Source organism: Aquarana catesbeiana, linkage group LG01 (genome assembly GCF_042186555.1).
Source record: "Aquarana catesbeiana isolate 2022-GZ linkage group LG01, ASM4218655v1, whole genome shotgun sequence".
NCBI classification, from domain to species: domain Eukaryota; kingdom Metazoa; phylum Chordata; class Amphibia; order Anura; family Ranidae; genus Aquarana; species Aquarana catesbeiana.
Genome location: NC_133324.1, coordinates 190,533,877 through 190,678,055, shown reverse-complemented (window position 1 = coordinate 190,678,055; position 144,179 = coordinate 190,533,877). Strand labels below are relative to the sequence as shown.

General features: G+C 43.6%; 2 protein-coding genes across 5 annotated transcripts in view; one reads left to right on the top strand and one right to left on the bottom strand.

Annotated features, from left to right (window-relative positions):
- MCC (MCC regulator of WNT signaling pathway) overlaps positions 1 to 17,453 on the top strand; it is a 530,407-nt gene extending 512,954 nt beyond the window's left edge. For 2 of the 3 annotated variants that reach the window (XM_073624626.1, XM_073624627.1), the window contains exons 16-17: positions 4,663 to 4,785; positions 14,152 to 17,451. In XM_073624626.1, coding sequence (XP_073480727.1) covers positions 4,663 to 4,785; positions 14,152 to 14,332 — 304 coding nt within the window. In that variant the 3' untranslated portion in view covers positions 14,333 to 17,451. Of the gene's footprint in view, positions 1 to 4,662; positions 4,786 to 14,151 lie in introns of all 3 variants that reach the window. The other variant, XM_073624625.1, reaches the window with a different exon arrangement.
- A 13,374-nt stretch (positions 17,454 to 30,827) lies between these two features.
- On the bottom strand, positions 30,828 to 124,991 carry DCP2 (decapping mRNA 2). 2 transcript variants are annotated; one of them, XM_073624623.1, is made up of 11 exons: positions 124,766 to 124,991; positions 109,566 to 109,717; positions 107,369 to 107,496; positions 90,642 to 90,740; positions 87,425 to 87,577; positions 85,524 to 85,636; positions 85,318 to 85,425; positions 61,439 to 61,568; positions 49,071 to 49,181; positions 48,663 to 48,714; positions 30,828 to 45,246 (listed from the first exon to the last, which is right to left on the bottom strand). In XM_073624623.1, the coding sequence occupies exons 1-11, from the start codon at positions 124,816 to 124,818 to the stop codon at positions 45,089 to 45,091; spliced, it is 1,257 nt and encodes a 418-aa protein (XP_073480724.1). In that variant the 5' UTR covers positions 124,819 to 124,991; the 3' UTR covers positions 30,828 to 45,088. The 2 variants fall into 2 exon arrangements, with proteins under 2 accessions (XP_073480724.1, XP_073480725.1); XM_073624624.1 differs by lacking the exon at positions 49,071 to 49,181.
- Positions 124,992 to 144,179: the final 19,188 nt, after the last annotated feature.

Genomic DNA, 144,179 nt, shown 5'->3' with positions numbered 1-144,179 from the left:
TCGCCCAAGCTTCATGTGAAGGCACGCTTAGCTGCTGTTGCAGCACGATTCTGTCAAGTGACAATTGCAGAAAAATCGCAGTGTTTGGAGGTGCCATTTAGGATGAATGGCACCCAAACGCGAGTCGCACAATTTGCAGCGATTGCCTTGCAATTTGGAAATGTAGGCAGAATTGTGTCAAAACCAAATTTTGTGAATTGGGCCTTATAATCATTGTCAGGGTTTTTTTTTCCCATCTCTGTTATCTTATATATTTATCCTTTCACTTTTCTTGTAAACACAAGAGGAAATGTCTACATAGCGAGAGAAATCCCTTCTTTGGAAATGCAAAAAATGATTTGACTTTAGATACAGTGGATCTGGAAAGTATTCACAGCACTTTACTTTTTCCACATTTTGTTGTTAGAGCCTTATTCCAAAATGGATTAAATTCATTATTTTCCTCAAAATCCTACAGCGCTGTGAATACTTTCCGGATGTACTGTACACTTTAAGCAGAAACACTTTGTTGAACATTGCATTTTTTTGCACTTCAGCAGGAAATAAGCATGGTGGTTATTGTGGGATTTCTCTAGTTCTGCAGATCACATTAATAAATGGGTCGTTTAAGTCGTCTCCTTATGGCTCTGTTCAGAAGCACCCTGGCTACTATTCCATTAACCTAGAGATAGTGGGGTACCTCATAGAGAGGAGGCCCTGAGAGATCTAAAAGGTATAAAACCGTACACCAGCACTCACTTGAAATATATTTTTGAGTGTAACTGTTGGACACCACCTCCATTGCTATGATGACTTCTATGGCAGTCATCTCAAGTCTCCCCGAAGGTGTGGGAGACTCCCGCATTTCTGCGGCGGCTCCCACACACCCGCAAGCACCTCGATCTCCCGGGAATGATCAGTGCGGCGGGAATCAGCTGTGAACACCGATCTCCTTTGTATTGATTTTTAGCTGACAGCCGCTTCTCCTTCTCTCCCTCCCGTGGCTTTCAGCTAAAAAGCTATACAGGGAGATTGGTGATCACAGCTGTCCCCCCAGCAGCACCAATCATCCCCAGCTGCTCGGTGTGCTCCTCCCGGGCCCCCTCCATGTTCTTCTCTGCCCCCGTTCTCCTCCGGCCCCCTCCATGTCCTTCTCCTCACTCCCCTCCTCTCCCACCGGCTGCGGGGGGAACTAGTTAATGGACACAGCAAGCAAGATCTCTCCTGTGTCCTGTGATAACTGAGCAGAGTAAACTGCGTTTACTCTGCTCAGTTTATGAATGGACAGGAGCCTCTGTCTCCTGTTCATTCATCTTTAGTGGCGAGAAAGGGACTGGGGAATGTGTGTCCTCAGTCCCTTTGTCTCAAAGGGGAGATGTCAGAGGTCTGTTTAGACCCCTGACATCTCACCAAAGCCACCCAAAAAATATTTTTAAAAAATTCTAAAAAAAAAAAAGGAAAAGGTGTAAAATAAAAATACTACTGACACCACTCTGTCCTGCCCTACCAACACTGTCCACTGCCCCAACCCCCTCCCCCCAAAAAGCATTGTGAAAAAAAAATAAAAAGAATTTAAATTGTAAAAAAAATTATTAAAATTAAAAAAAAACTACTGACACCATCCACATACCACCCACCCCCTTCCCCAGAAGCATTGCGAAAAAATATTGAAAAAGTGATTTAAATAATATTTTGCCGTGGAAGGGGGGGGGGCACGTTTGCGGGCGGGAAGCACCACCTCCCTGAAATGAGTTTCTGCAGGTTGGGATGTCTGCTATGGTCATTTAACTAGGGACAGCTCCCCCCACAGAGAATCCAGCACACTCTTCTTGTTCTGCAATTATGGTTTACATATGAGCCCAGCAGCTGTCTGTAATAGTGAAATGTCACTTTGTAGCCCCATACCTGCCAGTGATGAGTATAGAGGTGATAAAGTATCCCACCTACTGATTGTGCACTAATTATTCCCTTAATTAATATGGTCCTGATGCCAAGTAGTCAAAACATCTGCAGGGTGGGCTGAGCAGAAGCTGATCATACCATGCATACAATAATCCTTTCCAAATGCCACACACTTATCCCGGAAGATAGCCACATATACTGTTTTTTTGTTTTCCTAAGCTTGCTGTAGACGAGTTGATAGTCTTTGTGCCACAACACACAGTCATCAGTGACACCTAGTGGGCAACCTGTGCAGTTACATGCACGAACCAGGTCCCCAGACAGGAATAATGTGACCAATAAAATTACTATTTTAAGGTCAAGGGTATTTGGCATGTTTGTCAGCACCAATAATCTGTCAAAAATTTTGTTTATATAATGCCATAGATTTGATCAGCTTTTAAAGTATAAAAGCACTAGCAATGAGGATAGTGTGTGGTTATTGGCAAGGATTAGGTGTTATACATATATTAATGGCTAGTACTAGTTCAGTGGCACCGAAACATCACTTTTGCACTGCCGGGCCCATGAGAAAAGCAGGCACATAGTTATTAAAAAGAAGCAAAATAATGCACTGTGTTTTTTTAATGTTCCGTGTATTGTTATTACATCTTTTATGAAAAAAAAAAAGATGTTATTTGTCTTTAAGTTGTGTAATGGTAAAGATCACTAATCTGTGTTGTGCGGTGTAATCTCAGTTGTGCCTACAATTCTATTATGTCAGTTAAAGCACTTAGCACAGTCACTGGTTAATTTTATTAAAAAAAAAAAAAAAAAGTACCCTAGATTCTAGCATATATTCTTTCAAACCACTTAATTTTGGTGTATTGAATGGTAATATAAAAATTGCTCATTGTGAGATGAGTTAGTAAAAGTGCCATTATAGAGTGCCCTGGTATAGTCTTGTAGAAATGGTGACACCTGCTGGACACATGGGATTGTTACATTTTCCCATTTATAGCATGAGAGGTTTTTAGCCTTGTATTTGTACATTATGCTGGGATTATTTCTGCAAACTGGGCTTTCTTGTCTGATATTGCTGTTAGAAGAAAATCATGTGTAGGCTAAGAAGCTTACATGGTTCTCTGTTTAGCTGCCCATTCTACTCTACTTCCGGTGTAGTTTATACACAGTATATAACATTGTCAATATTTTATTGCACTGTGATAGTCTCTGGCGTTGCAATGTTTTATGTAAAACGGAAAAAAAAATCTTGTAGCTATAGATTTTTTATGGGCATATAAAACTAGTACCAAAACGTAAAATCATAAAGTTTTCTACAAATATTAAACTTGTATATATCACCATATCCGGTGTCTGCAAAATGAAGTTCAGAAATCTTATTTCAAATCAACATTTAGTACATTTTTGAAGGTTTCAAAACCTCTTCATCAGGAGATTATGTGAACAGTAGCCTTATAGGAAAACCCAGTAGTGTAAAACCAAAACAGTTTGCTGGAGTGGAAAAGAACCGAGGGACATGAAGATAGTAGTCCAAAAGGTGTAATAAATCTCCATTATAGTCTGTATTTTTTTACATCAAATGCAAAGAGCTTCAAAGATAAAGAGCAAAATATTCATACAAGAATCCAACTTGGTTCTGGTCTGGAGTTAAATCCTGCCATCCATAGAGGGGATGCAACAGCACTCCTAGATCCTTAACACCAAAAGCAATATATGTATATTCCAAACAGTTTAATAATCATCAGATTAAGATACTTTATACACCATGCCCCTGAACAATGGGATCTACCTGGGGAATGGTGTTTGGAGTATCTCTGGAGAAAAATTTGTCCCAAAAAACACACTACACGGCTCCAGGTTTGTCCACCTCAACTCTCTTCTCTGCAAGTCTTCACTGTAGCAGCTTAAAGTGGATGCCTGCACCCTTGCTGAGTCGGACATACAGAAGCTTTGTTGTATAGTTCCAAGGTTAAAAAACATTACAGCCACACAAAAGAAAATAAGCAAACAACTTGTTTCATGCTAAAGAGCGAGTCGTACAATGACCAAGTGCTCTTTAGCGTGAAACGCGTCAACATTTGCTCCCTTTCTTTTGTGTGGCTGTAATGTTTTTAACCTTGGAATTATACAACAAAGCTTCTGTATCTCCGATTCGGCAACTAAAGATGGGTTACAAGGACAGATATCCAAAAGGGGGAAGAGGGGTGTAACAGACAGCAGTAAAAACAGGTTCCAGACCCAACACACATATTACCCAGAGCTGAAAGAAGAAACAATGGCTTTGCATGCACTTTACTATAACACAAAACAGTGATGATGATGTAGCAATAATTATTCTGTATATATTTATATTGATATAGTTGATATAGCTCAGTATAATCCAAGAGGAAACCTGTACACTGATGATGTCTTCACAGACAAAACATCATCTGACAAGCTTCAGCGCAAGGTCCTGCCCCCCGGACCACACCTCTGACCTATGTCACCCAATGGACCTAATGGGTGAAACATGTTAGAGGAGTAGTGCTGGGGCAGGACCTTGTGCTGAAACGTGTCGGCTGATTATTGTTTTGACTTTGAAGACATCATCAGTGTGCGGCTTTTCTCCTGGATTATACTGAGCTATGTGTGGAGGAGTGATGGACTCCAAGCCAGCGCCTGATTTCTGCATATGATGGGTGCTTTTGGAGGGTTGGAGTGTTGCACTTTTTTTTGCATCTTCAAGATGTTGATCTATTATGAGGATTGTCTGATGGGAAACACTTGTTTGTATTACAGGGAAAAGAAGCTGAAGTCCAGAGCACAGGAGCTGGTTAGCGCCTTAGAAAGACTCACTAAAAGTAGTGAGATCCGACACCAGCAATCTGCAGAATTTGTCAATGATCTAAAGAGAGCCAACAGGTCAGTAAATGATCCAGGTTCTATTTAAGAGGTCAGCTTTATCCTTGCTCTTTGGGATATATGAGTTTGCAATACTTTATTTAAATATGTCTGTATGCTAAAAGCAGTAATGGTGTGCAGGAACCATGACTGAGCTGATAGTTTCCATAGAATAAGAAGTGTCAGTTAATACTGGCAATTAGCATAATTGTCCTAACCTGGCTCTATAGGGAGCAGTTCTAAATGTTAACACATAAAGGTATGTGTGGCTTTGTTAATCCTGTTCCTAAAAGCAGAAGTGGGCAAGCTTTTTAGTCTGGATTTTATTTGGAAAGGCCTTATAGGCTGAAAATTATTTTCTGGGACAGCAAGAATCATCTAAGGGTGAATCACGATGCATCGATTATTTTCAACACCCCTAGATAGGAGTGGATCATAAGAATAGGGGGTAGAGACCTGCGTCTCCTAATGTACTCCAAGAAAAGGATTTTACTTTTGTAAAAACACCTATTTTCCTGCTGGTATTTCACTGAACACAGATTGAGTATTTAACCTCTTCCAGTCTGAGCCAATTCTGACATTCTACCTCCAAATTTTTTTTTAGAAAACTACGTATAACCCCCAAACATTGTATATTTTTAGGCAGCAACCCCAGAGAATAAATTGGTGGGTTTTGCATTTTTCACATAATATTTGCACAGCAGTTTTTTTTGTTTTTGTTTTTTAAGGCGTTTTTTTAGCCTCAGGAGTAGAGGGTTTCCCAGATGGAAATTTTGCTTCTTTTTCTGGAACAAAATGATACTCTTTCCTGCCCCAGTGACATCCTTAATGAAGTTGTTCAGGTATTCACCAAAGAGGCATTTCAGTCTCCTGAAGGGAGCAGCGTAACCCGAAGTACCTAATCACTCAACCTAAGTCCTGTAATGTATGATTAAAAAATGTGCATCCACAAAGATATGTGTTTATAAACTGAAAATAAAGTTATATTTTTCTACCAGTTTCCCATAAATGTTTAGGTTCAGATTAGATCAAAGGGTACTTGTAAAACAGTTTTCAGCAGTTCATTTATTTTTTTTTTACAAAAGAACATATTGAGGAATTGGGAGTGTTCGTGCTTTAAATTGTGTGAATATTTAGTTATTTCAGCTTCACATGATAATGGATATTTGGCATAAACAGTAATTTTCTCTTCATTTGATTGGATAATTGAAGCGAGTCTTCACAATATTTGTGTGAACATTCCCCATTTCTTTAGGCTGCTTTCACACTGGGCGACGGGTCCATTAGCGGCAAAGCGCCGCTAGTTTCAGCGGCGCTTTACCGATATTTAAGCGGCGCTTTTAACCCCCAAGAAGGAGTTAACCAGGGGTTAAAAGCGCCTGTGTTGCGGCGCTTCTGAAGCACTTTTCAGGCGCTTCAGAAGCATTGCCCATTCATTCCAATGGGCAGGGGCAGTATAAGAGCGCTGTATACAGTGCTCCCGACCCGCTCCAAAGATGCTGCTTGCAGGACTTTTTTTTTTCCCGTCCCGCAAGCGCACTGCCCCAGTGTTAAAGCACTGAGGCAAAGAGGCAGTTTTCAGGCACTTTACAGGCGCTATTTTTAGAGCTAAAACACGTCTTGTGTGAAAGTAGCCTTAATAAATCAGCCTCATTGTATTGTAGCCAGTGCTGCCTTACACAACAAAATGCATTAAAAGAGAACTGGATTACAAAGATCTGTATGATTAAAATGTGGGCTACATGACTTAAGGTAAAGCCCCGAGGGCCACATACTGTTCCTGAGGTAGGGAGGGCCCCAGGCATACTATTAAACCACCTGCTGACTTCTGGGAAAGTAGACATTAACTGCTTCCCGACCAACCACCGCAGTTATACTGCGGCAGGTTGGCATCCCTGCGCATGCACAGCGGGGGTGCCGATGATAGGCACCCCCACTATTAGCTAGGAACCAGGATCCGTCACTTCCTCTAGTCAGTCCCCTCCCCCTTCAGTTAGAATCACCTCCCAGAGAACACAACTTTGCACGACCGTGCAATTGTCAGTTAAAGCGACGCAGTGCCAAATCTCAAAAAGTGCTCTGGTCAGGAAGGGGGTAAACTCTTCCAGGGGCTGAAGTGGTTAAGTATTCACACCCCTTGAAATTTTCCACATTTTGTTATGTTAAAACCCCAATAAAATAAATTTACGTTTTTGGTTGTATGTGATAGACCAACACAAAATGGCACATAATTTTGAAGTGGAAGGAAAATGATAAATGTTTTTTTACAAATATGTGAAAAGTGTGGCATGCATTTGTATTCAGCCCCCTTTACTCGGATACCCCTAACTAAAATCTAGTGGAACCAATTGCCTTCAGAAGTCACCTAATTAGTCCACCTGTGTGTAATTTAATCTCAGTATAATTACAGCTGTTCTAGGAAGCCCTCAGAGGTTTGTTAAAGAACCATAGTGAACAAACAGCATAATGAAGGCCAAGAAACACACCAGACAAGTCGGTGATAAATTTGTGAAGTTTAAAGCAGGGTTAGGTTATAAAAAAATATCCCAAGCTTTGAACATCTCACGGAGCAATGTTCAATCCATCATCCGAAACTGGAAAGAGTATGGCATAACTGTAAACCTACCAAGACATGGCCATCAACCTAAACTGACAGGCTGGGCAAGGAAAGCATTAAGCAGAGAAGCAGCCAAGAGGCCCACGGTAACTCTGGTGGAGCTGCAGAGATCCACCGCTCGGGTGGGAGAATCTGTCCACAGGACAACTATTAGTCATGTACTCCACAAATCTGGCCTTTATGGAAGAAAAAGAAAGCCATTTTTAAAAGAAAGCCATAAGAAGTCCCGTTTGCGAGAAGCCATGTGGGGACACTGCAAACCTGTAAGGTGCTCTGGTCAGATGAGACCAAAATTGAACTTTCTCTTTCGTTCATCAACGGACACAGCGCCTCCTTAATCTTGACCATTGCGTTATATCGCCTCCGCAGGAGTAGGACTAGGCAGAACAAAAAACTGGCTACGCCCATGAGCTGTCCTCAGTCAGTATATAACCCCCTCCCTGCTCTAGGTATTCAGTTTATTTCTACTTTTTTGCTTTTGCTTTTGTCTTTCTTCCATGCATTTTTTCCTGGAAGATCTACAAGTGCCGGGTGGGTCGACGGACTGGATAATCAAGATCCAGTGGTCTCCCAAGTCCAGCCAGCGAGCGTGTGCAGACCGGAGCTATGTGCTAGTTCGGCCGCGACATAGTTCAACGGACGGAGGCTGGCCCACGTGTTAAACGTCTCCCAGACGAGCGGGCTCTGGTCCAAGTCGAAGCGGTCACTTGGCCGACAGCCCCCCACTTCAGTGGCGAGGAGTTCTGTCTGGAGGGTCACCCACACAATGGATCGGTAAGTACAGTCCCCCCTCTCCTTGGGGCGGTTTGGGGTGGACGCGTGTACCCTCCAGGGATGGTCGAACCTGCCTGCAGGATCTCTCCTCCCATCCTAAAGTCCCTTGGTTAAGCTGCCCTCCCCCTCCCCCCCACAGATTGGTGAGAGTCCCAGGGCAGGCAGCAGGGACCCCTGGGGGTCTCCCCCACCATTCCCCTTCTGGGTGGTGTGTGTCCTGCCCTGGCGTTATGGGTGGTTCCAATGCAGAGGGTGCAGCGGAGACCCCTAGGTGCATGCCCTGCTGTATCTGCAGTGTGAGGTAGTCTGCAGTTTGAGGGTCCCAGTGCTGAGAGCGCAGCGTTGCAGAGTGCGTTGCGTTGCAGAATGCACAGTGGTGTCCCCTTAAGTGTTCACCCGGCCTGGTGGAGTACAGTACCTTTTGGAAGGGGGTCCCCTTGCAGAGGGTGCAGTAATTGTTGAAGGTGCAGAGAGGATCCTGACAGCATGCTTTAGCATGTCAAACGGTCAGTGGCCATGTTTGGCAGGTCCAATGACAGGTCCCTCGGAAATCCCAGCTTCCCATGGTTGTGCTGACGGCTGTCCTTGAGTCATTGGTATCCCGGGTGGAAGTAGTGTGTGGGCAAAGACCCAGGAGGAAGCGTCCCCTGCCTTCCCCTGCTCAGTCTGTCTCATTTGATTCTGAGCCTGATGCCGCCGGGGTGTGGCCCGCCCATCCGGGGGGGGGTTTAATATCTCGCCCCCTGACCCGTCCGATAGTGAGGATGAGTCCTCTGCGATCTCAGCAGCAACTTAAAAAGCGCTGGTGGACGCACTTGTTACTGCGTTGCGGGGGACTCTAAAGATGGAGGATGCGGCTGACAGGGCCACAGATGTGGCTGTGTCCTTTGGTACGCATAAGTCACCTTGCACACCAAAGGTATTTCCGTATCTGCTTTATTTTGATAGGTTTACCCATAAACATTAGGGGACCACAAAGGGTGACTTTGGTTGTTTCCTGGCCTTCTCAGTACGCTACCCCTTTGAAGAATCACTTTTAAAAAAGTGGACTACTCCACCAGTGGTGGACCCTCCTGTTTCCAGGTTGAATAAAGCAACCATGATCCCAGTAGAGGAACCCCCATCCTTTAAGGACCCGGCTGACAGGAAAGCGGAGGCTGTGGCACGCAGCATGTTTACTATGGCTGGGTCGGCATTGCGTCCAGTTTTGGCCTTGGCCCTGGTGTCGCAGTTGGTCCATGGGCTGCAGTATATTTGTGATGCAGCTCCTGTGCTGTCCAAGCTTTCTGTTTCAGCGGTGGTGATTAGACGTGTGCTGTGGCTTAAGAATTGGTCGGCAGCTCTCGTTGATCTGCCCTTTCAAGGCAACCACCTGTTTGGGGCTACCCTGGATGACACCATTAAGGGTGTCACGGGGGGGAAGAGTACCTTCCTGCCTCAATCTAGGAAAGGGAAGGAGCCTTGTCGCAGATGGGGGCCTTCCTTCTCAGCCCATAAGAAATTCTTCCAGGCTCCCTGGACTGCAGATAAAGTAAACAGATCTCTTAAGTCTTCCCCGGGAAGTTACAAGCAATCTTGGTCTGGTAAGCCTACAGCAGGCCTCTCCGGATCCACTGACAAGACTCCTTCAGCATGAAGGTCTGGCCTCACCCATTGCTGGGGTGGGGGGACATCTTCGCTGGTTTGCAGATTCATGGACCTCTTTTTGTGAGCATCAAGGGGGTCCACAAATTGAACCTTTTGGGGATACCAAAGAAGGGGGACAGAATTTGTCCACTTCAGGGGACCCTGTGTCTCCTAGTGTGGGTATAATTCCTGTAAAGGTTCAGGTGACAGCCGAACTACCCAAGGTCCTCTTTAGCCCTGTCCAGGAAATTGGGCTGCCTGGGTCTGACTCTGGAGTGAATGCTGACCAGGTTAGTAGTTTTTCTTCTCAAACATCGGCCCATTCAGCAGGTTCAGTTCAACCAGAAGTAACTGAGGCTCGTGGCAATCTCGCAAGTTCCTCTGGTAGACGCCACAGTCATCCTAGTGCCACTGTGGGGCCAACACCTTCCTCTTCTGCGGTGCCTGTGAAGGACCAAGGGCGAAAATCTTCTGGTGGCCATAAACGTCCCTTGCAAACTACCTCTCAAGGAGGACCAGTTGTACCGAGAGCTGATCTTCCATCCTGCTTCACAGTAACTGGTTTTAATAGCCTAGCCATTAAAAGCCAGGTACTGAGAGATAAAGTGGTTCTTCGTCCCTGTGTGTCTTTTCTGCCTAAGGTTGTCTCTGACTTCCATTTAAATGAGGACATTGTGTTGCCGTCCCAAGCTGGTTCATCCCAAGGAATTTGCTTTGCACACCTTGGATGTGGTTCGTGTGATTTGTGTGTATCTGGCAGCCATTGAGTCCTTCCGGACTTACAGGGACCAAGGAAAGGGCTGGCCGCTTCCTCGGCTATAATCTCCAGATGGATCAGACAGACTGTGACTCAGGCCTATTCTATTAAGGGTCTGGTTCCTCCTTTCGCTGTCACGGCGCATTCTACTCGGGCACTTAGTACTTCTTGGGCCTTCCGTCATCAAGTGTCAATATCACAAGGTTTGCAAGGTGGCCACTTGATCGTCAGTGCATACCTTCACTAAATTCTATAAAGTAGATATTTTGGCATCTGCAGATGCTTCTTTTGGCCGCAAGGTTTTGCAGGCTGCTGCTTAAGAGGGGGAGGGGGGTTCCCTCTTGAGGGGTTTTCTGTTTTTTTTTATTTTTTTTTATTTCAGACGGGGCTCCTGTGTCCCGGTTAGGGCTGTTGTGGTTAGCCTTGGGTTACTTTGTCCACCTCATTTTTTATTTTTTTTTGGCACTGCTTTTGTACGTCCTAATGGTCAAGATTAAGGAGTCGCTGAGTCCGTCGATGAACGAAAGAGAAAATTTGATTTTTGTACTCCATTTCTCTGAGTTCGACAGACACAGCACCCACCCCTCTATGGAGTTTTTGATGCTTCTATTACTGCTTGCTACTAAACTGAATACCTGGAGCAGGGAGGGGGTTATATACTGACTGAGGACAGCCCATGGTCGTAGCCAGGTTTTTTTTTGTTCTCCCTAGTCCTACGCCTGTGGAGGCGATATAACCCAATGGTCAAGATTAAGGAGGCGCTGTGTCCGTCGAACTCAGAGAAATGTTTTTTTACAGCGAGTACAAAAGTCCAATTTTTTGGTCTAAAAGCAAAATGCTATGTGTTGCAGAAAACTAACACATCACTCTGAACACACCATCCCTACCATGAAACAGCAGGGACAGAGAAGCTGGTCAGTTGATGGAAAGATGGATGGAGCCAAATACAGGGCAATCTTAGAAGAAAACCTGTTAGTCTGCTAAAGACTTGAGACTGGGGCGGAGGTTCACCTTTCAGCAGGACAACAGCCCTAAACACACAGCCAAAGCTACATTGGAATGGTTTAGATCAGGGGTCTCAACTTGTTTCAAAGAGGGCCATATTTGATGAAGTGAATATGCGTGAGGGTCAACCATTTTGCCTGACTTTCTTTGAACCATTAAAATTCGGTCTAAGTGTGTTCCTCCGAGGACTAATACACTGCCCAACAAGAATTCTCTTACCTTGTGTGGTTGTGTGTGGTGAAGAGATGAGCTTGAGCGTGTTATAATATATATATCTATATCTATATATAGATATCCAAATATCTTATATGGCCCCCAACGAATCCAAGAGTGCTGCTCAGGACTAAGGATGAGACTGGGCGTGTTATCTGGATATACCGTATTTATCAGCCTATAACAAATACAGGCGTATAACACGCACCTTCATTTTAAGAGGGACGTTTCAGGAAAAAAACATAAATATGAAATAAAGAATTTCAAAGCAAAATAAGGGTCACAGTCCATCAATGCAGCCTGATCAATGCCCATCAGCAGCCTGCACATTGCCCATTAATGCAGCCTGCACATTGCCCATTAATGCAGCCTGCACATTGCCCATTAATGCAGCCTGCACATTGCCCATTAATGCAGCCTGCACATTGCCCATTAATGCAGCCTGCACATTGCCCATCAGCAGCCTCGCCATTGCCCATCAGCAGCCTCGCCATTGCCAGTTAATGCAGCCTGCACAGTGCCTATCAGCAGCCTGTCCATTGCCCATTAATGCAGCCTCTCCATTGCCAATTAATGCAGCCAAAATAAAAATTAAGTACAGCGCTACGTTTAGAGTGAAAGTGAAAAGCAGCCAACACACCTATAGACTCAAGGCAAAAAAAAAACAAAAACAAAAAAACAAAACAAAAGTGTGGCGCTATATATCACATCCACAGCCGTGTGTATTACAATAAAGACATATAAAAATAGGTGAATACTACCAAAAAATGTATGACCATAAAATGCATAGTGTCAAATAATTAATCAGTGTTGATCACATATAAAGTAAATACACAATAATACTTAATCATCAGATGTGCCAGTGATTAGTAGAAACCCGTGCTGGTTCCATGAGCCAGACACCAATCATAAAAAACATGAAACTTTAAAAGTCCATAAAAAATGTGTAGAAAAATAGTGAAGAAAACATCAACAGAGTTCAAAGGGGGTGATGATGCATAGCCAGATGGTATTCACAGAATTTTAGTCGCACCAAATCTGGGGAGTGGGCAGAAGGGAGACCACAAGTGTGCATAGATTGTACATCAGTGCCGGGGCCAACACAGGAGTAGAGGAGGCTTACCGGAAAAAATTGACCTGAAATGGCGTACGCCAGACAAGTCAAAAAAGCATAATAACCACTGGTTCTAGGAAATGCGTCTTGTCAGATGTCATCAACAGATGGTGGAAAGAAAAGGGGGGGTCCGCACTGCTTCCTCTCCCATAGGTAATCCAGCATAAGCCAAACGTGTAGTTTCATATGCCATGCAAGGAGCAAACAAAACTCACATAGCGTAATAAAGTTTTAAAACACTAGTTTATTATCTAAAGTGATTTATGCAAATGCACGACACGCTTTTCACATATTTATTTGTAAAAAAATTTGAAAACCATTTATCATTTTCCTTCCACTTTTACAATTATGTGCCACTTTGTGTGGTGTCTCACATAAAATCCCAATAAAATACATTTACATTTTTGGTGGTAATATGATAAAATGTGGAAAATTTCAGAGTATAAATAGTTTTTCAAGGCACGGTACATCAGCGTATTTAATTTTTAGAGACCTGCTGCTTCTATTATTGTATTAGAAGATAATGAAGAGCTGATTGAAGAATTTCAAGTAAAATAATAAATTACTTACATTTTAGCTTCTGGTTTTCTTTCACTTTTTAAATAGTTTGTCTGAGCCAAGCTTCTGCAAATGATTTTCTTTACTAATAGATGCACCTGCTTTCAACGCTGTATAAACCGTATGTAGCATTGTGTTCAAGCAGTGGTACAGGGACTTCCCATCTGCTGCTAGAGCAAAATTGAGTCGGCCTAAGTGCTGCTCAGCTATTCACAGGAAGCCTTGTATTTTACCAGTAAATATAAGGCTTCTCTAATTGACTGAGTTGAAGAGGTAGGTAGGCGGCTCCATGATCTTCACCTCAGCCAATCAGAGGAAGCCTTGTATTCATTGATAAAATGCAAGGCTTCCTGTGAATGGCTGAGCAGCCCTCAGCCCGACTCAGTTTTTTTCCAGTAGCAGAGGGGATGTTACTGTACTACTGCGGAAAAACACAGCATGGTATACTGTACGTAGCTGATGCTACATACAGTTGATATTTTATACAGTGCTGAAAGCCGGTGCATCTCTAATAGTAAGGGAAATAGTTTGTTTGGGCCTGCTTGGCTCAAACCAACTATTTAAAGTGAACGTAATCCTGAAGTTAGGCTTTAAGCATAGAATGATTTCTCTGGAAGGGAGAAGAGGTCCAGCACCTAAAGAGTGCCCAGTTACTTGAAGGTAGCAGCCTATAATGCCTGGGTCCTGTAAAGTATGACTAAGATAATTTTCTTCTCTGAACAGCAACCTGGTAGCTGCATATGAAAAAGCCAAGAAGAAGCATCAGAATAAGCTGAAGAAGTTGGAATCTCAGATGATGGCCATGGTGGAGAGACATGAGACCCAAGTGCGGATGCTGAAGCAGAGAATAGCATTACTAGAAGAGGAGAACTCCAGACCTCATGCCAATGAGACATCACTGTGAAGACAATAGTGGAGTCATGTATGTGCCATAGTTATGCCTGCAATACAGACTAATGACTCCCTCGCTCTCTGGCAGTCGGCTCCTGGTTGTGACTGGCTAAAACAAACATTTACACTCCACCTTCAAATATGAAGCTTTTTAAGCCTTATGTGCAGGATAAACTTTATTATGATGCACACTTCACCTCCAGTGATATACCTGACAAGTCCTTTTTTTATTTGTAAGACACTGGTGTGTGCCAAAAATGTCACAGCAAGCAGATAGTGCGCTGTGTGTGGAATGAGAGACTTCAGAAACTTACTTCAATGCACCTTCATTTTCTTTCACTTTATGGACACAAGGACTTTGGGACCCTGTGAGGTGCTGTCCTAAGATGACTACCAGCAGAAAAATAAAAAGGTATTTCGCAGCTGGAGAGCCACATCTCCACTATCCTCAACCAATACATCACACCGCCTCAACTCAGGTGCTTGATAAGATAGCACCCTGCAGCTTTAATACCCTACAATAATGAGTACAGAGGCTAAGTGTGTTTCATTGTACACTGTGAGTACAAGTGCTTTGATTTAATTTTTTTATTGGGGGCTTTTAATCAATATTCATATTTTTTTATGTGTTGCTTAATATATAAACAATACTGGGTTTTCCAAGGTGTACGTGACTACAAACATTGTAATGTGTCAGAATAGCATGTACAGCCAATCATTGCTTAGTAGATGGCAAAAAAGACACTGGTTGGCAAAGCAGATTAGAAGTGTGCAAATTCTGCCTATGGCTCTGGTTCAATCGTTGTGTAATTGGGACTCCACAGGACAGTTTTAACAAACTTTTTCATGGGTTGTGTAACTTTCCAAAAACCTTTTTCAGCATACTACATCTGATTCCATTTTTGAAATCTTAAGTTCTCACCATGGTCAATTTTGGGTAGATGCTGATGGTCTGACTCACATGCACACTTATTAGTACAGTGAATATAAAAAGTCTACACACCCCTGTTAAAATGTCAGGTTTCTGTGATGTTAAAAAAAAAAAAAAAAAAGACAAAGATAAACCATTTCAGAACCTTTTCCATCTTTAATGTGACCTATAAACTGTACAACTCAGTTGAACAACAAACTGAAATCTTTTAATTGCAGGGAAGTAAAAATAAAATAAAAAAAAAAAAAATAACATGGTTGCATAAATGTGCACACCCTTAAACTAATACTTTGTTGAAGCACCTTTTGATTTTATTACAGCACTAAATCTTTTGGGGTATGAGTCTATCAACATGGCACATCTTGACTTGGCAATATTTGCCCACTCTTCTTTGCAAAAACACTCCAAATCGGTCAGATTGTGAGGGCATCTCCTGTGCACAGCCCTCTTCAGATCACCCCACAGATTTTCAATCAGATTCAGGTCTGGGCTCTGGTGGGGCCATTCCAAAACTTTAATCTCCTTCTGGTGAAGCCATTCCTTTATTGATTTGGATGTATACTTTGGGTCATTGTCATGCTGAAAGATGAAGTTCCTCTTTTGTGTTCAGCTTTTTAGCAGAAGCCCGAAAGTTTTGTGCCAATATTGACTAGTATTTGGAACTGTTCATAATTCCCTCTACCTTGACTAAGGCCCCTGTTCCAGATGAAGAAAAACAGCCCCAAAGCATGATGCTGCAAACCATGCTTCACGTGGGTATGGTGTCCTTTTGGTGATGCACAGTGGTGTTTTTGTGCCAAACATATCTTTTGGCATTCTAGCCAAAAAGTTCAATCTTGGATTCATCAGACCATAACACATTTTCTCACCTGCTTTTTGGGAGACTTCAGATGTGTTTTTGCTAAATTTAGCCGGGCTTGTTTTTCTTCATAAGAAAAGGCTTCTTGCCACTCTAGCCCATAGCCCAGACATGAAGAATACGGGAGATTGTTGTCACTTGTACCACACAGCCAGTACTTGCCAGATATTCCTGCAGCTCCTTTAATGTTGCTGTAGGCCTCTTGGCAGCCTCCTGACCAGTTTTCTTCTCGTCTTTTCATCAATTTTGGAGGGACGTCCAGTTCTTGGTTTGTTACACTTGTGCCATATTTTCTCTACTTTATGATGACTTTCTTCACCGTGTTCCATGATATATCTAATGCCTTGGAAATTTTTTTGTACCCTTCTCCTGACTGATACCTTTTAACAATGAGATCCCTCTGATGCTTTGGAAGCTCTCTCTGCGGACCATGGCTTTTGTTGTAGGATGTGACTAAGGAGATGTCAGGAAAGACCTACTAGAACAGCTGAACGTTATTTTAATCAGAGGCACTTTAAATGATGGCAGGTGTGTACTGACTCCTATTTACCATGCTTAATTTTGAACACAGCTACATCCCTAGTTATAAGAGGTTGTGCACACTTATGCAACCATATTATTTTAGTTATACCCCCCCCAAAAAAAAGTCAGTTTGTTCTTTAATTCTTTAATTGAGTTGTACAGTTTAAAGGTCACATTTTACTTCCTGTCTTTGCTCCCTGCAAATTAAAAGCATAATGAGCTAGTATGCATTGCATACTAGCCCACTGAATCCATCGCTATCCCTTGTGCAGGCTGCGTCCATCTTCGCCCCTCTTCCTTCCGGGGGCCTTGGACTCTGTGACTGGCCGGAGCCGCGTGACGTCACTCCCGTGCGTGCGGGAGCCGTCAGTAACGGCACACGCTGGGGGAAGAAACGTCACGAAGGTCCGTTCCTTCACAGCGCATTTACATCATCTACAAGTGAAATATCTCCTAAATGGAGCACATTTAGATGTTTCCACTACCTATAGGTAAGCCTTATTCTAGCCTATAGTTAAACGTCACTAGGGAGGGTTTACAAACACTTTAAAGGTGGAAAAGGTTCTGAAATGATTTCTTTGTCTCATTTTTTTACATCATAGAAACTTTACATTTTAGCAAGGTTGTGTAGACATTTTATATCAATTGTATGTCTGTAGAAAGCACTGTACCTGTTACTAGTTGCATCCATCTTATCACAGTGTTAGGAGGATACTTTCTCTCCATTTCACATTCTTACTTAGCAGCATTAAGTATGATCTTTTCAGGTAGGTAGAGGGTTCATGAATGGAAAGCGCTAACATGGTAAATTTGCCAATGGTGCTCCTTACAAGGTGCCCCCCCCCCCCCCCCCCCCCCCCCCCCAAATTTTACCCGTAAGTGAGATTTCAGTTTAGTTATACTGACCCTTACAATGAAACTGCCCTAAAACCTTCTGAAAGGTGACATTTTGTGGTCTAAGCAGAGGGTCACCATACCAGCTCAAGTGATTGGTTTATGTAATCCTTGGAGCTGTGGTGAAAAGTAAATCTAGTTGGTATACATGTATGTCCCTATAATGCTGGTACTTTTAGCCAGCCCATTCTGAGGAGTACCTTCCTTGTGAAATGAAAATGCACTTTAAATGTCATTAGCTCTAGTAAATGTTTAGTAGATAGACTATATACTGCATGTGCCGCCCAAAGACTCTAAAATTGGCCTTACATTGTGAATAACATGACAGTGGTGCAGAAATAGCTAACACTAGAAGCATACAGTATAGACCAAACTAAGGTGGGACTGAACTTAAAGTGTATGTCAAGGCACATAAACATATGTAGTACATCTCTGCAATGCTCATTACCCCATTTTTCATCCAGTTAAGGACCTCGTAAGTGCAGTAAAATATTGTACTGCCAAAAATGCACTCCGCTCTTAAGCCCTGATGGGCTAACACACAGTATTTTGTGGACCGAGTGTTGTCAGCCCTGCCCAATGTCTCTTACTGAGCTGCTTAACCACTTTCACTCCCAGATTTCTACAATGTAAAGGCTAATCATTCTTTAGCCCATATAAGCACAGGAAGTGTTTAAATAGGAGAATTTCGTTAAGGTTTGCACTTTAAAAGAGAAGTGTGGGAATTTGAAAAAAAAAAAAACAAAAAGTAATAATTTTATCCTCACCTTGGTGGATGCATCTGTCCCCTGCCGGCTCTGCACATAAAACTGAGTGATCAAACACTGCTGATCACTCAGTTCTCAGCATTCTGTGAGCAGAGGGCCGGGGATTGCCAGTCAGCTGCCTGTCCAGGCTTCTGGGTGGATCCCGACAATATTGTTGGGATCTTTTCAGAGTCTGGACCTGCTCGGTGACAAAAGCCAACAGCTGTCTGCTAAAAACAGATCACTGTGGTGCAGAGGGGATTTCACTCCTGTGATCCATAGAAGTCTAGCCAAAATCGCTTTGGCTGTACTTCTCCTTTTAACGTCACTTGTACATAGATACAGAGAATCTCCACTGAGCTTGTTTTGTCACAGCAGACTATTCAGAAACAGATGTGTTGGCCTCACTTTTGTCAACTGTATGTTACCAAAGTATGGCAACCAATTCAGTTGATTTCCAGTTATGATGGCCAGCAGATGAAGGCCTCTGAACATTTTCCTCAATCTTCTCTTTAAAAGGGGTTAACGGCAAACAAATTAAAATAAGTGCAGCTTGAATCAAATTTTTTTAATTTGGTCATATTTTGGTTGCAAAACATACAAAATGCATACTAAAATCAGACAGGGCTGGCAAATAACATAAAAACGACTGATGTCATTTTCATTCTCTAGTATCTGCTCCAAACATGTTTTACAAAATGAGCAGAATTTCTCCATGCTATGAGCTCCTTAGTAACATGAAATCTGGTCTTCTCTACCCTCTAGAGAGGAACCAGAGAAAGAGAGTGAGCTAGTAGTAAAGCTGCCTCCAAACACTGGTCAGTGGCTGGCCATTCATTGGCAGGCCATCTGCTGCTTAAACATCTTTGTACAGTTAGGCCCCTTTCACACCTATGGACCATTCATCCGTTTTTCATCCACCCATTGACGGATGAAAAATAGACATCAATGCATTCCTATGGAAAAATGGATGACAACAAATGATCATTTATTTTCATCCGCTTCTGTCAACGTGTTTTTTGAACGGATGACAGCTCTATTTTTAATCCGTCAAAAAAACGGATCGGACGAAAAATGGATGTTAACTGACAAATGGTCAGTTTTTTTTATCCGTTTTTGCATTGGTAGTGGATGTAAAAAAAAAAAAAAACTGTGGAACTGAATTGATGAAAAAAATGGATGAAATGAATGGGGTATGTGTGAAAGGACCCTTAGAGTAGAACTAAACACAAAACTTTTTTTTTTCTCTCCCTTCTTCACCTTAGCTAGAGTAAGGGAGGGTTATATGTCAGTTTTTGATTAATATTTTTCCTACAATCTGTATCCCGTTGCGGAGACTTTACTTCCTCTCCCATAAGCAAAAGGGGAAGAGAGAAGAAATCTCTCCAAGGGGAGAGAATCCCTGGTTATCACCAGGCTTACCAGAACTAGTGTCCCCATTGAAAGTTTCCCCTCTATTAAAGTTTGAGTGGCAAACACAAATGTGGGATTTTTTTTTTACTGTAGGTGGTAATGGTAACAGGCCAAGTAGAGAAGTTGAATCTCCCAAACAAGGAAACAAAGACAGCAGTAACATCTGACAGGTGTCCTTTCCTTCTCCACTGTAATAAAAAAATAAAAAAGGTTTACTTTTTACTTAAAAAAAAAAAAAAAAAAGTCTCTATTTTTTTTTTAAATACAAGGTTGTATGGGCTACCTTTTTTGAGCCTTTTTAATGAAGGATAGTGAGTACCAGCCTGTCTCTGAAGCAACATTTGTAATGGGTTGGGAAAATCCATCTTAGCTATGCAATGTTCCCCTGACCAGGCATAGCCAGGATCTTGGAGGTGATTGCAAACATAGCGGTTTCCTGAGCCTAATCTATACAGCCAGATTGAGTAGCTTCAGGTTTCATGGTTGCAGATGAGAACCACTGATGTTGAAAAACTTAGGTGGTGTTGCCTGACTAAATTCTCCAGTGTCTTTGCGAATTTACACTCAGCGGCCACTTTATTAGATATACCTTGCTAGTAACAGGTTCACCCCCACCCCCCCCCCTTTTTTTTTTTTTTTTTAAACCTTCAGAACTGCCTTAATGCTTTGTGGCATAGATGCAACAAGGGGTTGGAAACATTCCTCAGATATTTTGGTCCATATTGACATGAGAGCATCACGCAGCTCCTGCACATTTGTCAGCTGCACATCCATGATGCAAAGTGCCTGTTCCACTTCATCCCAAAGGTGCTCTATTGGGTTGAGATGTGGAGGCCATTGGAGTACAGTGAACTCATTGTCATGTTCAAGAAACCAGTTTCCGCTGATTTGAGCTTTGTGACGTGGTGCATTATACTGCTGAAAGTAGCCATTGGAAGATGGGTACACTGTAATCCTTAAGGGTTGGCCATGGTCAGCAACCATACTCAGGTAGGCTGTGGTGTTTAAATGATGCTCAATTGGTACTAAGGGGGCCCTAAATGTGCCAAGAAAATATCCCCCACCCCATTACACTACCACCACCAGGCTGAACAGTTGATACAAGGTAGGACAAATGCTTTCATGTTTATGCTAAATCCTGCCCATACCACCTGAATGTTGCAGCTGCAATTGAGACGCAGCAGCCCAGCCAATGTTTTTCCAGTCTGCAACTGTCCAATTTTGGTGAGCCTGTGTGAATTGTAGCTTCAGTTTCCTGTTCTCAGCTGACAGGAGTGGCACCTGGTGTGGTCTTCTGCTGCTGTAGCCCATCTGCTTCAGGGTTCAATATGCTGTGCATTCTGAGATTGGGTATTTGAGTTACTGTTGTCTTTCTATCATCTTGCACCAGTCTGCCCATTCTCTGACATCAACAAGGCATTTTTGTCCACACAACTGCCGCTTACTGGAGATTTTCTCTTTTTTGGACCATTCTCTGTAAACCCTAGTGATGGTTGTGCGTGAAAAGCCCAATAGATCGGCAGTTTCTGAAAGGCCAACAACCATGGCATGTTCAAAGTCATTTAAGCCCCCTTTCTTATGCTTGGTTTAACCTTCAACAAATTGTCTTCATTACATCTAAATCAGCCAATGTGATTGGCTGATTAGCAATTTGTATTACAAAGCAATTGAACAGGTGTACCTAATAAAGTCGCCGCTGAGTGTATGTAAAGCCACATTGCTCTCTTTTATATATGTGAAAGCACCTTATCCGTGCTTAGGCCCATCCTCAAAGTTTCAGCAACAACCAACCAGGAGCCCAGACTCCTGGAATGCAGCTGAAGACATCCAGTGCATACCTGTAATCTAGAAGACTGGCATAGTCTTATATCCATTTATAACCAGCAACCGCCAGGAGCACATGGGTAAGGCAATGAGACCGTAGGCCACACACCTTTACACCACCCGTAATCTAAATAAATAAAACACAGACAACCTTTTGGCAAATTAATTGGATGCGGCATCTTTCTTGGTTTAACCACTTAAACAAATTCTTTAATAACATACCAAATTACTGCCCAGTTTTCAGAACTCGGGTAGGCAGTAACCATTCTCTTTAAATAACCAGCAGTCCCCACCAGCCGGCTTGTCCCAAGACCGGCCCACCCCCACCACCGTGGCCATTTCAATTCCAAACTGTAAACCCAGATTAAATAAGTCCACACCTACATCTGAGAGGTGAACCCCACCTGCTCTGTATAAAACAGCCCTCCAAATCCACATGCCGATATGACAGACTACCAGTGCTGGGCATGTACTTCTCCATAGCCCTATTCACCCTTTTCCTCATCCTCTCCATCACTCTCCTCAGAGGCGAGGATGGCCAAGAAAGGCGTGGAATTATCTCCGAAAATACAATAGTCGTATTTGGGGAGGTAAAATGGAAACGGTGAAGATCCCTTTTTATCATAACTAATAAATCTAAAGTCCTGATCGTCATTACCTCCTAGGTGCACCACCAAAATGGAAGGCAGAGGCCATGCCTGAAATAATTTTGATAAATGAAAATACAATTGAAACCATTGAAGGCCTCGCATGCCCTTCCAGAGCAACTTAAAGGATTCCAGCTGTAAAGATAAGTTCAAAGTATAAGGTCGCTGAGCTGCTCTCTTACAGGCCCAGTGAATAAAGGAATGTCCCAGAATCCACACTGTCTGTTGCCAGTCTGAAAATTAAACAAACAAATTAGGCCTTGTGTACAATTTAAAAGAATCAGACCTCCACCTCTCCTTAATGGCGGAATCCTCCAGGCCCCTTCTGAAGCTGCCCCTATCCGAAAAGAGTGGGAAGAGAAACTAAAACCCTGCAAACCCAATAATTCAAGGCATTTGCCCAAAATAAAATTAAACTGATATTTTGATATACTAAGTTGACATGTATGAGGAAATGTTCCCCTGCTCGCAGCCTAACCCCCAGGAACTGCCGCACCACTGATACCGGGCACACCCTTTCATCCAGCTGCACCTGCAAAGTAACCCAAGCTCCCTTACCATACTGGTCAGTCTTTGAACGCTGCAGCCATATGTGGACTGCAGACTGTTCCAACACTACTTGATTATGACAGATGCCCATACAGCCAAACTTGGAGCATGGCACCTGCTCTGAGATCCGGAATGCTCCAAAAAACCCTAGCACGAAAGCCGTTATGAACAATAAGGCCTCATATGCCGAGTAACAAACTACTGTAGTTGCAGCGCACAGATCGGCCAGCATTTCCAGGGAAATTTCCTGCCATCTGCCACAGTGGCCCTTCTTTTGTACCCTTTAATTGCCCGTTTCACAAAAAAATATGACATACATGAAGGCAAACCTTTCAAACGACAGAAAAAGGAAATGCCTGCCAGAGACTTCACTAGATGACTACATGAAAAACCATCCATCATGAGGGATGCTGTAAAAGCCAAAAGCCCGCCTTCCGTGGGCCTACTGCCATTGTACCCGGAACTGCTGGCGAACCATAACCACTTTCTCCAAGATGCCGAATATCCTTCCCAAGTTTTGGGGGCCACCGAACCCATAATAGCCTCAGCTGCCAACTTCATACCAGCAACCACACGTGATCTGGACACCTGGCTCCCTCCTTGTCTGCCTCTGGCATCAAGCTTTGAAAACGATCCATCTGAAATCGTGACAAAGAGTCAGCAATAATGTTCAATTTACCAGGCGTATATCTAGCTTTTAGCCAAATATTGTGTTTGAGGCATAAAAACACTATCTGACGCAACACTCTTAATAACCCACAACGACCTGGAAGAAAGGCAGTTCACAGCAAAAAAAGAACCCCTTTGTTGTCTGTCTCTACTAATATTTGTCGGTTAGCAAAAGACTCTCCCCACAGCTCCAGAGCAACCAAAATAGGGAACAGCTCCAAAAGTACTACATTTTTGGTCGCATCCTGGCGTATCCAATAATCCGGCCAAGCAGCGCAGCACAACACCAATGGGTTTTCCAGATTGCCCCAAATCCCTTCGATCCTGCTGCATCAGTAAATAACCGAAAGTCCGGGGCAGATACAAACTCTTGCTGGAACAACAACCGCCCGTTGTAAGACTCCAAAAAACAAGCCCGAACCCGTAAATTTTCCTTCAAGGAGCAGGACAACCTGATGTGTGCATACGGGGACTTCAGACCTGAAATAGCCAGTGAGAGCTGACATGAAAAAATGCGCCCAATCGGCATAATCCAGCACGTAAAGGGTAAGAGTCCTAACAACGACTGCATTTCTTTTAAAAGCACCTTCCTCTTCTGCAGAAAGCGTGCCAGCAAAAATCTCAGCTTCTTTACCTTTGTCTCAGGTAAACTGAACTCCATTTTAACCATGTCAATGAGAATTCCCAGGAATTCTAATGAAGAAGCTGGAGTACGTCTTTTCTTCCACCAACGGTACACCAAAAGACTGTGTCATTAACTGAAAATTGCGCAACAAACCCGCACACCGCGTATCATCCGCCAGTCCAACAAATAAAAAAAAATCATCCAGGTAGTGGACCACGCTGTCCACTCCTGACTGAAAACAAACCGCCCAATGAAGGAACGTTGAAAAGTCATCAAAATAAGCACATGATAAAGAGCAACCCATTGGAAGACACTTGTCAAAATGAAAGCCCAGGGAATTAAAAGCCGCAGGGGAAATTGGTAAAAGGTGAAATGCTAATTTTATATCGGCTTTAGCCATTAACGCCCCCAGACCACACAATCTAATTTTCTCAATTGCATCTTCAAACGACACATATGAGACTGAACATAACGACATATCAATGTCATCATTCAACGACTGTCCTTTCAGGAAAGACAGGTGATGAATAAGGCGGAAAGAATTATGTTCCTTTTTAGGAACCACCCCCAATGGCGACAATCTAAAATTCCTGAGCGGGGGGGGTCCCTAAAAGGGCCCTCCACTCGCCCCTTTGCAATTTCCTTCCATACCTTATCCCTCACTACCTGTGGAAAAGTGGCAACCAACTTGAGGTTGGTCACCACCGTACACCCTACCCCTGTAAAGGGGGGGGTAAGGGAAAGCCCTGTGAAAAACCCTCAATGAGGGCATGAGCCCTCTCGCTGTTTGGATACAAGTCCAGCCATGGGTGCATTTTTCCCAGCCTCACTGGAGTGCAGGCCCTTGGGAAAAATATCCCTTTGCCCAGGCGTCGCCACAGAAGCATTTTTCTTAAAGCATTTAAACGCCGGGTGTGCTCCTGCACAGAAAGAGCACTCATGCTTATATTTACAGGAAGCGTTCCACCTGCATTGCTGCTCGTTGAACGCAAAACAGCAGCCTTTCCTAAATACCGCTGGCGTTGGGACAGCAGTACTTTGTTTAGGGATGGCCAGCTTCTGGGGCAAAATTAGGTTGAGCCACAAGCCCACGTCCTTCATGCCCCACTTAAGTGAACGGGGAATAGCCAATTTTTATCTAAATGACTCATCATAAAAAAAACAACCTAACGCTCCAAAATTTTTATATGCTTCTAAAATAGGGTCTAAATGCTGGAATAGATCACCGCCTATTCCGGGGTGCTTCTCGACCATAACCCCAGCATAGATGAAAAAGGCCTGTAGCCAATTTTGGAATGATTGGAGTACCTGCCTGCGTCTATCTTCCTCTTGCTTATCCTCCCCCCGCCTATCTGATTTAAAAGCAAAATCCTTATGGAAAGGGAGCAGTGATAAAATATCAATAAATTCCCCCTGCCAAATTTTTTCCATTATAGACATGCTTAAATGGTAACCCAGGGGAGAAATCTCACATGGCATAATATCCTTCATTAAGGATTCTGGCACCCCTTTAACTAAAGTTGCTTGTCCTGTGGAAGAGCTGTGATTGCTAACATGCATTGATTTAACCAGAGGGGAGGAAAACTGTGACCCAGTAGAATTAGGAGAAAAGCAGTAAAAACAATAGCAGGGGCTGAATAGTTTAGCAGAGAATTGGCAGGAGCAGCAAGGACAGGGTTAATAGTAGGGTTAATAGCAGAAGACAGAGATTTTACCAGAGCAGACAAGGAATCCACAAGCACAGATAAGGAATGAAACTACTGACACTCACCTGCTGGGAGCTGCCCTGTTCCTTGCTGAGCCATCCCATCCAGCAGCAGACTTTGCACAGCATTCTCTGCAACCTGCCTTTCTTCCACAAGGCATTCTGCTTGCTGTACTGGCTCATGTGAGGTCTCCTTGATCCTGGGGGTCCGTGGAGGAGACGGCTGCCCCCTTGTGTTCCGCACTGCAGGCTTCTTTATAGAGCCCCGCCAGCCACTGCCCCCAGGCAACAAGGACCCGGACCGCCTCTTCATGCCTGAACGGTAGCTGTGACCCGACCGGCCGCCGCCATCTTCCGCCATTACACTCCCGCCTGTCACAGGGTCCTCTGCTCCTCCTGCTGCTGGGCTGAATCTTGTGGGCGGCGTGCTCCAGCGTTGCTGCACTCTGATGGGCGGTTCATCCACCCACTGGCCTGCACTCCTCCGCTGTGAAGCCGCACCTCGCTCCTCTCCATCCTCTTCACTCCCTGTGGCTGTCTCCAGACAGCGTCGCAGCCATGCTTCTCCTCCTCCTTCGCCTGCCTTGTCAAAGAATTGCTTCACCAGGGACTCCATGCTCCTTTAGTCAGATGGCAAGGTAGGAAAAAATCTGGCAGTATTTCTTCTGCTAATCCGGTCCGGGGGGGAGAGAATGAGCCCCACTGCAGCTGTGCTTTTATAGGCTGTCCCAGCTTCCAGCACCTTCCAAGCAATACCATTGGACCTTTAACACCTGTAATCAGAACCTTTTAATTACACAGTTAACCTATTAACTCCTTAGCTATACACACAAATGTGTGCTGGCCACAGTCTCATGCAGGTGGGCCCCAATTAGTGCCCTCCTTTGTCATGCACTGTACAAAGATTCCCCAGCATTCAGTCTAGGTAACCAGCCCAGAAAACCTAACTATATAAGGTTAACACCAAGGTTAATGGCATAGGCCACCTTTTGAATAAAATAAATAAATAAATGTACCAACAGTGATACATGAAAAAGGGGCATTGTGGGTGCAGTGCATAGCCTCTTACATTGTATACCCCAGATTGGTACAGAACTTCTGTTATGATGCTGGAAAAAAGGTCTGGATAAAATAAAATTGCAGTGACATCACCACACTGTGAGTTCCTCTGCTATCGATAGATCCCCTTGAATTGATGGCAGGGCTGTGCAGATCCCAGCACCAGCTTCGGTAAAAAGGAGGGACAGCAGCCCCATTGTAAGCCTATGCTATGGGTAAAGTCATCGCCTAGGCTCTGCACCCAGATTCAGTGATTGGGATCCCTTCTACAAAGAAGAAGTTGGCGCTGGAGAGATCGTGTGACCAGACTAGAGCAACTTCAGAATAAGTGCGTATAGGCATCTTTCCGTTTACTGGGTAGATAGAATGGTGATAGACGTAGCTTTAAGAATACTTATGTTTTGACTTGCCAGAGGCTCTCAGTGTTCTCCTTCGCTTGAAGTGTAATATTACAGAAATGTGAAGTGCCACACCACTACTAAAAGGTAACATGATTCAAGTTAAGGTCAGGGGGGACAATAAAAATAAAAAAAGTATCCACCTGAAATAACGACTCTTATCAGGGTTTAAGACTGAAAACAAGTAGTAGATGGACATTAGGGGTTATTTACAAAAGGCAAATCCACTTTGCACTGCAAGTGCACTTGGAAGTGCAGTCGCTCTAAATCTAAGGGGTAGATCTGAAATGAGTGGAAGCTCTGCTGATTTTATCATCCAATCATGTTCAAGCTAAAATGCTGTTTTTTTATTTTCCTTGCATGTCCCCCTCAGATCTACAGCGACTTTACTTTCAAGTGCACTTGTGGTGCAAAGTGGATTTTCCTTTCATAAATAACCCCCATTGTATTGTATTTCTTCAAGTGTGATTACAAGTGCAGGTCATTGCAGCTGGTTAGGCAGCAACCAATTATATGGTTTCTAGTCTCAAATCCTGATGGTGTTGGTTTTGTACCCTTGCTACTTTTTGAAATATTCCCCTGACTTTACTGGCTTCACTATTTTGAGGCCCTGAGTTGGAAGTATGCAGATAAGTTCCCTCCATTTTATTTTCTGTATACCTACACCCCCCCCCAGTTGGATTGATTGCTAGGGAATGTTTCACTCTGAATTAACCCCACCTACATTCACCTTAATAGTAATAAAGTGATGCGAGTAGCCGCCGCTTTATTTTTCCTGAGCAGTTTAGTTACAGACTTGAAATTGGCTTTCAGTGTGCACTATATTGTTCCCACAATGCATTTTGTCAACTACACTCCAGGTACATTTAATTGAGGTTTGGATGTGTTTAGCATCTACTACCCTCGGGTTCACGCAGATACCACCATATGCACAAACTGCATGAAAAAGTCAGATGTTTGAATAAAAAAAAAAAAGCAAAATGATTGTATATGACCATTCCTAACATACAAAAAAAAAACTGCAGCAACGTATTCATGTCTAGAGACTAAACTGTTAGTATTGAAGTTCTGTTCAGTGTAGGTTATTGCACCACATTTTCTGTTCATTACATTGACATTACATTAAATAGTAGAAGATAGGTCCATGGAAACTGCCCGGAAAGTGATACAATATCAATACAGGACTTATTCACACTTCTCCCTTTTTGATATATAGCAAATCTATAACAGTTTGTTGCAGGAGAATGCATGTCATGTAGAAAACTTTTTGTTCCTATGTGGCTGGTTCACATCCATGCACTGCAATTTAGTGTAAAACAAAGGAAAACTCTATGGGCCCATTCACACCTACTGGACAGTTGCTCCTAAGCAAAAAAATACATGACAAAGTGTAAAGGGCTTTCATTGTTGTCTCTGCTAAGTTTCTTTCTAAAAAAAAAAAAATAGCTGTTATGTGACTCGTTATTTCGGGGGCCCTGCATGTAGTCAAGTTTTTTTGACACCACTTAGCCTAATATTTATCTAGATAATTCCTTGCCAGCCAGTGTCGGAATTGATTCCATCTCATTTACATTTTGTATAGTGTTGTCTATACTGCAGACTGGAACCAACAAACATACTGTATCTCAATGCCTTCTCTTGCTTCTAGCAAATGGTCATTTTATGTTTGATACAAAAATGTAAAAAAAAGTAAACTTCATTTATTTATACAGAGCAATTTATAATACGTTTATTTTACAAATGTTCTTATATTCAGAATAAATACTTCATAAATGGAAATTGTGCAAGCCTCGAGTTTTATTTGAATACCATGTGATGTCATTTTCAGAAAGATCACCAGAGTAGTTTTTGTGCAGGAACAAATGTGACTTCCCTTAAAGCAAACTCTCACTGGAATGATGCAGCATCCATACAACAAAACATTTCCACCCCAGGAAGCTCATTCATTGGTATCCACAGTGTGGGGTGGTGCAGGCACAGAAAACTGAAATTTCGACTTCGCTTATAAAAAAAAAAAAACTGTATGCCACAGCAGCTCTTCTAGTTCTATGCGATAACGTTTAAACAAGCAGCAGTGGCTTTTGCTACATTGAAGAGTGCTCTAAACTCAACTGGAAGGAGTTTATAAATGGCTTTGGTGGAGCGGGAAGTGACCATATATTGCACAATGGTAATCAAAAAAAAAAAGTGACAATTAAAAATGGGGGTACTTGTGCGCTGCTATAAGACTTCAAAACTTACTAAGCAGATCACTCACACCTATATATCCACTCTCTAAACCAGCCTTTTTTCAACCAGGGTTCCTTCAGGGGTGCCATGACAAAATGCCTAAAAATTGTAATCAAGCCTGCCTTTTTACAAAGCCACAGGTTTTCATTGTGCACCATTAAAACCTTCCACCAGTGACATAGTCAGGTGCCCGTGTTTCATCAGATTAGGTGACCCATCAGATTTTGTAATGGAAGTGACGTTTCAACGCCGGCATCTTGCTACACCATGCGCTCGTCCCCAGTAAGGATACAGTGAGAAGGCGGTAAGCGGACATCTTGTTACACCCACTGCTGTCTTGCATTTCACACTTAATTTCAACAGTAAACTGACTTTATATAGTGAAATACAGTACTTAGAACTCCGTCTGATGGTTTAGATGTTGAATTTTAAAAGCAGCGATCTTCTGTCAGATTAGCAAACCTGTGGGATCAGCAGGCCTGAGGCTGCTTTTAATATTTTTATATTCAAAAGTGGTGCCCACACTACCAAATGCTGCTAGTATCCCTTCCAACAAATTTAAAAAAAAAAAAAAAAAAAAAAACTTATTTTATAAAGTACCCCACTTACCAGGGGCGCTCATAGAGGCAAATAAAAACAGGTCTCATCATTAAAAGACAGCCAATTGCATCAAGCTGCACACTTTTTCTCCCACACTGCAGCTAGCCGGGTGCCAAAGCCCAATGAGCCCATCCATGCAACTCATGCCAGTTACCAAGATTAAGGGCCACACTTCAATGACAATTCACCACTTTGGGCATAGTAAATAGTATTGTGACGTAGTATTTACTATATTCTTAATATGTAGATCAGGATGATCTACAAATATCAAAGACATTCCTGTCAAAAGAAAGCCCTACTAGTCCAATTTTTTTTTTTTTATTACTTCGCTATCTTAAATTGTGAAAAGATTGCCAAATATGCAGACTCATAGGAGAAATGTAAAATTGTTGTGGCCCATAAGAGGTATACAGGTGCAAGAGCTACAGTGGGCTTTACACACACTTGACCAGCTTTTGAATAGGCTGCCAATACACAGCAACACACAGAAAGGGGTTATTTATTAAAAGTAGAGAGTGCAAAATCAAGTGCAGCTCTGCAGAGACCCCAATCAGCTTCCAGTTTTTATTGTCCAAGCTGAAGCTAGAAGCTGATTGGCTACCTTGTACAGCTGCACCTGATTCTGCACTCTCCAGTTTTAATAAGTCAACCAAAAAAGGTCCCTGCAGACATATACACACTCGGTGGCATTCTTTAACTGACATTCTAAATTAATGGCAGGCATTATAGTAACACATGGTAAAACACACATCTTACTGTGTGTTACTGCAAGGGTAAAGCCTAAATATATAATTTTATAATTACATAAAAACACAGAAATATGAACTAGACAAATACAATGGTTTTATGAGTTTCTTTTATTGCTGTTTAGTAACATGTTGTTTCTTGCTGGACAACATACAAGGCAGAAATCATTAATATGTATGTCTGAATGTTTTTACCAACAGGGTTCTCCATGCGATCACATGGAAAGAACATATCAGAAAAGGGTGCACTCCCTGCTTCCCCATATGGCTCATGTTTACAAAGGCAGTCTGCTGCACACATACAGTACACTGGAAGCATGTGTGCAATACGTCTAACACAAGCAGTTTCCAAAATTTGTCCTGTATAGGTGTCGCATGCTCTCCTTATGTGGGAAAGTGAAGCAACATTTGAAATGCCGTGAGAAAGCCTTTAGATGAAATGTATTCTGCAAAGACAGGTTGTCTGCTACACATTCAATACATGTTTTCCAGCTGAGGATCACTGGGCAGGAGTGGGAACATTCTGCCACTCAACTCCTTCCATACCCATGTGTCTAAAAAGCTCACCCTCCCCACACATCAATCTCTTTTAGATCTGCCAAGAATTATGTAATACAAGGGCCTGCCTGATTAGATACACATTGATTGGGTAGGTATTACATAGTTTTGGTGGATCTAAAGTTGATTGTAACTTGTTGGGTGGGCCTAGGCCAGGGATATGCGGACCTCCAGCTGTTGCAAAACTACAAGTCCCATCATGCCTCTGCCTCTGGATGTCATGCTTGTTTGCTTGTTGCTGTCAGAATCTTGCTATGCCTGATGGGACTTGTAGTTCTGCAACAGCTGGAGGTCCACTAATTGCATATCCCTGGCCTAGGCTTTTAAGGCTAACCCTATACATAAGACACGGTTTGTCAGACTTTACCTCAACTCCAACAATCTTATCCTTTTTCATAGAACACAAAAGTAGCAGAGCCAAATATGAAAAATACTTCCCCAGGTACAGAAAGGGGAAAACTTATTGTGTATGATCTTTTGATTATCTAAAGATGGAAAAGTTGACAAGCAAAAAGCCTGTTCCACAAATGGAAAAAGGACAGAAAATCCCAACTCTACAGATCAATACTTCTTGTGACTGCGGTCTAGAAAAGATCTCTTGTACAAATCAATTTTTCCACAATACTATCTGAATCTGGAAGACCATCTTCTCTAAATTAATTTGCACTGCCAAAGTTTAAGGTCAATTTTGCCCCAAACTGATATCAATTTCAGGCGTGCAATGGTTGAATCACATGCTCCCCTTTTATATCTCTTGTGGTCTGTAGTGGTGAAATTTCCTGGTAATAACTGGGATTCTAAAGATGCTATTTCACTACTAAAGTGCTTAAAGGGATGGAGGGTCCTCAAGTTCCAACCCACAAACACCACTGAAATGCCTTATTATAAAATTGTGCAAAGTTATATATTTAAATCTATCATGACAGAACTCATAACTGTATATATATATTATCGGTTAACAGTTTGAAGGGAATATACGTGCAATATTATGAAATGGTGTGACACATTAGGACAGGGGTATCTAAACTTTCTAAAGAAAGGGCCAGTTTACTGTCCTTCAGACATTAGGGGGGGTGGACTATGCCCAATGGGAGTAAACAATAGCCAATCTTTGGTATTGGGGGGAGAAATAGCGCCCCATTTTTGTTGTCAGTGGAATGAATTGTGCCCCATCATTGGTGTCAGTGGCAGGAATAATGCCTCAAGGGCTGGATAAAGGCAAGCAAAGGGCTGCAGTTTGGAGACCACTGCATTAGGACATCTGTAATGTGCAATATATATTGTTACACTAATAGCTGTTTAACCACTTCCTGCCCAAGGTAAGTCGTGGACTTTGAGTGGCGATATCTGAATGATACCTGCAGCTACAGGCATCATCCAGATGTTTTTTTTTTTTGTTTTTTTTCCCGCCGGTGTTTCTGTGCACCGTAAGAACAATCATAGCGGCAGTTCAACCGCTTGATCATTCTTACAGGCGGCGGGAGGGGACATCGCTTCTCCCGGCTCACCTGTGCTATCGGTGAGCCGGAGAACGAATCAGTCGCCGCAAGAAGTTTACAATAGAGATTTCTGGTGACCAGATTGGCCCCAGTCATCTCTATGACCCTCTGAGGCTCGGGAGCAACATTATGATATCACGTCCAGACCGGCTGAAGTAAACAAAGCCAAGGACGCGGCTGGAAAGGCTGAAAGAGTATTTTTAATATCCCAGCCTGGAGGAGCGATGTTGTGTCTTATTGACCCCACATCTCTCCATAAAGAGGACCTGTCACGCACTATTCCTATTACATGGGATGTTTACATTTCTTGTAATAGGAATAAAAGTGATCAAATTTTTATTTTTTAAAGCAAAAGTGTAAAAGTAGAATAAAAAAAAAAATTAAAGCACACAGAACATATGTAAACAGCGTTCAAATCACACATGAGGTATCACCGTGTATGTTAGAGCAAAAGCAACAATTCTAGCCCCTGACCTCCTCTTAAACTCTAAACATGTAACCTATAAAAAAAAAAAAAATTAAATGCGTCGCCTATGGAGATATTTAAGCACCGAAGTTTGGCACCATTCCAAGAGTGTGGGCAATTTTAAAGCACGACATGTTAGGTATCCATTTACTCGGCGGAACATCATCTTTCACATTGTACAAAAAAATTGGGCTAACTTTAACTCCATAGGTTCTCTGAAAAAAAAAAACATATATAATGTTTAGAGGTTCTGAGCAATTTTCTAGAAAAAAAAAATGATTATTTTTTACATGTAGGAGCGAAGTGCCAGAATTGGACCCGATGGCAAGTGGTTAATAGTTTTATTTGTTCTCCATTGTCTTTAGTTCTGATAAAATTCTGCCCCTTTCTATGCTTTCTCAACTGGCATTCACAGTGTTTTAGGTTCACTGATCCTTTAATAGGACAGCAAAAGGAGAGCACGATCTTCTTACAAGAACCATGCGGGGAGAAAACCCTTGAAATACAAAGTTAAAATGCAGATGTCAATTGAGTAAAGCTAAAATATGAGATTGACATTTGGTGTATAAAAATTTCAAGGAAAAAAAAAAACAAAATGCTAGAAAGTCCAATTATGCTAGAAAGTCAAATTATAGTAAACATGCTTCCATAAGTCGCAACCTACCTACTTTTTGACTCTTTGTCCAATATCTTGAAAAGCAGAAAATGCCTTTTGCAGTTTATGATGACCTGACACTTTTTCGACCACAACTGCCATACAGAAGTCAGAGTGAAGCAGTGCTTATAAAGAAATGTAGAGAGTATATCATACTCACAGGGGACTTAGAACTTCACAGTATCAATAACAAAAGTAAGGTAAAAAGAAAAGTAACACTCAAGGGTTCTGTCACAAAATTTCACTGAAATGGCCACACAGCTGCCACAACAGAGCTAAACACAGTATACAATTGTCACCATTTTTCAGGTTCATAGTGGAAAATGAAGTGAGGTTCTGCCCCTAAAAATAGCTGCTTTTAAAAAGAACATTTAAAGAGAAGAGGGCAATCAGTGCAGTGAAAGGAACAACTGACTAGCAAAGCTACTCCAGACCTGGGGCCAACTTCTAATGCAGATCAGGTGTAAGCAAACCCTTTATTTCTGTTACAAATCTAAAAGTTATTATACAGTGTACACTGGAGGTATCTGATAAGGCTAGGTACACACACTTTTCTTTTCGTTCAAGCAAGCGGGGTTAACAAAAAAAAAAAAAAAAAACTAAAAAAACCTGACATATCACCGTACCAACACAAGCGATGTTAGTGCAGCAATCTCCCTGCTATGCCTTTGTATTCTGACAGGGGGACCTCTGACCCAACCAGAACACATGGATTGCCTGCTGGTTTTCCTGCAAGACCGGTTTCTGTCAGACAGGCAGCTGTACACATGGTCCAAATGTCAGCTGGTTCAGTATTCATATTGTGTGTACCAAAGCTTAAACACATGCTTAATTGTTTTGTAGTACACTATAGAAGAACGAGTGGTAAACGGTGAGCTGACATTGAAAATTATATCTAATTATTCACCTAGTGTTTACCAAACTTATTCATTTTATTTAATGGGAACTCAATTATGTTTATCCCCAAACACATGTATTCTCTATCTTCTCAAATTTAACAACAAATGATCTAAACTAAATACTTGATAAGGTATAAATGTATTAAAAAGCCCCAGTAAGAAGGGAAGCTGAACTTAAAAACTTGACCCTAGGAGATAAAAGTAGGTGCCTCCACATATCTTAATTCAGAGGCCTTTGGCTCAGTACGCTGATGAATGGGGGTACAAAGTTCCAAACATGTGGATCAAATTGGCCATAACATAGTGAGAGCCCTGGATTAAGGGCACATGGATAAATTAAGGTTAGTGCAGGTATAGTATGCTTGGTGCCCATTTTGTAATCCCCTGGTCAGCTTTAAGTGGGGTACACACTATGAGAAAATCGGAAGAAAAATTATGTACGAGGCATGATTGTTCAAATTTCATATAGTGTGTACACAACTTTCGACATCCAATTCAGACTTTCCAAACAAACATTTCCAAAGGGACACTCCACTATTTTTCTTGTACTTGAACAAAACTAACGATTTTCGCTTAACGTGTACTGTTTTTGTACAAGAAAAATTGAATACAAAAGACTGTACATGATCAGAAACAAACAACAAAAAAGAATTTTCGTACAATTAGTTCCAGCCTACAGTGAAACAAGGACAACCAGACAAATCGGTCGTCCGATTCTCTTATAGTGTGTACCGGTACAATGTGCAATTCAGTACTGAATCACCTCAACTGATTGTCAGGACAGGGTGAGGGTGTGAGAAGTTCAATACCTATGAACATTCATTCCAAATCAACTGGGACAATAACATGGACACTGTTGTGACCATGTATTAAAAAAAAAAAAAATATCCTGCCCTCTTTTTTACAGCAACTAGGAGTTCACCTGCATCCGATACATGACATTATATATATATATATATCTATATATATATATATAGATCTGAACCAATGACAGTGCATGCTTTCCAGTTCTCATAGCTGTAACATGGGAAACCTTTATTCTGTGCAATATTACACATGTTTATCCCCTTAGGACCGTATCACACTAGAAACTCTGCTGTTGTGCAACAAATCAGCAGGTAAACGTCCTCCTGGCTCCACTACCCAAATTCTGCAGCAAAGCGTGACACCCATTAGGTTAAGTGGAGTTGTACTTTTCAGGATTCTGTTGCTGGTGACACCAGTGTAACCTCTGCCTAGGTGTGCTTGCTTTCCAATTTTAGTAAATAATATACATGTGATCCTAGTGAAAGCCGAAAAAAAAAAAAATGCACTGTTCAGGTCCCTGCACAAGGTACAATCCAGTTGTAGGATTTCTCATTCTGAATGATTTCAGAATGTGTGCTGGTGTTTTTGATGCAACAGTCTGGTTGAATGCATTACTGATCTGATAAGATGTGATCAAACTAACATATAGAATGTCCAAACAATCCAGCATGCAAGATTAGTCAAATTTTTGTTTGGTGATACTTTTTTTTTTTTCTCATTTATTTCTGGGGAGGGGAAAAAAAAAAAAAAAGGAGCCCCATAGGCTGTAGCAATCAGCAATGCAGGGAAAGAATAAACAATTATAACGACAATCAAACTTAAGAATGGGCTTTGCACAGATCTGGCCAGTATAGCGGGCGCTAGGAAAAAAAAAACTTTAAATACTAAAATGTCAGCAGAAATGGGATAAGTTGTTGGGAAAAGCATTGTGACAGTAAAGGACTCATTGTAAACATACTTGAAAAAGGTTACCAGTGCACTAGAACTAAATGTGTAGAATTACTAATAAATAAAGATGTGGAGAGAAAATAAAACAATGCTTCCCTAAACCCTAAAAGCTGGCTAAAACACGCTCTCTGTAACACTTGTGAATTTAAGTCCGCAATCACCAAATGCCTAAACAATGGGCTGCAATAAGAAACATGTACAGGATTCATTTAATAAGGCAATACAAAGAGCACCAGAGATGTACAAAGTGTTAGAAAACAGTACTGACCAATAGAACGTCACCTTGCATCAGCAGCCAAGGCATTGTAAACAAGTTGCAGATTGGCTGCAAGGCATTATTGCAGTCTCCCCTATTAAATAAGTCCATTACACTTTCAAGTGTTAGCTGTGGCTTCCATAGGATACAACTTGTATGTTGGGTTTAGGAGCTGCCAATGCTCACTTGTGTATAACCGTACAAGCTTCCATGTCAGATGTTCCATGTCAGTGTTTCACATACTTACATACGTGTAACAAAAATGAGCATGACTGCCTCACCGAAGCACATTTATAACAGCAAGTCGGCAATTGCATTTCCATGGCGACATTAACCACTTCCCGCCCATATCACATGACGTTGTTGATTTTGAATGGGGATATCCGAATGATGCCTGCAGCTACAAACATCATTCAGATACCTCCTTTAGAGCCAGCGATTCCCTGCACCATAAGAACAATCATAGCTGCTGTTCAGCCGCTTGATCGATCTTACAGGCAGCGGGAGGGGATGCGCCCCTCCTACCGCCCTCCAGTGCTTCTCCCGGCTTGCCCATAGTCGAGAGGGAGAAGGAATCGGTCCATGCCAGAAGTTTACCATAGAGAATTCAGCACCCCCCAGGCCCCCCAGCGTCTCTATGATCTTTCGATTGATGTTATGACGTCATGCCCGGCCTCTGCATTTGAAAAAATGCCATCGCCTCGGCTGGGAAGCCAGGATAGTTTTTTTTTCTCAGGCTTCCCAGCCTAGAGGCAAGATGTAGGGACTAATTGACCCCGGATCTCGCCGTAAAGAGGACCTGTCACGCACTATTCCTATTACAAGGGATGTTTACATTCCAGTGATCAAAAAAAAAAAAAAAAGTAAACAGAAAGTGTCAAAAATAGAAAAATAAAAGTAAAATAAATAAAAAAAATGTTTCTTTTTTTTTTTTTTTTTTTTTTAAAAAGCACCCTCTGTCCCCGCATGCTCGCGCACAGAAGCGAACGCATACATAGTTCGCACCCACATATGTAAACGACGTTCAAACCACACATGTGAGGTACCGCCACAAACTTAAAACGTGAGAGCAATAATTCTAGCGCTAGACCTCCACCGTAACTCTAAAAAGGTAACCTGCAAAAAATTTTAAACCGTCGCCTATGGGGATTTGTAAGTACCGAAATTTGGCACCATTCCATGAGTGTGCGCAATTTCAAAGCATGACATGTTAGGTATCTATTTACTCGCCGTATCATCTTTCACTTTATGCAAAAAAATTGGGCTAACTTTACTGTTTTTTTTTTTTTTAATGCAAGATACAGTTATTCTTTTCCAAAAAAAACCAAAAAAAAAAACAAAAAAACACCCTTGAAAAATTACTGCGCAAATACCATGCATGATAAAAAGTTGCAATGACCATCATTTTATTCCCTAGGGTCTCTGCTAAAAAAAAAAAAAAAAAAAACAAACATATATAATGTTTGGGGGTTCTGAGTAATTTTCTAGCAAAAAAAAAAAAATGATGATTTTTACATGTAGCAGTGAAGTGTCAGAATTGGCCTGGGTTAAGTGGTTAAGGCTGAATTCATATATTCACATAAGTGAACGGGTCCGGCTTTCAATGGAGCCGGTTCACGGTATATGCGAGTCGGTTGCGGTGCGCATTTTAAAAAGGTCCTGTGCATTTTTCAGTCAATGAAACACAGAAACCGGCCCACATATATGTGAATGGAGCATTAAGGAGATTTGTTTGCCTGTAAGCACCAGGTGTATTTCATCTAGGGGGTGGGGTTCCTTAACAAGAAGCAATTATTCTTCAAATTTCTGAAGCATCCCACCCTGCAATCATAAAATACGATGATTCTCCACAAGATTACCACTGCATTTTAATGATCCAACATTCACTCACTCACAATTACTGTGAAGAATAGAGGTCCTGTTGTCTACAATGGGACTGCAGGAGGTGGGGGCCGCTATTTGTTACAGCCAGAATAAGTCCCAAGCAGAACACAGTGTCCATTTTAGGCAATCCCCCAAAAAGTGGGTTTTTTCCATACTTACCTAAATTACATTCAACTCCACTCATTACAAATATGGGAAGAGGAGCTACTCCTGCCATGACAAGAGGTGTCAGGAAGCTTCCCAGTTAGCTATAGTTCAGAGTGTCAGCTCTTCGCAAAGGGAATAACACAAATACCAGGCTTTTAGGGCTCTTTCACACTTGCGTTAAATGAGCATTTAGGATGTGTTGTACAGGCATTCATGCTGCGTCAGGCAATACTTCTCAAATGCGCCCTGTGTGTGTTTTTTTTTTTTAAATGGGAAATAATCACTTCTGAAGTTTGCAAACGCACCGTAAACACACTGTAAATGCTATAGGTGCCTTTAAAGGTGTGGTTGTGATGCGTTTCAATAGAAGTGAATGGAGGCAGCTGCAAAGCGTCAACACCTGTCAAACTCTGCAGGCAGTGTTATTTTTGCAGTGAAGCAATGCAAACACTGCAGTGTAAACACTTCCATCTGCTCCTCATTGTAAAAATTCTGAGTGGCAATGATAGGCTTTCAAGTGTTAAAAAACGCGACCTAACCACCTATTTTCAACACCTGTGTGAAAGAGCCCTAAAACACTGCAAAGGGCTCCATGTTAATAAACAATGCTTTGGAAGGGGGCAAAGGATGAATTTAGAAATGGGTGGAATTCCCCTTTAACACCTCCATGGTATGTTGTGCATTTCTGACCCAGAAAGATTCCACTCCCAAAACTTTAAAAGAGAAGTATGGGAGAATATATTGAATATATATAATTTTTTTTGTTACCATACTTACCTAGGTGGATGCAGCATCGGTCCAATGCCGTATTTGTTCCCCACCAGCTCTAGGCTAAGAACCGAGTGATCAAACACCACCAATCGCTTGGTTCTTAGAGCTCCGTGAGCAGAGAGCTGGTGACTATCAACGGCTCTCTGCTCTGACCCCCCCCACCCCCACCGGCGCTCACTGGAGCACTGGGTTGTGAAGGGGGCAAGAGTGGCCAACTTAGGCTCACAGTGGTCCAGGGTTGTGGGGGGATCCCAACCATATCGCAATTTTTTCCAAGCCTGGACCGGCTCTGTGATGTTAGCCGACAGCGGGCTTCAGCCTGCTGTCTGCTGAAAACAGGTCACAGGAGAAGAACAGCCAGACGAGCTTTGGCTGTACTTCTCTTTTAACAGGTTACTCTGTCTTTGGTGCAGTTACACTTATATTTCTCCTTGCCCCCAGCTCCCCTCTCAGTCATTTACTCATTTGTCCCCTGAGAGTAAGTGATTATTGACTATCTCACACAGGTGCTTATCAAAATATTCCTGGCCGGGCTCTTATTCATTCATATGAAGCTTCAGAGTATGTGCTTGTGTGGACTGTCTTCATAGGAATACAGAGTGCATGGATGGGCCTAGCTGCTAGCTGTGAAGACGAAGTAAGTAGAAGACTGGTAGGGGGGTGCTTGGAGGAAGGGGAGCTATGATATAAGTGTACAGAGTTACACTTTAAGGCCCTTTTCACATAGGCAGCGGACTTTACCGAACCTCTGAAAAGCAATCAATGGTGGATTGCTTTTAGATGTGGTTGAGCCATGGTTTGCAGGTGTTCAAGAGGCCATATTGCTATCTCCCGAACATCTTTTTTTTTTCCAAACCAGAGGGGAATAGTACATTGAAATACCCCGCCACAACTGCATGCCAAGCATCTAACATATGGGTGTGGCACAGCCCCATTGACTTTAATGGGTGCATTTAGCAGGTGCCAAGCACAAAATGCCGCATTTAAATTTGTCACACAGTGAAGCATTGCAACCAAGGCAATGTGAATGGATCTGAGCGGCTGCCATGTTCATTTGTTAGGTAGGCAGTTGGGTGGAGCTAAAAATGCAGATCAACTGCCTGTTTTTACTGTCCATTTGCCAACTGTGTGGACTTGGCATTACTCCAATTTCTAGGGTTTTTTTCATCTTAGATGGATACACTAATGCATGGGCACAGTGTATCAGTTCATCTCTCTCTGCTCCCTGACAGTGAAGTCGGCCATACATGGATCAAAATTTGGCCACATCAGCAGGGATCAGCTAAATTTTGATCCATGTATGGGCAGGGTGGTTGTACAGAAGTCAATTAACTGATCAACTTCTGTACAACCACCCTGATGGATTTCCTACGCTGGATTAGCACTGCCAGCACTGATCAGTGTACTTTGATGGCATAGAAGTCTGTCAGAATACCAAGTCTTAGCGGCAGCGATTCCCCCGCTCACACTGCATGTATAAATAGAGAAACGGAGTCAAAATGACTGATCTGTTGGTTGCTTTATGGGCAGCAAGAGACAGACTTATCACAATGCAGGGCCAAGGTGAACACTGCGTTTTCAGTTTATCACTGTCTGACAGCAATCTTTACAGCTGGGAGTCCACATGTGAGTCCCTGCACCTTCACTGTGACCTGCGATGATGGGGGAAAAAAAATCAAGCAATTTTCTTTCCAGCAAGTATACAATGTACAATTGTGTGCATAGTACAGCACACGTTCTTGCCGGTGTATGTACCTCAGTGGACATGCACACACCTGCGAGTACGTATATATGTACATAAAACAAACATTTGCCAGAGTAGATCTACACCCGATGCAAGAATGTACAGAAAATTAGAGCATAGATCTAGGCTGCATGGTCATTATGGTGTTAATAGATTAAATAAATACGAATGCTTAAAAGAACCTTTACATGAGAGCAACAAGGAGGTTGCTATTGCTGACCTCTTTCTGGAAATGCTAGCTGCCTGGCTATCATGCAGAATCTCTATCTAAAATGCTATAAATATGGAATAAATACACAGATAACAGCTTCCGAATTTCCTAAACTGAATCCAGTCATCAGCATAAAAAGTATTAATGCCAGATGGCCAGTATAACAGCCTGGCAACTAGCATTTACTGAAAGAAATGGGGCTATTGCACCCCCCAGATTTTTTCTCATCATAGACTTACTTTCAAGGAAATCTGTGGTGAGGAAACATGGAGGCTGCTAGTACTATTGAAAAAAAATACACTTTTCTAGCTTGTCATGCTAATCCAATGGCTTCAAACGGAGTTCCACCCAAAAGTGGAACTTCCACTTTAAGGTCTCCTCCCCAGCTCCTGTTTGTGAAACTGAGCTTTTGGGGAGGATGGGGGGGAGCAGGTACTTGCTCCCACTCCCGTTCCGGTCACTTTAGGCAACCGGAAGCAACAGTTCCCCCTCCCAAAGTCTTCTGGGATGCATGACAGGTCCTAGAAGACTTCCTGACCAGTCACAAAGTGCAGCGCCGCTTGCACATGTGCAGTGAGCACCCAGCTGTGAAGCCACAAGCGGTCACAGCCGGGTGTCCATAATAGAGATGCAGGCGCCACCGAGGAAGGACACGGGGGAGAACACAGTGTGGGTGAGTACACTGCTGGATCGTGGGACAGGTGAGCGGCTGTTTATTAAAAGTCAGCACTTTTTGTAGCTGTTGATTTTTAATAAACAAAAATATGACTGGAACTCTGCTTTAAGTAGGTCACTGACGCTGAACAAGTATGTAGATCAGAATTTCTGACTTTTCAGATTTGTGTGCTTGTTTCAGTCAGTGGCTTACAGGCAACTTGCATTTTCTAAATGCTGGTCAGCTATGGCAGTCTCCCTATTTCTATCCATGCATGTTTCCCATAAGCAGGAGATGGAACTGGTTCCAGTTATAAGTTTTCATTCACTTTAAACCATGCAAATACTACAAAAGGTAAGCTATGCAATCGGTTTCTATAGTTCCTAAGCAGGTAACACAAAAATGTTAAACTGGAGAATCATCCAATAAGCAATACAAGGCTGCATTTGTAAGACATCTTAGGCACCGTTTCAAATCAACACCAAGTAAAAGGTATGAATGTCATACCCCAAATCACCTTACACACATTACACAAATCACTGAACAGCCTGCAGACTAATGTGTTCTGGAAAGCCGGCCATAGACGGTTCAAATCTCAGCCAGTTCAGCAAGGACTATGGGCAGGCTGAATATACACAAGTTGATTGATCGATCAACGTAAGTACAACCAGCCTGTCAGTTTTACATGCCATTGTTGCTGTGCGCTCCAGTCAGGGATGGCTCCCCCTACCGGGGGGAACACAATGGCTCTGCGGGAGGGGTTCTCTCAACACTGACTGCGATGATGGGGGAAAAAAAATCAAGCAATTTTCTTTCCAGCAACTTGTGGTTGCAGGAAAGAAAATTGTTCCACCTTTGGCCGGCTTAAATCTGGGGCAACACCGAACAAAAACAACAAGGGGGAAGCAAAGAACTTGAAGCGACACTTGTAAAAGTAGCCTGCTGTAGTCAAAATCACAGTGGTCCAGCCACCACCAACTCATTCTGCTCCTTAGCTTCTCCTGATGCTGTAACCTACTGAAGAAACAGATGTATCCTCATTTTACTAAATCAGAATCAAGCAGCTAGGAGCCTTAAAAAATAGACATGCTTATGCTTCTAAAATCCTTAAGCATGGCCATAAGAACAATCGAGGAACAAAATGATACACAAAGGCTGCCACAGTTACATGCAAGAAAACTGTGTCTTAGCCTAAAATAAGATGCAAAGCAAATGTGTTCCCTTTAAATGTGCTACAACAACTCACACTTTGTGCTCAAAATGCATATAAAACAGCAGGATTCTGAATTCTTGTTGTAGAGGTTAGAGGTGTAAAGAAATTCACATTAAAGCTTAGCTTAGAAATATATCAGAGGCAACAGTGATATCCAACGTGAGTTCTCTACGCAGTATACTTTTTGCATTAACTAGTTTGGCATGCTTTTTGGGGTTGGCTTCCACTAATGCAACAGTGTTGTTAAGAAACCTTGGAAGGGCCATGCACCGACTGAAGTTTAAAGTAGATGTAAATCCGAACTGTATAACATTTAGTTTGCGAAAGCACTGTGTATTATAACAAGTGCCATTTTCACAGTTTTTAACTTTTTTGTTCCACCTTCTACAGCCACTTTCAGCCTACATGGCATTTATCAGGATGAGTATCCTGAAGGTGACAACAGTGGTCCTTGCCTGTGTAATGAGTAGTAAAACAGTTGTCTGTTTTGGCAGCCAGAGTGACAATGCAGGAGCACAATTAGGAGACAGGGACAGAGCATGGTGGTCCTATGACAGGAAGTGTCTTAACAAGGACCCACAAGGATCACCAGGTATAATGCATGCTGCAGATTTTAAATGACTGAAATGACATTAACATGTGAAAGCATGTATAAAAGGGTTTACATCTACTTTACCTGGGAAATTTGTATGATCTGCTCACATTTAGGTGGTCAGCACCACAGATCACAATAGGGAAACGTGCAGACTTTTCGGTGCAATCTGAATTCCCAAACAAATGAAAGAGTTCTTATAGAAGACTCAGTCTGAGTTGTATGCAACAGCACAGTCAAAGAACCCTCCGTATAACTCCTGCAATGCATAAGAGTAGAAGGACCCTAAAAGGTACACACTAACAGATTCTGCATTACAGACAAATTCAACAGAGGTACAGTAAAACCAACATTTCAAAGCAGATTTAAAGATATTTCAAACTTGAATGGATTCTGCTATTCTGCAGTGCACATTATACAAAGCATAGAGAAAACAAATGACTCTCCTCCCCCCATTTCTCAAGGTTTAAGTCACCTGCAACAATGAGGGGAAATTTGTTATAAGTGTTCAAGACAATCTTTGCCTCAACTGGAGTGCAGACAATCAGCTTTTACATTTTCATTTTCCAAGCTGTCTGGGGAAAAAAATGAAACCTAGAAGCTGACTGGTTGCTATGAGCAACTGCACCAGTTGAGTTAGAACTTGATTGGGGCATTTTTTATTAATTCCCTCCATTGAGTTCATATTACCTTCAAGCTACAACAAATGTCATATATGTTAGGATGAAGATGAGACAAGACATATTACATCTAGACAATGCCCACTGAATACAGAAGGTGGGAAAGTTAAACACTGAACAAGTTTTCATGTGTAAAAAATTGCTATTGCAAAAAACAGTGCAAGAAGAAGGAAAAATACCCCCCTCCACCAGTCACTCACAATCACAAATAATGAACAGAACCAAGCTGTAAGTCCTGTCCATAGGACAGAGCTTTTCGAAACCACCAGGAAATCCCTGCATGTCCATAAAAACACCTGAGGAAGGTAAGGCTTGAATAAAAACTCATTCTCAGCTGTGACACGACGCCTTGTGCAGCTGCTGGTGTGTTAGAGATCCAAGGATTTCATGATGGCATCCCTGTCAAATCGGAAGCCCAGGAAGGCTTTGGAAGAGAAGGGGTACTGTGCTGTCCCATTACAAACTTCATCTCCATTGAGGTCACACTGCTGTCCTTCAGATGGATACACCATACCGAATGCTGAGTCTGTCAAACAATCACAAGATAATAGTTATACCATATCCTATCTAACACACACAAAAATATCATGAAGAAAAAAAAAAATCTAACGCTATATAATTCTTAGTGACATATAAAAGCTCTCTAATTCAGACAGAATGACATGTTCTAAATATGATTCAGGTACACCAATAACACCTTTTGCTTTTTAGATTTCCAGGTCAATATGAGGGATGGAACGTCATATGTATTTAGTAGCTACAAGGGGTCTCAAACAGGCGGCCGTTGACTCCCACAGGCAGAGGCATGATGGGACTTGTAGTTCGCAAGACCCCTGAGCTACAGGATATATTTTCCATAAAAGCCAAGAAGTCACCTCAGACACCTTCAAAGCCTATGGCCTGGTGCTATCCAAGGTCATGGAATTCACATTTATTGTAATATACTTACACTGCAAAGTGCTATGAATATGTCAGCTGATAATAGTCTTCCATTTATTAATGTAAAAAATTAAAGTGATTCTAAATGGGTTTTTTTTCTTTAACCACTTGACCACTGGGCACTTAAACCCCCTTTCCTAACCAGACCAATTTTCAGCTTTCTGTGCTCTAACATTTTGAATGACAATTACTCAGTCATGCAACACTGTACCCATATGAAATTTTTGTCCTTTTTTCACACAAATAGAGCTTTCTTTTGGTGGTATTTAATAACCGCTGGTTTTTTTCTTTTTTTTCGCTATAAAAGAAAAAAAGACCGAAAATTCTGTAAAAAAAATGCATTTTTCTTAGTTTCCGTTATAAAATTTTCCGTTATATCTCACAAAAGTGAGTACACCCCTCACATTTTTGTAAATATTTTATTATATCTTTTCATGTGACAACACTGAAGAAATGACACTTTGCTACAATGTAAAGTAGTGAGTGTACAGCTGTAACAGTGTAAATTTGCTGTCCCCTCAAAATAACTCAACACACAGCAATTAATGTCTAAACCGCTGGCAACAAACGTGAGTACACCCCTAAGTGAAAAATGTCCAAAATGGGCCCAAAGTGTTAATATTTTGTGTGGCCACCATTATTTTCCAGCACTGCATTAACCCTCTTGGGCATGGATTTCACCAAAGCTTTGCAGGCTGCCACTGGAGTCCTTTTCCACTCCTCCATGATGACATCACGGAGCTGGTGGATGTTAGCGACCTTGCACTCCTCTACCTTCCGTTTGAGAATGCCCCACAAATACTCGATAGGGTTTAGGTCCAGAGACATGCTTGGCCAATCCATCAACTTTACCCTCAGCTTCTTTAGCAAGGCAGCAGTTGTCTTGGAGGTGTGTTCGGGGTCGTTATGTTGGAATACTGCCCTGCGGCCCAGTCTCCAAAGGGAGGGGATCATGCTCTGCTTCAGTATGTCACAGTACATGTTAGAATTCACGGTTCCCTCAATGAACTGTAGCTCCTCAGTACCGGCAGCACTCATTCAGCCCCAGACCATGACACTCCCTACCACCATGCTTGACTGTAGGCAAGACACACCTGTCTTTGTCCTCCTCACCTGGTTGCCACCACACACGCTTGACACCATCTGAACCAAATAAGTTTATCTTGGTCTCATCAGATCACAGGACATGGTTCCAGTAATCCATATCCTTAGTCTGCTTGTCTTCAGCAAACTGTTTGTGGGTTCTTGTGCATCAACTTTAGAAGAGGCTTCCATTTGGAACGACAGCCATGCAGACCAATTTGATGCAGTGACTCAGAGGAAAAATGGCTAATTGGGCCCAATTTGGACATTTTCACTTAGGGATGCACTCACTTTTGTCGCTAGCGGTTTAGACATTAATGCCTGTGTGTTGAGTTTTTTTACTTTACATTGTAGCAAAGTGTCGTTTCTTCAGTATTGTCACATGAAAAGATATAATCAAATATTTACAAAAATGTGAGAGGTGTACTCACTTTTGAGAGATACTCTATATAATGGCACCCCTGCATTTCTGTCAGATGATGCACCACTTTGCCCAGAAAATTGTTGCAATTACAAATCTTTAAGCATTCTCATGTTGATTTCTTTTGTTTGTGTAGGTATGACATAAAAAAAAAGTGTAGAAACAAAAAGCCAGATCTAAAACATTCCACGCAAAACTCAAAAAATGGACTGGACAAAACTATTAGCATCCTCAATTTAATATTTGGTAGCACACCCCTTGAAAAAAATAATAGAAATCAATCGCTTCCTGTAACCATCAATTAGTTTCTTACACCTCTCTACTGGAATTTTGGACCACTCGCTTTTCGCCAACTGCTCCAGGTCTCTCAGATTGGAAGGGTTCTTTTTCCAAACTGCAGTTTTGAGATCTCTTCACAGGTGCTCCATGGGATTTAGCTCTGGACTCATTGCTGGCCAGTTTAGTACTCGCCAGTGCTTTTACTTAAACCATTTCTGGGTGCTTTTTGACGAGTGCTTTGGGTCATTGTCCATCTGTAAAAACTATGATCTCTGATGGAGACCCAACTTTCTGACACTGAGCCCTACATTGCACCCCAGAATTAATTGGTAATCTTCAGATTTCATAATACCATGCACACGGTCAAGACATCCAGGGCCTGAAGCAGCAAAGCAACCCCAAAACATCAGTGAACCTCCACCGTGTTTGGATTGTAGGGAGGGTTAAATTATTTTCTGAAAACAGTAGAATGATGGGCTTTACCAAAAAAGTTCCAATTTTGTTTTGTCTGTCCATAGCACGTTATTCCAAAAGGATTTTGGCTTCCTCAGGTACATTTTGGCGAACTTCAGTCTGGCTTTTTTATGTTTCTGTGTCAGCAGTGAGGTCCTCCTGGGTCTCCTACCATAGCGTCCCTTTTCATTCAGATGGCGACGTATAGTGTGAGTTGTACCCTGTGCCTGAAGGTTTGCTTTAATTTGATTGAGGTTTTTTATCTATCATTCAAACAATCCTTCATTGCAATCATTGATACATTTTTCTCTTTCGTCCACGCCCAGGGGGATTAAAAGTGCCATGGGCTGTAAACTTCGCAACATTGTCAAGAACAGTGGACACAGGAACATTAAGATCTCTGGAGATGGGCATGTAACCTTGAGGTTGTCCATGCTTTTCCACAATTGTTGTTCTCATATCCTCAGACAATTGTTTGCTGCTCTTTCTCTTCTCCATGCTCCGTATGGCACACAGAGACACAACAGAGAGGCTGAGTTCATTTTTCACCATTTTAACTGGTTGTCAGTGTGATTTTGATATTGTCAGCACCTGTTAATTGATACAGGTGTATTTTGTAATTACAAATCACAGGAACATCACAAACTTGGAATGCAATTATTTCTTACAATTTTGAGACGGTCCATTTTTGAAGTTTTGCATGAAATGTGTCTCAGATGTTTTTGTTTTTTTCTCTTTTTTGTTGCCAAAAGTGAAAAAACCCTTACCCCCATCAAAAGTGTCATGCAGTCGTCTGGGGTTAAGTTTCCTGTCAGATTTCTAAAAGAAAGAAAAAAAAAAACAATGAACATTTATTGTACTGTTCACGGGCACAAAGCATTGATGCTTTTACATGCCTGGTAATGTAGCTCAGAAATAACAGGACATGTTTTTACAACACAGTGGGGTTGATTTACTAAAACTGGAGAGCGCAAAATCTTGTGCAGCTCTGCATAGAAGCCAATCTGCTTCTAACGTCAGCTTTTTAAATTAGGCTTTGACAAAAAAAAAAAAACTGGATTCCGATTGGCTTCTATGCACAGCTGCACCAAACTTTGCAGTCTGTGGGTTTAGTAAATCAACCCCACTATGTACAATATTGCTACACTAATTATCCCACTCAAGACTTGGCTTACCAAAAGGCTAATCTGTTGCTTGACCTGCGGAGTGTGCACCCCATTTGCCTTCTTCTTTTGGTTTGGAGAGTCCTGATGCTGCTTTTTACCGTTATTCTTAAGATTCTGGTTCTAGCATTAAAAAAAAATAAAAAATTATGAAATTGAAAGCATTTTGTTTTTTCTGTCCTGTTCTGAGGTATCTCTCTGTCCTTAGGTGAAAATGCTGCTCCTCCACCGATGCAGTACAATGAATGAGTATTGTCATCTTAGGTCAGGAAGTGTGTTACTGGCAAGATCACCAGGTGAAAATAAAAAAGGAAAAAAAAAAAAAAAAAAAAGCATGACCAAAAAAAAAACAAACAAAAGTGCTTACTACATTAAAAACTAATAAGCTGAAATATATTAAATTTTGAATAGGCTACATGAACATTGTTGCATTTGCCTATGCATTGTAAAGACACCGGGGTTGATTTACTAAAGTAAAATAGATTGTGCACTTTACAAGTGCGGTTGAACTAATTTTACTTCGTAAATGTAATGTGGTAAAACTTCAGTTGGTAAAGAATACTCAATTGGGTGCAGGAAAATTAAAAACAAAAAAAGCATTTTTCTTCTTGCACATATTGATGGATGGAAATCAGCAGAGCTTTACAACATTCACTAAGCTCTGGGGAAAAGAAGCCCAACTGCACTTGAAAAGTGCACAGTCTAATTGCATTTAGTAAATCCACCACACTGAGTGATTTTGTTTTCCCGGATGTCCTAGAGCTGTGTACAGCTGCCCATAGACCATTTTAAAGGAGAAGTCCAGCCAGGAGCTATTTAGGCTGGGCTTCTCCTCTGGGTCACAGGGGTGCAATCCTTTTTGCACTCCTGTGACCCGTTTTCAGCAGAGAGCGGTCTGAAGTTCGCTATCCGCTGACATCACTGCCATTGGTCGAGGCAGAGCGTCATCCTGACTTCCAAGTCTGGATCCACCAGCTGCCATGACTGATGGCAGTCTCAGCAGCTCAGCGAACTGCTGAGATGGCCTCTCTCCGCCCCTCCACAGCCCAGCGCTACTCAGCGCTCCAATGAGCGTGGAGAAGCAGAAAGGAGAGATGCTGACTGACAGTCAGCAGCTCTCCTCTCAGGGATATGTGAAAACCGAGCCATCGGCAATGTTCGATGGCTCGGTTCTCAGTGCAGAGACGGTGGGGGACAGATGCAGCATTGGTCTGATGCTGCATCCACATGTTGAATATAGTTTGAATAAGTTTGAATATAAAATAAAAAAATATACTTAAATTTTAAGAATCAAGGCAGGGGAAAAAAACCTGTGGGGGGGGGGAATCAGTTCATACGCTTACCTTACCCCTGCTTTCTCTAAATGCATCTAAGAGTGACATCACCGTCCTTCTGAGATGCCCGGGAATGCTGAATACCCAAATCTTCCAAGAAGGCACTCCTGCACTGTGCTGGAGTATCTTCCCATGAGATATTTATTATTCCTAAGGATTTCATTACAAAGTTAGAGACACCACCAATGCAGTAAGGAAGCAAGGGGAAAGGTACGTATAATAATATTTTGCCACCCCCAGAGTTTTTTTATCTCCATTTTAGTGCAGCATTTTGCAAAGGAGGAGGGGGCTCCCATTAAATAAAATAAGAGACAATTACTAGGGGTACAAGGACCACTTTGAAGCAAAAATAAAAGTTTTATTTTTCAATGCAAACACTTTGAAACTGCAAGTTAAAAATAGTGTATGCATGTATACTTGAAAAAAGTGTCTTGTGGCTTTTCCAGGTTACATAGGCACAGTGTAGGACCCAGTGTTTTCTATGACCTGCTGGTTTCAGCTCAGCAAGTTCCACAGCCAAAAGGTTATAAGCCTTCCACACCCCCCTCATAGTGGGGTTGATTTACTAAAACTGGGGAGTACAAAATTTGGTGCACCTCTGCACAGAAACCAATTAGCTTCCATTTTTTTTTTTTTGCCAAAGCCTAATTGACAAGCTGAAGTTAGAAGCTAATTGGCTACTATGCACAGCTGGACCAGATTTTACACTCTGCCGTTTTAGTAAATCAACCCCATTATGCCCCTACATTTGCATAAGGCAAAGCAGAGCACTGCATACAATGTGGCTCCCTCAACAGAACAACGTGGCTCAGAAAAAGATAGAGGGATGATGCCAATTCCTGGCTAAAGCTGGCCATACACCAGTAGAATTTTGTTTGAAAATTTTTGTTTTAGGAACATTTATTCGATTTTCTAATGGTTAGTGAGGTCAAATCGACTGTCATTATCAACCACAGTGATGAGAAAATTATTGGAAGCATGTTTTTTTTTGTTTTTTTTTCCCTCAAAGGAACACATTTCAAAACGTGAAAATGGTCTTTGTTCCGCAAATGACATTCATTCCAAAACTGAATGTTAGGCTTCATGTACATGGGACATTTGAAAACCTCTTCTGAACGTTGGAAACTTGACAGCTAGTAACCTTCCATTTTGACGCTTTTACGCGTTTGCGTTCAGAATCCTTTTTTTATTTATAGATAACCTCAGGCGACCCTCCCAAATGCCCACAATGCAAGAAAAACAAGTAGTATTAACTATTTCAGCCAGCGTGCTTTAATCTCTCTCTTGTAGTGAAAATTGTGGGTTTTTTTTTTTTTTTTACACATTTTACATGTTCCTCTTTGCAAACACACATTTGACATTCGAAATGCTGGTAATCTAGAATCCTGAACGCAATTTATATGCTTTCAAAAAATGCCTGTAACCTCAACTGCCTACTATAAACAACTGAGTGTACTTGTACACATAAGATAACATTGAGGAGAGTTCAGGGGCTGCTGGGAAAAAAACACCCAACTGCTCCTAAACGTCAGTTTAGCAGCTGCAGTGTACATGAGACCTTAAGAGCAAACAAAATTCTAAAGTACTTTCGAACGGCATTTGTCTAGTTACTAAAAGTCTGTATGAATATTTGTTTGAAAATCTACAAGTGTAAGGCCATCTTTAGAATTAAAACAGTTCCCACAGAAAATTTCCTACAAGGAAATGATTATTACATCTTGTTCCACTTATGTTGAGGAAAATTTACAAGGTAGCAAAATAAGGAATATATATATATATATATATATATATATATATATATATATATATATATATATATATATATATATATATATATATATATATATATATACATATACATATACACACACACACACACATACATACATATACACACACACACAGACACACAGTGGGGACGGAAAGTATTCAGACCCCCTTAAATTTTTCACTCTGTTATTTTGCAGCCATTTGCTAAAATCATTCATAAGTTAATTTTTTTTCCCTTAATTAATGTTATTAATTAATGTATACACAGCACCCCATATTGACAGAAAAACACAGAATTGTTGACATTTTTGCAGATTTATTAAAAAAGAAAAACTGAAATATCACATGGTCCTAAGTATTCAGACCCTTTGCTGTGACACTCATATTTAACTCAGGTGCTGTCCATTTCTTCTGATCATCCTTGAGATGGTTCTACACCTTCATTTGAGTCCAGCTGTGTTTGATTATACTGACTGGACTTGATTAGGAAAGCCACACACCTGTCTATACAAGACCTTACAGCTCACAGTGCATGTCAGAGCAAATGAAAATCATGAGGTCAAAAAGGAACTGCCTGAAGAGCTGAGACAGAATTGTGGCAAGGCACAGATCTGGCCAAGGTTACAAAAAATTTTCTGCTGCACTTAAGGTTCCTAAGAGCACAGTGGCCTCCATAATCCTTAAATGGAAGACGTTTGGGACGACCAGAACCCTTCCTAGAGCTGGCCGTCTGGCCAAACTGAGCTATCGGGGGAGAAGAGCCTTGGTGAGAGAGGTAAAGAAGAACCCAAAGATCACTGTGGCTGAGCTCCAGAGATGCAGTCGGGAGATGGGAGAAAGTTGTAGAAAGTCAGCCATCACTGCAGCCCTCCACTAGTTGGGGCTTTATTTCAGAGTGGCCCGACGGAAGCCTCTCCTCAGTGCAAGACACATGAAAGCCCGCATGGAGTTTGCTAACAAAACACCTGAAGGACTCCAAGATGGTAAGAAATAAGATTCTCTGGTCTGATGAGACCAAGATAGAACTTTTTGGCCTCAATTCTAAGCGAGATGTGTGGAGAAAACCAGGCACTGCTCATCACCTGTCCAATACAGTCCCAAAAGTGAAGCATGGTGGTGGCAGCATGATGCTGTGCGGGTGTTTTTTAGCTGCAGGGACAGGATGACTGGTTGCAATCGAGGGAAAGATGAATGCGGCCAAGTACAGGGATATCCTGGATGAAAACCTTCTCCAGAGTGCTCAGGACCTCAGACTGGGCCAAAGGTTTACCTTCTAACAAGACAATGACCCTAAGCACACAGCTAAAATGACAAAGGAGTGGCTTCACAACAACTCCGTGACTGTTCTTGAATGGCCCAGCCAGAGCCCTGACTTAAACCCAATTGAGCATCTCCGGAGAGACCTAAAAATGGCTGTCCACCAACGTTTACCATCCATCCTGACAGAACTGGAGAGGATCTGCAAGGAGGAATGGCAGCGGATCCCCAAATCCAGGTGTGAAAAACTTGCATCTTTCCCAAAAAGACTCATGGCTGTATTAGATCAAAAGGGTGCATCTACTAAATACTGAGCAAAGGGGTCTGAATACTTAGGACCATGTGATATTTCAGTTTTTCTTTTTTAATAAATCTGCAAAAATGTCAACAATTCTGTGTTCTTCTGTCAATATGGGGTGCTGTGTGTACATTAATGAGGAAAAAAATGAACTTAAATGATTTTAGCAAATGGCTGCAATATAACAAAGAGTGAAAAATTTAAGGGGGTCTGAATACTTTCCGTTCCCACATTATAATATATATATATATATATATATATATATATATATATATATATATATATATATATATATATATATGTCTAGTTCTGCCAAGTTAGCCAATAAAGGGTATCACTTCAAACTATTCAACAGTCTTCTATCTACAAATATTTTAGCAAATAAAAAAAAAATAATAATATAGCATATATAATTGTGACACAAGTCATATTGTAATTGGATGTTATTAAAAATTACCTTTCCTTTTCAATCTGAAGCTCTGTAATTTTCTGTAAAGTGCAATGCAATATGGCTACCTGTAGGTGTCCTGTACACAGAATGTGTACAGAATGTGTACAAAACGCTCCCCAGAAAAATAATTTCCTGCTTGTGTGATTGCCTCACTGATTTCCCCAGATGTCTACACTAAGATACAAGTCAGATTTTTGGCATCCCCTGCAACAGAAGATAGGATTTTTTTCGTCATACTTACCTGTAAAATCCTTTTCTTGGAGTACATCACGAGACACTGAGCAACCATAATAATGACTATATGGGTTATATGCCACCTACAGGTGGATGGACACTGGTAGAGAGTCAAAAAGGAAGTCCTCCGCTATATAACCCCTCCTACACAGAAGCAGCTCAGTTTTGTAGCAAAGCAATGAATATCCCAAAAAAGATGGGAGGGACCTGTGTGTCCCTTGATGTACTCCAAGAAAAGGATTTTACAGGTATGACGAAAAAATCCTATTTTCTTTATCGTACATCACAGGACACAGAGCAACCATAATAATGACTATACAGGATGTCCTAAAGCAATGCACTTGAGGGGAGAGAAACAATCACAGAAACTGCCACCTGAGGACTTCTTCTGCCTCCCAAAACATACTGTGGCCAAAGCAGTATCCTCTGTGGTTTTGATATCCATCTAGTAAAATTCTGTGAATGTATGAACAAAAGACCATGTAATGGCCTTAAAATCCTAATAGTTAACTTGTATGCCTCCTGTCCATCCTGGGCTCTACCGGCAGCACAAACCAGGATTCCTGAGCTGCGCTGACAATTCAAGTAATTCTGACTGCCTAAAATACCTCCAGAGTATGCAGTGATCTTACTCCTGCCAACTGAGGATCACAAAATAAGGCAAGACATTGTCTTGATTCAACTGAAAAACTAGACACCACTCTAGATAAAAAAAATGGATGAGGACACAACATCACCTCATGATGTGAGACGAAGAACGGCTCCTTGCATACAAGAGCCGCCAACTCTGACACTCCTAGTGAAGTGATGGCCACCAAAAAAGCCACCTTCTGAGATAAAGGACCAACAAAATCTCCCGACTGGTTAAAAAAAGTGACCTCTGCAAGGCCAGACCAGATCAAATTCAAGTCCCAAGGACACAGGAGTGGCCTGACAGGCGGGACTGTCTACATTACCCGCCGATTGAAGTATGAATCAAGGAGTGAGAAACAACAGCCTCTGGAAAAAAATTGATAGGGACGAACTCTGACCCTTAACAGTACTTAAGGCCAATCTCCTTTCCCCTACCAATTGGGGAAAGAAAAAGAAAATCTCCCACTCACATATTTCTGCGGGTGACACTTCCTGGCTTCACCTCAGGCAAAAAAATATTTCCAGGTCCTGTCATTGAAATTCCCCGAAGCTGGCTTCCAGGGGCTCAACAGTGCTGAGATACAGAACTCAAGACCATTAGGTCCCGCTGGACTGGGAGTGTCAAAGAAGCGATCCCCGCAAGACTCGCTATGTCATTGTATCAAACCCTCCTGGGCAAATTCGGCTAACACTATTATCAGTGTTACCCCCTTCCAGATTCTTCACAAAAGATGTGGCAGAAGTCAAAACGGAGGAAAGCGTCAAATAAGGGAGAACTGGTCCCTAAGGCGTTACCAGTGCATCCCTCGTTCCGGACACAACCTGTCCCAACTTGTTGTAGAATTTGGAATCTAGTAGATTTACCCGCAGAGTTCCCCCTGCCACTATTCTATACCTGGCACCAATGATAGAGCCAGCACTTGTGCTGTCCCAGACAGAATATGGTTCACCTCCCAGGGCCGCATCATTCCTGGTGCCACCTTGGTGGTTGATATACATGCCCCTGCAGAGGCTTTTCCAGATAGAACCTACAACTGGTTTGTACCTAAATCCAGAACAAGGCACACTGGCCAAAAGCTCCAAGATATTTATGGGCAATATACTCTCCTCTGGAGACCAAGTCCACTGAACTGTAGCCACCCTCAAACCAAAAATGGAGAAACTGACATCAGTGGTTATTATCTTCCAATACCTGAAAGGAAGAATTCAACCTTTCTAGATTCTGAACCACCAATCGTTAGCTGTGCAACACCCCGGGAATAGAGCCCTCCTGCAATCCAATGCCTGGATCTTCAAGTTCCAGACAGAGAGAATGATCCTCTACCAAGACCTGGAGCAGGACTGTACATAAGGAATGTCCTTTGACCATGATACAGCTTCATACTGCAAAATGTAGCGAAGGAAAATCTGGACCAACTGCTTCCTGAGCAAAGGTTATTGAGGGGTACTGAGATTGACACCCCCTGCGACCCCCTGCATAGCAAGTCCAGCATCGGAGCTAGGAGCTTTGTGAACCTCAGAAGCTGTGACCAGCCCGAAGGATGGTCACAAAAAAGAAAACAGATGACTTTCCACTGCAATTACAGAATCTTTGATGAGCCTGAAACAACCCGGCACATGATGCTGTGTGTTTCCTGATGATTATGGGCCCCGCAATCTACCTCTTGCCGAGAGGTCATCATTGAACAGACCGAGCCTATCTGAAACAGAAGGATGCCCAGCAGATTGAGATAGACCTCAGTTTTGAAGCTGCTACAATTAATTGTTTTACAATAAAGGCGCGGACCACCTCAGAGACTGCTCTAAAATCTTATGGTCTGAGATACTCTCAAACACAGCAACCTCAGATGCCTCCCTCACTTAGCAGGGAAACCTGGGCAGTCTCTCATACAAGTACTAACCAGGCTTGATCCGAGATCAGGAGCCACAGTGGCTCAGATCACCCTGATGCAATCGGTCCAACAGGAGACATGAACATTGCCAGACCACTGAACCTGAGGTTGATGTACCTGCCTCACCCTTCTAAGTCATTTAGCTAGTCTAACAGATACATAATAAAGTGACTGTATTAGACAAACTAATACACAGTTCCACAAGGATGCAAGCCTAGACAATTTTGGTCTACCGCTATACAAACCCGTAGGTATGCAAGTATGCAGGTACCCAGGTATGCAAACATGCAGGTATACAAGTATTCTTGCCATTCATGCATCAATGTATGCAGTTCAAGGCAATAAGCACATGTGTATGTATCCCTAGACAAATAAGCACATATGTATGTAATCCTAGGCAAATAAGCACATATGTATATAGTCCTAGGCAAAAAAACAGATCTGTATGTAGTCCTAGGCAAATAAGCACATATGTATACAGTTTACTGTAAATAAGCCCTTATATATGTAGTTTAATGCAACTGAGCACCTATTTATGCAGTTCCTATGAAAACATGGCAGCTGAGGCGTGGTCTAGAAATGGCCAAGTGAAGACTTGTTGTTTGTGAGCTCTTGGATTCCCTCTGCGTACCTCTATGAAACAGCAGACTTTAATCCTTGTTTCAACAGCATGTTATTGGCTAAACGATATAGGACCAGATCAGCGTCTCGAGTGAATCGTCCCTATACTCCTAAAGGAGAAATCCAGCGCAACACCCGCAACGCGCCTCACCAGGCGCCATTGTAGCAGCTCCACATGGACCCCCTATGGATGACTGCACCATACAAGCCCTACCCTGCCTCTCCTACTCCCTCTACAGAACTGGACTCCATTACGGAGACACCAGCGGCCTTCCGCCCAGATGTGGCTGAACCCTCGCACAGCTTCAGCTCCGGCTGCACGGACGAGGATATCTGTGCAATGCTGCAGGCTATCCCTACAAAGTCAGACATTGAGGCTTTAATATTACGTATAGAGAAAGCACACAGTTGCGATATGCAGGAAGTCAAAGCAGAGGTGTACTCACTCTCCGAACGAATGGATTCTGGTGAGGCCTTGCTTTCCACTCTAGAACACCGGGTAACAGTCCTGGAGCGTTCCCAGACATCCCATGCTGACGTGGCCGTGGACATGCAAATTCACCTGGTGTAACAACCTGTGGCTGCGGGGCCTCCCGTAGGCTACCAGGTTGGAAGATCTAGCAGCGACCGTTATCGCCATCTTCCATAAGGTGTTCTGGAAGTTCCCCCAACATCTATGGAGCTGAATTGGGTCCATAGGGCCCTCGGGCCTAGATCGTCGGATCCTGACAGACCCCGAGACGACCTCTGCAGATTGCACCGCGACTCACAGAAGGAACTTATCCTCCGCAAAGCCTGGGAACTTGGACGGTGGAATTTGACTGAGACACTGTCAAGATCCTCCCGGATCTCTCTAGAGCGACACTGCAAAGGAGAGCCCTCCTGCCACCGATTCTAGATTTGGCCAGGCAACACAACTGCACTTACTGATGGAGATATCCACTGGCGGTCCGGAAAGCCCTGGCATCCCTTACACTACGCACCCCGAAAGATCTGCAAGCTCTGTTCAATCTCTTGGATACGGATCCTGTGCACGTACCGAACTGGCTCCTGATCATCCCACGCCCGACAAGTCGCTCAGGCCTATACATGACCCGGGGCACCCCATAAGCCTGTCCACAGGAGACATGTTTCAAGGACTTAAAGCCTTAATGTTTTTGGATTATGTGCTAGAGATATATATATATATATATATATCTCTAGCACATAATTCTATATATATAGGTGACAGGTACACTTCTACTTGGGTGACAGTTGCTATTCATGTAGCTCCTTTGCCTATCCAAGGTCCCCTATGTAGAACACACCACACTCTGATGACTGGGGACAGTGCTTCTCTGGAGTGGAAGTGTCAACTTTGTCTCCTTCGGGAGGGAGAGGGAGTGGACTCCTCCCCTTTCTGTAGAAAGATGGACTATTCCACCAGGGTCAGCTGGGATTCATCTGGCCCTGTGGTTTTTGCTCCTGCCACTTCCAGACAGTTCTCTGCAACACACAATCTTAGAATCCGTTCTTTGTTACTGGGACCAGTATATATATATATGTATATATATTCATTTCAACCTGTGTTGACGCAAAAAAAAAGTTTTATAGTAACACATGCAAGCAAGTTAACTCAAATTGATTTTTTTTTTTCTATGATCAAAAACCAATATAGTTCAGGTGGTCAGGGGTGGCCGGTGAGTCTCTTCCAAGCTCTAACCACACTCCCACTTAGGCCAGCGCTCGATTCCCAGTTTAATACTGGTGAGCATATTAGCAGTATTTTGCTACCGTTTTAATACCTTCGGGCTACGCTTTCTAGAGACAGCCCAATTCTGTGCTCTCCTTTTATGTCAATATCTTTGTACTGGGTATTCCCTCTCTACTGCATTCTTAATTTCTTATGCTCTTTCCCCTTTTTCTTAACATCTCTTCCCCCCCCCCCCCAACATCCCCTTTCCCCACATCCACCTCTACCCCTACCCCACTTACTCTGTGATCATGGAGAAGATCAATGTGCTCTCACTGAAAACAAAAGGACTTAATGCCCCTGAAAAGAGACGAATGCTCTTACAAGACTTACGTCCGGATGTCGCTTTTGTGCAAGAAACGCATTTCAGAGATGATAAATTGCCTGTTTTGCAGAATAAAATTCTTCCCGCTACTATACCAAGCGTCTCACTTCCTCATCAATAGGCATCGGCCATCAACGTCTGATGTCACATACCCTGACGGTTCCTATCGGTTGGACTTCTGAAGGGCTCTCCAAATCAACCATTTTCTCAAATCTTTGCCACCCCCGGAAAACTTTTGTCAAACTCTTGCCACTTTCGAAACATACAGCTCGGATGAGGGCACTATGCCTCATGTCCTATCAGCCACTTACCAACTGCTGATTACGCCCCCAGACAATCAACTGCAATGTCTTAATGCGTGGGGGAAAGACCTAAAGCGTACGTTTGCCCTACATCACAGACAACATATCATCCAATTCACATATAAATCCTCCAACTGTACGAGAATACAGAAAAACAATTTTAAAATTCTAACCAGATGGTACAATACACCTGCAAAGCTACAGAAGTTCTTTCGCTCATCCTCGGATCACTGAACAGTTCTCCACATCTTTTGGGCCAGTCCCAAACTCAAGCAGTTTTGTAAGGCAATCCGCCACATGGCCCAAAAATTTACTGAATGTCCCATCCCTGATGATCCGGCCTTCTTCCTACTTCATGCCTCCAATACTCCAGGGAAAATTTACAAGGAAAAAAAAACAAAAAAAAAAAAAAAACAATCATTCGCCAAGACGTGAATTCCTCTATGCTGGAAATTTACACTACCTCCAACTATAGGTCTGTGGCTCAAAAAAATAGAAGAAATTAAAAAAAAAAAAAAAAAAAAAAAAAAAATGGAGGATCTTATCCTTACGGCACGCCACCAACACAAAAGCTACACTACAACATGAACACTTTGGAACATGTTTGTCTTCTCTAACGAGGGACAAGCCCTCTACGAAAGCGACACTGTAGACTAATTCTGCTCTGACGTAGACATGGATGACATCAGCATTTTGATGACGCTGACTATATACTCATTCTAATGACACTCTATTTCGTGAGATGCACATGTCTCACCTCCCCTCTGCTGTTACATCAAAAGAGGCCCTGCCCATGGCAAACATGGCCACCCCTCCACTTCCTGCCTATATAGAAATAGGCCCCTGCGCCCTCTAGTGGCTGGAGGAGAAACAGCAGCCCATACCCCTTATAGGTACAAAGAGCTTGTTTTAAACAGCACATCAGTGACCATTTCCACCTTACAGACACTGGCGGAAAAAAACAACTGAGGTCCTTCCTGCGTAGGAGGAGTCATATAGGGGAGGACTTCCTGTTTGACTATCTGCCAGTGTTCATCCACTAGTAGGTGGCATATAAACCATATAGTCATTATTATGGTTGGCTCTGTGTCCCGTGATGTACAATAAAAAAATTTAATTTTTGGTAAGATACTCCTAAAAGGAAATAATGTCTAAAGGGATTCAAACCCTGCAACTTTCCTTATTAGAGCCCTGATTCTGCAGCAGCTGACTGATAATTATGAAACCACTCCGATTAGACTCACTGAGCAAAGAGGCACAGAGGAAGAAACAGGGATTACTTCAGAATAATAAAAGGTAGGAATCTAACAAAGTTTGTTAAAATTTTAAATGTTATAATGTACATAGAAGATCACCCAGAGGGGAATGTTTATTTAGCAACAAAAGTGGAGTTACGCTTTAAATGATCTTTCTTCTAGCACTAGAAATTCACACGTAGGAGTAGGTAATTTAGCGTGTCAGTTTAGTAAACAATGGTGCAGATTTTGTAATCACTGTACTAAAATGCATTAGAAAGGTCAAAGAAAATCACCTTCATCTTTAGAATTTCTGACATTTCTGCTGGACTGAAATGACTGTATGGCTTTTGTAGTACCTTGGGCTTTGTCCACTGTTCAGCATGAGCAGGCTCAGAAAACTGAGGCATACAACGCATTTTGGGTCTGTAAAAAAAAACAAAACAAAAAACAAAACAAACATAAATGTATTTATATATGCACTATATAAGCGCAAACTAAATGTATGGTAACATGTGACCACAATAACCCTCTATGGGCCAACTTTGATTTTGCAGTCACAGAACATTTTTTGCACACAAGAACAGATTATCGTACAAAACTTTTGTCCGAGCATTCTCTCATCACATGGACACTCTGGAACCCTAAACAATGGGGTATGGAGCGAACAAATCAAATTTGTATGCGAGCTAAGCTATTCTGGAGGAGCTTTCTCTCTGCACCAATATGCCTACGTAAGATCCCTGTGAAAATTTTGCCTGTGCAAACTCCAAAAAGGCTTGATGATTGGGTGCGGTGTTGTAAGGAGGCAGGAGGGTATCGCATATGTTCCTCCATACCCATTTGCCCTGGGTATTTCGCAGACAGTCTGGCTAGATCAGGGGTCTCAAACTCAAATTACTTGAGGGCCACCTGACAAGTTTTCATATCCCATGGGGGCCGCAAACGAATTATTAACTCATAGCACTGATGTCAGCAAACGCATTATTAAACCCAGCACTGGTGTCAGCAAACGCATTATTAAACCCAGCACTGATATCAGCAAACGCATTATTAGACCCAGCACTGATGTCAGCAAACGCATTATTAGACCCAGCACTGATGTCAGCAAACACATCATTAACCCCTAGCACTGGTGTCAGCAAACGCATTAAACCCTGCACTGATGTCAGCAAACGCATTTTTAAACCCAGCACTGATGTCAGCAAACGCATTTTTAAACCCAGCACTGGTGTCAGCTAACGCATTTTTAAACCCAGCACTGGTGTCAGCTAACGCATTATTAACCCCTAGCACTGATGTCAGCAAACGCATTATTAACCCCTAGCACTGATGTCAGCAAATGCATTATTAAACTCAGCATTAGCCACCACACTGCACAAAAATAGCCCCCACACACAAATTTCTACCCCAGTCATCCCACTAAGACTTGCCTCAGTGTGATGGCTCACTCACCTCTTCTCCTGTCAGCTCCTGGCTTCAACACAGGCCTAGTGACAGGGCACCCAGAGAAGAACACAATCTCCCACCCTGAGGTGGCAGCAGGACCCTGGATCCGGGGCTCTGGTCGATCATCACCATGCATAGGTGGGCGGATCCTTCCTCCACTCTGTTCTCTCTCTGAGCTGCAGCAGCGTGCAGCAGAAAGGACACAGGAGATAGAGACATCAAGCTCTTCGGCGCCTCCCCCTTTGCGGTGCCTGGGTGCAGTGCAAACCAGTCCAGGATCGGCCCTGCCTGCGGGCCATTGGTAACCAGTCCGCGGGCCGCAAATGGCCAGCGGGCCGATACTTTGAGACCACTGGGCTAGATAGAGTGGGGAAAATACCAGCTGCTGGGGCACTCACACCTGAATCACCTCCTCTGTCATAGCAGAATGAATGTTATGCATGTGATACATCACTATACGGACCAAATCTAGAATATTTCTGTATGGAGCCACAGATATCCTGAATCCACCTCCTTACTGATGTTGGCCTTGTGGTGAGCAGTCCCCCCCCCCCCCCCTCTACTGCCCTCTTCTAACTATCGTATCCAGTAAACTACCTCTATAAAACAAAATTCTCACTCACTTCCCATCCCAATTTCACACTCTCTGACAATCCCTCCATTAACCATTCTTAATCTACCTACTTTGCTACTATTCACAAAGAATTGCCCCATGGCTTTTAGAACCCAATAAAGTTATAGAACCCAATAACGGGAGTTAATGTGACATACCTAACATCAGGATATACTGGTATCTTCTATATACCTGTCAACCAGTACCCCGATTGTATTTTAATTCCATTACCAAGTTTATGATGCAAGTATCCTGTCATCTACAATGTACCATCATGCTTTTCTATTCATTTCGTAGATCTATGCCCTATACTTCTGTAACAATTTTGGAAACAAAAACGTGTTACTTCGCACATAATGAGAAAAAAAACAGGTTTACTTTAATGAAAAGAAAATAGGTTGCCATGAGCAACACATCTAATCTTTCTTTAACCAATTTTTTTTTAAGATACTCCCAACATAAGGAGGAACGCAAAAAAAAAAAAAATTATTATATTTATATTATATATATATATATATATATAATAATTTTTTTTAGATAATTTCATCTATCCCCAGCTAAAAGCTGAATGCTATCCGCCCGCGTGAAAAGGGCCTAACATGTTTAGTTTATACCAGATTTGTGAAGAAAATTGTGTTAATTTTTCTAATCTTTAAATATACAAAATATCGGCACCTGATATCGGCTATCAACCTGTAAGGTGGCGTTGTATCATATCGGCCCTGAAAAAACAATATCAATCGATCCTTAGTCATGACGTTACTGTTCTACCCCGCTTGATGTGTTTGGTCACAAAGACATCCTCAGGAACAGATCAGTTTGCATAGTCTGCATAGCAAAGAAAGGTTAGGCCATGAGGTATTTAAACGTTTCTAAGCTAGTTTTGTTTAACTCTTCATGGCTTCTCATGACACCTGACATTTTATTGGTTATCATTACATATTTGGAAGCAAATATATAGACTAGAGTACAATGAAACTGAGTGCTAAGGATTTGTATATCGATATTTTGTGATCATCTAGTATTATGACAACCATCAAAAGTTTGTATTTAAATTGTTATTCCTTTAGATACTATTTAACGTGTGTGTGTGTGTGTGTGTGTGTGTGTGTGTGTATATATATATATGTGTGTGAGTGTATGTGTGTATATATATATATATATATATATATATATATATATATATATATATATATATATATATATATATATGTGTGTGTGTGTGTGTGTATATGTATGTATGTATATATATATATATATATATATATATTACATACATATACACACACACCTATATATATACATACACACATACACTCACATACATACATATACATACACACACACACACACACACCACACACACACACACACACACGTTAAATAGTATCTAAAGGAATAATTTAAATACAAACTTTTGATGGTTGTCATAATACTAGATGATCACAAAATATCGATATACAAATCCTTAGCACTCAGTTTCATTGTACTCTAGTCTATATATTTGCTTCCAAATATGTAATGATAACCAATAAAATGTCAGGTGTCATGAGAAGCCATGAAGAGTTAAACAAAACTAGCTTAGAAACGTTTAAATACCTCATGGCCTAACCTTTCTTTGCTATGCAGACTATGCAAACTGATCTGTTCCTGAGGATGTCTTTGTGACCAAACACATCGAGCGGGGTAGAACACTAACGTCATGACTAAGGATCGATTGATATTGTTTTTTCAGGGCCGATATGATACAACGCCACCTTACAGGTTGATAGCCGATATCAGGTGCCGATATTTTGTATATTTAAAGATTAGAAAAATTAACACAATTTTCTTCACAAATCTGGTATAAACTAAACATGTTAGGCCCTTTTCACACGGGCGGATAGCATTCAGCTTTTAGCTGGGGATAGATGAAATTATCTAACGCACTTAAACTCAATGCTGTCCTATGGCCCCATTTACACACTGCGTTTAGCGACGGTTGGGTTACATGGGGTTTTGTGCGGTTAGAAAAAATAAATTTGACTGCGTCCAGGACCGATTTATCGTAGCTATCTGTACATAACCACAGGTAATCGCAGTGTACTATTTTAACTGTGGATAGCAGCGGCAACAAGGAAAGAAAAACAACAGGAAGCACATCAGAAATGGCAAGAATGTTCCACCACAGGTAAACGCACGCAATCGCTGCTAATGGCAATGTACAACTGCAAGTGAATGCTGTGCCTGAAGTCTTGAAATTTTAAAATAACAAAACATGTTTTTAACAGCGGCAGGACAGCCGCCCGTGTGTAAGAGGCCTTAATGTTTATTAAAATTTCAAACATTAAGGGCTCGTTCTTCACACCATACCTGCATGAAAACTGAGGGGAAAAAACTGACATCAGTCTGCACCATGGAACAAGATCTAAAAGTAAACTGGGAAAAATAAAGTGCTTGAAAAATAACTTATTAAATGGCTTCCCAAAACAGAGAAAAAGTATAAACTGCATTGCACTGCACACCCCCCCCTTGCCGTTCTTCGATGCCCTCCGTCACTTACCGGAGGCAATTGCTTCCTTCTGCCTGTTAGGTATGGAGTTGAGCGAGGGGAAGATGGCCCCCCACCTGTCTCTATACCTTTGCAGGGCAGAAGCAGTGTCAAAACATCACTTCCGCCCATAGCTCTTAAAGCAACATTTTTTTTCTCAAATTACTTTTTTTTACCGTATATACTCGTGTATAAGTCAAATTTTTCAGCCCCTTTTTTGGGGCTGAAAGTGCCCCCTTCGACTTATACACGAGTCACCGCCGTCTGTCTGCATGATCAGCGTGTCATGCAGGCAGACGGCGGCCAGCGTGTGCCGCATAGACTCGGCAGCGGCTCTCAATGTTCAAAAGCCGCGCCTCCTCGTCTGTGATAGGCAGTCAGTGTACAGCCTATCACAGACATTCTCTCATCCTCGTCCGTGGTATGATGATGAGAGAATGTCCATGATAGGCTAACCGCTGACTGCTGGGAAATGGAGTTTTTTGGACGAGGAGGAGCCGCGGCTTTTGAACAGTGAATGGCTGAATACTACACGCTGATCGGTGCAGAGCAGCGCACGGAGGATGCACAGGACACAGGTAGGATGCACACACAGACACATGCACACAGGTACATACACAGGACACAGGTACATATACACATGCACATATACACAGGTACATATACACAGGACACATGCACATATACACAGGACACATGCACATATACACAGGACACATGACACATATGCACAGGACACATGACACATATGCACAGGACACATGACACATATGCACAGGACACATGATACATGCAAAGGACACATGATACATGCAAAGGACACATGATACATGCAAAGGACACATGATACATGCAAAGGACACATGATACATGCAAAGGACACAGGGAGGTATACAGCTGCAGATGGGCATTGCGGACCCTCTTTTTCCACTTGCAGTAGCTGCTGCATTTCTCACCCTCGTCTTATACTTGGGTCAATAAGTTTTTCCCATTTTTTGTGGTAAATTAGGGCCTTGACTTATACTCGGAACAACTTATACTCGAGTATATACGGTAATTGCATTTTAGTGTAAAATATGAAATCTGAGGTCTTTTTGACCCCAGATCTCATATTTAAGAGGTCCTGTCAAGCTTTTTTTCTATTACAAGGGATGTTTACATTCCTTGTAATAGGAATAAAAGTGAGACCATTTTTTTTTTCAAAAGAACAGTGTAAAAATTAAAAATAGAAAAAGTAAAAATATATATATTTTTTTTTTTTTTTAATGCGCCCCGTCCTACCAAGCGAATGCCTACGTGAGTCACATGAGGTATCATTGCGATCGGCAGAGCGAGAGCAATAATTCTAGCCCTAGACCTCCTCTGTAACTCAAAACATGCAACCTGCATAATTTTTTTAAACGTCGCATATGGAAATTTCTAAGGGTAAAAGTTTGTCGCCATTCCACGAGCAGGCACAACTTTGAAGAGTGACATGTTGGGTGTCAATTTACTCGACGTAACATGTTTCACAATATAAAAAAAAAAATTGGGCTAACTTTACGGTCTTATTTTTTTAATTTAAAAAGGAGTGACTTTTTTCCAAAAAAGTGCGCTTGTAAGACAGCTACGGAAATACGGTGTGACAAAAAGTATTGCAACAACCGCCATTTTTATTCTCTAGGGTGTTGGAAAAAATATATATAATTATAATAAGTGGGGTTCTGAGTAATTTTCTGGCAAAAAACAGATTTTAACTTGTAAACAAGTTTGAAAAATAGGCTCGGTCTTAAAGTGGTTAAAAGGGGTTCTGTTTTTTTCATATATTGCTGCCACTTCACTAAAAACACGCTCACTTGGTACAGAGGAAGGAGAAGCAGAAAGGTATCTTCTAGCATGAGAGGCAAGTCTTTTGTAGCGTGCATCATATTCTTTACACTACTGAAGAGGATCATCACTTCTATCAATTACTGGTTCCTTCAAATAGAGATGAAGTTCATCATCCAGGCTGATTACTGATGTCGATTCAGAAGAATCCTCCGCATGAGGCCACAATAAAATACTGAACATGGCATTGATTCGACCATGAAGATCCTCTTCTGCTTGTTGTCTTTTTTGATGTCTGTTTTTGCAGCATCCTGCTCTTCCAGATTACCAACATGCTCTTCCTGACTTGACCTTTCTGCAGGAACCTCCTGCACCTCGTGTTGAAGATCTTCTGTCAGCCATTGTTTTGCCTTGGCCAATACAACATCAGAAGAGAAAGCATGATTCTTGTATCGAGGATCCAAAATACATGCCAGCACAACATTTTTATTCTCTTCATGCTTCTTAAAGCGTTTGGTGAGGCTGTCCCTCATGACCTGCCTGAATGTTTTAATGCCATGTATGTTGGGTACTTCATTCTCTTGAAGAAGCATCTTCAGCACTCTCACACATGGGATGACAGATGAGTCATAATGACTCACCTCTAGTGTCACTTCCTTTATGGGGAGGAATGTTCACCTGAATAGATGCTCACAGCTGACTTCTGTTCCAGCATTCTTTGCAGCATGTGAAGTGTTGAGTTCCATCATGTTGGAACAACCTGAATTAAGTTGTTTTTGGGTAGGGCAAGGTCTGCCTAAATGCACCTCAGTCGCTGCTTGGCAAGGACTGAATGATGAAAATGGTCTGCGCAACTTTTCAGCATGCCAATTATATCAAAGTTCTGACTTGGCAGACCATCATTTACCACAAGCTGCAGGGTGTGTGCCATGCAACTGAGGTCCGACACTTCAGCAAGCCTCATTCCTTTCACCATGTTTGCTCCGCTGTGTCGAAGCACAAGCATCACTCTGTCTTTTATTCCCCAGTCTTCAAGCATGCCTAGAAACATTTTCCTAATGTACTCCCCAGTGTGGGATCCTTGCATAATTTTTGTATTAAACACCAATTGCCTTTTTGTTCATCTGCTGTCAATGAAGTGGCATGTAAGACTCATTAGTGACCCTGTTGGTCCTGACTAGCAGTCAGTCGTGAATGAGAGCGAGTTGCCAGCATTCTCTGGTTGCAGCATAGCCTTTACTTTTTCAAGTACCTTTTGGTGAATCTTTCCCAGCATTTCGGTTCGGTAATACTTTTCACTCTTCAGTGGGTACCTTGGCTCAGCTATGGACATCAGCTTAAATCCAGAGTCAGATACCATTGTAAATGGCTGGTTATCAGTAAACGTCATCTCTGAGATTGCTTTGCCCAGCAGTTGGGATCTTCCACCCCAATTTAGCCACTTAGCTTTTTTTCTGAAACATATCTTTTATTGTTGTCTGGGATAGTGGTATTTCACTTTGTGATTCAGTTTGTTTTCTCTGTGCTTCATCATATAATTCAACATGATGAACTCTTAGATGGGCCCAAAGATTTTATACATTTTTGTTTTTTGCAGTTGTTGATCCCATGCTCACATTGTGCATGTGTTGCACACTGCTGCTTTCCTGGGGATGGTTGAGGAGACGAGAAATAATCCCAGACCACACTTTTACTTTTTTTCTCTGCATCCATCTGCTTTGAAACTTGAAAGCGTACAGATAAGGTTGAAAATGGCTGGCACCCTGCTCTGGGTGGGTGGCTGGATAGATGGCGCCCTACTGTGGGTGGGTGGGCTTGCTGGCCGGCGGCCCTGCTGCGGGTGGGCTTGCTGGCCGGCGGCCCTGCTGCGGGTGGGCTTGCTGGCCGGCGGCCCTGCTGCGGGTGGGCTTGCTGGCTGGTACCCTGCTGTGGGTAAATGGCTGCTGGCTGGCCTGGCACCTTGCTGTGGGTGGGTGGTGGCTGGCCTGGCTCCTTGCTGTGGGTGGGTGGGTGGTAGCTGGCCTGGCTCTTTGCTGTGGGTGGCGGCTGGCTGGTCTCTTGCTGTGGGTGGATGCTGGCTGGCCTGGCACCTTGCTATGGGTGGGTTTCCGCTGGCCGGCGTGTCCGACCGACTCTTCTCGTAGCGTGCACTGCAGTGAGGAGGCGAGGGAGGGCAGGACTCACTGTCAAACTCAGAACGTTTAGGCCCAGTGTACGGAGGCATAATGACGTTGTGTGCCCCTGCACACTGGGCCTGCAGTGCACCGGCGCAAACCTTCCAGGCTTCTGAGGCCCCCAAAAGGTGGCCGCGGCCCATGGAGACCAATATCGGTATAGTTTGCTACCGATACAGATTCTTCTAAGAATGTGGATATCGGCCCACAATATTCGGCCATACTGATAATCAGTCGACCCCTAGTCATGACACACTGGACGAGGGGCCGGGTGCACTTAAGCCAGAAGTGCAGGAAGTGCAACTGCTTTGAATATCTGTATACTATCAAATACCTAGTGCTGAAGCAGCTAGTAAGCGTATTATTTATTTGATTGGTTTTAATAATTATGATTTTTACGTGATGAGCCTCTTCTCTTTTAATGCACGTCTGAAAATTAGGGATACACAGAGAAGGAAGGGGGAGATCTGTACCGCTGCTGAAAACAAGCACATTTAGACCATTTTATTACTAAGGAGTCTTCTTATGGTTGAGTGTAAGTGGCCACTGGGTAATCCTAGGAGTGGTAAAAAGCATGATTATGTCCAACAAATAATAATAATATTACTTCAGCACTTGTATGGACATTGTGCACCATGTGTTTGAAAGACACCTTTGTTTCTCTCCCTATTAAAAGGTAAATCGAAAATGATGGACTTTTATATTTTTTAATGGCATATGTACTATTTTTATTAACTCCATGCAGAATATGGTGTTTAAGGTCCCTTGTAATTATGGCGTATTATGGTTATTTACTTTGGGTTGTATTAATGCACAATGACAAGACTTGATTTATTTTTTATCAGAGCGCACAATTATGGTATTATTTATTTTATACATTTGTGGTGCGAGTGCTGCATTAGTGATATGCAATGCAAAGTAAATGCCTGATTTATCAACAACATAGCATCAACAGATGGTTATGCTTGAATGCATGCCAATGCCATCTGCTGGAGAGGGTAAGCTGGTGTTTATCTAGTTATTCATTTAAACTCCTAAAAGATTGTTCAGAAAACAAGAGTTGCACAATCTGTATTTTTGTACATATATGGTTTTCAATGAAAGTATATCTGAAGCCAAAAAAAAAAAAGTTTAGACCCCTATATGTAATTTACTGCAGTCTGAGCCTGGGGGAGATTCACCCTCCCTTATTGTCCTGTGATCATTGTTGCTAGAAAATTGAGGTAAGAGAAAGGGAACCTGTAACCAGAACAGAAAATGAGGGGCAATCTTCCAATGGGAACACCTGTTCTAGCGACAACTAAGTGAGGGGTTCTCCTCACTCTGGAGAGACTTCCTCTCATTTCCTGTTGGATACAGGCAAGGCAAATCTTCTCAATTAGTATTTCACTCTCTCTTCCTCTCTCTCGGTAACATAAAATGTTGCGGTTATTCAGAGCTGCTAACTGAAAAAAGCCAGATCTCTTACCTAAAAATATTCAGCATCAGGCTGCCAAGTTAAAGTATAGCTGAACATCCCTTCCAGAGATTACAAAAAGAAATATCCAGATGTCCAAGTCAGGATATTACAAGTATGCATTTTGTCTGTATGGTCATGTTTTCTGAATGTCCAGTGGCAAATGCTACTGCAAAGGCCATTGTAAAAAGTGTTATCAGAAGTAGTTTGTAAGTACAGAGTGCCAGAATCTACAGAGAGTAACAGAGGAAATCGTTTTTATAAAAGAGTAAGAAACTAGAAAACTTTTGCCTGAATGTTTTCTTGCATTTTATCAAGCCCCTAAGGGGGTATTGGACTCTCTCCCTATGATATTTTGTTTGGGAATGTGTTACTTGCTTATATTTTGTCTCAGCAGCTGAAGTCCTCCATTCAGATCTCACAGAGAATGTTGCTGATCTTTTAAGGTTTTTGACAAACTAATTTATGGGTTTTCTCCCAAATTCCAAATCCTAAGTTTGGAAGGATCTAAAACTAAAGCCAGGTGACTTGTGGATTGTTAAGAGACATTTATATATAAGGAAATGTTTGAAGACTCAATACAGCATCTATTTCATTATTTCATGTACAGTTGTACAAAATTTGAAGGAAAAGGTCACTTGGATCCACACCAGACACTGCAAAAATGATTAAATTTAAGAAATCTCTGTGTTTGATTTGTTTCCCTATTGGAATTACAGTCTAGAATATTATTTGTTCAACTACTTTAATTGTATGGGATATATATATATATATATATATATATATATATATATATATATATATTTATTAGTGATTTGAAAAGTAGTTCAGCCATGTTGAAGTCATATTTGTATTGTGCACTTCTTCCATTTTATATAGCATTGTGTGTTTACATATGCTGATAAGTCAGCATGCCAACAATTAAGCTAGAAGGCCATTCTGGCCACAGGAGAGTACAGCCAGTACTCTGTAAACATGTCTTATCAATCGTTTTTCACAATGAAAAGTCATTTTGTAATGAAAAAATAGGATTTTTATAACAGCTTACCTGTAAAACCCTTTTCTTGGAGTGCATCATGGGACACAGAGCCTTAAGTAATTACTTAATGGGTTATAGGCCACCTTCAGGTGTTGATACTGGCTATACAAAATCAAGGAAGTTCACTCCCTATATAACCCCTCCTCCTTCCAGGAGCACATCAGTTTTTGTAGCAAAGCAATATACTTAAATCCCGAAACAGAGGGGAGGGACCTCTGTGTCCCATGATGTACTCCAAGAAAGGGATTTTACAGGCAAGCTGTTATAAAAATCCTATTTTCTCCATCGTACTTCATGGGACACAGAGCCTTAAGTAATTCCTAAATGGTACGTCCCATAGCAATGCTACTTGAGGTGAGTGAGACACATCCCGGAGGGTACCCCCCGACTTGAGGATCTATACTGCTGCCTGCAGCACACTGCGCCCGAAGGCAATGTCCTCATACTTCCTTAGGCCCCATTCACACTAGCGCGTTTTTTGATGCATTTTGCATTTTGCAGAAATGCACGGGAATTTTTTAATATGGGTTCCTATGGAACATGTTCACATCAATGCTTTTTTGTATCTCAGCGTTTTTGGAAAGGGTCGGGGACTTTTTTTCATGCAAAAAGCAGCGTTTTGCATGTAATGGTTTTCAATGGACAAGCATCAAAAACGCAAGTGCTGCGTTTTTGCAGCGTTTTTAATGCGTTTTTGCCGTTTTTTGTTTTTTATTTTTTTTATTTTTTTTTTTTTTTTGTAATTTTTTTTTTAAGACTGTAAAAAAAAAATGAAAAAAAAAAAAAAAAAAAAAAAAAAAACGCAAAACGCGGCAAAAACGCGGCAAAAACGCGGCAAAAACGCGGCTCAAAAACGTGGCAAGCATGAAAAAAAAACCTCCAAAAACGCTCAAAAGCAACATGCATAGGTGTGAATCGAGCCTCACATCCAGCTGATAAATTTTGTGAATGTATGCACTGAAGACCAAGTTGCAGCCTTACAGATCTGAGCCATGGAGGCCCAATAACGCACTGCCCAAGAAGCACCAACCACCCTAGTAGAGTGCGCCTTAACTTGAAAAGGGGGAATCTTACCCCTTAAATCATAAGTTTGAATTATCACTTGCCGAATCCATTTAGCGACAGTGGATTTTGACGCTGTCTGCCCTTTCTTAGGACCCTCTGGCAGAATAAATAAGACATCCATCTTACGAATCTGAGCAGTTGTCTTTAAATAGATTTTCACTGCTCTCACTACATCAAGACAATGTGACTTTTCTTCCCTGGAACATGGTTTTGGAAAAAACGATGGCAGGACAATATCTTGGTTCAGGTGAAAACCTGAAACCACTTTTGGCAAAAAGTCTGGATGAGGGCATAACACCACTCTGTCCTCATGAAAAATCAAACATGGCTCTTTACAAGAAAGAGCAGCAAATTCCGAAACCCTCCTTGCTGAGGATATAGCAACCAAAAATACCAGCTTCCTTGTCAGGACTAGGGGAATAGCCAAGCCGTTAAATTTAGAGACCGTAAGGAAGGATGGAATATCAGTTCCTGTGAGAGCAGATCGGGTCATAGTGGGAGGGACCATGAGCCCGCCACTGCCATCTTTACAATTTCTGCATACCATGACCTTCTGTGCCATGCTGGTACCACCAGAATTACCAGCTTTCTTTCCAGCTTGATCCTGCAAAGAAGTCGAGGCAGCAACTGAATAGGGGGGGAATGCATAGATCAGTGAGAACTGATCCCATGGGGTCACCAACGCATCCATTCCGCATGTGAGTGGATCTCTAGTTCTGGCCACAAAGTTGACTAACTTCATGTTGAACCTGGACGCTACGAGATCTACGTCCGGAGTCCCCCATCTTTGGCAAACAGCCCGAAATATGTCGGGGTGAAGAGACCATTCCCCTGGGAATAACTGCTGGCGACTCCAGTAGTCCGCCTGCCAATTCTCTACTCCCGGAATGAAGACTGCCGATAGGCACGGAACATTCCTTTCTGCCAAGAATATGGTTCACCTCTCTCTGCGCTGAGAGAATTTTGGTGCCCCCTTTTTGATCGATATAGGCCACAGCTGTGACATTGTCGGATTGAATCCTGACAGGACAATCCTGTAACCGGAAAGTGCAGGCCTTTAGAGCCAGACCCACTGCCCGAATCTCTAGGGTATCGATGGGCAAGGTTCTTTACCACTGTCCCTAGACAGTTGTCTTTTCTAGTACTGCTCCCCAGCCTGAAAGGCTGGCATCCATCGTTACCACTTTCCAGATGACTGGTCAGAATGATCTTCCTTTCAGCAGATTCTGGGTTAGTAACCACCAAGTGAGGCTTTGGGACACTCTTGGGGGCAGCTGCTTTGGCAAGTCTAAAGCTTGAATTGTTTTGTTCCAAGCAGACAGGATACTGTTTTGCAATAGTCTTGAATGAAACTGGGCATAGGGAACTGCTTCGAATGAAGCCATCATGGTTCCTAGCAACCTCATGCAAAGGCGAATGGAGGGATCGCCATTTGACCTGACAATCCGCACCAGCTCTCTTATGGAGTTGATCTTTGCCTGAGGCAAGAAAACCCTTTCCTGGGCTGTGTCTATGATCAGACCCAAGTACTCCAGCCTCTTTAGCGGTATTAGGGAGGTTTCTCTAGGTTGAGAATCCAAACCAAACTTTCCAGATAATTGGTTGTAGTGCGTACACTTTGCTCCAAATGAGCCATCGACTGATCTGTTAGCAATAGATCGTCTAGGTACACTACGACTGTTATGCCCTGTGCACTTAACCTGGCTAGAGGTGGGACCAGCACCTTTGTGGACACCCAGGGTCCTGTGGCTGGCCCGAAGGGCAGGGCTATAAACTGGAAATGCCGCTGTTCTAATTTGAACCGCAGAAACTTTTGATGAGCGGGAAATATAGGGACATGCAGATATGCATCCCTGATGTCGATTGTTGCCAGAAGTTTCCCTCCTAGAAGGATAGAAACTACTGACATCGTCTCCATGCGAAAGAAGCAGATCTTCAGGAACTGATTTCGATTTCTTAGATCTAGAATGGGTCTGACGTCTCCATTTGGTTTTGGTACCATGAAAAGATTTGAATAAAACCCCAGACCTTGCTCTTTTGTGGGGATCCGTATGATCGCCCTTTGAGATATTAATCGGTCTAGTGCCTGAAAGAGATTGTCTTTTCTCTGGATCTTTGGGAACGCTTGACCTCAGGAAGCGAGACGGTGGAAAGTCCCGAACTTCCATCTTGTACCCCAGCGTTACCGTGGAGATGACCCATCTGTCCTGAATTTCCTCTTTCCAGACTTCTGAAAACTGCAGAATTCTTCCCCCCACCTTGATGAGGGGGGTTGCCTCTTCATGATGAGGCTTTAGGATTCTGCTTTGCAGGTTTCTGACCCCCTTCTTTTGAGCCTGGGTTTGACCCTGAGGTTTTCCTCTAGAGTCTGACAGCGGAGGCCGTCGCCACTGCCTAGAGGCGGAAGCCCTGGGCGCAGGGGTAAGCGCCCGTTTAAATGAAGGGCGTTTATAGTTTCTTTTGACTGGCAAAAGAGTACTTTTCCCACTAGAAATTGCTTGGATATATTTGTCCAAATCTTCTCCAAATAGCCGGTCCCCATGAAAAGGGAACCCAGTTAGGAGGTTTTTACATGGTGCTTCAGCTGACCAATTTTTTAACCACAGGATTCTACGCATATGCATAAGCGTAAGGCGGGACGCCTGGTGAATAGAATCTTTGATGGCATCTATGGCAAAGCATAATGCTTTTGGTAGTTCAGTGAAATCCCAAGCTTGTTGTGCAGGAAGCTCTCTAAGGGCCTGTTTAAATTGGTCCTTTAGGGATTGTCAGTCACCTATTGCAGCGACTGCAGCCTGAGTAACGGCACCTGCCATGGAAAAAGAAGATTTGAACAGGGATTACAACTTTTTATCTGTTGGATCCCTAAGCATTTGTGCATCGTCTATAGGACAAGTTAGGCTTTATTCACATTGGCACACAGCGTCAACTGCTGGCATTTTCCATTTTTTGGAGAATTTCTCCTCCAGGGGATAGAGAATGGAAAATCTTTTAGGAGGGAGAAAATTCTTATCCGGGTGATCCCATTCAGAAAAATATAAGCTGTTCTAGTAACGCATGTGCAGGAAACGTATGCAGAGGCTGAGAAGGTTTTAAGGAACCCAAGGAAGAAACCAAGCTTTCAGGAGACTGCGTTAGGGGCAGCATGAAAGTGGAACGAACCATCTCTGTAAGAGTTTGTATCAGCAATTTCTCAGATTGTGAGGCTGAAAAAGGTTCATCTACTGTTATTTCCTCCAAAGAGGAATCATCGGTTTGTTTTTCCTCCTGATCGACTGAGGGTAATAACTCATCCTGAGCCCACTGTTCCCCTTGCAAAGGTGCTGAAGTGGGGGAGGGGGATCTAGCATGCTTGCTATCCATTTGAACGGAGGATGCGATTAAAGCCGCTAATCTTCCTTCCAGACCCTGCAGGGAGGAGGAAAGGACAGTCACGTATTCAGGGGCTGAGATGTGAGAAGCAGCTGCACCATCAATTTGTTCCAATGACTTACCCTGGCTCGCCATAACTGGTAATTCAGGGGAGGGTGACAGCATGGAAATGCGACTCGAGATCCTAATGAGGGGTGAAACCTTTACTTTTTTGGTTTTTGTGGTGTCTTTTTTGGTAGCCCTAAGTGCAAAAACAGAGGCACTATACAAATTGCACTTAATCGCTGAAAATAGTCATGACATTTAAAGCTGCTATAAAGTTCAGCCTAGTGCTGGGAAAAAGGTGTCCTTCCTGTATCAGGAATGCCAGTTTGCAACCCGTACATGTCCCACAGCTCCTGTGTCCTTGTGTCGCAGGCTGCTTGTCTCTTCCTCATCAGCCGAGGAGAGACTGTCACAGCTGCTGATTTTAGCCTGCCGTGCATCCATGTGGACATTCACGGCACCGCGTTTAGGCCCCACCCCCTCCTAGAAAAATTCCGCCTCTTTTTATATGTAAATTGTTTCCGCGCCTGTGTGCAGGGTTTTTCGGATCCCAGGCCCAACACGAGGAGGGGGGAGGGGAGGCAGAGACCCATCCAGCAGTAGGCACAGACAATAGTAAAAACAGCCACAGTAAAACAACTTAGCAGTATTAGCGGGACCTCCGCACCCCTCCACCGCGGGGGGGGGGGGGAATGTAAGGGGGGTACAGCACTGATGTCCCCCTAACCCTCTGGTCCCATCAGGGGGGAGAAAGAAAACATTTTTGCTGATTTTTTTTTACTTTGAAAAGTCTCCCTCCACACGCTGCTGCAACCAGACACGGACTGAGCTTTACAGTGAAGACAACAGTTAGGTATGTGCATAGACTCCCTCTAGTGGACAATTAAGGCATGAAAACATTTTTTCTCTAATGAAGAAATACATAGGCGTTTTTAATACCCAAATTTCTTCCCTTACCTTACCTTATCCCCGCCGCAGGATTTGCTGAATTAACAAACAATCCAAACTTCACCCATCACGGCGGGCAGCGTTTAGCAAACCTTCAAGGACCGGGTCCCTAATAATGGAGTTCCAACTCCCTTGGACCTGTAAAAGCACCCCACAAGGAAAGCTAGGGAATGTAACAAGAGCGAAGTCCTGGGTTCCAAGCCCTTCAAAAAGAGGCATTACAGGCAAAACCTTGTGCTTTGGATACGGGGCCCCAGGTACATCCAGGTGCCACTAAGGCCTTTTAGGCCTTAGTGGCACTTTGGATGGATCTAGTCTTTATGGAGGCTATTTAAATCCAGCATGGATCCCTCCTGGAGCTCCTCAGAGCACATCTTCACTCATGACCAACACCTTAGACACTGGCGAAAAAAATGATGTGCTCCTGGAAGGAGGAGGGGTTATATAGGGAGTGAATTTCCTTGATTGGGTATAACCAGTGTCAACACCTGAAGGTGGCCTATAACCCATCAAGTAATTACTTAAAGTGGAAGTAAACCCATCCACAAAACAGTTTAATTTTCGGCACGTGGCAGAAATGTAACACTCCCATTGGTTGTGCTCTCAACCAAACTGTCAAACCATCCAAAGCCCGGTGTCATAACTGATCACATGTGCAGCAACACGGAAGTTGTAGAATAAATGGAGGCAAAGATGGCAGCTTCCTTGGCAGAAAATGATAGGGGGGTTTACTTAGGCTCGATTCACACAGGGGCAACACGACTTCAACGCGACTTTGCAACACGACTTCAACCGGACTTCAACACGACTTGTGGATCCGACTTTCAATGAACGGGGATCCGACTTGGATCCCCGCCACTGTGTTTGGTATGAATCTTAAGGGGGAACTCCGCGCCAATTTTTAAATAAAAATCCGGCATGGGTTCCCCCCCCCAGGGGCATACCAGGCCCTTGGGTCCGGTATGGATCTTGAGGAGAACCCCCCTACGCCGAAAGGACGGCGTGGGGGGGTCCCCCCAATCCATACCAGACCCTTATCCGAGCACGCAGCCCGGCCGGACAGGAATGGGGGTGGGGACGAGCGAGCGCCCCCCCCCCCTCCTGAACCGTACCAGGCCGCATGCCCTCAACATGGGGGGGGTTGGTGCCTTGGGGCAGGGGGGCGCGCTGCGGCCCCCCCACCCCAAAGCACCTTGTCCCCATGTTGATGAGGACAAGGGCCTCTTCCCGACAACCCTGGCCGTTGGTTGTCGGGGTCTGCGGGCGGGGGGCTTATCGGAATCTGGGAGCCCCCTTTAATAAGGGGGCCCCCAGATCCCGGCCCCCCACCCTATGTGAATGAGTATGGGGTACATGGTACCCCTACCCATTCACCTAGGGGAAAAAAAGTGTCAATAAAACAAACAGTACACAGGTTTTTTAAAATAATTTATTAGGCAGCTCCGGGATCTTCTTCCGACTTCGGGGGTCCTCTTCCGACTTCGGGGGTCTCTCCGCCGTCTCCTCCCGGTGTCCGCATCTTCTGCCGGCTCCTCCGCTATCTTCTGCAGCTCAATTGCTAGCGGTGGTCCGGACTTCTGCCTTCTTCTTTTCTTCCAGAGATGTTGACACGACGCTCTCTCCAGCTGGAATGGTCTCTGAACGCTCCGCAACGGACTTATATAGGCGGTGACCCCGCCCCCTTATGAGGTCACTGTCCCAGGGCATGCTGGGGCTGTGCCGTCATAAGGGGGCGTGGTCATCACCCGGTGACCACGCCTCCTAAAACGTCACAGACCCAGCATGCCCAGGGACTGTGACGGCATAAGGGGGCGGGGTCACCGCCTATATAAGTCCCTTGCAGAGCGCACAGAAACCATTCTGGCTGGGGAGAGCGTCGTGTCAACATCTCTGGAAGAGAAGAGGGAAGAAGATGATCCAGAGGTCCGGACCACCGCTGGCAAAAGAGCGCCAGAAGATAGCGGTGGAGCCGGCAGAAGATGCGGACACCGGGAGAAGACGCCGGAGAGACCCCCGGAGTCGGAAGAAGATCCCGGAGCTGCCTAATAAATTCTTTTAAATACCTGTGTACTGTGTTTTTTATTGACGCTTTTTTCCCTAGGTGAATGGGTAGGGGTACCATGTACCCCATACCTATTCACATAGGGTGGGGGGCCGGGATCTGGGGGCCCCCTTATTAAAGGAGGCTCCCAGATTCCGATAAGCCCCCCGCCCGCAGACCCCGACAACCAACGGCCAGGGTTGTCGGGAAGAGGCCCTTGTCCTCATCAACATGGGGACAAGGTGCTTTGGGGTGGGGGGGGCCGCAACGCGCCCCCCTCCCCCAAGGCACCAAACCCCCCATGTTGAGGGCATGCGGCCTGGTACGGTTCAGGAGGGGGGGGGGCGCTCGCTCGTCCCCACCCCCATTCCTGTCCGGCCGGGCTGCGTGCTCGGATAAGGGTCTGGTATGGATTGGGGGGGACCCCCCACGCCGTTTTTTCGGCGTAGGGGGTTCTCCTCAAGGTCCATACCAGACCCAAGGGCCTGGTATGCCCCTGGAGGGGGAACCCATGCCGGATTTTTATTTAAAATTTGGCGCGGAGTTCCCCATTTGAGCACAAGTCGCATGCCGAAGTCGGATCATGCGAGACGGCGATCCGACTTCAATGATAGTCAATAGGCTGAAGTCGGATCAAAGTCGGATCCAAGTAGTACAAGGAGTACGCTCTGAAGTCGGAGCGACTTCAGTAGTGTCTATTAAGACGCTCCCATGCACTGTAATGTGAATCTCTTTCTGGGGCGACTTGGGGCGACTTGAGGGCTTACAAGTCGGATCCCAAGTCGCGGTAGTGTGAACCGAGCCTTACACTTTAAGGCTCTATGTCCCATGATGTACGATAAAGAAACTTGCTCAGCTATTATATTCTCCACAATGGAGTTTTGCCTCTTCGGCCAGGACTACCTCCACCTAAGCATGTGGAGGTTCCAGGTTAAAAGGTGATAGCAGGTATGGTTATTGATCAAAATATTGATCAAAAGAGGAGATTGTAAAGGAAATGTGTAAGTTCTGTATATAATTGTATTCTGTTTTGTATGTATTGCACACTGCCCTCACTGTGCACACGACACCAATAATGTTTTCAGTACATGTTTGCATTCTTTGGAGTCCTGATTAGAATTAGCCTGCCTGTGTTACACCCCTTGTTACCATACAAGTACAATTGTAATATTAATGCAATACCTACGTAATCATGTGTATAAAAACCTTCAAATTGCCTCATAATAAAGCAAAACAGTTATTTGGAAAGATGCAGAGTGCATCTTTTGTGTCTGTTCCCTACTGCAGTAGTTATTAATTTGGAACCACTAATCAATATGAGGATAGGAGTTGCCTATCAATAAAATTTCATGTTAGTATACAGGCTGTGTTCTGGCAGCAGGACAGGGTTGGCCCTTTGAACAAAATCGAGTCAGCATGAGCACTGCTCAGTCATTCACAGGAAGCTTTGTATTTTCTATAGAGGCAGGGGATAACATCACAATCTGCACCTCAACCAAAGAAAGCTTTGTATTCATTTAAAAAATACAAAGCTTCCTCTGAAAAGAGCAGCACTCAGTCCAAATCAATTTTGTTCCGAGAAGTTCCCATCCTGCTGTGGAAAACATCGCTGCATAGTGTACGTAGCTGAGGCTACATACAGTGCTGACAGCCACTGTATGTGTTGATGAAAGAAATAGTTTGTTGAGACCAGCTTGGTCCAAACTAACTATTTAAAAGTGGTTGTAAACCCTTACATATACCCAGTGAAGCAACTGGCCTCAGGTGATACACAGAGATGAAACAAATCATCCTACATAAGTTGTACCCGTTTATCTACATCTGTCTTTCCCCTACACCTATTCAAAGTGCAGATTTTACACAGGATCTCTCAGCTCTGAAAAGCAGGGGGCGGAAAGCTGAAGTTACATCAGTGAAGAGAGCTCTGAGAGACGATTGGATACACCGCCCTTCACACAGCTCATAGGAACAGAGGTGAGGTGGCCAATATGCTGAAGGTCCCTCGCCACCACCATTTTTCTCCTGGTGTCAGGAAAACTCATCAAAAGTGAAACATTCTAATAGCAACAAAGCAGCAGACAGAAATTACACTTAGTGCTCTGGGTTGAGACAAGCACATGCATTGGGGTTCTCAGCTCCTGTCCTCAGGACCCACTAACAGGCCAGATTTTAAGTATTACCTTGGGGAGATGCAGACTAGAATACTGCAATCACTTAGCAGCAAATGATATCACCTGTGACGTATTTCAGTTATCTTGAAAACCTAGCCTGTTAGAGCAGTGTTTCTCAACTCCAGTCCTCAAGGCGCCCCAACAGGTCATGTTTTCAGGATTTCCATTATTTTGCACAGGTGATTTGATCAGTTGCACTGCCTTAGTAATTACCACAGCCTTTTCAAATCTGAGGGAAATCCTGAAAACATGACCTGTTGGGGCGCCTTGAGGACTGGAGTTGAGAAACACTGTGTTAGAGGGTCCTGAGGACAGGTGTTGAGAACCACTGCGATAGAGGGATATGCTCTGTTCATATTTCATGTCTGAGGTTTACAACCAATTTAAAGTGCACTAAAACATGGAGTTAGGCTTTAAGTGCTGTCAGACAACGAGCATTGCTCCCCTCTTCTGGGATACTTTCTAGGGGTTTTATGCTTTACCTGGCACAGATCCATGAATTTTGTTCACTGTCCCATCCATTTGACATCAATAAGTATTAGAAAATAAGTAAAAGCAGAACCCTGACCCAAAGAAATGTTAATACCAGGCTCAGGAATCACCCAAGCCACTGAGAAAATATAAATTAATAAATATGCCTGGCAACCATCTAACTACACAATACACAGCAAAGTTTTAGTGGAATTGCTATAAAACCTAAATTGTGTACATAAAAAAAAAAAAGAAAAATCTGTTTTCCTTGCCAATTACATGAGATATGTAGGGTCTGTGTAAGGTCAGCATTTGGCATTAGAAAAAAAAATCAGGGGGGTACATGCGTGCAGCTCTCCAAGATGGCCACTTAGCTGAGGAGCTGCACACAACCAGCATTGCACAGCTAATGACGCCCAGAGGGATCCGACAGACTCCTTCAGGAGGTGGGGAGCTTCTGAAAGTACCCCCGCTTGTTCAGATGGCAAGTGGAAGGGAGAGGAGAGCCTGATCCAAACCCCCGCCAGTCACACGCTCCATGGCTGAAGCAAATAACATGGTGGCCACAGCTCTCACACAGCCACACGACAGGGATACGGGGAGCATGAAGGATAGACAGCATACCGCCTGTGAGTAAATTGCCCTGCGGAAAAATTCCCCAACCTCTACTGATCTTGCATGGGCATTTGTCTGACCCCATACCCATCACTAGGGGAACTCAACAGGGATGTCCACCATCTTCATTAATATTCCCCATTGCTATTGAAACGTTAGCAATACCATTGAGCCTGGGTTCACACTGCTGCAGTGCGAGACACCGCATGTAATTTGCACAGGAATTGCAGCACATTCCTGTGCAAATTACATGCAGTGTGTCTTGGGTGCGATTTGAGCCATGGATTTGTATGGCTCAAATCGCACCGCTTACACATCAAACTGGGGCAGGACCCTTTTTTTATCCGCACCCGAGTCGGATCACATGGGTGTTCGCACCCATGCGATCAGATTCTGCAAATCACGCTGCGTTTTGCAAATCGATTGCGGGGTGTCGTTAACTTAACATACACGCCACAATCAGTTTGCACGGATGGGTTGCAATTTAGATGCGGTGTAAAATCTGCAGCAAATTTGCACTGCAATCAGCGTGAACCCAGGCTTAGAGACAATCCTGATATTAAGGAAGTTAGGTGCAAGTCTAGGATGCATAAAATGTGTGCCATTTTCAGAATATCTACTACTATTTGTAACTATCCCTTTGATGACTCTAAATGTCTATGGCCTTGAAAGTCAACGTACCTCTCAATGTCCTTGCTAGGCTCAAAGATCACTATCTTTTTCAATGGCAGGATGTTTCACTTCCATATTTAGGAGTACATCTCTCACTTTTTTTCAACTATACCACCTTAATTACCTGCCTCTATTTAGATGACAGGAAACAGAGTTCACCAAGTGGTCCCTACTTGACCTTTCTTGGTTAGGGCAGCTGCATAGGGTTAAAATAATTATCCTATCGAAAGTCCTATATCTTTTTTGCTCTTTACCCATAGCAGTCAGCCATCCTGACTTATTGCGTTTTCAATCAAAGTTGATCCAGTATATTTGGGAACAGAGAGGACATAGATTTGCGAAGATTTTATATACTTCCAGGTCCCATGGTGGGTTGGAAGCCCCTAAACGACGGCTTTATTATCAGGCTACGCAATTTACACAATTATCGGTGGTCTATTCTAAATCTGAACAGCCGGATTGAGTATCAAATGGAAAGGCAAGCTATCCAAACTTTTACTATTGATTTTGTGATATGGCAATCTCCTAAAGCCCGCTCCTTCTGTTATAGCACAGACACTATCACAATCCCTTGTATTATGGGATAAATTGCAGACTCATGAAAGTGTATTATGTAAGTTCGTCCCCCCTCAGCCACTAATATTCCCAAATTCCTTCCAGGTATGGAAGCGAAGGCATTCCAATAGTGGCTAGATAAAGGCCTCTATAGTTTAGAGCCCTATATTACCCCAACAGGACCCTTTAAGGGATTGTAAACTCTCTTTTTTTTTTAATAACAAACATGTCACACTTACCTCCACTGTGCAGTTAGTTTTGCACAGAGTGGCTCCAATCTACCTTTTCTGGGACCCCTTTCTGGTGGCTTTTCCCCGCATTGAGTGTCCACCTTGGAGAAGGCTCTCCTATGGTGAACACCCATGCAGGCGCGCTCCCGAGTACTGCATCTGTGTCCATTCACACAGAATGCAGGACTCGGGCCCGCCCCCCGACTCCACGTCATTGGATTTAATTGACAGCAGCGGGTGCCAATGGCTGTGCTGCTATCAATCTATCCAATCAGGACACGAGACACCGGCTAGATCTGGTGTGCCTGGACGGAAGATGACAGCTTTCAGGTAAGTAAAACAGGGGGGCTGGGGGGCTGCAGCACTACAGGTTTTTCACCTTAATGCATAGAATGGAACAGGTACCCATTCCATAGGTCCTCTTACCTACTTCCGGGAGGCGGGGTCACGGGGCCATCTGTCAGAAGTTCGGCCCCCCTCCTCCGCCATCAGAAAGCGCAGCTTGCTTCACGCATGCACAGTAGGGAATCGGCTGCGAAGCCGAAAGGCTTCACTGTTGGGTTCCCTTATTGGCAATGGTGGCGGCTGCACCCGACCCGACGATCGGCTGCGGTGCCGACATTGCGGGCTCCCTGGACAGGTAAGTGTCCATATGTTAAAAGTCAGCAGCTGCAGTATTTGTAGCTGCTGACTGTTAATTTTTTGTGGTGTGGGCGGACCTCCGCTTTAAAACTCTATCCTATTAACGCTATGTCATTTTCTGATCTTTCTTTACTCCTATGTACTGAGTATGCATCCCCCTAAGCATCCATACAAAATTGTAATTTTGACTTCTGCCCTTTAATGTTTTATACCGATTTATTTTCTACCTGTTTTAATATTAAACAAAGAAAATAAAAATCAGTACAACTGTAATGACTTACTTTGATTTTTCCCCATTAGGTTTGGATGGTGTGCTTCCAGCTGAAACAAGTCCATTATCACTGTCAGAGGAGTCACCCAGTCTTCGTTGAAGCCAATCTCTTAATGGTCTGTAAAAGAATAAGTGTAAGTATGAATCTTTAGTCTAAATTGACTACATAATGTAAATAAAGTAATCACAATTGACAAACTGGTGTTCAATACTTGCCTTATAAATGGTATGACCATAAAGAACTTGTTAGGAGCTAATCCTAATTTTGATTTGGGAGTCATGTCATTCTTATGGCAAGGCAGTTTTTCAATTGGAAACCATTCAATGTTCTACAAGAAAAGAACAATGTTTTAGGGAGGTCTTCACAGAGCAAATTCTGCTGATGATTGGCAAGGATGTCGTACTCAGAAGCTAGACTCCAATAATTTTTGTTTTTTTTTAACAGAACAGCTGTGCAACTCTAAAAAGTTACTGCTACTTGGCTTAGACACACGGCTGAAAACTGCCTCTACCCTACCACAGATATGACTTTGCAGGGGAGTCATAGACTGAAATAGGGCACTGTGATGGGCAGTGAGAGAGGGAAGGGGGGCATGACTGTGATGGGGGGGCTGTGATTGCAAGGGATACTGTAAAATAAAGGGGACTGTTCTGTAAAGAGACACTGCAATCATTACAGTGCAGTCCCCTTTATATCAAAGTACGCCCTTTACAATGCAGTCCCCGTTACATCAAAGTGCAGCTCCCAGCACAGAGACTAGGCTCTCACCGTGAGCCCCGGGTCTTGTATGAATGATCGGGATCCGGGACTCCCGGTACCCAGTCACCTGATGATGCCGGTGAGGGCCTCTGATCGCCAATCACAGTGACCAGTCACCGTGCAGCCTGCCCCTGTGTTTTCTTTCTCCTGTGAATGGAGCGAGAGAGAGATACATTGCATCTTTCTCTCCTTGCAGGGGAGAAAGATGTAAACTAGCAAAAGTGTGTAAAAAATAAATAAACTACCACATACTTCAAAAATGTGTGACCCATGTCTTAAACCAGGGTGGTGCCCAACCCCCAGGCCACGGACCAGTACCAGTCTGTGGCCTGTTGATGGCCAGGCTGCGCAGTGGGAAGTGACTAGCGACTGTGGTCCCGACAGGACTTTCACAGACCGCAGTTGCCACTCGCCTTCTGCTGTGCCACTGAGCCCGTGTCTCTTCTCCCAGGACTACTGCTGTCTGTGTCATCCTATCAACAAGGCAGGGAGTGGGAGGAGCTGGCGATCTGCTCAGGAGAGCGGGAGTCTTTCATATTACAAGCGGGCAATCGCCCACTGGTTTACATAATTTTTAGCAGCTCCCACCTTCCATCCAAATCTCCAGCCCTTGCCCTGCTGACAGGTTGACATCGGCGGCTGGGGGGGTCCAGAAGAAGACACACGGCTAAAAACTGCCTATACCCTGCCACAGGTAGGACTGTGCAGGGGAGACAGAGACCGAAATGGGGCACTGTGATGGGCAGTGAGGGAGGAAAGGGGGACAAGACTGCAAGGGGCACTGTAACAGCGGGGCTGTGATTGCAAGGGACACTGTGATATAAAGGGGACTGCACTGCAAAGGGACACTGCAATCATTACAGTGCCCCTTTACAGTGCAGCTCCCAGTACATCTTCATGCTCCTTTACTGTGCAGCCCCTGTTACATTCATGTAAAGGGCACTGTAATGTAAAGGAGAACTGTATTGTAAAGAGGGGCTGTGCTGTGAAAGGGAATGGAAGACATCGTGGGACTGCTTCAAAGGGGGAACTGTGATGTAAAGGGGGATGGTGGACAATCTAAAGGGGGTTGTGGTGTTAAAGGGGGCCAAGGACAGACTCCGTGAATATCCAGTCCATACCACCGATCCCTGGAAAAATTGGCTGCCACAAAACTGGTCCCTGGTACCAAAAAGGTTTGGGACTGCTGTTCTAAACCTATAAACATATAATTTTCCCCGCCCCTATTTCCTAAGTCCTGTGCGGAGTTTCTTAATATTTCATCTTTTATTCATGTTTATTATGTCAATTAGTACACACAGCTAAATCTGGTCAGCAAGTCAATCTAATTGTTCTAATAAAGTATCAAGCAACTTACTCTTATTTCTCTCCTTGTTTTTGGGTTAAATTTTGTGTCTTTTGAGACTCCAGGAATGATATATAAACGAGCCAACTGATCATTGATCTTCAGCTCAATATAATCAGTATTGCACATGCGATCTTTGATATCAAAGCCTGTCTCTTCAAGCACCTGAAACAGATCAGCATTTGATAAACCAACATTAAGTCAGATGGAAAACACATTCTAAAGCATCAATCGTACAACAAGAATGAAAATCTCAACAAAGTACACAAGTCTTTTAATTTGAATACATTTTTCTGCTTCATTCCCCATCTTTAAGGCCCCTTTCACACGGGACGGATCCGTGTTGATCCGCCCCGTGTTTATCCGCTGCTCAGCGGGGATCGCTCCGCTTTCCCCAGCTGAGCAGGCAGATGACAGGGTGGGACCCGCACCGCCCTGTCAGATCTCCGCTCTCCCCTATGGGGGATCGGAGGAACACGGACCGTCTGTCCGTGTTCCTCCGATCCGCTCTGCAGACGGATAGAAAAATAGGATTTTCTTCCGTCCGCAGAATCGGACGAGAGCGGAGGCGGACGACATCGGGTGTTAGCGGATGTACATCCGCTGACACCCGCTATCCCATAGGGATGCATGTATGTCCATATTTCATCCGAAAACGGATGGATGAAATACGGACATACTGTCCGCATGTGTGAAAGGGGCCTTAGGGTACAACCGAACCCTCAGATTACACAGCTGTTCTAAAAATCTAAAGAAAATTGTGTGATCAGATTGTAACTAGTGTTGCTAGCTTAATAGCTAAAGATTGGTTATTGTTTTAGGCATAACTATCAGATGTGCTATGGGTCAATGCTTCTAAAAACTACTTTCAGTCTGCACCAACATTTAAAGAGACCTGTCACCAACTTAAAAAAATGCATATAAAGACATAGAAAATTAAAGTTTTCTAAAAGCTTCCTTGCAGTGTGTTTCTCTTTTCCATTTTTTTTTCACTTGCAATGTGCCTATGAATGTGCTACAAAAGTGAGTCAATCTCTTAGCACAGCCCCCTCCGACCTTGCACACCACAGCCTTCTCCTCTCCTGGGAGTACCTAATTACTGTCTGTGCTCCCTCTCCCACCTCCTTACATAAGCTTTTAAAGCGGAGTTCCAGGGTTATTTTTTTTTATATAAAAGTCAGCAGCTACAAAAAGTTTAGCTGCTGACTTTTAATAAACAGACACTTGCCTGTTCCACGGTCCAGCGATGCGGCCGCATGGAGCCCCGCTCCTCTCACTCTTCTCGGCGCATCTATTGGAACTGTGGGCACCCGGCCGTGACAGCTTGCGGCTTTACGGACGAGCGCACACTGCGCATGCGCGAGTCGCTCTGCCCTCTTCCAGTGAAAGGCAATCTTCTGGGACCTGTCACGTGTCCCAGAAGATTGCCGAAAGGGGGGACGCCAAGGTGAAAGGAGGAGTCGCCTAGGCGGACCGTAGGCGGAAGGAGGAAGGGGGGCAGGAAGTCTCTCTCTAAAGTAGTCACCCACTCTCCCCCCCTCCAAAAAAAATTACACCCTCTTTTCCACCCACTTTTGGGTGGGACTCCGCTTTAATTAGCTGCTGGAAAAGGAACAAAGGGTAATTCTATAGAGTACCACTTGAGCAACAGTTCTGAATCTGCTAGTGCTGCTGAAATCATATGAAAGATGGTGGTGCCCAGCAGCAGTTTTAGGCCTTTTGAATCTCTACATAAGGGATGCTTTTACAGGTAAATAAATACACATATAATATTTGAAGATATTTTTGCAATGAGTATTCTGGTGACAGTGTATTTAACCACCTCAATACCAGGCCGATTCTGACACTTCTCTCCTACATGTAAAAATCATCATTTTTTTGCTAGAAAATTACTCAGAACCCCCAAACATTATATATGTTTTTTTAGCAGACACCCTAGGGAATAAAATGGCGCTCACTGCAACTTTTTATCTCGCACGGTATTTGCGCAATAATTTTTCAAACGCTTTTTTTTCGAAAAAAAAACGGTTTCATGAATTAAAAAATAACAAAAACAGTAAAGTTAGCCCAATTTTTTTGTATAATGTGAAAGATGATGTTACACTGAGTAAATAGATACCTAACATGTCACGCTTTAAAATTGCGCACAATCATGGAATGGCGCCAAACTTCATAACCTAAAAATCTCCATTGGCGACGCTTTAAAAATTTTTACAGGTTACCAGTTTAGTGTTACAGAGGAGGTCTAGTGTTAGAATTGTTGCACACACTCTAACGCACGCGGCGATATCTCACATGTGTGGTTTGAGCGGCATTTACATATGTGGGCGGGACTTACGTGTGCGTTCGCTTCTGAGCGCGAGCTACCGGGGACAGGGGCGTTTTAATGTTTTTTTTTTTTTTTTTTTTATTTCTACACTTTTTTTTTTTATCACTTTTATTCCTATTACAAGGAAAGTAAACATCCCTTGTAATAGGAATCTATGCGACAGGTCCTCTTTATGGAGAGATGCGGAGTCAATAAGACCCCACATCTCTCCTCCAGGCTGGAAAGCATGAGATCGCGGAAAATTTTTTTACCGGGTATTTTCGGGTACCCGGGCGTGACGTAATAACATCGCGCCCGGACCTCCGGCGGTCATAGAGATGACTGGTGACCATCTGGTCACCAGTCATCTCTATCCTCCTCATCCGGCCGATTCACTCTCCGGGCTCCCGATGGCACGGGAGAGCGCGGGGAAGCACCGGATGGCGGCGGGAGGGGGGGCGTCCCCTCCCGTCGACTATAAGAACGATCAAGCGGCGGAACTGCCGCTATAATCGTTCTTATCATGCACAGAATCGCTGGCTGAAAAGAATGATATCTGAATGATGTCTGTAGCTACAGGCATCATTCAGATATCACCCCACAAACACAAGGACGTTTATATACAGTGGCCGGTTTTAAAGTGGTTTTTAACAACTTGAGTACTAGCCTGTAACACCCTTCATTACCAGGGCATTTTAAAATTTTCAATGCTGTGATAATTTGACTGACAATTACTTGGTAGTGCAATAGTGTACACAATTATTTTTCATAACTGGATAATGCCAGTATCCAACTGAGCTTATGGAATTATTTTCTTTTTTTCTTGGAATAATGCTTTACACTGTAAACGTGGCACCTAATGTTTCAGGTGAGCTCATGAGATATATTTGTGTAGAACTTTTATGGATGAGAGAAACATACCTCTCTTGCAGCACAGTCATGTGGAGCCTCCTCTTTATTCACTTTCCCTTTAGGAAAGCCCCAGCCAGACTTTGCTAAATAACCCTGGACAAGCAGAACCTACAAAACCATAAATGCTTGTTAATGGAAAAATACAGGTTGAAAACCAAAGTTCTTAGTTTGTGTTCACCATTCATTTCGAAACAAAGAATACTGCTTTGTTACATCCCGGGGATGTGTCATTGACAACTGCATTTGACCTGCCTAAAGCAAGTTTCGTAATCACATAGATCTGTAAAGGGAATGCAAAACCCATCTGTAGCAAACAAAAAATCTGTCAACACAGGCCCTAAGTGGGTTGGCAGGGGGAGGTAGGGGAAGGCGGTCTTTGCAGGGACATTGTCACTCTGCGTTGCATGGACAAATGTTTCTTTTAATACTAAAATTATACTATTTTTTAAGTTTTTCCCTTCCAATCATATTTTTTTGTATGCATTTAAAAAAGGAAGCAAAAAATGCTCGCGTTCCACTTTGACCAGAGATCATTTTAAAGGACCCAGAGTTAATGTAGATATAAAGATTACATGTTATAAAATTCTGGGATATTATTTTCCTTTTTAATGCTGTATATTTTTTTAAATTCTAAAAACATTTACAGTGCCTTGAAAAAGTATTCACACCCCTTCAAATTTTCCACATTTTGTCATGTTACAACCAAAAACGTAAACGCATTTTATTGGGATTTTACGTGATAGACCAAACACAAAAGTGGCACATATTTGTGAAGTGGGAGGAAAATGATAAATGTTTTTCAAACTTTGTGGCGTGTATTTGCCCCCCTGAGTCAAAACTTTGTAGAACTACCATGTGTTGCAATTACAACTGCAATTCTTTTTGGGTATGTGTCTACACTAGAGTGATTTTTTTTGCCCATTCTTCTTCGCAAAATAGCTCAAGCTCTGTCAGATTGGATGAAGAGCATCCGTGAACAGAAATTTCAATTCTCAAGTGGATTTAGGTCTGGACTTTGCACCATTCTAACGCATGAATATACTTTTATCTAAACCATTTCTGGCTCTGGCTACATTTTTAAATATATAAACAGTAGAAGTGTGAACCTAGTAGAGGTCTTGTGGATAGCCTATTTAAAGAACTGAGACACAGTATGGAAAAGCAGCTAAGGGTGTGGTGGGATGTAGCCACATTGGAGAAATATATCGCAGAGGAAAAAAAAAAAAAAATCACACCAAGGAGACTTAGATGGGATATCTCCCCAAATGATGGAGTCAATGATAAAGATCTAATGGAAGAATGGTATAGATTCTTTAATCAAAGTGAAATAGACCTGTCATCACACAAAATAGTTATTAGAAGACAGTTCAAGTTAAAACACATGGAAGCAGAAGTACTCCTAATAAAGGAGCAGCTACTCCCATTTACAGACTCCAAAGAATATAAAGAAAAAGATTAGTCTCCAGGGAGCAGTTAAAAAAATATGACAAGGAAATACAACAAAAGAAACAGAAAACATTTCGTAGAGATGTGTTGGACTACAGAAACCAACAGGTTTACAAATGGCAGGCTGATGAGAATTATAATGAAGGAGACAAAAATATTTCAATGACGTAAGAATCAAGAGACCCTTCATTGGAAAGAGAAGTAGAATGGAATGAAACCAGGCCGCATACACCAAAACACCAACACCCGTGCAGAGAAGAGAAAGAAGACCCACACACAGAAGAGAGGAAAGAACACCCACGCATAGAAACTGAATATATCAAAGTACCAATACAATATATCAAGACACCATCATGCAAACACCCCAAGAACACCCAGAATCCAAGAAACCCCAACAGATATTCTCAACTCAGACAAGCATATCGGGATTCCCCATATAGGGAACCTCATTACAGGAGAGATTTTTTTCCCAGGGGACACAGTGGAAGACCACCAAGACCAAGGTGAGGTTTCGAACCACACAGACCCCCTCCCAGGAATCAGAATTGGGAGCCCCCAAGAAATCAAGGGTGGCAAAATACATGAAAGCCTCCAAGACCTGGACATATGGGACAGAGAGAAGTCAATTGGGAACAAGAGAGACACCAACGGGACGACAAACGAGAGAAACCCCGGAGACCCCAAAGATGGGTAAGAGAAAACAGGCCAGAGGCAAACGAGGGGGGACAAAGAAAAAGAAGGAGAGAATATTAGGGAGTGGAATTTTTAATTTAAGCAATGTTATTTTCAACGAGACAGAAATGAAGGCACTAGACTTAGGTTTGAAATATGCACCAGACAAAGATCTGGATACATTTGAAGTGTATATAGACTTACAAAAATTTATCAGAAAATGAAATAAAGAAATTCTTTGCCTCTAAAAAGGAGGGACAAACAAAAACAAGTAGTACACAATTTAAACATTCCCAACGGAGGAAAAACTCCACTTTCAACCCTAAGACAAAGAATAATGAAAGTCTAGAGGTTTTTAAAAAGATGGTAGAGGAAGATATTAATAAATTAAAGCTGGGGGGAAGCTAAGGAACAAGTACATGTGAAGGAAGGTGAAACAGGGTGCACAGATGCAAATCTAATGGAAGCACAGTCAGAGGAGCTGGAAGATGACAATGGGGATGAGGACACTGCACAGCCTACACTAGCTGAGATCCTGAGAGCAGTTATTAAATGTACTGCCTCAGTTAATACACTGCAAGAATGCTTTGGTGGTCTAAAGGAGGAAGTGTCCCTGATAAGACAGGATCTGCAAAAGATCAGAGAAAGAACCACTGCTGCTGAAAGTAGGATCAGTGACACAGAAGATAAGATTCCCCCTCTGATCAGAGACTCACAATATAATACTAGGATGGTTGCAGCTGTTGATCAACGCACTGATGACCTTGAAAACAGAATGAGACGAAATAATGTACGTATTGTGGGTCTCCCTGAGGACCTGGAGGGTAGAGACCCCACAGACTTTGTGGAGAGAGGTGTTTGGAAAGGAGGTATTTACACCACTATATGCTGTAGAAAGAGCTCACAGAGTCCCCCTAAGGCACCTGCATCCAGGACACCCCCCTCGTCCCATACTGGCATGAATGCTACATTACAGGGATAGAGAGATCATCCTGCGCTTGGCCCGGGAGAGGCAAAACGTCCAGTTTAAACGAGGCTTGCATCTCATTCTATCCTGACTTTGCATCGGATGTACAGAAAAGAAGGGCCTGTTTCACTGAGGTCAAGAAAAGACTGCAGAAATTACAAGCGCCTTGCTATGCTATATCCGGTGAGACTCCGTATCACTGCAAGAGGCCAGACCCACTTCTTTGAAAAGGCAGCTGATGCCTCTGCGTGGTTGGATGCAAATAAGAATGCTTTTCGTCAAGCCAGAAGACCAGCGGCTGAAGGAGGATTGACCTGCTCAGGGCCTTGTAGTGTTCTTTGCATCCATAAGCCCAGAAATTACCCTGTTTGAATGATGCCTTATGCCGCGTACACACGAGCAGACTTTCCGGCATATTTGGTCCGGTGTAGCGGAGTCCGTCGGACAATTCGATCGTGTGTGGGCTCCAGCGGACTTTGTTTTCTCAAAAGTTTGACGGACTTAGATTTGAAACATGTTTCAAATCTATCCGACGGACCCAAGTCCGGTCAAAAAGTCAGCTCGTCTGTATGCTAGTCCGACGGACAAAAAACGACGCTAGGGCAGCTATTGGCTACTGGCTATGAACTTGTTTTAGTCCAGTCGTACGTCATCACGTACAAATCCGTCGGACTTTGGTTGATCGTGTGTAGGCAAGTCCGTTCATTCGTAAAGTCCGTCGTAAAGTCAGTCGTAAAGTCCGTCGAAAAGTCCGTCGAAAAGGCCGTCGAAAAAAAAAAAAAGAAACAAAAAGGTGGGACTTTATATGAAACATGCACTCCGGGAGATGACACGATAACCATGAATATGGCAGGTACCCAAAATACAACAGAACAAAAAATGTTGCATAGAAGCATCACATAACTTCAATTGGCATTAAATAGTTTATTGGTATATAAATTATAACAAAAGTAAAAATCATAAACATAGTTCATGCTAATATTATAAAAAAAAAAAAAAAAATTCATACGAGGCAAGTCTCCAATTGTACATAGGACATAGCAGAAATACAATTAATAACATGATTGGTTCATATTGTAAATACTGTAAAAAAACAATTTCATAAAAGACAGGTATCTATGGTAGTTAATTGTAATCTAGGTTAGTTGGTAAAATCCAATTGATATGTAGGATAAGGTAATGATGCAATTATAGATATAAGGGGGCAACTATTGGCTCACAATCCAATAGTAAAACAACATAATTGGTTCATACTATACATATTGTAGATAGCCAAAGTCCTATTTTCCAGGTAATTTCTATGGTTTCCCCCACAATTTCTCTCTTTTGTGCTATATTTTCTTTTACCATTTATGCACTGATTGCATTCTGCTACTCTTCCCTGTTTTCTGACCGACACTTCCACTTATATTTGCCCTACTACTCACACAATACATATTTCCACGGTTTAGCTATATCTACCATATACCCCCTCTTTTTATAGATGGCTACCACGTGGAATACACATATTTTGACACTCATGGGGTTGCATCCCTGGGGACTGTTGTCTGATAGTGGACTTTCATCGCTGTGTTCTGGGCCAGTCCACCTCAGCTCCCGAGGGCTGATTCTTCGGTCGGCCCCCAGCCCTTCATGCCTATGCCCAAACTCATAGGATTACCTGTAAGTAGTTCTGAGAATCAGGCTATACCCCCCCTTTTCTCTTCCCCCCTCCTCTCCCTACACACAGATCGGCTACATAAGCTCTTTTAATATACATGTTTTTAAATATTTATAGACACCTACCGCATACCTGCTCCTGAAGAGTGACAGTCACCACGAAACGCGTTGAGCCAATAGATGCCCCTTCGTCTATACTATATTACTATCACCTTACTACCGTACATATACCAATTGGATTGTACCAACCAATTATAGCTTTACCATGGAGAAAAACTTCAGTGAATTTGGCTAGCTACAATATGTATAGTATGAACCAATTATGTTGTTTTACTATGGGATTGTGAGCCAATAGTTGCCCCCTTATATCTACAATTGCATCATTACCTTATCCTACATATCAATTGGATTTTACCAACTAACCTAGATTACAATTAACTACCATAGAGACCTGTCTTTTATGACATTGTTTTTTACAGGATTTACAATATGAACCAATCATGTTATTATTGTATTTCTGCTATATCCTATGTACAATTGGAGACTTGCCTCGTATGAATTTGGGTTTTTTATAATATTAGCATGAACTATATTATGATTTTTACTTTTGTTATGATTTATATACCAATAAACTATTTAATGCCAATTGAAGTTATGTGATGCTTCTATGCAACATTTTTGGTTCTGTTGTATTTTGGGTACCTGCCATATTCATGGTTATCATGTCATCTCCTGGAGTGCATGTTTCATATAAAGTCCCACCTTTTTGTTTCTTTTTTTGTTCAAGTTGTCGGGGATGGAGGTGCTTGCCTCTACACACCTCGCGCCTCATGTAAAGTCCCACTCTGCTGCTTTGCTGTTAAACGGTTAGGGGTATTTAATGCTGCCAAACAGGTGCCTTCCTCCTTCTATGACCAAAGCCATTATAGACCTACTATTGAAACCTGGAAAAGACCCCTTACAACCTGGCTCTTATAGGCCAATATCCCTTCTGCAATCTGATGTGAAAATACTGGCTAAAGGTGCTTGCCCTCAGATTGAACAAGGTAATATCATCCATAACTCACTCGGACCAAGCAGGGTTCATGCCACAGAAATCTACAGCTATAAATTTACATAGGCTATTAATCTACAATCCAAGTCCGATAATATGGGAGACAGAGCGCTGCTCTCTTGACGCCCATAAGGCCTTCGACAGTATTGAATGGCCCTATCTTGTATAAATTTGGATTTGGGAAAGAATTTATAGCCCGGGTCCAACTATTATATAGCTCCCTAAAGGCAGCCATTAGAGAGGCAGGGAGAGTATCCCAGTACTTTAGTTTATTTAGGCACTAGACAGGGATGCCCCCTATCCCCCTTACTGTTCGCTCTGGCCATAGAGCCGTTGGCAGCCCGTATTCGCTCTAAATTCTAAAATCAGGGGGTTTCAGTATGGAGACCTTCATGAAAAATTGATGCTTTATGCAGATGACACCATGCTCCTTTTGGGGGGACACGTCGTCGTCCCTGACGGAGGCTATGGAGGTGGACCAAATGTTTGGCCATTATTCAGGATTAGTGATTAACTGGACTAAGTAATCTCTCATGCTATTAGATAAGAAGTCTAACCCACAGCTGACAACTCTACTAGATATCCCCGTATCCACAGAATTCAGGTACTTGGGAATACAGGTTACAACTAATCCTCTAGAGTATATCACTCTGACCCCCTTACTTAATAGCTGCAGGGATCAGGTGAAAGTGTGGTCTAGATGGAAACTGTCTCCGGTAGGCCGAATAAACTTGATCAAAATTATCTTGATGCCACAAATTTTATACATACTTCACAACTCCCTATGGTTGTCCCATTGAAACAATTTTGAGTTATCAGATCCATTTTCAGATCCCTTATTTGGCTTAACTCAACAACCAGGGTAAAATTGGAACAGTTACAGCGCCCCGAGGAAGCAGGCAGGATGGCACTTCCAAACCCATGGTTGTACTATCTGGCCTCCCAAATCCAGCACATAGCCAGGGTCTTGTGCCCTGCTGGTGCTCCAGTGTTAAACCTGGTGGACCCTATGGCACATCTTCTCCGGTTTACGACGAGGGGAGGTAGCGGAGGACCTAGAGGCATTACAGTTCTCTAAATCAAACAAGCTGTATCCTACTTACAACCTGATGCAAAAAGTGTGGAACAAAGCTAGAGCTTTACAACAGGTTGAGGGATTCACCAGGTTTAGCCCCATATGGGGAAACGAGGTACTTGGAGTTGGAGAAATTACAATATGGCACGAGATTAGCAACAATACGGGTTTACTCATATGACCCAAATATTTAGGGATGGCAAACTACGCTCATCCCATGCTCTACATATGGAATTTAAACTCAAAACACAATATAGTTGATCTTGGCTGTATATATTACATGGACTAACCAAAAAGGGCCGCGATCACATGACTAAGTTCAGGGATCACCACATGCTATATAAACCGGACGGTGTAGCAAGATGGCGCCACACCAGATGACGTCTTGATGAAATGCAAAGGGTGGAGCATCTAGCGTCTTTGCGTCACTTCCGGTTTCGGGCCGTGGAACGCAAATCGTCCTGGCTTCCTGATTTTAAAAGGCTGTATATTCATTTAATCAATGTGAGTCAGTATGTTTTCTGTTTACCACAATTTCTAAAACGGAATTACACTATGGAAGCGTCTCTTTCCTATATGTGGGTGATGCGGAATAAGAATTAAAAGGAGAAAGGCATAAGTGACACCGCAAGCATGGATCTGGATATTGCTACACAGCGGCAAATACTGTGAAAGCGGGATAACCCTGTGCTGGGTGAGTTGTTAGGGTGAGTGCAGTACCTATAGGGGGCACTATATGGATCACGAAGGCACGGATTTGAAGAGCACTTGCCACTTTATATTTTACCATTTGGATTTTATTAATGGACAGTATATCATCACGGATTATTTATTTTTCACATGAACTGTATATAAGCACGGCATAAATTTAAATAGGTCCAATACCAGCACCAGAATACACCAGTGAATAACTTTGCACTTGGCACTTTGTGCACATTTATATGTATGTTAATATTTTTTTTTTTTATGTATAATCAATTGATTTGAGAGTTATGTTTATACATCAGAATATAATTTAACATAGGATCACAGATTGTTGCACTGTGATATCCTCAACCCATCCAGTTACTGCACCCAAGTACAGCGCCATATCTACCTTATGACTTTTCACTAGCTGTGGCTATATGTTGTCGTTGTCCTGCTGAAAGGTGAACCTCCGCCCCAGTCTCAATCTTTTGCAGAATAACAGGTTTTCTTCTAAGATTGCCCTGTATTTGGCTCCATCCATCTTCTCATCAACTCTAACCAGCTTCCCTATCCCTGCTGAAGGAAAGCATCCCCATAAGATGGTGTGTTCAGGGTGATGTGGAGAATTTGTTTTCTGCCACACATAGCGTTTTGCTTTTAGGCAATTGGTTCCACTAGATTTTAGTTAGGGGTATCAGAGTAAAGGGGGCTGAATACCAATGCATGCCACACTTTTCACATATTTGTAAAACAATTATGTGCCACTTTGTGTTGGTACATCACATAAAATCCCAATAAAATACATTTACGTTTTTGGTTGTAACATGAAAAAAAAAAAAATGTGTAAAATTTCAAGGGGTATGAATACTTTTTTAATGCACTGTATGCATAAATGGTTAAGAAAATATTTATAAATTAATGAAATAATACTAAGGAGAGGAGAGAGAGAAGGGAATTAAAGTGGTTCCAAAAGGCAGATTTTTGTTTTACCTAAAATGTATTCTCTGCATTAAAAAGGTAAAAAAAAAAAAAAATTTAAATTGCAGTTTTTTTGTCTTTAATTTAGGTTTACAATTTTTTTTTCTTACCTTTTTAATGCAGAGAATGCAGGAAGCAACAGATCCAAAACATCATATCATTATTATAGAAGTCACATTATAAAAACAGATACGGCATACAGAGCACCCAACTACAAAATTCCATGTTGGAGCAAGAAAAACATAGGCATTGAGGAAGCATTACAAAACATTTCCTATTTGCTCCAGAATTAAGAAATAAACTTTATAATGACAGCCATGGAGCTGCCTACTCCCAGTTATTTTGATTATTTAGTAATAAAAACAAGAGGAAGAGAGAAGATGGAAAAGTAAGGAAAGAAAGAAGGAAAGAAGGAAAGAAGGAAAGAAGGAAAGAAGGAAAGAAGGAAAGAAGGAAAGAAGGAAAGAAGGAAAGAAGGAAAGAAGGAAAGAAAGAAAGAAAGAAAGAAAGAAAGAAAGAAAGAAAGAAAGAAAGAAAGAAAGAAAGAAAGAAGGGGTGGGGGGATACAGAAGTGATCCAAAGTGGTGCAAGAGATCATCCGAGAACCAGAATTCGGGAAGATGAATTAAGGACCAAAAAGAGCTTGGAAGAGATAAAAAGGTATTTCGGCAGAATGCACATTTTAATGAGGTTGCACCTACGAAACCACGAATGTAGGCCTTGATGCCAAGCTTCTAGCAGGGAGCTGGTTTTAGTCAATAGAGCGGGAAATTAAGCTCAAAGACACAAGGATTGGGGATATACGTCCCTAGATACTTCAAAGCTGACTCTGTCTATTTGAATTTAAAATTCAATATTAACGTTTGAAGTTGCGATGGGGGAAGTTTTACCCCCATAGCTTCCGATTTGCTAAAGTTAATTTTCAGATTGGAGAGTAGTCCATAGACCTCAATTTCGTGAAGATGATTAGGAAGCGACACCATTGGGTTGGTAAGGGAAAAGAGCATATCATCAGCATAAGCTGAAAACGGTTAATCCTGTAATGTCTGGTTTTAAACTAATTGTACAAAGAAAAGGTTCTAGAGATAAAAGCAAAAAAGAAGCGGGGAGAGGGGGCGGGCACCCCTGTCAAGTCCCATTAACTATATTGAATGGGTCAGAGAGAACCCATTAGCTTTGACCTGAGCCATCGGGGTGGAGTATATATTGGCTATAACGCGTAGCATATCATCTCACAGACCAACATGACGCAAGACTGCAAAGTTCCAATTCATCCGATCAAATGCCTTTTCCGCGTCTGTTCCTAAGAAGACACTTGGAGTTTGGGTCGCATTGGCTATGTGCAGTAAATTTAATACTTTAACTGTGTTGTCCCGGGCTTCTCTAGTGGAGGTGAGGCCAACTTGATCGAAATGGATTAGCTGTTATAAATGGTGTGCAAGCCATGAGGCTAGTATTTTAGTAAATAGCTTAAGCTCAATGTTTAAAAGCGAAATGGGTCTGTAACTGCCACAGGGGGTTGGATCTTTTCCTTCTTTTGGAATAACAGAGATATGGGCTTTTAGTGAGTCTCGGGGAAAGGTAGTTTCATACCCAAGTGCATTTAAACAGTTTGACTAAATATGGACCAAGGGTTGGTAGGAGGAGTTGATAGCATTGTAGCGTAAAGCAGTAGGGTCCGAAGCTTTACCCGGCTTAGAGAAGCTAATCGCCTGTTGAAGTTCTTCTAGCGTTCTAGGATCCTCTAACTCCTCCCAAACTTCTGAGGGGAGCTGAGGAAGCTTGGACGAGGTAATATACTCCTCAAGTTCAGGCTGTGAAGGAGAGTGATCCGGTAAGTTATACAGTGAAGAATAGAAATTCTTAAAATTTACCTGTGATATGTTTAGGTAGGGCTAGCTTTTGACCTATTGGGGACACAATTTGGGGAATAGAAGATGCAAGTTTTTGTTCTCTTATTGAGCTGGCTAATAATTCCCCACACTTTTCTCCCGATTTGTAACACATCTTACGACATGACTACAAGGTTGCCTTAACCTTGTACTGCAGTAACTCTGTCACTTGCCCAAGACAAACCAAAAGATCTTGCTCCAGTGACAAGAACGGAGCGCGTTTGTGACGCGACTCCAGGTTATGTATCTTGAGCAGGAGAGGCCGTAACTTCTCATCCCAAAGTTTAAGACATGACCCATGTTTGATGAGCACAGCTCTTATCACTGTTTTTTGATCTTCCCAAAGGATACCGGGATCACAGTCTGGTTGGTCATTCATTTCAAAATAAAGTACATAGTTGCCAGGGTTACTTGTACATCACCAATCAAGCCTTTGATAAAGAGGAAACGTCCATCAGGATCTGATAGGATGTGTTGAAAAGTCCAAGGAAGCCTGCTAGACAGAAGTATAGATACCCCCTTTGATTTAGCGGCTTTGTTAGTAGAATGATAGGTCACAGAGTAGTACCAGTTTTTAAGAACAGAAAGTTTGTCATCTCTTCTCTTGAAGAAACGCCACATCAGCATGTAGGTGTTTGAAATTGTGCAGCAGTCTTTTCTCAGGGACGTTGAGGCCCTTAGTATTTAGGGAAACTACCTGAATAGCATCCATGACAAAACAAAACAAAAAAAAATTAAGGGGGGGGGGGTGTTAAAAAGGGGAGTAAAAAGAAAAGAGGATAGAGAACTGAAAAGAGGAGAGTAAAAATAGGATTTTTACGTCATACTTACCTGTAAGGTCCTTTTCTTTGAGTACATCATGGAACACAGTGTCAGGCTAATATTCAATACCTGCTGGGTTATACTTCATCATTAGGTGAATGGACACTGGTAGACTAAAGATCTTCAGACAGGAAGTGATCCCCTATATAACCCATACAGGAAGCACTTCAGTTTTGTAGCAAGCACTCAATCCTCAAAAAAGAGGGGAGGGATCTCTGTGTCCCATAATGAACTCAAAGAAAAGGATTTTACAGGCAAGACATAAAAATCCTATTTTCTTTATCATACATCATGGGACACAGAGTCAGGCTAAAAATCATTACCTGCTGGGACGTCCCAGAGCAATAGCCTTAAGGGGAGGGAGACACCCTGCCAAATAGCCAGAACTTATACGGCAGCCGGCAGTACACTGCGGCCGAAAGCCGAATCCTTGGCTGCTCGAACATCCACTTGATTAATTTTGTGAACGTATGCACTGAAGACCAGGTAGCAGCCTTACAAATCTGAGCCACAGATACCCGATGGCGAAAAGCCCAGGAGGTTCCTACACCCCTGGTAGAATGAGCTCTCACCCTAAAAGGGAAGAGCTTTACCTTTCAGACCGTAGGCCTGAATGACCAATTGAGGGACCCAAGTGGCAATGGAAGCTGCCTGGCCCTTCTTGGGTCCTTTTGGTAAAACAAAAAAAGGAGTCTGATCCTCGGATCTCTGCAGATCTAGACAAATAAACGTTGACTGCCCGGACAAGGCCAAAGAATGCAGTTGTCTCTCTTCCGCCGAATGAGGCTGAGAAAAAAAAAAAGGGAGGCAAAATAATGTCCCGATTTAAATGAAAGGCCGACACCATCTTTGGCAAAAAGGATGGAACAAGTCGTAACACGACTTTGTCGTGGTGAAGGATCAAGTATGGTTCCCTGCATGAAAGGGCCGCCAACTCCGACACCCTTCTAGCCAAGGTGATAGCCATCAGGAAGTCTAGCTTGTGTGACAGCAAGTCTAATGGAATTTCTCTAATAGGCTCAAATGGTGGTTTCTGTAACACAGACAGCACCAAGTCCAGGTCTCAAGGACACATAGGTGACCTAAAAACAACTCCTGGTACTGCCTTGGTGGTTTATATAGGCCACTGCAGGTGGCATTGTCAGACTGAACCCTGATGGGGCAGTCCTGAAGCTCTACCGTCCAGAACCATAGGGCCAGACGTACAGCTCGTAATTCCAGGACATTGATGGGCAGGGTCTGCTCTGTCCCTGAGCTGTGAGCCCGCCTAGGGTCGCTCCTCAGCCCGAGAGACTGGCATCTGTAATCAGTACTCTCCAAGTTACCGGAAGAAATGGATTTTCCCTTTCGTAGGTTCTGATCCTGCAACCACCAGTTTAGGCTTAAGCATGCCTGAGGAGATAAGCACATTGGAAAATCCTGGGCTTTTCTTCCTCTGTTCCCAACCAAAAAGATGTCCTGTTGTAAAGGCCTGGAATGATACTGGGCATAGGGCACGGCCTTGAAGGAGGATATCATCCTCCCTAGAAGGCTCATACAGAGCTGAATGGAGGGTTGTCTGGTGCCCCTTATCTGACGCACCTGATCTTTCAGGGCACAGATCCTTACGGGTGGCAAGAATACTCTTCCTTGGATGTGTTTAGAATCAGACCTAAATATCTTGGACTTTGAGCTGGTCTCAAGGCTGACTTTTCGGTATTTATGATCCAGCCTAAGCTTTTCAAACACCTCACTGTATACATTATGCTCTGTTCTAGAGCCTGTACTGAATGATCTGAGCAGGAGGTCGTCCAGATACCCAAGCACCGGGATCCCTTGGGCCCTTAAGCGACCCAGTACTGGTGCTAGGACCTTTGTGAACACTCGGGGAGCTGTAGCAAGCCCGGAGGGTAGCGCCACAAACTGAAAATGACATTCCTCTACTGCAAAACGTAGGAAATTCTGATGAGGCTGAAAGATAGGTACATGTAGGTACGCTTCCTTTGTATCAATGGAGGCTAAAAAGTCTCCCCTTTGGAGTGAGGTTACTACTGAGTGGACAGACTCCATCTAAAAGGACTGTATCAAAAGATACTTGTTCAGGGATCTTAGGTCCAAAATGGGCATTGTGTCCCCGTTTGGTTTCTGAACCGTAAATAGGTTTGAGTAAAACCCTGTGCCCCTTTTGGATACTGGAACCACTATAAATCACTTCTTGATGCACTAGATGATGTAGTGCCTGAAGCAATAAGTTTCTTTTTGGAGAATCCGAAGGAACGCTGGATCTTGGAAACCTCTGAGGGGGCACCCCCTCATAACTACAGCTTGTAACCACAAGATATAAATTGAGGTGACCCATGTGTCCTGAATTGTTGTTTTCCAAATGTCCGCAAAGTGCAGCAGCCTTCCCCCCACCTGATGCCCTCAAAAGGAGGGCTTGGTGCTGGGTTTAGAAGCATTTTGGACCCAGGGCCTTTTCTCTGGCCTTGGCCTTGCGGCTTGCCCATGGCCCTAGCGCCCTGTTGGCGGCGGAACCGCCCTGCTGAGACATTTGAGGAAGCAGTCCCTGGGTTTTTAAAACGAGGGACGTTTGGCGCTTTTCTTTACAGGAAGTAGAGAACTCTTCCCTCCGGAAAACCTTTGGATATATTTGATCATCGAATAAACATTCCCCATGAAACGGGAAACCAGCCAATAACTTTTTAAAAGGAAGCTCGGCTGACCAGTTCTTAAGCCATAAAAGTCTGCGCATATGTACAGACAAGAGAGCCAGATGAGAAACCTGCTGTATTGAATCCTTTAAAGCATCAAAAGCAAAACACAGCGCTCGAGGAATATCTGTCTCACTTTCAGGCAGATCATCCTCCTGGTTAGGCCTATCAGGCCGTTTGACCTGATACTTTACGGACTGGCAAATACCAATTGCTGTAACAGCTGGCTAAATAGCTGAACTGGCCAAGGCAAAGGAAGCTTTTAATAATAATTCAGCTTTTCTCGTCAACAGGGTCTTTCAAGAAGTTAAGTTCTTGTTTAAGTAAGAGACTGCTGCATCTACGGCTGGCATGCTGCATTTTTTAACAAACTTTTCATCCATGCGATATAAAAGGGAAAACCTTTTAGGAGGCAAAAAAGTCCTGTCAGGATGTTCCCAATCAGCATACACCACCTGTTCCAACAGGGGGTACAGCGGGAAAGTCTGTGTGACCTGAAAAGGTCTCAGAGATCCCAAAGAGGACCAGGGGGGCTCAGTCACTTCTGCAAGTGGCAACTTAAAGGCAGGACGAACCATTTCGGTCAGAGTCAGGATCAAAAACCTCTGCGACTGAGAGGCAGACACTGAGTGGATATCTTCTTGTCCAGATTGCTTGAAAGAAGACTCGTCTGCCAGGCACTCCACTGAATCCTGAGATTTAAGCTCTTCCCCATCCTCAACCCATTCCAGCTCCAGACGAGAAGACTCTGGGGAGGGGGATCTGTCACGCTTTCTGCCACCCTGCGGGATGGAGGCAATCATGCCGGCAATCCTGTGCTCTAACCCGGCCCGGGAACCCCAGAAGGCGAGGTGCAAAACGAGCTGAACAGTGGAGGTAAGTATGATATGTTACTCATTTAAAAAAAATCAAAACGAGCCTTTACAATCACTTTAAGGCTATTATACCTGGTAATCATCGACAATGTGTATAGGAGGGGGTATAAATGCTGCGGCATGGGTTGTCACACTGTGGTCGGTCACTCCGCAGGCAGGATCCAGTTAAGACTCACATGGACCTGTTGGGGATGGTATACGGAAACGCCGCCCGACTGGTTTGGTCTTGGGGGGGGGGGGGGGGGGGGAGAATACCCTCCTGATGATATCTGTCTTGAGTGACCTGCCGGCCAAGAGAGAAGCTGCAGCCACAACCAGTTTGGTCCCTGTATAGGAGCCGCTTCCATGAATGTGAATAGAGAGGTGAGGTCTTCCGACGGGTGAAGGAGAGTTGGCCTTTGCGGAATGTTACTGACAGGGGGTAGCCCCACCTGTAACTGAAGCCTAGATGAAGGGCTAAGTCCAGAAGAGGTCGCAGAATCGCCCAGCTTTACAGAGTCGCCCGTAAGAGATCTGGGAGGATCGTAATCACCGCTCTATCAAAGTCTATGGGGCTGGACACCCAAACCCTGCGAAGAACTACTTTATGTGAGTAGTGAAGTAGCTTATATGTAGACTACAGAGCTGTCATATGGTGCTCTAGTGTAGCGAGTGTAGTTTCCCTTGTGGATAATCGGTCTGACAGGCACTGTACATCTGACATAACGGCTTGTAGGTCTTGGCGATGCAACTCCTTCAGCCTGGCAATGAGGGTTTCTATATCCGTTTTAGTCGGCAGGGCTCGGAGGAGAGCCCGAAGTTCAGCATCTGCACACAAAGTCAGTGGATGGAGAGAGGGACTTTGCAGATCCAAGCAAAAGATTGCAGATGTCTGACAGGGCATCGTAAGCCGAGGAGGTTGAGGGTGAGGCCTGGGGTCTTGTGTCTCAGAGGACTCGCGGTGAGAGTCACGTGGTTCCGCCATCTTGTATTGTGGGGAAAATGCCTGGGAACTCGGAAAAAAGCGCTGAATTTCCCCTTTAGGCTTAGATAAACAGAGTGTCCGGGTTGCTTTAGTGTTGCTCTTTGCCTTGCGCCTCTTCGCCGAGAGCATACCGCTAGAAAGTGAGCAAAATGAGCTGGGGAAGGAGGGAAAGGACAGGAGCTCACCGAACACACAACTCTACACGGCCATGTCCAGACTATGTCCCGTTTACAATCTTTTTAATCGGGGCTAATAAATGTTTAAAAAAGGGGGTAAAATGTATAGATTTTTGTCCCACTTCACAGGTTAGCTGCAGGTGGAATTAGGAGCAGATTACAGAACAAGTATCTAATCTGCAGAACAGCTTCAACAAATTAATATGCAACATACTTTCCGTGATCAGTGCAACAAGCTGTCGCTGTGACCAGCTCCTGTTCTATAAACAGTTGCTTGCAAAGTGGTGGAAACGGGTATTGTATTACAAGTTAGGCAAGGCCTGAAGGCTTAACCAGTACGTCCATGGCCCATTTGTAGGGTAATAACTTAGACTACTTTTTCTCTAGTTTATAATAAGGTTGTTGAAAATTTACTACCATGGGTCCACAATAAAGTCCATGTCTAGACAAAGGTTTCTTTTTTAGTTTTAAAATAAGAAAAGGATTAGGACCTTTATCAGGTTTAACTGTTAGGAAGACAGAACACAGTAAAAAGCAATCTCTTCAGAAGGTCATAAACAGCAAATAAAACATTAAACTACAACTAAATGCCATAAATGTTTGGACTAAACCTGTCACAGACCTGGGCAACTCAAACTACACATAAGATGAAAAAAGTAGAGCTTATCTCCTTTGAGAATTATATATCAGCAACCGATTTAAAGAAAGCACAATGAATTACATTTAACAGAAAAATAAGAATTTATTATAATATCCTGGCTTATAAATAAATCACTTACATTTTCAAGGGTCTCATCAAGAATAATGGCACCATAGGTAGGCACTCCCATTTTGTACTCCTTCCATTCATCCAAGACCCTCTGAACATCTTCACCATTGGGAAGTAAAAATGGGCAATGCTGAAATAGTACACTTGTTGTAAAGGAAGAAAAACATTTACCATAAATATCTTCAGGTACAGAGATAATCCCAAAGGGTACAAAGGGTTTCAGAACCCCTTCAGGTAGAAGGTATATATGAGATCTGGGATCACAATAAATTAGGTTATTAGATAATAACAAATTTGGACACATTCCTATACAAGTTGGTATAGGAACAGAGAAGCTACCTGGGACGCTACAGGGACTTCTGGCTGCTTTTGCACCTCGGAAAAGCAGTTCTGATGCAAATGAGGGCACATTCATACCAGCCACGCACAAAGTGTCTGGTGTACAGAACTGGTGCCTTGCATTATACAACGCAAGTCACCATTTAATGTTTTCCTCTTAACTTTCTTGACAGTGTAAAAAAAGTGTACCTATTCAGGTCTCTGCACAGCAGAGCTGTGCCCTGTGTTACAAAGACCTGCAGTGCCATCCAGTGCCTACACTTTTATGCACTGTCCCACATGTAATACCAACGTAGTGGTACTAACAGGGCACATTCAGGACAACTGTTGTCTATGTGCCTTAGTAATGACTTCCGTTAATTCAGAACGGCAAAAAATGCAGGTCAGCACAGTATGTGTGAACAAGCTCTAAATCAGGAATGATTTCAGGTGATTTTGGACAGCTCAACCAGTCACACTTCAGATTTCTATGCTTGTAAATATTGTTACTTTATCCCCACTATTAGACACACTAGTAAGGTCTGGTTTTCAGATGCTGTTGAGTGCATGTCACATATCCACTATTAAATAAAACTCCAGACAAAACTTTTTTTTTTTTTTTTTTTTAATAGAGGGGGGAAGGTTAAGATAAATTTTCAGGTTTTATTTCTGTCCGTGCCCCCTGTATGTGAGATCCAGACTTATTACTTGTCATGGTGACCACTGCTCCTGGACAGAAAGTGACAACTTGCCAAAGCTGGAACTTCAATTCACTTGGGGGAACTTTCAACTTTTTCTGTTGCAGGACTTTGAAGCTTCAACTCAACCCAAATGAAAAATTATGGGCTGCATTTTACTTGAGAATGTTACTTTTCATGGTATCTGTGTAAAGTCCACCCCCAACCACCCTATACTAACCTCTTCAGTGCTCTCCCTGCTGCTCCCTTTACCCCTTTTCTACTGGGAACAGCAGCACTGACTGTTTATAACATCCTCTGCTTGCATATCAGTCTGCTTAGGAGTACTTTGGGTCCATTTAACACTCTGCCATTTCACCCAGCCATGAGAACAGGTGGATGTTCACTCCTGGGAGATCCCCATCTTTGTGGTGAGCTGCAGAATACAGGCCATTTAGGCTCAAGTAATAAATCTGTCCACATCTTTTCCAGCATCACTCTACCACTACCTTTACAATGACTGCCACTGCAAATACCTGGTGCTTCTGGGAGCACGTGACCTTGTTCTATGATGCATGATGGGGAGGGTGACACCACCTAAACTCCAACACCAGACAGCATCAGATTATATTGGCAGCTGGAAAAGCAGATAGAATTACAAGGGAGCAATAGACAGGAGATTATAAGATGGTCAGCGAGTGGGCATTTTGTCCTGAATAAAGCATGTCTCTTTGAGGCTATCTTAAATAAACCTTAGGCTGCAGTTGCACAGACATTTTGCCATGCTGCAAATCCCAGCGGCAGAAAAATAGATTTGCGCTGCTGGGATTGACAGCAGTGGGCGAATAGTAGTGGTCGCCAAGCCCACTCACTGCAATAAGAGTCTGTTGGCAACCACAGCTATTCGTGCTTGTTCGCACAGCCCGCAATCACTTTGTGTGAGTCCAGCCGCGATCAGCGAAGGTGAACAGACACAAATAGCTGCCGCCGCCACACTGCCATCCATATGCAGCCATCAATCCCATTGGCAGAAATCAGCAGATTCCTGCGGCTGGGATTCACAGCATGGCAAAAACGCCTGTGCAAATACAACCTTAATTAACAAGTACTCACATCCACAATATGCTGCAAGTGGTAATTTCTAAATTATATGAAAGGATGTCTCTGTATTCCTTTTCTCAGGAAAGCTAATGTCAAAGAATAAAAGGATATCTGCTTTAGCAAAGTCTCTTATCCCACACTGAGGCAAGCCTGGAAAATTCTGCATGCAGAAGTCCAAGTAAAACCAATGGGCCAGTTCAATTTGAAAGCACACTCTGATTGCATTGTCTCTCTCTTCACTGGGAATGTGTAAAATAAATCGGCTGTGGAGTAAAAAAAAATTATATTATATTATATATATATATATATATATATATATATATATATATAAATACAGTTGAACAATCAACAGAATATAAACAACCAAACAAAACAGGAATAATAGAATGTCACAGTCACACTATGTATGTGTTATCTGTAGATGGCTTACACGGGCCAGGTAGCATACATGCAAGGGTTCTGTTTTTAGCACTAGCTAAAAAATAGGATTTTCATAACAGCTTACCTGTAAAATCCTTTTCTTTATCGTGCATCACGGGACACAGAGCCACATTAATAACTGTATGGGTTATATGGCACCTTCAGGTGATGGACACTGGCACAACCTAAACAGGAAGTTCAATTCTCCATATAACCCCTCCCCTTACCAGGAGTACCTCAGTTTTGTAGCAAAGCAATACACCTGTAACCAGAAAGAGGGGTGGGACCTCTGTGTCCCGTGATGTACTCCAAGAAAAGGATTTTACAGGTAAGCATTTATAAAAATCCTAATTTTCTTTATCTCACATCACGGGACACAGAGCCACAGTAATAACTGTATGGGATGTCCCAGAGCAATGCCACCTGAGGGGAGGGGACACAAACAAAAGTAGGGTGCAATCAGACCTGAGGACCTATACTGCTGCCTGCAGCACACTGCGCCCAAAGGCGATATCCTCATGCCTTCTTACATCCACCTGATAGAATCTGGTGAATGTATGGACTGAAGACCAGGTTGCGGCCTTGCAGATTTGAGCCATGGAGGCTTGGTGATGCACTGCCCACGAAGCACTAACAGCCCTGGTGGAGTGCGCTTTGACCTGAAAAGCTGGAACCTTCCTCTTCAAGCCATAAGCTTGAAAAATTACCTGCCAAATCAATTTGGCAATAGTGGATTTTGATGCTGCCTGTCCTTTCCTAGCACTTCAGGCAACACGAACAAAACATCTGTTTTCCGAATCTGAGCAGTCGCCTTCAAATAGATCTTGACTGCTCTCACTACACCAAAGAGTATAGTGACTTTTCTTCCTTAGAAGAGGGTTCTGGAAAAAATGAAGGTAAAACAATATCCTGGTTTAGGTGAAAACCTGAAACCACCTTTGGCAGAAAGCTAGGATGAGGACGCAATACTACTAGGGCTGCAACTAATGATTATTTTCATAATCAATTAGTTGGCCGATTATTATTTTGATTAATCGGTTAAAAACCTTTAAAAAAAAGTGTGGTGTATAATTTAGTTAAAGATGTAAAGTTTAAAAAAAAAGGCAATTTATTCTTAAATAGCTATGTGCAGTAGTAAATGTAAATAACCAACTATATGGTTAGGGAGCAAAATATCCACTCTGAGAATAACAGACAGAAGAGATATACTGTATATACTATTAGATGAGATATACTGTATATATACTATTAGAGGAGAGATAGCATATACAGTATATATCCTCTAACAGTATATTAAAGGGTGAATCTGGTAAATATCATCAGACTCAGAGATCAATTTTTTTTTTTTTTTTCATAAAACAAACAATATCTTCCTTCAAAAAAAAAAAAAGGCATTTTAAGAACGTTTGTTCAATTTTCTAATCGTTAGTGGGGTCAAATCGACATTCATTTTCAACCACAGTGATGTGAAAATTTGGAAATAATAGAAAACTTCTTGGTCAAAGGAATTTTCAGACAGTGTATGTGGTTTTCATTCAGAAGTTACATTCATTTTAAAAACAGACTGTTAAAAACAAGTGAAAATTTCATGAAATGAAAAATTATTTCATTCAGCGAATGTACAAAGATTTTTCGTATGAATATTCTCGTCTGAAAATTGATCCATGTGGCCAGCATAAGGCTCAGTACACACCTATGCAGTTTGCTTTTGATCCGTTTCTGCAGTGCTTTTTGCTGTGAGTTTTGATTTTTTGCGCACATGATTTTGCATTTTTTTTGGACAATTTGTTGTTGGGCAGATTAAAAAACACAAATTGCTGCAAAAACGCATTACATGTTTTTCTGCAGCTTCTCCATTAAAGTATATTGAACCAAAAAAAGCACCGTTTTGTGTTAAAAAAAAAAAAAAAGTCCCTGACCTTTCCAAATATGCAGCGGCTGAAAAAAGCATAGTTACAGTAGCGATTATTTGCTCTGTTTTATAAAGGCTCATTTTAGTTTTTTTAACCCCGTTATGTTACTGGTCGATTAATCAATTATGAAAATAGTGATTAATTTAATAATTGATTAATCGATTAGTTGTTTCAGCCCTAAATACTACTCTATCCTTGTGAACGATTAAATATGGCTCTTTACAAGAAAGAGCCGTCAACTCCGATACCCTTCTTGCAGAAGAAATGGCTACCAGAAAAACTAGCTTCTTTGTAAAAAGGACCAAAGGAATATGTTGTAATCGGCTCAAAAGGCTGTTTCTGTAATGCTGACAGAACTAAATTCAAGTCCCAAGGGTTCAGGGGTGCCCTAACCGGTGGATTAAGCCGCGTTACCCCCTGTATAAAGCTTTGGATCAAAGAATCCGAAGCAAGCGGACACTGAAACGATACTGATAAGGCCAAGACCTGGCCCTTGATAGTACTCAAGGCCAGTTTCATCTCTAGCCCCATTTGCAGAAAGGCAAGAATTCTACCTATGACATACTTCCTAGGATGCCAACCCCTGGATTCACACCAAGAAACATATGCCTTCCAGACTCTATAATAAATAACTCTGGAAGCTGGCTTCCTTGCATTAATCAAGGTAGGTATCACTGAGCCTGAAAGCCCACGATTCCTTAGAATGTGGGTTTCAATAGCCAAACCGTTAAATTTAGCGTTTGTAAAGTAGGATGGAACACTGGTCCCTGCTATAGCAGGTTTGGACGTGGTGGTAATGGGGCCCCTACCACCATCTTTACTATTTCTGCATACCAAGATCTTCTGGGCCACAAGAATTACCGACTTCCTTACCCGCTCCGCCTGGGAAGAAGTCGAGGTAGCAGCAGAATAGGAAGGAATGCATAAATCTGTGAGAACTGATCCCACGGGGTCACCAATGCATCTGTTCCGCTTGCGAGTGGATCCCTTGTTCTTGACACAAACAACCGCGAACAGATCTACATCCGGGATCCCCCATCTTTGGCATATAGCTAGGAAGATGTCGGGGTGGAGGGACCATTCCCCCGGGAACAACTGCTGGCGACTGAAGTAGTCTGCCTGCCAGTTCTCTACCCCTGGAATGAAGATGTGCCGTGCATTTCGGCAATGTTTTTCTGCCCAGGTAAGGATATGGTTTACCTCTCCCTGGGCTGCATGACTTCTGGTGCCCCCTTGGTGATTTATATAAGCCACTGCTGTGGTATTGTCGGATTGAATACTGACAGGAGAATTCTGCAACCTGAATGTCCAGGCCCTCAGGGCTAGATGCGCTGCCCAAATTTCTAGAATGTTGATGGGCAAGGTCCTTTCAGTTCTGGACCATTTCCCTTGGACAGACGCTTCTTCCAGGACTGCTCCCCAACCAGAAAGGCTGGCATCTGTTACCACCTTCCAGATAACCGGTAAGGATTCCCCCTTCTGCAGATTCTCGGATATCCTCCACCAACTGAGGCTATGGCGCACTTTTGGTGACAAACGCATTGGAAAACCTAGTGCCTGAATCTTCTTGTTCCAGGCCGATAGGATACTGTTTTGAAGTAGTTTAGAATGAAACTGAGCATAGGGAACTGCTTCGAATAAAGCCACCATCTTCCCCAACAACCTCATACAAAGGCGAATGGAAGGACCCTTCTTTGCCCTTACCCCTTGGACCAGCTCCTTTATGGCGTTGATCTTTGCCTGGGGTAAAAACACCTTCTTCTGGGCTGTACCTATAACCAGACCAAAGTACTCTAATCTTCTTACTGGCTTTAAAGAAGATTTCTCTAGGTTGATGACCCAACCTAGGTATTCCAGGTAGTTGTCTGTGGTGACCACGCTTTGGTCCAAGCGGACTACCGACTGGTCTATTAAGAGCAGGTCGTCCAGGTATGCGGTTATTGTTATACCTTGAGTCCTTAATCTGGCCAGAGGAAGGGCCAGAAGTAAACAAAAGAAGTGCAGTAGCTAGACCAAAAGGCAAGGATACAAACTGAAAATAAAGTCCTTCTACTTCGAAACGCAGATACTTCTGGTGAGCGGGGAAAATAATGATGCATACCTGCATGTACCTGATGTCGATTGATGCCAGAAGCTCTCCCCCTTGTAGGATGGAGACTACTGATCAGATTGATTCCATGCGAAAAGAGTGAATCTTCAGGCACCAGTTTAGATCTTTGAGATCTAGAATGGGTCTGACATCCCCATTTGGTTTTGGTACAGTGAAAAGGTTTGAATAAAACCCTGACCCCTGCTCTTCCACGGGAACCACCATGATCACTTTTTGAGACAAAAGTCGGTCTAACGCTAGAAAGAGAGACTTCTATTTCTCTGGATCTTTGAGGACATTTGACCTGAGGAAATGGGAATTCTCGAAACCCTAGTTTGTACCCTAGAGCTATTGTGTTTGAGCTCCTCCCTCAGCTCCCGGACCTGACAGAGCTGGTGGCCTTGTGACCGTGCACCTCATGGAGCCCATACCCCATCGGCACGTGAGTACCCATTTGGGGTAGTGGCATCTCTGCCCCCCCCCTCCATACGCACAGCTTTTTTGTTTTGTTTTCTTTTTGTACCATGCATTTTGCACTTCATCTAGAACAGTCCCCCCTTTTTTCCCTTTGTCTTTAGATATTGGTGCTTTATTGCCCCTGAAGAGTGTTTTGATACACGAAACGCGTCGGACTTACGAGATGCATCCAATAATCACTTTCCCTCGTACTGGGTCTATCAATCCTGAAGTTTCATTTATTCATTTACTTTGTGATGTTTGTGCAATTTATGGACATTTTACCTTTTATACCATTTGCTCTGCACCTAATTTTAGGGGCTTGTTTATGAATGTTTACAATGTATCAAATAGGGTGTATTTGTATATGATGTGACAGTCAACCCATATTGGGGTCATTATTATGTCATTATTTTACTATGTATTAATAAAATGGCTTGTTTTTGATGGTGACTGACCCATTGGCCTCATTTGCCCACCTCACTCAAAGTCCCAACCTTCCCGTTTTCTGTTTGCATAGGGATGGAGACTCGCGTCTCATATAAAGTCCCAACTTAGCCTCAAAAAATAGAGCTATTGTGGAGACCACCCATCTGTCCCAAAATTCTTCCTGCCAGACCTTTGAGAACTGCAGAAGTCTTCCCCCCACTCGAGTGAGCGGGGGCAACCCTTCATAAAGAAGCTTTAGCGTTCTGTCTTGCAGGTTTCCTCCCCTAGGACTTCTTTTGTCCCTGGGGTTGACCCTGACAATAGAGGCCGACGTGACTGCCTGGAGGCTGATGCCCCTGGCACTGGAGAAAGAGCCCGTTTAAATGAGGGACGTTTACTCTTTTTCTTAACTGTCAAAAGGGTACTTTTCCCACTTGATATTTTTTGGATATTTATCCACTTCCTCCCCCAACAGCTTTTCACCGCGGAAAGGAAAAGCAGCCAGGAGCTTTTTGCATGGCGCTTCGGCTGACCAACTTTTTAACCATAAGATTCTACGCATATGTACCAACCCAAGCGTAAGGAGAGAGGTTTGAGGAATAGAATCTCTGATTGCGTCAATTGCAAAGCACAAAGCTGCTGGCAGCTCAGCTAATTCCTGGGCCTGCTGTTCAGGGAACATCTTGAGTACCTGTTTCAAATGGTCTCTCAAGGACTGACATACCCTAATTACCGCCACTGCAGGTTGAGCCACTGAACGTGCAAGGGAAAAAATGTTTTAACAGGAATTCCAATTTTTTTATCAGTTGGATCCCTAAGCATTTGCGCATTGTCAACCGGACAAGTCAAACTTTTATTCACAGATATAGTAGCGTCAATTGCTGGTATACTCCACCTTAGTAAATTTTTCCTCCATAGGGTAAAGAGTTGAGCACTTTTTTCCTCCTAAAAAGTTTTCATCTGGGTGATTCCACTCAGAATACATAAGCTTTTCTAGTATTGAATGGACAGGAAAGGCACGCAAGGCTTGCGGAGGCTTTAGTGAACCCAAACAGGAAGTGGGCTCTTCAACTGACTCCGTTAAAAGGTAGCTTAAATGTGGTGTGGACCATTTCAGTAAGAGAATGCACCAGCAACTTATCAGCATGTGAAGCTGAAGAAGGTCCTTCCCCACTTGATTCCTCGGAAGAGGAATCATCAGCCTGTTCACGGTCCCCTGAGGGAGATTCATCTTCCCCCTCCCACAGTTCCTCTGAGGATCCTGGGTGGTAGAAGGGGACCTCATGCGTTTTCTTCCACTCTGTGAAGATGTGATTAAAGCCACTAATCTTTCCTCTAAACCACTCACAGCTGAGCAGAAAACCTGCTCAGTTATATAGACAGAGGCTGAAGTGTCGTAAGCAATTGCAGCCCCTGATGACCCTGATGGCTCACTCTGACCAGCCTCCTTAGAACAGGATGGTGTTGCAGAGGGAGGGTCCTTAGGACCTGAGGGCAACCCCTTTGTGTCCTTGGTCTTTGTGGCATTTGAACCACCTCCTCTGGTCATAGTGGTGAGCACAAACGCAGAGGTACCACCAAAAAAAAAAAAATGCACCCACTGCTGAGCAATAGTCCAGCAACTGCCGCTGCTATTAAGCTCAGCCTGATGCTTTAAGTAAATGTGCCTGGGACTGCCTGTGTCACCTATTCACATGCCACCCGTCCGCTCTGTGTCCCTCCTAGCTGTATGCACCTGAAAAAGATGCATTCTATAGCTATACAGCCCGCTTTGTGGACGCTGAAGCATGCCAATGCCGCTAGGCCCCGTCCCCTTCCTCCAACCACCCACCGCGCCCCTCCTATTTTAAAATAGAATGTTTTCCCGTCCGAGCGGGCTCCGATCCTGACCGGACCACATGGAGGACTGGGGGAGGAGGAGAGGAGGAGAGCTGCCGAAGGGAAATGCGGTAATGGTGGCGGGAGCGGCGCAACACACCGCCGTCTAATGCCATGCTCCCTCTGCCTGGAGGAAAGCTATCCAGGTGGGGGGACATTCCTAGGAGAAAAAAAAAAAAACCCTTTCCCACGACTTTAGCTGGAGCCTGGGCCAGAGGAAGCGTGCAGCTTGTACACAGAGTGAGACTGACAAGCATGGAACAGGTATGTGCTCTTGACAGACCCCAGTGGTGACTATAGGCCTGACAACATTTACTTAAAGGAGAAAACCCACAAGAATTAGAAAAATTCCTTAGGAATCTCCTTTACCTTATCCAGCTGCAGGGTTCTGTGGTAACAGACCCAATCTTCACCTCTCACGGTGGGCTCCGTTAAAAAACCTTCAGGGACTGGGGCCCCCTTTTTAATCGGGGGATCCACAGCCCTGGGGCTGCAAAAAGCACCCCGCCAGGAATATGGCTGAAAAATCGGAGTTACTTACCGGTAACGTCCTTTTCCAGGAGTCTTTCAGAACAGCACCATAGAGACCTTGGCTCCTCCCCTCTTGAGTAAACACCGCCTCCAATTTCAAGATTTAATCCTCACCGTCCCCCTGGCAAGCTGGGGAGACACAAGAACACGTCATAATAATCTCTATCTTACCTGACGTTCTCCTGCGATGAGTTCTTCAGGAATGTCCCAAAAATTTGGGTGGGTATCTATGCTGTCCTGAAAGACTCCTGGAAAAGGACGTTACCGGTAAGTAACCCCGATTTTCCCATTTCTGTCTTTCAGGACAGCGCCATAGAGGATAAGCGAGCACCTTACCTTAGGGTGGGACTACTGCCTGCAGAACTTTACGACCAAAAGCCTGGTCTTTTGCTGACAGTAGATCAAATCTGTAGTACCTCACGAATGTGTCAAATCTGGACCACGTTGCCGCCCTACAGATCTGCTCCAGAGACGCACCAGCCCACTCTAAATGGTTTGGTACCTTCCAAGTACTGAAGGACATACCTTCCAACGTTCAATTTATGAAAAATAAGTTCCTGTTCCCTCACAGGATTCGAACAGAAAGTGGGCAACACAATTTCTTGGCCTCTATGAAAACTTGAGGCCACCTTTGGCAAAAAGGCCGGATCGGTTCTAAAAAAAAAAAAAAAAAAAAAAAAAAAAAATCACACGGTCCGGAAACACCTGGAAAAAAGGTGTTCTAATAGAAAGGGCTTCGAATTCACTCACTCTCCTTGCCGTAGTGATCGCCACCAAAATCACCATTTTGAGGATGATCCATTTTAATGTACAAGTCTCTAACGGCTCAAAAGGTTCCACCGTAAAGGCCTGTAAAACTAAAGAAAGATCCCACATTGGGAAGGGGGAGACTAACTGGTCTTTGCCTGCCTAAGGCTTTAAAAAACCTAACTATCCACGGGTCTATTGCTAGCTGTCTTTCCAAAAAAACGCTCAGAGCAGATACCTGCCCTTTTAGGGTACTAAGGGCTAACCCCTTCTCCGGCCCTGATTGCAGAAATTCTAATACCGCTATGGGACTGCGCATATCAAAGGAACTTTCTGTGCACCAGCTATTGAAACGTTTCCACGTCTTCAGGTAGATAACCTGCGTTTCTCTTTTTCTGCAATTCAGGAAGGTTTCCACTAAACGATCTGAGAAACCCTTGCCCCTCAGCAATTCCTTTTCAGTAGCCAAGCTGCGAGGCTCCACCTCTCCACCTGAGGACAACAGATTGGCCCCTGAGAAAGAAGATTCTCCTGGACTGGCAGAAACCAGGGAGGTTCCGCTGCTAGACTCCTTAGAATGGAAAACCACGGCCTCCTGGGCAAATGTGGTGCAATTAGAATAACAGTTGTGCTCTCTAATTGGAACTTCCTCAGTACTGTTGGAATCAGTACAGGAGGAGGGGGGGAGGCATAACACCTGGCGAAAGACCAGCTCTGGGCCAACGCGTCCACTCCAAGTGCCCCGTCCCATCTGTTCAGGGAGAAGAAAAGACGCGTCTTCCTGTTTTCTCTCGAAGCGAAAAGGTCTACACAAGGCCTTCCCCACTTTCGAGATATTGCCTTGAAAACCTCCTGGTTCAAAACCCAGTCGCCTTCTCTCAGCAACCTCCTGCTGAGGAAATCCGCCACCTGATTTTGTTCCCCCTTCAAATGCACCGCCGAAAAGGGACAGGACATTTGCTTCAGCCCCCCTGAGAATAGATTCTGCGAGGACCCACAGGGATCTGCTTTTGGTACCCCCCCGCTTGTTTATATAGGCTAGTGCTGAGGAGTTGTCCGATCGGACTTTCACATGCTACCCCAGCAGTTCCCCCTGAAAGGCTGAGTGCCAAGGCTATAGCTCTCAGCTCCCTCCAGTTCGAGGACCTTTTAGCGTCCCTTCTCGGCCAGACGCCCTGAACCATACGGGAATCTAGATGCGCGCCCCAACCTGTGCCACTCGCATCGGTCGTGATACTTTTGGACACTTGTAGGACCCAATCCAGACCCTGTGAAAGATTGGCCCCCTTTCTCCACCACCAGAAGGATATCTTGATCTGACTCGGTATCATTATCAGGGAGTCCAAAGACCCCTGACTGCCATCCCAGACCCTCAGGATGAATAGTTGTAGAGGGCGAAAATGCAATCCTGCCCACTGCACTGCTGGAAGGGATGATGTCAGTAAGCCCAAATCTGACATAGCTCTTCTTACAGATATCTGATGACTGCCCTGGAGTAACAACATTGCCCTGTCCACCTTCTGGATTTTTTCCAAGGGAAGGAAGACTTTCTGCTTTGTTGAATCCAACACGTAAACCAGAAAGACCACCCTTTGAGAATGTATCAAGTTGGATTTCTCCAGGTTCAAGAGCCACCCTAGATTCTCCAGGATGTCTCTTGTTGACTGTAGATCCCGCGAAAACTGTTCTGGGGAAGAGGCAAAGAGGAGCAGATCGTCTAAGTATGCGATTACGGAGATGCCTCTGAGCCACAGAAAAGCTAAGACCTCCACCATAACCTTGGTGAAGATGCGGGGGGAAGAGAATAGCCCGAAGGGAAGGGCCCTGAACTGCAAGTGAAATGTCCCTTCTTTGGTATTCACCGCCAGCCTGAGGAACTTCTGGCACCCTTCTGCGATGGGAAATGTGTAGGTAGGCATCTTTCAAGTCCACCGATGCCATGAAGCAGTTCGGGGGAAGGAGTGCTTTCACCGAGTAGATAGAGTCCATTCGGAACCTCTTGTAGGTGAGCGAGACATTCAGAGGCTTCAGGTTCAGGATGAGCCTGAACTTCCCCGACGGTTTGCAGACCACAAAGATGTGGGAATAAAAGCCTCTGCCTGTCTCGCCTTCTGGGACTCGTACAACCACCTCCTGTTCCTCCAACTCCTGCAGAGAGGAAAGAAGAGCTGATGACCTTTCTGCGCATTTTGGCAGCGTGGTGACCAAGAGTCTGCGTGGTGGAGGTTCTGCAAACTCCAACCGGTACCCTCTTCTTATAATCCCCAAAATAAAAATTGGTTGGAGGTGATCGTCTCCCACTGTGGGAGGAAGCACCCCAATCTTCCTCCCACTGTGGTTCCGTCACTTGGTCTTTTTGGGCTGCTCAGGAGAGCGAAAAATAGCCCCCCCACGCCCTTTTGACCCCAACCCTTTTTCTGTTGTTCAGTTTTTGGGGGGGGTCAAACCTCTTCCAGGGGCGAGACTTTTTTTAGTCTCTGCAAATTTCCTTTTAAAAGGAAAGGCCTTTTTTTCTGTCGGCCGTCCGATCCAAGACGGCCTCCAGACCAGGTCCAAACAGCAAGTCCCCTGTGAGAGGAATTCCGCAAAGTTTAACTTTAGATGCGGTATCTCCCTGCCACGTCTTAAGCCATAAGGCTCTCTTTGCTGAATTGGATAATGCTGCCGATCTTGCGGACATACGCACCGATTCTGCCGAGGTGTCCGCAAGATAAGCCACCCCCTTAAGGAGCATAGGGAAAGACGACAGGATCGTTTCCTTAGATGTCCCTGCCTCTATGTGCGCTTTAATCTGCGTCAACCAATATTCCATGTTCCGTGCCACCACTGTGGACGCCATGGCAGGCTTCAGGTTACCCAGGGAAGAATCCCAGGAATTTTTCAAGAGGGAATCTATCCTCTTGTCAATGGGATCTGGGAGCGCCCCCATGTCCTCAAAAGCCAGGTCAGTATGCCTGGAGACTTGTGAAAAGGCCGCGTCAAGTCTAGGAGATTTATTCCATACCAGCGCCTCCTCCTCTGCAAAGGGAAACCTTCGTTTCAGAGTTCTTGAAGAAAGGTTTCCTTTCCGGGTCCTGCCACTCTTTTTTGATGGGATCAACCAAAACCTCATGGACCGGAAACACTCTTCTTATGCTCTCCCAGGCCCCTATACATCTGGTCATGGAGAGATAACTTCTTCCTTTCCTCCTGGATTCCTAAAGTGGTATGGAAAGCTCCTAAAAGCTCCTCCACTTCTTCCAGCGAAAGTTTGTAGCGAGAGGCTGTTGTGGATTCCCCATCCACTTCCTCTCCCTCCGACTCCCCCTGGGGATCTGAAGAACCGCTATCAGGCTCCTCCTCAACCTCCTGTCTGGCACCTCCTGGATTCTCTCTACTCCCAGAGGGAGCATCCATTAAACTTGGAGCAATACTCCGTTGTGCTGGTGGAGAAATGACCTGGGGCTGTGGCAACTGAAAACTAGAAAAGTGTTTTAAAAGCTTGCAGTGCTAGAAAGCTCCTTGACGGACGCTAGATCCAAACATTGTTCCACTGACTGCTCCCTTACGAACCCCTCTATACACTCCTTACAAAGTGGTTTGGACCAAGACTCCCCCAACGTAGCTCTGCATGAAGGGCATTTTTTCTTGGGATTATGGGGTGACTTGCTTTTTTCCGTAGACTTGCTCTGAAAAATTGAAAAAATAAAAACAGTCAGAGAATTTATCCACCAGCACCTCCACAGAGGGCCACCAGGGGTGCTCTTCCCAGGATCAACCACCACCAGGGTCCCGGTTACAACCCTTCCCCCCACCACCAGAGGAAACAAACACCTGTGGAGCTTACAGGAAAGGGTTAAGGGAACACCACCCCAGGGTTCCCCTTACCTTTGAGTGGCTGGTGCAGGAATCTGTGGGAGCAGTTCGAAAAGCCTCCGCTTCCGACATCTTCCCTCTGGGGAGTGTGTGCTCTCCTAACCTCCGTGTGCTGTCCCCACAGCAAAGATGAGGCAGCACCAGCCAAGTGCATGTTCCGCCTTCAATCCCCGCGACTGGAACCGGAAGTCGCGGGTATAGAAGAAAACACTGACCCCCGCCAGAACTGACGTCACCCGCCGTCCGACCCAGCACTCAGAGCTCCCACGCTGGCTGCATAGAGCAGGCGGATCTTCCTGTGCCTCCGCCCCGTGCCACCCCTGGGCAGATAAGGCGGACCCCTCCAGCTTTTCTCTTCGCCAAGAGAAGCTGGAGGAACGCGATCTGCAGTTGATACAGGTACCGGCCGGATGCTCACAGACAGCCCGTCCTACTGGTATCACAACATCCGTGGGAGGTGACGCGATCATGTCGCTCAGCCCTACGCGCCGTTTCGGAAGCAAATTACGTCTTCCAGGGGCTGTCTGTGAGCATCCGGCCGGTGCTCCAGACTGTTTTTTTAAAGAGCGCTTATTTCCGATTTTACATGTGAGTGTACATTTTATTTGATTTTAATAAAGCCTTAAGATTTTACACTATTGGAGCCCCCCCTTCTTTTCCATACATGGTTACATCACTCTGCTGAGAGCCCGATGTTTCGTGGATCCATCCATCCACACCAAGGTCCCTGATGTTCCATCCCAGCTTTTCATCTCGGCTTTATGGTGGTCCGGAGCAATAAGATCCAACAGCTCACTCAGACCCTCTGTAACGGGGGTCATGGGTCTCTGGTAAGCGGCCAGTCACTCTACATATGGTGGTGGACCCAAGCACTTGTGTTCCTATACAGCAGGATCTTCATTTAATATAATACTCGGGTGTTCACACATTGACTCACATTAATTCTTCTTTATTGCTGCACATTAGGTTGTAGCTTTGATGCTAGTCTTATTGTTTTATTGCACATGTTTATTTATATGATATATGACCGTACATACATTTGGATTCAGTCTAAAAGGTGATGTCTTATCACTCTAAAAAGATAAGCGTTACAGGTAAAACCTCGTTTCTTCAGACACGAGGCCCGGGTACCATTCAATTCGATCTGGAAAAGACACTGAATGGATCCGGTTGCATGGCTTGCCCCAGCAAGGAATATTCCAGCGGAGCTCAGCACAACACATCTCTACTCGTGACCAGCACCTAAGACACTGGCAAATAAACTGAGGTACTCCCGGTAAGGGGAGAGGTTATATGGGGAATTGAACTTCCTGTTTAGGGTGTGCCAGTGTCCATCACCTGAAGGTGCCATATAACCCATACAGTTATTAATGTGGCTCTGTGACCCGTGATGTACGATAAAGAAATCTCCTTTACAGATATTTAGAGACCCTGTTTCCAAAGAAGAGCTATTATTTATGTATTACAGGTATTTTATATAGTACCAACAGTTTTACACTGCACTTTATATATTATACAAATCACATCAGTTCCTGCCCACAAAGAGCTTACAATTCAAGTTCTCTCTCTCTTATACACACTGTATATGTACACATACTAGGGCCAATTTGGTTAGGAGCCAGTGAACTTACCAGACTGTCTTTGGAATGTGGTAGGTAACCAGAGTACTCATAGGAAACCCACGCAAGCACAGAGAGCCCATACAAACTCCATGCAGATAGTGTGCTGGCTGGGACTCCAACTAAGGACTCAAATGCTGCAAGACAGATGTGTGCCAACTAACTGTTTTAATTTTTTTTTTTTTTTTTTTACAAATAAATATGTGAAAAGTGCGACTTGCATTTGTATTCAGCCCCCCAGAGTCAATACTTTGTAGAACCACCTTTTGCTGCAATTACAGCTACAAGTCTTTTTGGGGATGTTTCTACCAGCTTTTGCCTATTCTTCTTTGCAAAATAACTCAAGCTCTGTCAGATTGGATGGAGGGCGTCCAAGAACAGCAATCTGACCAGCTTCCTTGTCCCTGCTGAAGAAAAGCATCCCCACAACATGATGCTGCCACCATGTTTCACAATGGGTATGGTGTGTTCAGGGTGATGTGCAGTGTTAGTTTTCCAACACACATAGCGTTTTGCTTTTAGGTCAAAAAGTTCAATCTTGTCTCAACTGACTAGAGCATCTTCTTCTACATGTTTGCTGTGTTCCCAACATGGCTTCTCGCAAACTGCAAACAGGACTTCTTATGGCTTTCTTTCAACAATGGCTTTTAGGCCTCAAAAATAATTTTGAGGCCTGAAGATTACATAAAACCCCCAAACATTATATTTTTTCTGAAAGCAGACACCCTAGAGAATAAAATAGTGGTAGTTCCTTTTTTTAATGTCACGTGATTTTACTGCACATTAAAAATTTCAGATTAGCAGTAAAAATGCACTACACTGTATTATCAACAAAAAAAAAACTTTGGTCGAAGGTGTACGTTGGGTCATGTGACCAGGTTTCCGGTTAGACCCTAAATATGGGTAGAACGTGAAAGACGATCACAAAAGGTGGACAATGCCTGTCCTGCTCCCCTGTCGGTCAGGCGGAGTGTTGGTCCTAAGCTCTCTTGAACAGCTCCAGGCACCACCAATATGGTGGTGCCTGGAGTGTCGGACAACCCTGCCCCCCTCTGGCTACTGCGGTTCATCCCGCTGATCCCTACATTACTCCTGTGTCCTGTAGCAACATACAGGTGGTCAGGAAAAAGCATGGCACTCAGCAGGGGAACACATTATCTGACACACCCGGAAGTGTCAGGCCTGGGGCTGTTCAGGTGAGCACAGGGTCCCCAGAAAAGGAAGGCGCATGTATATATAACAGGCTGACAGGGCGAGTTTTCATGCCTCTGATAACACATAGAAGCCCATTTCTCCAGCAGAACTACAATTGCCAGTAGGCAAGCAATGCTGAGCCTTGTAGTGCCTCCATACAAGCCCTCCAGCCCCAGTCACCTGCACAGGTCGTCCAAGACCCCCTCGGGAACCTCCACACGCTTGTTCTCCATGTTGAACACAGGCACATCCCGGAGACAGAGCGACCCCGGAGCCTGAGAGCCGCGGACACCGCACTGAGGAGGAGGAGCCGGAGGAAGAAGCGAAACAACAACAATAACACCAAGTCTCCTCCACCATCCCTCTCCCTGCGTCACCTCCGCCGCCAGCCCTCTACAGGACGTCGTCATTCGGCGGGATCTCCCTCCGCCAATCAGAGCCAGCAAAGCTGAACCGGAAGGCGAGCGGGGAAATCTGTGGCCAATCGTAGCACAGCATCCAGGAAACCGCCTGGCTACCCTTGGCAACAAGGAAGAAGATCATTTGGAAGGCATAGATGGCATTCTCAGGCGAATTGTCCTGATGATGTTGTGTGCTGTGATCACAGCTTGTCACCCAGCATCATCAGGAGGGATGTGGCCATACATTTGTCTCATGTCATCATCACAGTGTGCATATAGATGGTGCTAGAAGAGTTCTGAACTCCTGAAGATGGGTGACAGGGAGACAGGGACACTGCTGATGGGAAGCCTGCTTTGAAATATATATTTGTCTGATATTTTATAGCAGGCTTCCCATCAGCAGTATATATATATATATATATATATATATATATATATTAGACCCCATGTGACTAATCTGCAACTCCTGGACAATAATTGTAGGGCCCCTGCAAACTGTAGTCTTTGCTTTGGTGCTTACTCTGGCTAATAAGGAAAACTATTCTTTAGGCTCACTTGTAGTAGTTAAATGGTTAGGTTTATTTCTTTCACGTTATATTATTTTTCCTATGTGTAGCACCCTCCTAAACTTGGAGAAGGCTGCAAGGTAAATTTATTTAGCTCCACTCTAAGCAGAGAAGGAGGGAGGGGTTCATTACTTAGGACTGTTCAGTGTCAAACAGACGGCTGTTCTGCTACTTCCCCCTGTCTCGTAGAGCCTTCTGAAAGTAACAGTCTGCATATTTTTGGGGCTCCGGCCAATCCCTGGGAAGGTGTGCCCAGAAGGTGCAGGGAAAGTTCATAAATATTCTGAGCCCTATCAGCAGAGAGTAGAGTTCCAGGGTCAGAGCTGAACACTTTTTAGTTTTTATCTACAGACATAAATGTGGTATAAACGTACACTCATAAAAAAAAAAAAACACACACACACACACAAATATATACATTTATTGGACATAATATATCAGTATTGTGTCAATGTGAAACAGGAAAACCCCCCACCCACTCGGGGTATGTCCCCAACATCACACAGGTCACCCCCGACCCCACCTTCCTTCCCAGAACCCCCCACCCCAGTCCAAATAACCTGGGCAACCCCTCTCCCAAGGGTACCCTCCCTAACCTTTCTACCCAAGCTAAAACCTAGCTCCCCCTCACAAAAGATGATTAGGTCCTATCTGTGTAGGGACTCTATGTGTGAAATAAGCTTATGCGAAACACGTAAGAAGATGGGTTCACGCCCCCCCCTCTTGGTCTACAGTCTGTTGTATACCAGTGATGCCGGTACAGCCGGTTAAAGGAACACTATGAGGGCGTCTGTCAGAGCTGGGCTCAGCCCTTCCTTCTCTGAGCTGGCCGCTCAGCTGTCGGCTAATTGCCGGCTCCTATCTCTCCACAGTGACTCACCTGTTAATGATATTCTGTTTGTCAGTCCTGCCTACTTAAGCCATCCAGCCCAGATGATCTCTGCCTTCACCCTGCTCACATCTCTAGAGACGCTCTCCTGTGTTCCTGTTAAAGACTTGCTTGGCTGACATTCCTTCTTGGTCCAGATCCTGCTTGCTGTTCTACTACGATCATCTCTGGCTCCCTGACGTTTTGGCTTGTCTGACTATCCATTCCGGTTCCTGAACTCTGGCTATGTTTTGACTACGTTTACTCTGCTTACTTTTTTGTATTATTATTATTATTAAACAAGTGAGATTTAACTATACTTCTGTCTCAGTCTGATTCATGGTTTCTGACAGGGTCTAGATATGCCTGAGAAACAAAAGACTCCAAACCTTGTAACATGCAACCTACAGCACAGCTGAGTGGATGCCTTGGGGGATCCTTAGCTGAAGCCAATAGCCCACAGCATCAAGAAATGGATGTTGCAACTATACTGGACTATTCACCTAAAGCCATCTAGATCGATGGGACTGGTGAGTGGATCATTTTCATGCATATTATTGCAGATCCATTAATTGAGTGAACATTACTTGGTGGCCAGTGCAATGTACAGTATGTGGGGAACTATATTTGCTGAACACGGAGTGGAGATTATCATTGCTGCATACTGTTGGCCTCCCCTGAGGGGAGAGAGAGGAGACGGACATTGCACTTATCACATATATCACACAGTAATAGACTGTGGTTCTCACTCTCTGCATGATTATATCTCGGGACTGTGACGAAAATGTAAGCGTAGGATAGTTTTGCCTTAACAAGATGTGGTGTGATCTGTAGAAGTAGTGTAATTGTAGATGTAGTTTAATTCTGGGTTATTAAAAATATAGTATTCAATGTCAGTCATGCACATATGTTCTTTCATTAGCATTTGAAAAGGACAGAAACAGTTTTTTCTAGGATCGAAGTGACACCTAGATGCCAATAAAAGTTCCCATTAGAGTAAACAGATTGCCACCTTCATGAGGCTCAAAGAAAACTGCTAGTTATCTTGGCTACACGGATCTGCAGGGGGCATTCGCAAGGCTCCGGACAGTCTGTAAGCTTTGATTAATATCAAGAGATCTAAGGAACCTATTATATCTCTCATAAAAGCTAAAATATTAACGACAAAGAGATGAGAATAATTCCTTTTGATCCTACAGCTGATGGGTTACGTGTACATGTAACTCTGTATGGTGTCCTAGAGAACCACACAAAACCGTTATATGGTGCCTGATTGCAGCAGGCAGGCAGTGATTGGTACTGTTGCGATCGGCATGATGCGCTGGTATCGGAAATCCTATCCACGACCCAGCAATCAGCGCCGTTCTGGGCCAATTCCACTCTGGTTAATTCAGAACACAAAACCTTTTGTGGGCTGAGACAGGAACACCCCCCAGGGTTGATTGGCCAAGGGCTAGAGTCCAGCCCACATCCATATTTCAATAAATTGGGTGGCCTGAGATATGGACATTGTTCTTCCACGAGGCCAGTTCGAAACTGGGGAGTTCCCACATGTTCCAGTATGCTTCTACTAACGGATAGACTTTGTTTATTTATTTCTGTTTTTATCCCTTTTTATTTTCATAGCAAATTGCCAATTGTGTGTCTGCATTTTTTGTATCTTTTTTGGTAAATCCTTTTTCTTTGTATATCTTATATGCACTGCCCACTTTCGGGATATTAAATGATAAAATTAATAAGTGACTTCTGTGTACTAAGCTAGGACTCATATCTCTGGAAAGGTTGTTGTATTTTAGTGCTTAAATACTTGGTCTAAGTTATGTGCCAATTGGTATGCAATTGCACTGTATGTTGGCAGATTGCATGCAGATTGTAAGCTAACAGATCTGCCAGACGCAGATCTGTGTGTGTGGTGGCTCAGCAGACCAATCTGCGGTCGAACTGTTGGGTAGTGGCAGGCTATCGTTTAATGTGTGTCTGGTGTGTGGGGACAGTGGGAAGAGTGATTAACACCGGGGTTCAAGCTTGCAGGATAGCTGGAAGAACCCTAGAAGTGTATAGTAATTGCTAGACTGCTCCCCAACCCTTAGAGTGCACCGGATTGTATGTAAGATTCGTATCTGCCTGTGTGTGGTCAGCTAGCTGGATTGGAGTGGAGTCTCCCTCTAGTGGTGGCCAAAGGTAGTGCGGGCTGTGAAAGTACCGCAGCCAGTCTTACATGCTCAGTATAAGTTCCCCATTATTCCGTTAGTTCCTCATACCCCGGTCACGGAACGCACGTCGCGGTTAGCTAGTCGCCGTGGGCGTGCAAATTCGTGACAGGGACATGTTCAGCTTAGCTGCTTATTCCAGCCAGGGTATTTTATATGAGCTATTTCAGCAGTGCTATGCAATGACAGATATCCCCTAGGTGGACATACATATACAGACAGCCAACCGACTGCAGATCTCTGTTGGGTCAACAGAGATCTGCGGTCAATCGGCTGCTAAGTGTTTCATCAACACAAGCTATAATTGCATAGCAGGCTGGATCCAACAGGGTTTTCTGGAGCTGCATTAGGAGAAAACAGTACAATAAGCTTGGATGGTATGTCAGGTCTCTTTTATGTAGGGAGCATTTGGGGATATACATCATCTGATTATTGTACCACATCAACTGCTACATGCTCATTTGGGGATACCAGTAATAGTACCCATCACATACATTTAAGGTTATACTGCATCATATCTTTCTGATTAACGCTGCAATTTGCTTCACTAGTACAACAGACGCTCCCTATATCTGTGTATGTACACTGGGTCAGGGGGTGGGACACAGCAGACACAGCAGGTGTTTATATTGCATGATTTAGCAGTTATACCATATACCAGGATTTTGTCAACCATTGTAGGAGTCCCTGTACAGACAGGAACTCATATTCTTTTGTGAGGGGGTAGCTAGGTTTTAGCTGGGGTAGAAGGGTGAGGGAGGGTACCGTTGGGAGAGGGGTGGCCCAGGGTATTTGAAGTGGTGGGGGGGGGATTCTGGGTGTGCAATGGGGAGGAAGGGGAAGGTTAGGGGTTACCTGTGTGATGTTGGGGACATACCCCAAGTGGGTGGGGGAAGGGTTTCTGGGTGTGCTGTGGGTAGGAAGGGGGAGGTTAGGGGTTACCTGTGTGATGTTGGGGACATACCCCAAGTGGGTGGGGGGTTTCTCTTTGCCACATTAATACAATATTGATATATTGTGTAGCACCCTCTAGTGCTAGAAGTTCCCAAAACTACAGAGGCACAGGGAGCAAGAAGGACAGCGGGAGAACACTGCCGGGCAAGTCTCCAGGAGGAACAGGAACAGCCAAGAGAGCTGGTGAGTGACACTGTCAGGAGGACTGGGAGGCACGCCTGAGAGGACTGTGATGGGTACAGAGCCAGTCAGGAGGACTGTGGTGGCACGGACAGTGGAAAGGGGCAGCTGCAGCCAGAAGGGCTGGCAGTGCCTGAAGAGGTGGTACTGGGAGCAGTAGTCACATGTAGGACAGCTAGCACTAAGGACTACCATATTTTCACTACACCATAGAGGTCTGCGGTCCCTGCCTGCAAAGGGCATTTGATTTGGGCCTTACAGAGCCAGTGTCAGGTCCCCACATCAGTGCTAGCTGGTCCTGGGAGTGATAGTCTGCAAGCAAGTGTATGTGCTGGAGGTCAAGGAGGAAGAGGATATATATACTGGAGTGTATATAGTTGAGTCCCTACCAATTTCCTTCAATCAAGTGGGCATCCCATAAGTACCCTATCCCCATCCAACTTCTATTCCCCTAATAAAAACAAAGCTGGGGGGAGGGGGTGGTAGCCCTACAATTATGTCCAATAAATGTATATATTTTTTTTAATTGGTAGCCTTTGTGGATTTTTCCTTGTGTGTTTCTTTTTGTATGGTATAACATTGGAAGCACCTCCCCTCAGTATTAGGATACAGGCACCATTTCAAACAACCAATCCCAGGATTCATACAGCTTTTTTTTTTTTTAATAAACTTACACCGACCGGCCACTTTATTAAGTACACCTGTTCAATTGCTTGGTAACAGAAATTGCCAATCACATGGCAGCAGCTCCATGCATTTAGGCATCTAGACGCAGTGAAGACCAAGCATCAGAATGAGGAAGAAAGGGGATTTAAATTACTTTGAACGTGGTATGGTTGTTGGTGCCGGATGGGCTGGTCTGAGTATTTCAAAAACTGTTGATCTACTGGGATTTTCACGCACAACCATCTCTAGGGTTTACAGAGAATAGTCTGAAAAATAGAAAATATCCAGTGTGCGGCAGTTGTGTGGACATAAATGCCTTGTTGATATCAGAGGTCAGAGGAGAATGGGCAGACTGTTTTGAGATAATAGAAAGGCAACCGTTACTGAAATAACCACTCGTTACAACCAAGGTATGCAGAATACCATCTCTAAATGCACAACACATCGAACCTTAAAGCAGATGGGATACAGAAGCAAAAGACCACATCTGGTCCCACTCCTGTCAGCTAAGAACAGGAAACTGAGGCTACAATTTGCAGACTCACCAAAATTGGACAATAGAAGGTTGGGAAAACGTTGCTTGGTCTGATGAGCCTTGATTTCAGCTGCAACATTCAGATGGTAGGGTCAGAATTTAGCGTAAACAACATAAAAGCATGGATCCATCCTGCCTTCTATAAACGGTTTAGGCTGGTGGTGGTGTAATAGTGTGGGGGATATTTTCTTGGCACACTTTGGGCCCCTTAGTATCAACTGAGCATCATTTAAACGCCACGGCCTATATGAATATTGTTGCTGACCATGTACTTTCCTTTATGACTACAGTATACCCATCTTCTAATGGCCACTTCCAGCAGTATAATGCACCATGTCACAAAGCTCAAATCATCTCAAACTGGTTTCTTGAACATGGCAATGAGTTCACTGTACTCCAGTGGCCTCCACAGTCATCAGATCTCAATCCAATAGAGCACATTTGGGATGTGGTGGAATGGGAGATTTGCATCATGGATGTGCAGCCGACAAATCTGCAGCAACTGCATGGGGCTTTCATGTCAATATGGACCAAAATCTATGAGAATGTTTCCAACATCTTGTTGAATCCATGCCACGAAGACTTAAGACAGTTCTGAAAGCAAAAATGGAGTCCAACCTGGTACTAGCAAAGTGTACCTAATAAAGTGGTCAGTGAGTGTACATGTGGCATTTTAACGCAGTGCACTACACATGACACCAGCGTTGTGATGTGAACAGGACACATAAAAAACAATGTTTTTCTATTTGTCCTTTTGGTGACCTGCATTTTTCTAGTGAGGTAAAACGCAGGTCTTTGCAGTATGTGTGAACGGGGCCAAATATTATAAAAGGCCAATATAGCAGAGTCCCTCTGAAAATTATGGGCTTTAGGAAAAGAAAAAAAAAATATACTAACCTAGGTGGATTCAGCATCGATCCAATGCTGCATCTGTCCCCGTCAGCTCTGCACAAAGAACTCAATCAAAGACCGCGATCGCTCAGTTCTCCCCCTCCACTCTGAGCTGAGAGTCTCCGGCTCTCTGTTTTCTACTGCTTACTGGATCGCTGGACTGTGGAGGGGGTGGGAGGGGCTTGCTCAGGCTCTCGGCAGATCGCTGAGAGGCAGGTGCCAGGCCAGGTTTTTGGGTGGATCCCGATCATACGGTCAGTATCTTCGCAGACACTGGACCGGCTCTGTGATGCCAGCCAACAGCAGGCTTCAAAATGGGTCACAGATGTGCAGAACTAACTGCGCTCCTGTGATCTATAGAAGTACTGTGTAGCCAAAAAAGCTTTAAATATAGCCTGGAGAAGCTACTATGGATAATACGGTTTACTTCCTCAACTGTAGCTTCAACATACACAGACATTTCCTAAAAGAGAAAAAGAAAAAACATAGTGCTCTCTGTAGTTCCAAAAGCAATTGACTAAGATTTGGAACCTTTGGATTGCCACTAAATACTTCCCTCTTTTTCATCTCTGAACTACTATTGCAACCTTATAGACCTATGAGACTTATGTGCTATTGATATGCTGCATGTCATGTTTTAGGATGTGCCCCTCCTTTCTTTCCCTGTGTGTCCCCCATACCTGACTGTAGAGTACACAATTGCTCCTTTGTACCTTGTTGACTCTAAACAGGTTTATAGTGTTTTATGAGCAGTATGCAGCAATGCCTTTGGTTGTAATTACCTTGAGCCAGAGTATGCCCCACAGGCTCGGTTTTGTACTTTTCTTACTTGAAAATGACAGTAAAATGAAAGTTAACCATTTAAGGACCAGAAGGATTTGCCCCTGAATGACCAGGCCATTTTTTGCGATACAGCACTGCGTCACTTTAACTGACAATTGCGTGGTCATGCGATGTTGTATCCAAACAAAATTGACGTCCTTTTTTTTCCCACAAACAGAGCTTTCTTTTGGTGGTATTTGTTTTGTTTTTCTTTTGCTATAAACAAAAAAATACCGACAATTTAGAAAAAAAACAATATTTTTTGCTATAATAAACATCATAAACATATGTATTCTTCTACATATTTTTGGTAAAAAAAAAATCACAATAAGCGTATATTGATTGGTTTGCGCAAAAGTTATAGCATCTACAAAATAGGGGATAGATTTATGGCATTTTTACTATATATTTTTTTTTTTACTAGTAAAAAAAACTAGTAAAAAACTAGTTTTACTGAGTGCATGCATAAAAGGAGCGCGGATAAGATAACACCATCACCCAGTTAAGAGGGCAAGAAGAAGCAATATATTTCTTTACAAGAGCACTGGACACTTTAAAGAGCACAAGTCACGTTGTTTGTTCTGTTTATTACTAATGTGAATAGGATTGTTTACATATTTAAGTTTTTATTAATTTAATTATCATAATTTTTTGTTGTGTGGATAATTTTTTCACCCAGTTTTTTTAATACAATTTAGTTGTTAATTATTGACTACAATCACTCTACGGTGCAAACACCAGCTTATGCAACCAGCTTCCGTTGCACAAATAGCAGGGGGTCAAATCCCCTCACTTTTTTCCTAATAACCTGTGATACGGATAAGCAGGAGTAAAAGTAAACATGGGTGTAATTTTCACACTAATCATCAGCATAGGACATCATTAACCTTGAAGGCATCCAAACTTTTGCACTCTGGAGAGGGTGTAACACATAAGCACAAATTAATGTATTTATTTGCCATAGGTGGTACCCATTTAATACATCACATCGCTTTTCAGTTATTATAATATTATTTTCCAGCACGTGTCACTTTATCTACTCTAAGCACCTTTATATTACATATATTAGTCCCTCTAAGAGGAACACCTACACCCTTCCCAATTAACTTTTCTGTACTCCACCCAGGTGGCAGTATTTTGTAGGGGCAGCAGTTGTCTCTTATATTTTATATATTTTTTATCTGCCTTGTACATCCCTTTGTGCGGAATCACTCATAATCTTTCCAAGGATCAAGATCAGCCAGGGATACGGCTCACAGGAAGAACACTGAAGTACTAAACTTCAGTCAAGAATGGGACTGAAGGGCCCACATCAGGTGCTGCCTAATTACTCAGACAGCCCAGCTGCTGGGAGACACCCACTGGTGGCCACCGGAACTGCGCCCTTCGACTCCAGGAACAACAGTGCCACCAGCAGGTGACCCAGGTAATGACACAAGTCCTGACAGTTACCCCCCTTGAGGAGCAGCCCTTGGACCCTCTATTCTTCCTTGAACCCAAAAGTCCATGTGGGTGCAGGATAAGTCCAAAATGGTTTCCCCTCAGTGTCTGATGGTGTTCTTTAGGTCTTTCAAACTGCTGGATAGCATGCCATTCAAGTCTGACAATTGGTCATACCGCCCACCACCAGGGTCTGGAAGCTGATTGGTTACACCCCTGCCGGGGTCCGAAAGTTGTCTGGGTTCCCCACAGGCCAGATCCCTGAAGGGGCACAACATCTGAAACCTATACGCCCCTAATGCAGCACATGTCCCAACGCTGGGACAAAGGCCAGCACCGAAAATCCCTGGTTCATACAGTTACCCTGACGCCAGGATGTCGTATTGCAACTGGACCTTCCACATCTGGGTTGCCAGGTACTGCTCCACACTCTAGCAGCCACTCAGGTCTACTCAAGGCATTGGTCACCCAGCAAGGGTCCCCTAATGCACCTAGGATTGCAGAGGTAGTACCTAGGTCAGGGCAAGGCTCAGATGGAACTCTGTCTTTTCCAAGAAGACCTCTATTTCTGGGGCTGAACTGGTGAATGCAGCTCTTACTTCCAAAGTGGGTATCTGGACTATAAGGCCTAGGCGCAACAGGGATTTAGGCGAGGTTGCAATAGGAATCTTTGACCAAATGGGTGACCTATGCCAGGCCTGCAAGAAACACAGAGGCACAGAGATATTGAACCCAACAGCTGATGAAACCCAAAGCCCACTACTAAAGGCTAGCTGGGCAGCGGGCCCAAAACTATTGGAGGTAGACTGGGCAGCAAACACAGGGGCACCAGAGGCAGGCTGGATAACATGCAGATGAGATTTAGAGGCAAGCTGGGCATCAGGCAGAGGAGAATCAGTGGCAAGCTGGGCATCAGGCAGAGAAGCATCAGCAGCAAGCTGGGCATTAGGAACAGAACCACCACGTTGAGCATTAGGACTTGTGTGGCATTTATGCCCCCAATGACGTCAATTATACTGAAATGTATTGGGCGCAACTAACGCACGTGACGTTGCAACACCTCTCAGGATCGCTGTTTGTGTGGAACATTTGTTACACTGTCCAGGATTGTTTTAAATACTTAAGTGCTTATTCATTGTACAAATGTGAGTAGTTTTATACATCTTGAAGTGCAATAAAGGTTTTATTTGGATTTACAGTAGTACCTTGGATTACGAGCATAAACTATTCCAGAAGCATGCTTGTAATCCAAAGCACTCGTATATCAAAGCGAGTTTCCCCATAGGAATCAATGGAAACTCTGATAATTCATTCCACAGTGACTGCTGGTGTATGCAGTACTGTATGTGGCAGAGGTGCGGGGGAGTCGGTGTATGCAGTACCGCATGTGGCTAGAGATGCGGGGCCGCCGGCGATACTCAGAGACACTTGGGAACTGAGTGTCTCCAAGTGTCACCAAGCATCACTGGCCCCCCCACACCTCTAGCCAAATGTGGTACTGCACACCCCAGCGGCTTGAATCCTGCTTGTCTTGCGAGACAACGCTTGCAAATCAAGTCAGGATTTTTTTTTTAAAATAGCTTGTATTGCGAAACGCTTGTAAACCGTGTTACTCGCAATCTGAGGTTTCACTGTACATTTTTGGTTTTATGGTGAACTCCAAGAATTATCTGGTTGCCATTGATGCTAATATACAGTATCTCACAAAAGTGAGTACACCCCTCACATTTTTGTAAATATTTATTATATCTTTTCCTTTGACAACACTGAAGAAATTACACTTTGCTACAATGTAAAGTAGTGAGTGTACAGCTTGTATAACAGTTTAAATTTGCTGTCCCCTCAAAATAACTCAAAACACAGGCATTAATGTCTAAACAGCTGGCAACAAAAGTGAGTACACCCCTAAGTGAACATTTCCGAATTGGGCCCAATTAGCCATTTTCCCTTCCGGTGTCATGTGACTCGTTAGTGTTACAGAGTCTCAGGTGTGAATGGGGAGCAGGTGTGTTAAATTTGGCGTTATCGCTCTCACTCTCTCATACTGGGAGTTCAACATGGCACCTCATGGCAAAGAACTCTCTGAGGATCTGAAAAAAAGAATTGTTGCTCTACATAAATATGACCTAGGCTATAAGAAGTTTGCCAAGACCCTGAAGCTGAGCTGCAGCATGGTGGCCAAGACCATACAGCGGTTTAACTGTACAGGTTCCACTCAGAACAAGCCTCGCCATGGTCGACCAAAGGAGTTGAGTGCATGTGCTAAGCTTCATATCCAGAGGTTGTCTTTGGGAAATAGACGTATGAGTGCTGCCAGCATTGCTGCAGAGGTTGAAGGTGTGGGGGGTCAGCCTGTCAGTGCTCAGACCATACGCCGCACACTGCATCAAATTGGTCTGCATGGCTGTCATTCCAGAAGGAAGCCTCTTCTAAACATGATTCACAAGAAAGCCCAAAGTTTGCTGAAGACAAGCAGACTAAGGACATGGATAAGTGGAACCATGTCCTGTGGTCTGATGAGACAAAGATAAACTTATTTGGTTCAGATGGTGTCAAGCGTATGTGGCGGCAACCAGGTGAGCAGTACTAAGACAAGTGTGTCTTGAATATAGTCAAGCATGGTGGTGGGAGTGTCATGGTCTGGGGCTGCATGAGTGCTGCTGGCACTGGGGAGCTACAGTTCATTGAGGGAACTGTGAATGCCAACATGTACTGTGACATACTGAAGCAGAGCATGATCTCCTCCGTTTGGAGACTGGGCTGCAGGGCAGTATACCAACATGATAATGACCCCAAACACACCTCTAAGACAACCACTGCCTTCCTCAAACGGAAGGTGGAAGGAGAGCAAGGTCTCTAACATCCACCGGCTCCGTGATGTCGTCATGGAGGAGTGGATAAGGACTCCAGTGGCAACCTGCGAAGCTCTGGTGAACTCCATGCCAAAGAGGGATTAGACAATGCTGGAAAATAATGGTGGCCACACAAATTATTGACACTTTGGGCCCAATTTGGACATTTTCACTTAGGGGTGTACTCACTTTTGTTTCCAACGGTTTAGACATTAATGGCTGTGTGTTGAGTTATTTTGAGGGGACAGCAAATTTACACTATTATACAAGCTGAACACTGTAGCAAAGTGTCATTTCTTCAGTGTTTTCACATGAAAAGATATAATAAAATATTTACAAAAATGTGAGGGGTGTACTCACTTTTGTGAGATACTGTATATTGCTGAGTATGAAACTTTGCAGAGGCCCAGGCAAGCAGCGTGGGTCTGACTCTCCTATGATGATTTACAGGCTGATTTGATTCTGTAGTAGGGTCTGTCTGTTCTGATAAGAGTCCACTTCTCATGGTTGGTGATGGTCCACAGGGTGATCGCAAGATCTGATTGAACACAACTTTTTTAATCAACACAGTGGTGTTTTTGTTATTCAGCTGGGACCATTATCACATTATTTTTTTATTTTTTTTTACACCCAAAATGGACTTATAATTTGTTTTTGAATTTTATTGTGGTTGCACAGTATAACATTTAGCATGGCAAGCTATTTATTACAAGATTTGGCATGTTTGAGCCTTTGGGGAGCCCTCTTAACGAATTAGACATTTTATAATTATTTCATTGCTATGCATTATTGTATTTTAACATACACTGTATTACCAAAAGTATTGGGACGCCTGCCTTTACAATCACATGAACTTGTTGTGGAACTTCCAGAGCGCTTTTCAGGTGCTTCAGAAGCGCTGCCCATTCATTGGAATGGGCAGGGGCATTTGGGAGTGCTGTATACAGTATTGGGATTGTATTGGGACACCTGCCTTTACAATCACATGAAACTTTAATGGCATCCCAGTCTTCGTCCGTAGGGTTCAATATTGAGTTGGCCCACCCTTTGCAGCTATAACAGCTTCAACGCTTCTGGGCAGGCTGTCCACAGGGTTTAGGAGTGTGTCTATAGGAATGTTTGACTAGTCTTCCAGAAGCTCTTTTGTGAGGTCAGGCACTGATGTGGACAAGAAGGCCTGCTCGCTGTCCCTGCTCCATCCCATAGGTGTGCTATCAGTTTGAGGTCAGGACTTTGTACAGGCCAGTCAAGTTCTTCCACCCCAAACTCTCTCATCCATGTCTTTATGGACCTTGCTTTGTGCATTGGTCCAAATCATTTGCTGGATGGGGATATTGGTGATATTGGTGCACACCAGTGCACAAAGCAAGGTCCATAAAGACATGGATGAGCGAGTTTGGGGTGGAGGAACTTACTGGCCTGCACAGAGTCCTGACCTCAACGCGACAGAACACAAAAGAGCTTCTGGAAGACTAGTCAAACATTCCCATAGACACAATCCTAAACCTTGTGGACAGCCTGCCCAGAAGCATTGAAGCTGTTATAGCTGCAATGGGTACGCCAACTCAATATTGAACCCTACGGACGAAGACTGGGATGCCATTAAAGTTCATGTGATTGTAAAGGCAGGCATCCCAATACTTCTGGGATGCCTGCCTTTACAATCCCAATACTGTATACATCGCTCCCAAATGCCCCTGCCCATTGCAATGAATGGGCAGCGCTTCTGAAGTGCCTGAAAAGCGCTCTGGAAGTTCCACAACACAGGCATTTTTAACCCCTTCTTTGGAGTTAAAAGCTAGTGGCCAAAAAGCGCTACTTAAGCAGTAGTAAAGAGCCACTAAAATGAGCTGCGCTTTACCGCTAACGCTCGGGCGGCCCCAGTGTGAAAGGGGTTTTAACCTTGTGGACAGCCTTCCCACAAGAGTTGAAGCTGTTATAACTGCAAAGGGTGGGCCAACTCAATATTGTACCCTACGGACTAAGACTGGGATGCCATTAAAGTTAATGTGCATGTAAAGACAGGTATCCCAATACTTTTGGTAATATAGTGTTTGTTGTGACAAAAAAATTTGTAAAGATTATTTCAGTCTCTGTCTTTATACACCAGTAAAAGTCCACAGTGTACTCCTGTCCCTTTCCCCCCTATCTGTTGGGGGTTGGGAGTTTTTACTATGTTGTAAATTGGATGTGGTGCATTAGGCTGCAGCGACGCTTTGCGGGTCGTTTTCATCCTTTTTCGGCCGCTAGGGTTAAAAGCACCCCGCTAGTGCCCGAAAACCTCCGTAAAAACAACGGTAAAGCACTGCTAAAAATAGCGGCACTTTACTGCCGACGCCCCAGTGTGAAAGCAGCCTTAAGCCTCGTACACACAATACGATTGTTGGCAGGGTATTGTCTGTTGACAGACTGTTGTCCTAAAATCTGACCGTTAGTACGCTCCTTTTGACAATTGTTGTCTAACTTTTGGCCAACAAATGTTGGATGGCAGGCTAGTACATTTTTGGCAGACAATGGTCTGTTGTCAGATTTTCGTATCGTCTGTGCACAAATCCGTCACACAAAAGTCCAAAGTACAAACACGCATGCTCGGAATCAATACTCACCAAACACGACATTAGTAGAAGGTGCCCAAAGGGTGGCGCTCAGGAGCTGAAATTCCACGTAGTACGTCACTACGTTTGTGTTTGTTGGCCGACAATTGTGTGCCATTAGTATGCAATACAAATTCCTGGGACACGCCCTTGGGACAAAAGTCTGACGCTCTGTTGGCCAACAATCCGATCGTGTGTACGAGGCTTTAGAGTATTTTTCTCTCGTTTCAGTATATTTCAAGACATATGGGAGGGTGCTGACACAGCATTAAAGTGGTTTTAAACCTCAGACATGAAATATGAACAAAGCATATCCCTCTATAATGTGTGCTTGTCTCAATTAAGAGCATTCAGTGTCATTTCTGTCTGCTGTTTCATTCCTCTGCTATCAGCATGAGTCACCTCTGACACGTTTTTCTGACACCAAGAGAAAAATGGCGACGGGAGGGACCTCCAGCTGATTGACAGGCTCAGCTCTGTTCTTGTGTGCTGTGTGAAGGGGTGTATCTCTTCTCTCAATCAGCTGACAGAGCTCTCCTCACTGAGCTCTGCAGAGTGTAATTTCAGCTCTCTGCCTCCTTTTTTTTTTTTTTTTTAACTCTCAGACAAGCTTTAAATATTCTGCACTTTGTATGGCTGTAGAGGAGAGAGGGCTGCAGAGATATAGTTGCATCTTATGTATGTAGCACATCCCCCTTAGAAACAGCTGGTGAATAGGGATCCCCACCCTACACAGCCAGGTACATTGAATTTTCCACAGGCTCACTGAGACAGGAAATAGTCCTTCCAGCTTTGTTTTGTTTTTATTGTGGCTACTTATCCCAGCACCACCTCTTCAGGCACTGCCAGCCCACCTGGCTGCAGCTGACCCTTTCACTAGCCCTCCTGGCTAACCTTCCACAGTCCACCCTGTCTCAGCAGCCACCCAGCTATCTTCTCCCTGGAGATCTCCCGAATGTGCTTGCTGGCTCCTACTGTCCTCACACCTGCCCCTGTGCCTGAACAGGCCTCCTCCTTGTGTTTTCAGAGGATCCCTCCAGCACCCAAGCCACAGGCCCCAGGTCACCCCCCAATCCCCCAAGACTAGGAGGCTACCCTCAAGGGCCTCCGACAGCCTCATTAGCACTCCATATCCAGCTTCCACCCAAACTCACACTGCCCCTGCTGGTCTGACCCAGAGTATTTAAAAGATGCTCTCCCCTGCCAGCCCATTTAGCCGGGGATTGGTTGGGGCCCTCATCAATACTTCAGGCAGCTCCTCCTAGCCTCCCTCCCATTCTTCTGGAAGTTTCTAAAAAGTTCCAGCAAGTAGGGGGAGGTAACAGAGGTGCTGCTTGATGAGTCATCCAGCCTTCCTGTCAGACTTACCCATACCAGACTGACGAACCCGACGTAGCAGGGGATGGCCTCCCATACGTATCTGGTTCCTGGCCCCTGATAGAGTACACAGAAGGCACGGGAGCACAGAATGGTATGAGAGCCTGGCGGGTGTCATGTGACTCGTTAGTGTTACAGAGTCTCAGGTGTGAATGGGGAGCAGGTGTGTTAAATTTGGCGTTATCACTTTCACTCTCTCATACTGGGAGTTCAACATGGCACCTCATGGCAAAGAACTCTCTGAGGATCTGAAAAAAAGAATTGTTGCTCTACATAAATATGAACTAGGCTATAAGAAGTTTGCCAAGACCCTGAAGCTGAGCTGCAGCATGGTGGCCAAGACCATACAGCGGTTTAACTGTACAGGTTCCACTCAGAACAAGCCTCGCCATGGTCGACCAAAGGAGTTGAGTGCATGTGCTAAGCTTCATATCCAGAGGTTGTCTTTGGGAAATAGACGTATGAGTGCTGCCAGCATTGCTGCAGAGGTTGAAGGTGTGGGGGGTCAGCCTGTCAGTGCTCAGACCATACGCCGCACACTGCATCAAATTGGTCTGCATGGCTGTCATTCCAGAAGGAAGCCTCTTCTAAACATGATTCACAAGAAAGCCCAAAGTTTGCTGAAGACAAGCAGACTAAGGACATGGATAAGTGGAACCATGTCCTGTGGTCTGATGAGACAAAGATAAACTTATTTGGTTCAGATGGTGTCAAGCGTATGTGGCGGCAACCAGGTGAGCAGTACTAAGACAAGTGTGTCTTGAATATAGTCAAGCATGGTGGTGGGAGTGTCATGGTCTGGGGCTGCATGAGTGCTGCTGGCACTGGGGAGCTACAGTTCATTGAGGGAACTGTGAATGCCAACATGTACTGTGACATACTGAAGCAGAGCATGATCTCCTCCGTTTGGAGACTGGGCTGCAGGGCAGTATACCAACATGATAATGACCCCAAACACACCTCTAAGACAACCACTGCCTTCCTCAAACGGAAGGTGGAAGGAGAGCAAGGTCTCTAACATCCACCGGCTCCGTGATGTCGTCATGGAGGAGTGGATAAGGACTCCAGTGGCAACCTGCGAAGCTCTGGTGAACTCCATGCCAAAGAGGGATTAGACAATGCTGGAAAATAATGGTGGCCACACAAATTATTGACACTTTGGGCCCAATTTGGACATTTTCACTTAGGGGTTTACTCACTTTTGTTTCCAACGGTTTAGACATTAATGGCTGTGTGTTGAGTTATTTTGAGGGGACAGCAAATTTACACTATTATACAAGCTGAACACTGTAGCAAAGTGTCATTTCTTCAGTGTTTTCACATGAAAAGATATAATAAAATATTTACAAAAATGTGAGGGGTGTACTCACTTTTGTGAGATACTGTATATTGCTGAGTATGAAACTTTGCAGAGGCCCAGGCAAGCAGCGTGGGTCTGACTCTCCTATGATGATTTACAGGCTGATTTGATTCTGTAGTAGGGTCTGTCTGTTCTGATAAGAGTCCACTTCTCATGGTTGGTGATGGTCCACAGGGTGATCGCAAGATCTGATTGAACACAACTTTTTTAATCAACACAGTGGTGTTTTTGTTATTCAGCTGGGACCATTATCACATTATTTTTTTATTTTTTTTTACACCCAAAATGGACTTATAATTTGTTTTTGAATTTTATTGTGGTTGCACAGTATAACATTTAGCATGGCAAGCTATTTATTACAAGATTTGGCATGTTTGAGCCTTTGGGGAGCCCTCTTAACGAATTAGACATTTTATAATTATTTCATTGCTATGCATTATTGTATTTTAACATACACTGTATTACCAAAAGTATTGGGATGCCTGCCTTTACAATCACATGAACTTGTTGTGGAACTTCCAGAGCGCTTTTCAGGTGCTTCAGAAGCGCTGCCCATTCATTGGAATGGGCAGGGGCATTTGGGAGTGCTGTATACAGTATTGGGATTGTATTGGGACACCTGCCTTTACAATCACATGAAACTTTAATGGCATCCCAGTCTTCGTCCGTAGGGTTCAATATTGAGTTGGCCCACCCTTTGCAGCTATAACAGCTTCAACGCTTCTGGGCAGGCTGTCCACAGGGTTTAGGAGTGTGTCTATGGGAATGTTTGACTAGTCTTCCAGAAGCTCTTTTGTGAGGTCAGGCACTGATGTGGACAAGAAGGCCTGCTCGCTGTCCCTGCTCCATCCCATAGGTATGCTATCAGTTTGAGGTCAGGACTTTGTATAGGCCAGTCAAGTTCTACCACCCCAAACTCTCTCATCCATGTCTTTATGGACCTTGCTTTGTGCATTGGTCCAAATCATTTGCTGGATGGGGATATTGGTGATATTGGTGCACACCAGTGCACAAAGCAAGGTCCATAAAGACATGGATGAGCGAGTTTGGGGTGGAGGAACTTACTGGCCTGCACAGAGTCCTGACCTCAACGCGACAGAACACAAAAGAGCTTCTGGAAGACTAGTCAAACATTCCCATAGACACAATCCTAAACCTTGTGGACAGCCTGCCCAGAAGCATTGAAGCTGTTATAGCTGCAATGGGTACGCCAACTCAATATTGAACCCTACGGACGAAGACTGGGATGCCATTAAAGTTCATGTGATTGTAAAGGCAGGCATCCCAATACTTCTGGGATGCCTGCCTTTACAATCCCAATACTGTATACATCGCTCCCAAATGCCCCTGCCCATTGCAATGAATGGGCAGCGCTTCTGAAGTGCCTGAAAAGCGCTCTGGAAGTTCCACAACACAGGCATTTTTAACCCCTTCTTTGGAGTTAAAAGCTAGTGGCCAAAAAGCGCTACTTAAGCAGTAGTAAAGAGCCACTAAAATGAGCTGCGCTTTACCGCTAACGCTCGGGCGGCCCCAGTGTGAAAGGGGTTTTAACCTTGTGGACAGCCTTCCCACAAGAGTTGAAGCTGTTATAACTGCAAAGGGTGGGCCAACTCAATATTGTACCCTACGGACTAAGACTGGGATGCCATTAAAGTTAATGTGCATGTAAAGACAGGTATCCCAATACTTTTGGTAATATAGTGTTTGTTGTGACAAAAAAATTTGTAAAGATTATTTCAGTCTCTGTCTTTATACACCAGTAAAAGTCCACAGTGTACTCCTGTCCCTTTCCCCCCTATCTGTTGGGGGTTGGGAGTTTTTACTATGTTGTAAATTGGATGTGGTGCATTAGGCTGCAGCGACGCTTTGCGGGTCGTT

Bases quoted from the DNA above. Each gene is read 5' to 3' on its own strand.
- DCP2 (XM_073624623.1), bottom strand. From the start codon at position 124,818: ATGGAGAACAAGCGTGTGGAGGTTCCCGAGGGGGTCTTGGACGACCTG. The intron at 109,718-124,765 runs GTGACTGGGGCT...TTTACTCCACAG, and splicing joins GTCTTGGACGACCTGTGCAG to CCGATTTATTTTACACATTC. The intron at 90,741-107,368 runs GTAAGTGATTTA...ATGGTTTTGTAG, and splicing joins TTGATGAGACCCTTGAAAAT to GTTCTGCTTGTCCAGGGTTA.